The sequence below is a fragment of the Phyllostomus discolor genome, chromosome 10 (genome assembly GCF_004126475.2).
Source record: "Phyllostomus discolor isolate MPI-MPIP mPhyDis1 chromosome 10, mPhyDis1.pri.v3, whole genome shotgun sequence".
Lineage (NCBI taxonomy): Eukaryota > Metazoa > Chordata > Mammalia > Chiroptera > Phyllostomidae > Phyllostomus > Phyllostomus discolor.
In genome coordinates, this window is record NC_040912.2 from 41658770 (window position 1) to 41802948 (window position 144179).

Consider the following 144179-nt stretch of genomic DNA (forward strand, 5'->3'; position numbering starts at 1 on the left):
ACCCATTCATTGTTTAATAGCATGCTATTTAATCTCCATGATTTTGAGGGGTTTTTTCCCCTTGGGGTTGATTTCTAGTTTCAGTCCCTTGTGATCTGAGAAAATGCTTGGTATGATTTCAATTATCTTCAATTTGTTGAGGCTTGTTTTGTGTCCTATCATGTGGTCTATCTTTGAAAATATTCCATGTGCATTTGAAAAGAATGTGTATTTTGCTTCTTCGGGATGAAGGGCTATATATATATATCAGTTAAGTCCATTTCATCTAGGGCATTGTTCAATGCCACAATATCTTTGTTGATATTTTCTTTGTCAGATCTGTCCATTTTTGACAGTGGGGTATTAAAATCCCCCACTATAATTGTGTTGCTGTCAATATCTTTCTTGAAGTCCTCTAAGGTTTTCTTTATGTATTTGGGTGCTCCTATGTTGGGTGCATATATATTTACAATGTTTATGTCTTCTTGGTGGATTCTTTCCTTGAGTATTATGAAGTGACCTGGGTCTCTCTTTATGGCCTTTTTTTTTTTTTTGAAGTCTATTTTGTCTGATATGAGTATTGCTACCCCAGCTTTTTTTCCCTGTCCATTTGCTTGGAAAATTAGTTTCCAGCCCTTCACTTTCAGCCTGTGCAGGTCTTTTATCCTGAGGTGGGTCTCTTGTAGGCAGCATATGTGTGGGTCATGCTTTCCTATCCATTCAGCTATTCTATGTCTTTTGATTGGAGCATTTAATCCATTTACATTTAAGATTATTATTGATAGGTACTTATTCATTGCCATTTTTGTACCTGTGTTCCTGTCTCTCTCTCTCTCTTTTCCTTTTTTCCCTTAAAGAAGGCCCTTTAGTATCTCTTGCAGAGCTGGTTTGGTGGAGGTCTATTCTTTTAGACTTCTTTTGTCTGGGAAGCTCCTTATTTGGCCTTCTATCTTGATTGAGAGCCTTGCTGGGTAATGTAGCCTTGGTTGCAGACCTCTGGTTCTCATTACTTGGAATCTTTCTTGCCATTCTCTTCTGGCTTGGAGTGTTTCCATTGAGAAGTCAGCTGTTAGCCTTATTGGGGCTTCCTTGTATGTTACTTCCTGTTTTTCCCTTGCTGCCTTTAAGATTCTCTCTTTGTCTTGGAGTTTTGCCATTTTAATTATGATGTGTCTTTCAGTGGGCCTCTTTGGGTTCCTCTTGATTGGAACTCTCTTTGCTTCCTGTATTTGTGTGACTTTTTCTCTCATCAGATTAAGGGAATTTTCCATCATTGCTTTTTCAAATAGATTTTCTATCCCTTACTCTTCTTCTTCTCCTTCTGCTATCCCTATTATATGGATATTATTACATTTCATATCGTCTTGCATTTCTCTTAATCTCTCTTTATTCTTTCTGAGCCTCTTTTCCTTTTCTTGTTCTTTCTGGGTGTTTTTTTTTTTCTACTTTGTTCTCCATTTCACTGATCTTATCTTCAACTTCATCGATCCTGCTTTTGATTCCTTCTACTGTGTTCTTCATTCAGAAATTGTATTCTTCATTTCCTCTTGGCCCTTGTTGATAGTTCTATTTCCTTTTTCATGTTGATATAGTTTGTAGTGAGTTCATTATAGTTTCCCTGTAGTTTCTGGTAATTCATTGTGAGCTCGCTGAACTTCCTGATAACCATTGCTTTGAACTCAGTATCTGATAGTTGAGTTGCCTCTATTTCATTTAGCATTCTTTCTGAGGTTTCCTCCTTTCCTTTCATTTGGGGATTGTTTTTTGTCTTCCCATTGTTTGTGAGACTCTTCTTGTTAGCCTCAGCTTCTTAAATTGATCTGTTCTGACTCCCTGGGTTTCTGGTGTGAACTTCTGTGGTAGAATACCTATAAGATTCAGTGGTGCAGTCTTCTTGATCTCCCGAGCTCACTGGTCTTGGACTGTCATTTAAGTTGGTTCTGTGTTTGTCTTTGGGTTTTGATTGTTGTTGGGTCTTTCTTTGGTGGGTCCTTCCCACCTGCTGGTTAACTGAGGGTCACTCTGTCCACCACCTTTTGTATTTTGTTGTGCTGGTGAGGACAGGTTGTGTTGAAGCTGGTTCTTCCATGTGTACAAGGTTTGAGGATTCTCTCTTGCTCTTGTTTAATTGTTTGTACTGGGTAGTTTCTCCTCTATTTAGTTGTACTTCCAGATAGGTCCTGGATTGAGGTTTGTGTGGTTTCTACTCCCTCCTTCACCTTCTGCTGTTGTTATCTGTTGGTGGTTCCTTTGTTGTTGGGTTTCCTCTTCCAGTGGGCATCCTGGTGTTCACAGCTTCCACCTATTCTTTTTTGTGATCATTTGGAGAAAGAAGGCAAAATGTTTTAAGACAGCAGGAAAATATTCTATGATATTTACAGTAGCAGCCAGTAAAAAAAAAGATAGACGATCCTTTGGCTATGTATAGTGTTAACTGTGACCTTCCACCCAACTAGCTGATTTTTAGATAGGATGGAAAGAAGATAAGACTCTTGTTGGGGAGGGAAGGATTGTGAATTGGATCTAGAAAGCAGTGAGGTTGTGGGAGGTCAGATTCTGAGGAAAGGTGAAAGTAAAGGATAGTAAATAGGTGTAGTGTGTGAGAGAATAGAGTTAACCTCTACAGTAATATAGTTCAGGAAACCGTGTAGTGGGCTAAGATCTGGGAGGGGTGTTGTGAAGTATTTACAATTCTATGGAACAGCTATTATTTACAATGATAACGGAGCAACAATCATACGACAGAATCTATATGATCCGGATAACAAGAATAGGGAGTATAGGACCTTGAATAGTGTACTAATGGGACACAAGTGACATGAAGGACAGTAAATTAGCAATACGCTATTAAAGAGAGAACAGGGCAAACCAGTCAAATCATGCAATATAACCAGCCAAGCAAAGCAGACTACACAGAAAGAAGAGGAAGACAAAAATACTATTAAAATAAAAGATGTTAAGAATAATGAAAAAATAATAACGATAATACAAATATGCAATAACTTGCAGGTTCTCTGTAATAGCAAAGTGAAATTTGTCGTACTGTTGCAGCTGTTGGGATGCCTCCTCTTTGGGTCCATCTCTGGTCTTTTCACAGTTCTAGGTCTTTTTGTCTCACTTGTGGGTATATTTTTTTAAAAAGAAAAAAGCAGAAGGAAGGAAGAAGATATGAAATTGGGAAGCAAGGAAGAAGGAATAAAACAAGAAAGAAGGAAAGAGAGGAAAAAGGAATTGAAAGATAAAAAATAATAAAAAATTACTTAAAAAAAGCCTCTTGTTTGTTTCAAACTGGCCAAACTGGTTTTTCTGGTCTTGCTGGCTGCAGCAGGCTGAGGGGCGATTGGTAAGGCTTTTCTCTCTTCCAGATCTGCCCTCTGTCAGCCTCACACTCCCTCTCCCCAGAGCTAGCCTGGCGCCTCTGCCCAGTGCCTTGGGTGTGGGATCCAGGCCTTCCTCAGAGCACACTTTCTCTGGGGATTACCGCTGTGGGCTGGGGTGCCGGAGCTTGTGTGCACTCAGCCAAGTTGCCTTGGTCCCACGGGTTCAGGTGCACACCCTTCCCAGTGCTATGGGGGTGTGCAGGGCCTTCCACGCAACCTTTCACACAACCTGGGGATCACTGCCCAGTTGGGTGGTGAGGAGGACAGAGCAGCTGCTTCAGGAGAATTCCCCAAACAGTGACTCTTTTCTTTCTTTTCTTTTTTTTTTTTTTTTGAGAAATTCCTCCTACTCAAGCCTGCCACTCTGCAGAGCGACCTGGCCTCTCGCACAGCCCAATTCTCCAGCCAGACCAGGGGCTGTTGGGGCCAAGGCTTGTCACTGTGCAATTCTCAACTTTCCCCAGCGGGTGTCTACAGACTCTGTGTGTGCTCAAAGCCCCTGTGTGTTTGCTACTTAGTTCTTATTCCCTTCTCTGCAACTTCAAGCAACCAGGTCTCTCTCAGTGCTGCTTAAACCTTGTTTGGCCAGGGAGGGAGCAGTTGACCCACCTCTCTCCCAAGGATCCTGTGGCAGACCCAGTGGGCACTGGGCCTGGGGCTGCAGCCACCCTGGTCCCTGAGATGGTCCCTGAGACCTTATTGTCCTGTAGCACTCTCCTTACTGTCTGGTTTTTCAGTGTCTGCTACAATTTTTGGTCTCTTATTTTCATATATGCTGGGGTACTGTTGGCTGTTTGCTCTTTTCCTCCATAGATTGGCTAGGTTTTTCTCCCATGTGTAGAGGGAAGTGGAATCTGCTCCCTCTTACCTCGAAGCCACCTTCCTCCTCTCCCTATGATTTGTTTTATAGCTGGATATTGTACCTTTTGACTACATTTACCTACTTTGCCCATCCCCCAACCCCACCCCAGCAACCACCAATCTATTTTTCAGTAGGATATTGTTTTTTAGATTCCACATATAAGTAGGATCATACTGTACTTAGTTTTCTGTCTTATTTCACTTAGAAGAATGCCCTTAAGATTTCCTTCTTTCTAGGCTAAAATATACACGCGCACACACGAGTGGGAATGCATACACACAGACACACATATTCTGTCTGGAAAAAGACCAGCTATTGGTTTTTTTAAATTATTTTTATTGTTTTTTAAGTACAGTTGTCTCCAATTTCCCCCATCCTCTACCCCCCACCCCCACCTCCCACCCTCAATCCTACCTGTCTTTGGCTTTGTCCATGGGTCCTTTATACATGTTCCTTGATGACAAGAATGGTTTGCATGACGTAGATGTTACCTGGCACCCAAGGAGAGTGGACTGGAATGTGCATGTGTGAAAAATGATGACTTCACTATACTAGTCAGTCAGGGGTGGTACATGTCCTTGTGTGGCCCTTGCAGTCAAAATGACAGAGTAGAGCCCTGGCTGGTGTGGTTCAGTGTATTGAGCACCGGCCTGCAAACCAAAGAGTTGCCAGTTTGATTCCCAGTCAGGGCACATGCCTGGGTTGTGGGCCAGGTCCCTGGTTGGGGACTTGTGAGAGGCAACTGGTTGAGGTTTTTCTCACACATCAATGTTTTTCTCCCTTTCTTTCTCCTTCTCTTCTTCCCATCTCTCTAGAAATAAATAAATAAAATATTTTAAAAATGAGTAGAACAATGAACCTGCATCAAATTATGCATTCAACTTGAACATTCCCACATGGAAACTATTCCGATGATTCAGAAGGTTGCAGCCATGGGCAAATGGTGACTGGCAGCTTCATCACAACAATGTGCCTGCTCATGCATCACATCTTGTGCAGTTTTCTGATGAAACATCAAATCACCCAGGCAACTCAGCCCTTCTACATCCCAGATTTGGTGCCCTGAGACTTCTGGCTTTTCCCAAAACTAAAATCATCTTTGAAAGGGAAGAAATTTCAGACCATAAATGAGATTCAGGAAAAAATGAGGCAGCAGCTGATGATGACTGGAAGAACTGTGTGAGGTCCCAAGGTGCTCTTTGAAGGGGGCTGAAGCATCACTGTCCTATGTACAATGTTCCCTGTATCTTGTATCTTCTTCAATAAATGTCTCTATTTTTCATGTTACATGGCTGGACACCTTCTGGACAGACCTCGTATCACATGGTCTGTATCAATTCATCTGTTAATGGCACTTAGGTTGTTTACATATCTTGGCTATAAATACTGCTGCAATGAATGGGGATGCAGGTATTTCCTCTACATATAGTTTTTGTTTTCTTTGGATATATTACCAGAAATGGAATTACTGGATTATATGGCAGTTCAATTTAAAATTTTTTGAGGAGCCTCCATATTGTTTTCTGTAATCAATATGCCAATTTACATTCCCAACATACTTGCATTTGTTTTTTTATAGTAGCCATTGTAACAAGTATGAGGTGATAGTGCATTGTGGTTTTCATATACATTCTCCCAATGATTAGTGATGTTGAGCATCTCATGAACCTGTTGGACTTTTAAGTCTTTTTTGAAAAAAGATTTTATTTTTAGAGAGAGGGGAAGGGAGGAAGAAAAACATCAATGTGTGGTTGTTTCTTGTGTGCCCCCGCACTGGGGACCTGGCTCACAACCCAGGCATGTACCCTGACTGGGAATTGAACCGGTGACCCTTTGGTTTGCAGGTCAGCACTCAGTCCACTGAGCCACACCAGTCAGACCTGGACTTTTAAGTCTAAAAAATGTCTACTCAGATCCCCTGCCCATTTTAAAATCTTTGCTATGAGTTTTATGTTTTCATATTTTTGATATTAACCCCTTAGCAGATACATAGCTTGCAAATATTGTCTATTTTGTATTTTGCATTTACATTTTGCTGAAGATTTCCTTTACTGTGCAGAACTCTGTTAGTTTAATGTAGTCTTACTGTTTGTTTCTGCTTTTATTGCTTTTGCTTGAAGTGTCCTAAAACAAGCCATCACCAAGACTGTCAAGGTGTTTATCACCTATGGTTTCTTCTGAGTTTTATGGGTTCAGGTCCCTGTTCTAGTCTTTAATTCATTTGGATTTTTTAATCTTTTAATTTTTGTGTATAAGATAATGGCCCAGTTTTTCCAATAGCATTTATTGAAGGGGTATTACTTTCCCCATTTTATGTTGTTGACTCCATTGTCATCAACTAATTACCATATATGTGTAGGTTTATTTCTGGGTTCTCCATTCTGTCCCATTGATGTATATGTCTGAATTTATACCAATACTGTAGTTTTGATTACTATAGACTTGCAGTATAGTTTGAAATCAGGGAGCTTGATGCCTCCAGTTTTGTTCTATCATATTTTTATAGTTGACACTGAATAACGTAATGTGGGGCTTCCAGTTACTGGCCCCCACCACCCCCTGTGCAGTCAAATGTCCACATATAAATTTTGACTCCCCCAAAACTTAAGTACTAAATTCCTACTGTTGACCATAAGTCTTAATGGTCATATAAACAGGCAATTAACCCATATTTTGTATTTTATGTGTATTATACTATATTCTTACAAGAAAGTATGCTAAGGAAAATAGTAAGGAAGTCATAAGGAAAATACACTTAATAGTATTTATAGAAAAAAATCCATGTATGAGTAGACACCTGCAGTTCAAACCCACATTGTTCAAAGGTTAACTGTAATCTAAAGAAAGTATTATGGTTCAGATAAACCGAGAAGCTGGGAGCTGAGGTAGTTAAATGGCTATTTTAGACATTTTCTGGGATTAAGGTAACACTTTGGAGTTTTCCAACAGACACCAAGTCACAAGGCATAGGTTTGAAACCTTCATCTCATCTTGTTTCAGCAAATTATCCTCTCTGAATCTTTTTTGAACTATCTCACAGTTACTATTGGTTTTCAGTAAGAATATATGGATTTTAGCCAGGTCTTTTCAGTAAGAGATGGACCTCAACAACGACATCAAGAATAAAAGGAATTTTTTAAACCAGTACTAAAATTAAGGCAATTTTAGAAACCAGAATGGCTTCATGAACCTCAGGAATGGGAATGGGGACTATGATTGCTGCTGTTTGGGTCACTTGCCCAGTGACAAAAGTGCAGGAGTGGTTAGGACTGAGCCTGTGGACAGGAAGGTGAGAACTGATAGGCAACCAGAACTGTGCAGTTCCCAAAAGGGCAGACTAAAGGACAGATATCATTTGAATCTAAAAAAGATGTAAGAAACAAAAGTGCTAATATAAAAAATAATATAAACAAATGAACATTCCCCCATGTTCAGGGCATTGTTTAGCATATCAGGTAGTATATAGTATAATCCTTGGAAGAAAGCCCAGGCTATGTGTTGGGAAACATCCTGCCTGGTTTCAGGAGCTGTAACCTCACCAACAGGTAAAAAGACCCCACAGTTAGGGGACCTTGGGACCATAAGCCACTAAGGAGACAAAACTTATCCTCCCAGCAGGGGTACAGCCTTTGCCCCCTTTACTTCACCCTGCTTGGCCCCTGGAGGATGGCTGGATGGTCACTGATGGGTAAGATTCCTCAGGGAAGGAACAACCTAAGATAGGCACAGTCTCAACGGGGCCATCAGGGAAGGACTTATGGGATTGTGGAGGCGGGACAAAAGACCCTCACCCCTCGGCTTTAATGTAGCCTGAGTTCTCATTCTATGTGTAAAAAGTCTCCTAATTTCTTGGCTGCCTTGTTTCCCCTGCATGATTCAGGCCTGAAAAAATGCCAAAGGTGGGTGCAGCCCTCTGCTGGAACGGTGGTTCCCGGTGGGGGTGGGGTTTGGGGCAGGGGGGTGATCAGGCCTGAGAAAGAGTGCATAAAGCCCTGTAAAGCCTGCTTTGCTCAGAATGTCCTCAATTTAAATGTTAAGGGTCCCAGCACAAAATGTTTGTTTCCCAAGGGTTTACAGCTGATTGGCATCACCATCTACCAGACCCTGACTCAAAAGGATGCCATGACCCCAGAAATGTTATCTGTAAACCATACCTTTCTTTGATATGCATCCCTATGCAAGTTAAACTCAGTAAAAGCCTATTGAGAGAGAGAGGCTTGACACCTTTATCGAGAGACTGGTCAGCCTTTCCTCCCCAAGATTATGTCTTGGTAGACTTATTCTCATCCGTAGCAGCTGGGGGAGCTCTGTGGGCAGAGCTCCCCCACAGCCATGCTGTTTGGATATAGTATGGGAGAGGAGTGGATATTGTAGGCCCAGATGATGAAGGGCCTTAAATGGAAGACTAAGTTAGATTTGATTTTGACAAGTCAGAGCCTATGCAGGTTAATACACAGAAGATACACAGGCACAGTTTTGTATTAGAGTAACTAACCTGGATTAGAGAAGGGAGAAATGGGAGGTGGGGGATTTCCTTAAGAAGCCATTCAAGTCAAAGTTATGCAAGGACATGAACTCAGTAGGTGGTCATGGGGATAGGAAGAAAAAATAAACCAATCAACCGGTCAACCACATGTCAGGCAGTGGAAGAGTAGAACTGTGAGCAATGGTGGCTGCTCAGAAGTAGAGATGAGGGCTAAGAAGAGTTCCCAACAGCTAAAAAGCTCCACAGTGAGCAAATGAATGAATGACAGATGGTACAAGTCAGTAAAATGGCAAAGTCAGGAGGTTAGAAGGAGAATTCTGGCAGGCAATTCCAAATGTGACACCATGTCTCATCAGAAAACTTGGGGCAGCAAAAAATTAGTCTTCTAGAATAGATGAAATTGCAAAAAGCACCAATAAAAAATAAATGAACGTACTACAGACTGATACTTAAATCCTAATGCAAAAATGTGGGTTTAGCCAACAGGTTTATAAAATTTTAAAAATTTAAATTTATTAGGATTTATTAGTAACACAATTACACAGAATAAAGTTTAGGAATTCATCAATTATGATCACCAATATGTGCTTCTTTGTGGCTTTTTAAACTGTATTCCTCATGATTCAAATTTATTCAGTATAGTTGAATTTCATACATAGCTTCACAATATGGATATTACAGTTCTCCCACTGGTAAAATTAATAAAAACGTATCTTTCATGAAAGGCACATAAAGAATCTAAACTAACACACTTAAGGAACTTCGACAACTCTGAATTTCTTTACATTAGAGAGAAGAAAAACAAATCCCAAGATGAAACATATAAATGTACTTTGTGGTCACTCACCCACACACACATACACGTAGTTCAACAAATACACTTTGACAAAATGACAGCACATTAACTCAACTCAGAAACTCCTTATCCACAGAGCTCACTGAAAGGCTTTTTCAAGATGAGTGAAAAAAGGCAAGTAGGGTGGGGAATGATGTTCGTTTTCAGAAATGAGGTCACAGGACACCATGAATAATCAAAAGAAAAATGACTACTGAAGTTCAATAGCTAGCTGATGGTAACACTTATCTGAGCATACATACAATCACTGACTTTATTAAATACTGTTATTCATCTTCTAAGTGTAACTGCCCATTTCATTCTCAGAAATAACAGCAAAATTTAAAAAGAAATAATATCAACTCAAGCAAGGAGGAAATTTGAATAATTGAAGGGAAAAAGTAATTTTAATATAATGTGATGATTAAATTTGAAACTAGTTACATATGAATTAAAAGCTTGCATTATATCAGCAGCAGAACATTTAAAGATCTTTCTTATTATCTTCCAAACAAAGAGCTATCATATATGCTAGGTACAAGGGACTTCCCAAAGGAAATACACAAATGAATGTCTCAAAATTCATTATGCTGACATATTTTTTACCCAAAAATGCTCTCATCATCCACCAAAACTTAGTTATAAATAAAAAGGTAATTATTTAAAGTGTATAAAAATTAATCTGGCACCACCTTTAAGGCAATGCCTGAATACCATCCAAATATTAAAATTCAAAGTGAAAACAAACCAACTGAATAAAAATTAAGTATTTATAAGTCTAAGATAGTATATCCTCAAAATATAAAATTTTAGTTTTTCAAACCAAATCTAATGTAGAATTAGATTAGCATGCAATCTTAAAAGAAAAAATAAAATGCATACCATGTTTAAATAATCCAAAGGCAGATATATTCATCCTCTTTAAGAACATTTCAATAAAGCATTAAAGAACAAATCATGTTATTAAAATAGTCTGTGCAGTGTTTGTACAAATAACATTTTTTATGATTACAAGATTATCAAGATAAGGGTTTCAATGTTCCCTAATATTAATTACTGTATTTAAAAACTTATAGGGCATGAACATAAATAAAGCTGTTTAAAACTGGAAAACATGGTAATAGTCTCACTGACTACAAAGTACTTAATATTTCTGTTATTTCCAAAGCAATCATACTAGAATGGTAAGTTGCTGCTCTTAAAACCTAAAAGCAATGTGGAAACCCATAATGTGGAAAACCAAAGTTATAAATACATGTATACATACATTTGCATATTTACACTTACGCAGAAATCCTCAATATACTAGAGCCCAGCTTTAACACTGTCCTTAGTTTCACACTACAAGACCACCTTTCACGCTTAAGAAAGGTCTTTTTTTTTCTTAAACTTTCAGTTAAAAAAAACATAACAAATTTGATCAGGTCCAGATGTGTTTGCTGTATACTAACTACATTCTGTGTTGCTGCAAGACTCTAGTCTAAAGAGATCCACATGTAAGTACTCTTTTGGTTTGAAAATACATTTAACCATTCACTGCAAAACTTAGAAGAGACCACAATCTTTTAGATTATTTTTTATGATGACATCTGTTACAGCATCAAAAACAAACTGCACATTCTTAGTATCTGTGGCACATGTAAAGTGGGTGTATATTTCTTTTGTGTCCTTTCTTTTATTGAGGTCTTCAAACTGACATTGAATATATGCAGCTGCCTCTTCGTATGTGTTTGAGCCTAAGATGAGAAAAGGAAAAAAAACAAGTTAAAATTAGTATACCACTAAGAAAAATGGACCTTAAATATTGAATTCAGTTTCATACATTTAAAATATTTGGACTCTATAATTGCATTTTTCCTTGTAGAATAAGAGAAACTACTTCTTCTAAATTAAAAATACCCAATGTGAACTACCTTTAACTGACTATATATAAGTTATCCTTAAAAAAGCCTTATATCTTTGTTCCTGCTTCAATCTCCAAATGCCAGATCCCCTCCTTTTTCTTATTCCTTGTACTCTGCATCCCAACCACTGAGTTCTCTGATGGTGGCATGCTATTTCAGTTATAGTCTAGTGGCTGATCAAAAAATGCTGGCAGACTGCAGATCAGTATTTTTACTCCCTTTTCTATAGACACATTAATGAGCATTTCTCACTTATTTTTCCTTATTAAAAATTATACAAGAGCCCTGGCTGGTATAGCTCAGTGGATTGAGTATGGGCCTGTGAACCAAAGGGTCACCAGTTTGATACCCAGTCAGGGTACATGCCTGGGATGCAGGCCAGGTCCCCAATAGGGGGTGTGTGAGAGGCAACCACACATTGATGTTTCTCTCCCTCTTTCTCTTTCCCTTCCTCTGTCTCTAATAAATAAATACATAAAATATTTACAAAAATTGTACAAGACTCTACAGTGTAGTTTATGGCTATGAGGTTACAAAAAGTGAATGATAAGTTCCTGCTTTCAGGTAACTGAGTAAAGACTTCTGATTACAAACACTCTGGAGATTCTCTGGTAGTATCTAAAGGTAATCATGCTCTGTGACCCAGCAATTCAGTTTGTAGATGTGCCCTTGACATATAACATATAAAGACTTTTAATAGCAGAACTTCTAGTTTAGGCAACAATCCAGATAATAAATTCCAGTATATTCATAAAATGAGCTGCTGTACAGTAATGAGAAATAAGAACAAAAGCACTATTGCTACACACAACAACATGGATGCACTTCATTAACATACTGTTAATCAAGTAACGCCAGGTACAAAAAGACTATACACTGTATGACTCAAGTGATGATCAGAAAACAAAGAAGTCTGATAACCATCAAAATTAATCAATGAAGATAAGTCATAATAATGGTTACTGTATGTGGTGGGAGGGGCATGATGGGGCTTTTGGGAACCTCAAAATGACCTGAATGGTGAATATATCAGTATGTTTACTTCTAAAAATTCAATGAGCTTCACATTAGTATTGAATGTTTGTGTATCTATGTTTTTTTATGTACATATATATTACTTCATTTGAAAGAAAACTGTTGAATCTCTCCTTTGCAGTAATAACACAACATTACTTGTCTGGCTTTCAAGGTGTCTAATATCCAGCCTGCTCAGGGGATCTACACTCTGAGACCCTCTCTTCCACATCCCAGGCTCACCTCATGCCATGAGAACCCAATATTCAAACTGCCACTTGTGTTACTGCAGCCCTTTCCTCCAGTTAGTTCACCAGTTGTTTGCATATCTTAGCTACAGTAAATGTGCTGTAATAAACGCAGGCAAGCAGACAGCTTTTTGAATTGATGTTTTGTTTTCTTCAGATGAATACCCAAAGGTGGGCTTGGTGAATTATGTGGTACTTAATGTTTTTAATTTCTTAAGACATCTGTAATTTTTTCCATAGTGGAGGCACCAATTTACATTCCCACCAATATAACAGTGTACAAGGATTCCCTTTTCTCCACATCCCTGCTGACCCTTGTTATTTCTTGTCTTTTTGATAAGTGGCACAGGTGTGAATTGATAGTTCATTGTGGTTCTGATTTGCATTTCCCTGATGATTAATCATGTTTAGCACCTTTTCACGGACCTGTTAGCCAGATGTATGTCTTTTTTGGAAAATATCTATTCAGTTTCTCTGCCCACTTTTTAAATTGCTTTTTAAAATACATACATACATTTATTTGTTTGTTTCTTTGTTGATGCAATTTAGTTGTACTGGGTTCTTTATATATTTTGGATGTTAACCCCTTGGCAGATATATGCTTTGCAAATATTTTCTCATTCCATAGGCTTCTTTTTCATTTTGTTAATGGTTTCCTTTGCTGTGTGGAAGCCTTTTAGTTTGATGTAGTCCTACTTTTTCCTTTTGGTGTCAATCCAAAAAATCTTTACCAAGGTTGATGTCAAGGTGCTTACTACCTATTTTCTTCTAGGAGTTTTATAATTTCAGGTCTTATGTTCATGTCTTTCATCACTTTGATTTAATTTTTGTGAACAATATAAGATAGTGTTCCAGTTTCCTTTTGCATGTGGCTGTCCAGTTTTTCCAACACCATTTACTGAAGAAACTGTCTTTTCCCTAGTGCATATTCTTGCCTCCTTTGTCACAAATTAATTGACTATATATGTTCTGGTTTGTTTCTGGGCTCACTATTCTGCTCCACTGATTTATGTGTCTGGTTTTATGCCAATACCATACAGTTTTGATTACTATAGCTTTGTAATAGTCTGATATTAGGAAGCATTATGCCTTCAGCTGTGTTCTTTCTCAAGACTGCTTTAGCTATTCAGACTCTTGTGGTTCCATACATGTTTTAGGATTTTTTATCCTCTTTCTGTGAAAAATTCCATTGGAATTTTGATAGAATTACATTGAATCTGTAGATTGCTTTGGGTAGGATGAAATTTTTTTAACAATATTCTTCCAATCCATGAGCATGACATCTTTCCATTTATCTGTGTCTTCAATTTCTTTCACCATTATTTTACAGTTTTCAGTGTGTAACTCTTTCAGCAATTTGGTTAAATTTATTCCTAGGTATTTTGTTCTGTTTGATGCAATTATAAATGGAGCTTTCGATTTCTTTGACAATTCATTACTAGTACAGAAATGCAACAAATTTTTCTATCTTAATTTTGTATCCTGGAACTTTGCTGAGTTGTTTATTAGTTCTAGTAGTTTTGTAGTGGAGTCTTTAGGGTTTTCCGTATATATCATGTTATCTGCAAATAATGACAGTTTTTCTTCTTCCTTTCCAATTTGGATGCCTTTTACTTTTTTTCCTTGCCTAATTCCTCTTCCTAGGACTTCCATTACAGTATTGAATAAAAGTAGCAAGAATTGAACTCCTTGTCATGTTCCTAACCTTAGAGGAAGGGAAACCTTTTAGCTCTTCAGCACTGAATATAATGTTAGTTGTGGGCCTGTCATATGTGGCCTATATTATGTGGCAGTACTTTCCCCCTACACACATTTTGTTGAAAGTTTTTATCGTAAATTGATGGATTTTGTCAGACGTTTTTCTGCATCTAATTTTTATACTTCTTTTTGCTAAGGTGGTATATCACATTGACTGATTTGAAGATGTTGAACCATCTTTGCATCCCTGGAATAAATTCTACTTGATTACGGCCTATGGTCCTTTTAAAGTGCTGTTGAATTTGATTTGCTAATATTTTATTAAGAATTTCTAGCCCTGGCTGGCGTAGCTCAGTGGATTGAGCGCGGGCTGCGAACCAGGCGTCACAGGTTCGATTCCCAGTCAGGGCACATGCCTGGGTTGCAGGCCATGGCCTCCAGCAACCGCACATTGATTTCTCTCTCTCTCTTTCTCCCTCCCTTCCCTCTCTCTCTAAAAAAAATAATAAAATCTAAAAACCAAAGAATTTCTGCATTTGTGTTTATCAGGGATATTGACTTGTAATTTTTTTCTTGTGTTGTCCTGGTCTGATCTGGGTGTTAGGGTAATGGTGCTCTTGTAAAATGAGTTTGGAAATACTCCATCCTCTTCTACTTTGGAAAAGCTTAAGAAGAAATGGTATCAATTTTTCTTTAAATATTTGGTAGAGTTCACCAGTGAGGCCATCTGGTCATGGACTTTTATTTGTTGGAAAGTTTCTCACTACTGATTGACTCTTTTTACTGGTAATACATCTGTCTAGATTTTCTATTTCTTCATGATTCAGTCTTCAGAGACTGTACATTTTTAGGAATTCACCCATTTTTTCCTAGGTTGTCAAAATACATTTTAACTCTTTTAAAGCTGCTAGCAGATACCATATATTTTTACAAATAAAATTCTAGCTTATTTTATTAAATCATAATAGGGTTGGTATTCTGAAACTCAAAAGCACCAGTGGTTTGTTCAAATAGAAGGTAATGCAACCACCATACCAAAAATACAGGATGGGTAAAAGTAAGTTTATAGTTGTTCATATGGAAAATAATATAATAAATAATAATATAAGAATTATGTTCTGTGTAATCACAAATATAAATCTACTTTTGCCACCCCCTTATGTTTTTGGAAAACAGCTTTCATTATTCCATGCCTAGCTCAATTTCATGTACACGTATGAGGACTGTGCAGAAAGTACACAGCCATGTAATATTAAAAAAGAGACATTTATTGAAGATACAAGATACAAGAAAAATTCTACATAGGACAGTGACACCTCAGTCCCCTTCAAAGTAGGCATCACAGGACCTCACACAGTTCTTCCAGTGTCTCTTCCACTATTCAAAACATTGCAAAATCCTTTGTTGGAATTGCCATCAATTGCCCCATGGTCTTTTCCTGAATCTCACTGATGGTCTGAAATCTCTCCCGAAAGTTGATTTTAGTTTTGGGAAAAGCCAGAAGTCACAGGGCACCAAATCCAGGCTGTGGTGGGGGCTGAGTCACCTGGCTGATTTGATGTTCTGCTGAAAAACTCTGCACCAGACATGATGCATACGTGAGCATGTTGTCATGATGAAGCTGCCAATCACCAGTTGCCCATAGCTTGTTTTTGTCATATTGCATCTCTCAACTGATGAAGAACATTGAGGCAGTACCCCTTAATGTTTGGCCTAGGGGGGTGTATTCATGAGGAACAACACCTTCCCAAACAAAAAACACAGTTAACATGGTCTTGCTCTTGCTGTGACTCTGCCACATCTTCAGTGGTGAAGAACCAGGCAACTTCTGTTGGGATGACTGGGCCTTCATTTCTGGATCATAGCCATAGACCATACCTTATCTCTGCTTATGACCTTTTTGAGGAAATCTGGTTCACTGGTAGCAGTGTGAATCATCATTAGCAACTGCAGTACCATGTTCCTACTGCTCTGGTAGCAGAATTGGTGGAATGAATTTTTCTATGACATGTTTCATGCCAAGATCCTGCATCAAAATCTCAGACACAGTAGTTTTTGGAATCCCCAGATTAGCTTCTGGTTCTTGCACTGTCAGTCACTGATCTTTGTTGATTGCAGCCCATACATGTTCAACATTCTCAGGTGTTCTGCTTGTTGCAGGCCTTCCAGAACATGGATCACTTTCAACAAGATTCTCAACCGTCTTTGAAACATTTGTACCACACTTTTATTTGCACTGCACTTACTGCACAGTCTCTGAAAGCCTTCCGAATCATCCAAATAGTTCCTGTGCAGGAATGTTTAGCTTAACACAAAATTTGATGCAAATCTGTTGCTCTACTCATTCAGTCATTTTGAACACAATAGCCACACAATACACATGCTCACCCAATGGTGTCTACCACCTCCACTGACTAGTATGGTGAAGTGGTCATTGTTCAGGCATGTGCATTCCAGTCCACTCTCCTTGGCTGCCAGGTTATACTGATGTCGTGCAAACTCTTCTCATTATATTAACAATGAACTAGACTTTTTCTGGACAGGCCTCTGGGTTTGTCCCAAGAGCAACAAGACTTAAGAATGAACTTATAATAAGCACATTCCTCAGTCTGATTTTAAGTCTTAAGAATGGTAAAGATGAGGGTTGGGGGAGAACCTGACAGGTATTTTCTAACATGTGATAGAACTGTCCTAAATAAACCTAAGTATAGATGATAATATGGTTCAAGAATGGAGTATGGGAGGTTGATGATATAATTCAAAGGGAGATAGAGAATTAAGAAAAACAAAATACATTGAGTTTAGTTTGAGTTTCAGGTGCGAAAAAAACATGTACATGCTGAACAAAGTACCTGGAAATGTAAGCCTGATGCTCTGGAGAGAAACTGGAGTTGATAACAGAGTTTAACATAGTGAGAATGAATATGACCATGGAAGAATAGAGTGTAAAAGATTACAGATCTGCAGCTGGAATGTGGTGAACTGCCAATATACAGGTAAATAGAAGAGGAGAGAGATGCAGACAGGAAATAAGCTGAGTAGCGGAAGGCTACATTGGGTTCTTCTACAAAAAACAATAGTCATAGGAATTAAGAGTTGAGGCTGAAGCAAGAGGCAACTGAGTCAATAATTAGGGCATGCAGTGAAGATTACATTATTATACCAACACTGGGAATGTGAGAGAATTATGTGACATCTTTTTGTTCAAAGCTTCCGAGGTAAGTGATTACTATTAACTTGACAACATAAGGAAAATTCTCGCATATACCTGGTAAAGAAAGAGCTAACAAGTTTATTCCTTGTTGCTCTGAAATCCCTGTAGGCATGTGATATTTATGGATTCATTTGGGTACTCTGGTAATATTAGCACAAAATGGCTACTTCATAATAGGAAATGACAAAAATAAACTGAAAGATGAAAGTAAGGGCAAAAACTAAGCCACCTTGATTCTGGATAACTTCAATCTTGGAATTAATACTATAAATAATTTTATTCCTAATAAGCTCTAAAATGCTTCTGAACAAGGTGACTTAGAATACTATGACTTTCAAAAATAAAACAAAAGTTTTAAACTAAGAAACTATGAAAGTGTTTGAAGTATACCTTTGCAATATACAAAACAGGGCTGTAATAATTAATGTGCTTATATTTATTGAAGAACTACCTCCCACCCCCCAGTTCCAATGAGAATTTAATTAAAGTTAGACTGGTGGTTAATGATTTGATAGACTTAGGTCTTCTATTAGGTCACAGGGTTGTTTTAACATCACCTATGAAAAGGCAGTAAATACTTGTATAATTTACTCAATACAAGACAAAATTTTTGTTTATAATCAAATTCTTGAGACTTATTTTAAAACAGGAAGGATGGAGATAATTTATATAAATTAGCTGAATTAACTAAACTCTTCAAAATATTTATATTTAAAGATACTATAAACCAGTGGCAGTCAAACTTTTTTTAAGGCACAGTTCTCTTCATTAAAATCAAATCTTATGCAGATGGAAGCTAAGTTACTCTGTTTTAATCAGAGAGAAATTGTGTGAGTGTGTGTGTGTGGGGGGGGCAGACAAGTATCTTCATTCCTTGCACCCACTTTCAATAGCACTCCAGGAATGTCCAAAAACTAAACTAAACCATAATAACATTTTAGTCCTCTTCTGATTTTATAGATGGGGTACTGAGACCCAGGTAAATTAACTGCCTTGTTCAAGATCAAGGAGCTAATTATGGAAAAGCCAGGACTGTATCTCAGGTCTCTTTTTTTCACTGCAGACCACTTTCCATAGTAGTGAAATCAAAGTACCATTAATTAATAAAGTACCATGGATTTCCTGTGAAACATTCCCTGACTCCTCAGTTGTTAGCTAATTCACAAATTCTTTTCCATTCCCCCCTTATGTTTATTGTTCATGTTACTTTGTAGTAACATGCTGCACTGCTATTGTTTCTTTGTTTATGAGTACACCAACCTTTGAGATTGAACAGGGGGCAAGACATGTCTTATTTCTTGTGTATCACACAACACGACACAAGACCTGTTACTGTTAACTAGATGAAGGAATCAATATTGTAAGTTTATGAAGACATGAAGTCATCACAGAAAATTACTTAACAGCTTTTCCATAAAATGTTATTTTCAATAACCTAATCCATACCTCAAGTAATTACTTGTGCTTGAATGTAGTCTGATAAGCAATTTCTCTTAAAGGTAAGAATTATTAAGCTGGGGCATTCAAATCAACAACTCAAATCTTGCCATAGGGGAACTTTCACTTGGAAATTGTTGACTTGACGAGTTATTTACAGAAAGTAAAATACCTGCATATTCTGGATAGCATATAGTGAGAGGGCTCTTTTTGATTTTTTCTTCGAAGAGATCCTTCTTGTTTAGGAAAAGTATAATAGACGTTTCTGTGAACCACTTGTTGTTACATATGCTGTCGAACAACTTCATGCTTTCATGCATTCGATTCTATAGAAGAAAAGATGCAATCATCTTGTCATAATGGCAAGGGTTCTGAGAAATACTACTTTTAAAAAATAACAATATTGTAACAAAACAGAGCTTAACTAAAAAATAGATAACATACTAGAAAAATCCATTTCTGGCATTAAAGAACAAGCACACCGTGATTTCAGGGGAGATGGCATCTACATCACTCATTACTCTGGGCCTCCAGCCAGTGTTCGCCAAGTGCCCACTATGTGTCACTGTGCCTGGGCCTCTCCTGCTGCAGGACCTTGCAATCTAGGCATGCCAAGTATAAATATTTGAAAACATCTCATTATTACAGAATTTAATGAAGCTTCCACTAATTGCTAACTAGAGGTTTTTAAAGGTTACTAAGTATTAACCTTTAATAGTAATAATTTAATTAATAATTAAAATAACCTTTAATAACCTAATAATTTTTAAGGTTATTATACTGAATAAGCTGAGGCTCAATTAGCCCAACATCCTAAATATAAAAGTATGCTAAGGAAGGAAAGCTCCATCCCTGTTTCCTCCCTCTAGTATCTGTGGTTTCAAAAGGCACTGATGTATTTCACAGTGTCGAAATGAGAGCAGTAGATGTATGATGATGCACTGCACCTGCTACATTGTGACTACACAAAAAGGATTAAAAAAACCCAGAAAACTGACATTTCTATCATTTTTCCCAGTCTGTACTAAAGTTAAAAAAACAAAATTTTAAATTTGTAATTAAAAATATTTCCCCCAGATTAATGCTATACTGAAATACATCTGAAAACTACATGCTAGTGCCATGTATAAAGTGTATCAAAGATTACTGAGCTGGAGCTGGCAGAAGTAATAAGAAAAAACTTTATTTTTATTCAGTATGTAGATACTACAGGATATAGACAACGCATAGTTAAGCATAGAGGCTTGAGATAAGATCAACTCTTTTCTTTTTCTCAGGATCCACCTGTGCTTCTTTAGTATAATTCCCATTTAGTATGGAAACAGAAAAGTTAAAGAAAAGAGCCAAAACTTTCAAATAATTCAAACATTTAGTAAGAATTTCTCAAGAATTTTTTCTCAGAAAACCCCCTGGCAACATCTTCAGCTTTTCGTATTTCATGCTCAATCTTTAAAAGCGGTTGTACTTGCCATTTCTTCATCTTCAGCTAGAACCAGGTCGTAGTCACTCAGCGCCACACAGAAAATGATGGCGGTCACTCCTTCAAAGCAGTGAATCCACTTCTTCCGCTCAGACCGCTGTCCACCCACATCAAACATTCTGTACCAGGAAACATAATGAGTTGGACATCACATTAAATGTCTAAGAGCTCTGACTTCTACAATTTCAGCAAAAATTGCACAGAGAATGTGGAATGGGAAGAAAGGATAAACGGGCTTTATGGGAGGAAAACAATTTCAGAAACTGGCTTTCACAAATAGAAAGTCTGCTGATTTAAAAAAATTTTTTTATCAAGCAGAGGGTATCTAAAAACAAAACCAAAAAAACCTAAAATATCCTAAAAAACAACATATAACACATAAGAATACTTAGAATAGACAAATGCATATGAATGAACTACACTATATGTAAACACTAGAAGTCATACCAAGCAACTAGGAAATGCAGAGAGAATAAAATACTGATTTGCAAATGTCACAAAACAATAAAGGTAGAGGACACAGTCCCCTCTTCCCACTACAAAATGGTGCTTTCTCCCTGGGGCAATATGAAGGAGAAACCATTCCAGGTACGAAAAAGCTGAACAAGCAAGTCATATTTAGAGGGGGCGCCAAGAGGTTGCCTAGATTAAAAAGTAAAACCAGGGTATAAAAGAAAATGAGAAGAAATATGAGATAAATGGGTAGTCCTAATGAATAGTCTTAAGACTCAGAGTAAAAAAAATCAATTTTTACACACTATATAGTAGTAAACCATTGTTGGTTAGTGTACAGGGTAGCAACATAATTAAACAGTATAAAGACAATGATCATTTCCTCTTTTTCTGGTAAAAGTTTAAGTCAAGCAAAAGTTGAAAAGTACATAGGTTATGTTATGCAACCTAGCAATAACCACTTATGTAATGGAGACACTATGCACACTGGTACATTTTTTAAGGCTCCATTTATCTAGATGATGCACTAATTAAAATAGTCCCTATTTAAATCTCACGCAGCAAAAAGAATTTTCTCTGCAGAGCAGTACTGGCCTATAAACTAATATTGTGAATTTTATCATCACTTAAGTGGCCCTCATTCTAGTGATTTAGCTACTAAATTGTTTGTTAAGTTAGGTTTAAGAATGCTATATGAAAATGATTCTACCACATGATAAATAAAATGGATAAGATACAAAAAGGACAGCTGTTAATAAATATCAAACAAGAAATAAAACTAATTAAAATCATTATACATTTTTAAATTGTGAAGGAAGACAATCTGAAAGAACTTTACCAAAAAGATAATGTATTTTAGATAACTTCTCTGATCAGATGTCATGTATCTTCTAACCACTCAGTATAAAATAACAACCAAACAACACCACCCCACATTCCCACTCTGTGATGGTGAGTTTTATGTGTCCATTTGGCTAGGCTATTATACTAGTCATTCAATCAAACATGAATGTAGGTGCTGCTGTGAAGGTATTTTATAGTTGTAGTTAACATCTATAATCAGCTGACTTCACTCAAGTAAAGGAGATTATCCTTGACAATGTTGGCAGACCTCGCTCAATCTGCTGAAAGGCCTGAAGAGCAAAACCGAGGTTTTCCAGAAGGAAAAGGAGTCTGACTCAAGACTGCAGCATCTGTTTCCCTCAGAGCCTGCTGTCTTATCCTGCAAATTTTGGACTTGTCAGCCCCACAGTCTTGTGAGCAAAGTCCTTGAAATGAACACAATCTACTAGTTCTGTTTCTCTGGAGAACCTTGACTGATACAATTTTAATACCCCGAGTGGGGTGCTGTATACAAGGTCTGTACAGAAAAGTCCAGCCACTGTTAAATATAATGAGAACAGTTTGCACAACATTAATGTTACCTGACAGCTAAGGAGAATGGACTGGAATGTGCATGTGAGAACAGTGATGATTCACTGTACTAGTCAGTGTGGGTGGTAGACAGTGCTGAGTGGCCATGTGTACTGTGTGGCCATCACAACCAAAATGACTGAGTGAGTACAGCAATGAATCTGCATCAAATTTTGCATTAAGCTTGAACATTCCTCCACGGAAACTATTCAGATGATTCAGAAGGCCGCAGCTATGGGCAAATGGTGACTGGCAGCTTCATCATGATAATGCACCTGGTCATGCATCACATCTCAGGCAGAGTTTTTTGACAAAACATCAAAACATCTAGGTGACTCAGCTCCCCTACAACCCAAATTTGGCACCCTGTGACATCTGACTCTTCCCAAAACTAAAATTACCTTTGAAAGGGAAGAGATTTCAGACCATCAATGAGATTCAGGAAAATATGACAGACAGCTGATGGTGAATGGGAGAACTGTGAGAGGTCCCAAGGTGCCTACTTTGAAGGGGACTGAGTATCAATATTTCTTGCATCTTCTTAAAAAAAGTCTCTATTTTTCATATTACATAGCTGGATACTTCTGGGAAGACCTCTAAACAACATGAAAAAGTGGCTTTGGAATTTAATAATAGTTAGAGGCTGGAAGAATTTGAGTTACTTGACAGAAAAAGCCCAGATTGCCTTGAAAAGCTGATGGTTGGAAATACAGACATTAAATGAGATTTTGATGAGACTTAGATGGAAGTAAGAAGGGTGGTAGAAAAACTTCCATCTTAGGAGAATCTATATATCATCATGAACACAATGTTGGGGGAGAGATGAATGTTGGAGATATTTTTGAGGCTTCTCTGAAGGAAATGAGAAACATGTAATTAGACACTGGACAGGAGATAATTCCTTTATTTTTTAAAAGCAGTAAAAAAAAAAACCTTGCTTAATTTAACTGTTTTCTAGCTGTGGGAGTAAGGTAGAATTTGTAAGGGATGAACTTAGATATTTCACTAAGGAAATTTCCAAGCTAAGTGTTCAAGCTCCAGCCTTATTTCTCCTTGCTCCTACAGCAAAATGCAAAAAGAAAGAGAGAAACCAAAGAATAGACTATTAAGCAGAGAGGAACCAGACACACACAGAAGAGAAGGCAATGTGACAAAGGGCAAAAATTGGAGTAATGTGGCTGCAAGCCAAGGAACACCAAGGACTATCGACCACCACCAGAAGCTAGGAAGAGGCAAGGGAGGTTTCTTTCCTCCAGCCTCCAGAAGGAGCAGAGCCCTGCTGACACTGCCCACAAATGGCCAGCCCTCCACAACTGTGGAAGAATACACTCCTGCTGCTTTATGCTGCCGACTTGGTGGTATTTGTTACAGCAGCCCTAGGAAACCAATACATCCCCTCACCTTGCTTTCTTATTCACGATAGCAGCTATCATCTCCTGAATATTTATTTATCTCACCCTGCTTAACAGTATAAAGACAAAAAGTTGGTTTATTTCAGTCATTTTATATCACCTACACTGGGCATACACATGTACTTCATAAATATTTGTTGAGTAAATAAATGAACTGTGTTTACAGAATATTTTAAAAATTTCAAGTAATAATAGACTAGCATTACCATGTTAAAGATCCAGGTCTTCAAGTTATGCTACTGAAATAGTAAATATAAAAAAGCTTTAACTTGAAAATTAGGTCATCTGACAACAGAAGAAATCTCTTCAATTTATATAAATTAGAAATAAATGAGGATCGTTCATATACTGGTCATAAAGAAAGAACCTTTCATCCAGGCCGGTGCTTGTCCAACTTCAGAGCACAGCAGAATCAGCGCTGGATGGTGCCGACGCTGCCGCTCTGAGGACTGCACTTTGAAGTCACTGGTCTAGTTCTTCAGCAAGGAGCAAAAATGACTAAGAACTGATACTACAAATGATAGGGTTGTGCATACAGCATTATTCATTGTTTCACACATACATTACAATTACCTGCAAATTCCAAACTTCTATTTTTTTTAAAAAAATTAATCAAAACCAGAACAAAATGATAAAATGTTCTTCATATGAAAATATGAGACTTCTGACTAGCATCCGACAGGGATTGAATTTGAGTTTTCTTAGGTGTCTCTTTTTGGAGGAGTGGTGGAAGAGGGAAAGAAATACTGGAGATCTGAGATGTGCTTGCTGGCTGACCCTCATAGACCGTCATCTGATACCGCTCATTACGACCAGGACTGACTGATACAGAGCTGGTGGGCCATACAAGGAAATCAACCCTATAAATATGACACCGCACTCCAAAACCTACTACACATTTATATTACTATAGAAAATAAACATATATTTGCCTTATAATATAATCATTTTATAGTAGAAGGGATGCTTTAATTCTATATTTGGCAAAAATTTCATAGTAAAATAAAGCTGTTAATTCTTTAAAGCAAAACAATCCATGTATGCCTGCCTAGTCACCAAAGTGATAAGATAAATTCTTAAAGAATAATGTCTTATTGCTTCATTTTGAATTTAATTCCAATCATCCTACAAAAGAAGTGAAATTTAGATTTTACATGAGCAGTTAAAATTAGATAATGAATTACAACACAAAACACACACATGATAACCACATCCAAGAGATCCCAGTAGAACTATTCCGTTTCTGCCCTCATTCTTCTGAGGCTCATTTAACATATAAAAAGCAAATCTGGAACCATATGTTAGCAATGATAGTGATTTAAAAGAATTTTCAAATCCAAAATAAGACCAAGTTTATCTGAAGTTCTTGACAAACCTATGTTTAAGTCAGCAAGTGAAAACAATAACTAAATACACCCTATGCCATTCTACCTCACCTGAAGAGACAAAACAGAATGAGATAAATAGACTTCTGGAGGGATCATGGTGAGAAACAACTGATCCCAGTACTTGCCTGATACTGAAATGACAACTGAGAAACTCAGGCTAGCAGGGAAGAGTATGGTCTGAAGTGAACATTTAAGGTGAGTCTACCCAGATTAATAATGACTTTACAGTTAGATTGCCTCAAGTACCAAATGACTGACTTAGCATTTACCATTGCCATGTCTTACCATTTATAGAGCTCTCACTTTTACAACATCTCTTTCATAGGAAATAACTCATTTTATGTTTAAACTTCTGACAACAGGCACAATGGTAACACTCTCTGTTTTGAATCTTAACCAGCCCTGGCTGGTGTGGCTCAGTGGATTGAGTATCTGCCTGTGACCCAAATGGTCACTGGTTCAATTCCCAATCAGGGCACATGCCTGGGTAGTGGGCCAGGTCCCCAGTAGGGGACACAGGACAGGCAAACACACAATGATGTTTCTCTTCCTCTCTTTCTCCCTCCCATCTCTCCCTAAAATTAAATAAATCTTAAAAAAAAAAAAAAAAAAAGAATCTTAACCAAGCTTGTCTGCTTAGTAATAGGAGCCTGAGTATAAAATTCTTAACTTGCTAACTCAAAACCCATACATTTTTCTCTTTGAGCTACATGCTTAGATTAAAACCATTATCTGAAGATAATTTAAATTTGCTACAGAGCATCGTCTTTAAATTGATATAAATAAACAAAAAGCAAGAAGATCAAAATCTAAGATGCACTAGATTTTAAAGAAACAAACATTAAAGCCTCATTCTAACTGAACTTCCTTATAATTAACATGATTTCATAATTTTAAGATAAATGACAATAGATCTCAGATAAGGCATCTTAAATTATTTAAAATGATATTTTAATATTCCTGAGTTTGGTCACTTAATATTCTAGAAGTAGTAAGCTAACTAAAAGAAGGTAAATGATTTCAATAAAAGACAATGACAGACAACAAAAAATGTCCAGTAACAGCTTATAATACAGGAAAACAGAAAATAAAAGCATATACAAAACTGCACTATGTGTTACAGCACAAAGTTCACAAGGTCAGATACAGTAATTACAGTCTGTACCTCTGTTTAAGCAGGCAATGTTTGTTTTTTGAAGGAAAGCTGCCATGGAAAATTGAAATTAAATTTTCTGGAAAACTCAATTAATTATATGAACCACTGAATGTGGTATAAATTAATGACAAATGATAATAACAAATCTATTTGAAATATTAGAGCGAATCAAAAGAATAGTTGCATATATTTAACTATGCTTCCAACAACTTGTAACTGTCAGCTTCTTTAAGCCATGAGCTGATGATTCTTGTTTTATTTATCTTTGATTTGGAACCTTTTATAAGATGCTTTCAGAAATTCTGCTTTATCATCATTACTTTTCAGACCATTAGAATTAAATGAAGCAAAGTCCAGCAGTATTGGACATACTTTGAAAATTGTTATTGGAAAAAGGAAAACACAGCTCTGTAAATCTGAATGTAATGTTTACCTAAACTCCCTGGAGCCTGGTTCATTAAAACATGAGCAAACTAGACAAAATTAACTCCAGCATACCTCTACTTCTGAAGGCCAATACAATGCAGTGCCTCCCTGCTCAGACCTCAGTATGTTAATAATCAGTACACCCTAAATAAATAAGCATTTTTTCATCACATCAGTTTGCATGAATAAAAATTTTCAAGAAAAATCTTTAAAGGGTGCTCTTCATTTTTAGTATTTCCCTAAATAAACATATATTCCACCAGTAAAACCCCATCTTTCTACCTAAAAATTGATGGCAGAGATTTCCCAAAATATACAGTATCAGTATTTGCCATTTAGAAATAAAAGCCAACAACTACTTTTATTTAAATCACTGTGAAAAATATGGGCAAAAGGAACTGGCAAAGCTATTTGTTGTCAAACATAAATATTCCTAAGAATGTTTCTTGCCCTCTTTCATCCCAAAATCCTTTTGTGCAATCATCTGAGAAATTTTTTTTTATAATTTCCAACTCAAATTTGTTTCAACTTTTATAATTATACCCTTTTCCTAAATAATGTGTTTCACAACTTACTTATAAATCATATGCTTTGAAGTTACTCACTTAAAGTGAAGATCTTTGAAAGTAAAATGGGTTTCAACAATTCCTGTAGTTTTCACTCGAGTTCTGAGAACATCTTGTTGAGTTGGGATGTAATTTGGCTGAGCTATTCTGTCCAAGTCGTTCAAATAGCTAAAAACATAAACAATAAAACAACACACTAGTAATTAATATAGTCAATAAAGATCATCTAAATCAGAGTAAGATATTTTGATGCATGCAATATTCCAAGTTACTGGAAGTTTTTATATTCTATGTAATGATGTAATACAACCAATTTAAGTTTGTATCTTTCATGAGTCCCCACTGAATGAACATGTTTATACCTCTCCAGCCACAAAACTCTCAGAACATTTTTTAAATGTTATGGGCTTTGTTCCTGGAGGACAGTAATTAGTAATTCTCCTTGTTGGCAAAGAAAACAGACCAATAGTAACTTCTTTAAAAATATCTAAATAAACTACACACCATGTGTTTCTTTTTAAAAATTCTTTCTTTTTTTTTTTTTGATGCAGTGCTGTGTTTATGTTCCAGACATTACTCTTTTGTTGAGGATTTAGAAAGTTAGTTTTTGAGCAGATAGTGAAGAAACCTCTGGCCAAAAGCTAAATTCAATGTTGTTCCTTTTCAACCAGTCTTCAGTTACATATAGAAAAACATTACATGTAACCCTTTATTCTGAATTTTACTGGCTTTCTAAAGCAATATTCAAATTTTACTTCTAATTGATTTTAATCACTCATTCAATACTCTCTGCCAATAATGCCAAATATGTTGATATAAAAATATGGTGCTGAAATACCATGCAACTATTTTGTATAATTTGCATCAAATTATGTAGTACAATCCATGTTAGAGAAAGTCCACATATGCAGAGATTAATGTGAACCTGAGTAGTTAAAGAAGGATTTGTGGATAATGAGGGGTATAAACAGAAATCTGAATGATGGGACAGAAACAAAGGAACATCATTCACATCAGGACAAGCAGTAAACCGGTATGAGGGCAGGAGTAACCACATCTTGTTTCTCAGAAAATAAGGCCACTAACAGGCTATGTACAACCTAAAACAAGAAGTCTGGAATTAATCCTAAGGTCAGCTGAATGTGGAGAGTATCCCTGCAGTGCTCTGCAGTAACTGGGGCAGAATGTGAAAGACAATTTAGAAAATAAGTTTAGGTGCAGAGAGGCACCACCTACTGCAACTTTAACTAATGTTATCCTCTGGAACTGTTCCTTAGCCATCTAGAATGGGGTCTTTCAAACAAAAAGAGCTCAATAAATATTTGATTCATTGGGGATGGACCTGGAAAATTAGACAAACACTAAACTAGTAAAAATGTTTTAGACGGTTAAGTACATGTATCTGGTGTCGACATACAAGAATACACAGAGAGATAATAGCTTGAATTATCTGTATTGCACTTAATTTAAAAGAATCTTATTATTAATTAAGATTCTTTTAAGATTATTTTGTAGCCTTGGCTGGTGTGGTTCAGTGGATTGAGTGTGGGCTGTGAACCAAAGTGTCGCAGGTTTGATTCCCAGTCAGGGTACACGCCTGGGCTGCAGGCCATGACCCCAGCAACTGCACATTAATGTATCTCTCTCTATCTCCCTCCCTTCTCTCTCTAAAAATAAATAAATGAAATCTTAAAAAAAAGATTATTTTGTTAATTTAAAAGAATCTTATTGCATTGGTGATAATCCCTCAGTACTTTATCTGTGTTTTAAATTTAGTATTAGAGCCTTACTTGTAATCAGTAATGAATATTTCTTGATATTTAATGTGTAAGACATTTGTTTACATTCAAAAAACATTTTTCAAAAGGAAAAAATTTTTTAAAATTCCACATATATGTTATACCTTACTATAGAAAAATCTGACTTAATAAACAAACTAAACAGTTCATGACAAGATTTTGCTAACTGTCCGTATGAAATACAAAGCTATTTTACTTAAAATTTTCTGACTGTTCCTAAGTACATTTCTGTGCTTAAAATTGCTATAATTGTAATAGTTTAAACATAATGCTCATTTATATTTCAACAAGACAAAAATAGGCACTGTGAAAAATTCCAATTGTTTTAAATGTTCAGAAATTTAAAGTGTAAATTGGTGGTTAGTCTTAATGGGCAACTTTGTAGCATCCCCCTTCTCCAGTCAAAAACTGAAAAATACAAATGCCTTGTATTCACTACAAAGAAAAACATTTCTATGACTTTCTTCATTCTTGAAAAATGACTCCATTATCTAAGGTCAGAACCACCAGTAATGAAATACTGGGGAGCCAAAGCAATATATAGGGTCCGGCACAAAAAATGTTTCTTTTTTATTACAAAATCATAAGCATATAACTCTGTAGCATAACAGTATCACACTCAACACAGCATATGATATTTTAGGTAAAATGTTCAAATTAAAACTCTAAATTATTACACCATATTATTACTCTACCAAACACACTCACACTGGAGTTACTTCTGCCAGACTCTGTATTTTCTCTTTCATGTCTAAGCATTGTACACAAGAGACAGTCTTGGTGAATGGACTGAGGAATCCAGGAATACCACCCCAGATGGGGAAACATATTTCAATCTACTGTCCCCTAAGTTACTGAAATAACTCCTCTTGTTGGGCTCAGCTCAGAGCAATCTTCTCACCTTAACAGTGATTCTCATTTAGACTGTCCTGCAGGCACTTGTGGTACCAAAGCAATATTATGATGGTCTAAGACTTGTGTTCTTGCTCTAAGTAATTTTCCTCCAATTTCTCTTCTAGCCTCTGTAAAGTCTGGTTTATTAACACATTCATTACTAAGCAAGGGCATATTGAGTGATGGCTATGAGTCAGGCAATGGAGATAGAACACTAGACAAAAACAGACTTTAAAGAATTTACAGTATAGTGGAAAAAATAGAAAATAAGTAGTCTTAATATAAGTAAAAATTAGCTGAATTGAAAATAAATGTAAATCTGTGAGTGTTATGAAAGAAAATATATCATGTTAATGAGTACATAAAACAAGGAGGCAAAGAGCTACTCAATGAGTCAAGGACTATTTCTTAGTGGAAGTGACACCAGTTGGAGAGACGGGCTACATGTTCTGTAAGAAATATTATCATTCACGCTAAACCATTCATGTAACACACACCGGGTTCTCTGATGTGCAATAAATGACACACTACACAATAAGCATTGTCATGTTTTTCACTGTGGCAAAACATGTATACTTACACAGATCCTTTAGCACTTGTGACTGTCAATCTAATGCTCACCTGTGTTCCTAAGAGCCAATAGCTCTGTCAAGAAAATGGAACAAACTTGGAAAGTAAAGTGAAAGCACGGCGTATGTTTTAAGGCCAATTAGATGTGATCAGGCACGTTCGGGGTGGTATGGCCATAGATGTTTTAAGGCCAATTAATGCTACTCATATTATACTCGGCATTTTTTAGTATGTGTGCCAATTATGTAAACCAATGATTTTTTATTCTATGTAGATCACCAAACAGAATGCTTCCCAACTAGGTTCTACTGCAACTTGCTTTACAAACTTTCTGGGCCACCATCTGGAAAATCAGGGCAGACTTTTCTTCCAGAAAACTACTTAGGTATCTGTAAGCAATATCTAATGCAAAAGGGTACATACAATTCAGAATTTTCAAGTGTAGAGCTATTTTACTCAGTGAGAAAATGTCTTGGAATCACCATGTGTCCCCTTCAAAGGGGGTACATGTTATTCAAGGTGCCTGTCACTGGACAAGTAACTCTTCTCGGGCACCATTAGTATCATGAAAATAACCCAAATCAGTTGCCCTCCCATTTGGCTAGTCCCAGGCAGAGTAGAGATACACCCTCATTCAGACTGAACTAAGGGAAGTTCCCATTACTTTCTTGGAAGTATACTGGAAACAGTCCCATTCTACATGTTTCAGTTAGAGTTACATAAAGCATGAGTCTCTCGGGACACTTTTGAACCCCAAGGAAATAACAACACAAACATACATCTGCAAACATACAGAAAAGAAAGTTTTAAAACACTGTCATTCTGAATATCCTGAACTATGTAAGAATGTGTCAACCAATTCTGCAATAAAATTGACTTGGAGGTATATTTGACTTGCAAGTAATTATTCATGATAGTTTAGTTCTGAAGTTATGATTACTTACTATGCTGCAGAATCATTAAGCTGGTACTCCCGGGATCTGTTGAAACAGGCTTGTACACCACTGTCTTTCCACAATCTCTTTATAACCCCAGCAAGTTCTGCAGTCATAAAACCTTCTTCGGCAGCTCCAGCAAGCACAAAGAGTTGACGGGCATCATCCTGAGCATTCAAAGACCATTTAAAAAAAAGTGAAAAAGGATACTTTACAGATAAAAAGTACAAAGTGGGCATTATAGATAACAAAAAGTGAAAATAAAGTGAATTTCCTTTTCTTAACATTTTTATTTATTGATTTTAGAGAGAGAGAGGGAACGAGAGAGAAACATCAATTTGTTGTTCCACTTATGTATGTATTTATTGGTTGATTCTTGTATGTGTCCTGACTGGGGATGAACACGCAATTCTGGCATATCAGGATGATGCTCTCACCAACTGAATCACCTGACCAGGGCAAGAATAATTTTTTTTTCTCTAACACACCACTTTAAAAAGTTGACTCATTCGAAAGAGCGTAATCTTAAATCATGAGACTACATTCTGTGGTTTTGTGCTAGCTATCAAGGCACTAGGGAGCTGGAAGTATAGCCATCCTTACAGTTATTAACCACCCATCCATTGATAGTCTGTTATACACTAAAGATTATCACTTTTGAGAAAACAGAAGATGAATGTATGCTTTGCCACCCCTCCCAAAAATGTGTCTAAGAAATATAACCATACTGTTAGAGATTATTTTAAGATGGAATCTAATTAAATGTTAGCTTTCTGATATTCTTTACAGAAGCAAAATAATTCAGAAAAGGAGAAATTGGTATGGAATAAGCAAAACTAATTTCATGGAATGACCTGAGATTTTCAGAAGATATTAAAGTATGTATATAGTAATCTCCCTTATCTGCAGTTTCAGTTACCCATGATCAACTGTGGCCTGAAAATATAAAATTTTCCCAACCACTGACGTCGTCATGGCTCCATGATCCAGCACCATCTGAAGGAGTTGATCCTCTTGAATTATCATCAGAAAGTCAGCAGTAGCCTAATGCCACATCGCAGTGCCTGTTTCACTCACCTCACTTCATCTCATCACATAGGCATTTTATCCCTTCACATCATCACAAGGAGGGTAAATACAGTACAATAAGATTTTGAGAGGTAGAGAAAGAGACCACACTCACATAACTTTTAATGTATATAGTGTATTTTTATAATGTTCTATTTTGTTATTAATTATTGTTGTTAATCTCTTACTGCATCTAGTATATGTTAAACTTTATCTTAAGTATGTATACATTGGAAAAACATAGTATACACAGCGTATGATACTAACCATAATTTCAAGTATCCACTAGGGGTCCTGAAAAGTATCCCCTGTGGATAAAGGAGACTACCATCCGTTAAAATCAATGGGCCAGGAGGTTAGGGCAGGTGTTTGCTTATGCAGGTATAAGAAATAGGCACAGCTTTGGAATGCAAATAATCATGATGTATGTAGAAAAAGAATGCAAAAGAATTTAAATAAATACTATGTATACAGAGTTAATTAAATGTCCTTAAAATTTGAGATTACAAATATGTACAGTTATTCTTTGCCCACAGGTAATCAAGTACACTGGGCCAGTGCTGTCTGAAAGAAATATATCATAAGCTGCTGATGAAATTCTAAGTTTTCTAATAGTGACATTTAAGTGAAAAAAGTTAAATTATTTTGATAATATATTTTATTTAACCTATACATAAAATAGCATTTCAAGATGTTATCAGTATAAAATTATTGAGGCATTTCATATTCTTTTGATACATATCTAGTCAATTTAGACTAGACATTTTTCAAATACTCAGTAACCAGACATATGTGAGTAGCAGCTACAGTGTTGGGTAACACAACTCTAGTCTTTAGGAAATAACATGGTTAATCCAAAAATAGGGGGGGGTGTGAAGTTGCTACCTTCACAGAGATTCTCTTTAGCCTGAGACACGTAGCTCTATGTTAACTGGGTAGATGATCCCTAATTTTTCTCAAAGGACATTTTTTCAGAGTATTATAGTAAATGTTAATAAAGTGATAGTACACATGATGAGGTGTATAGAAGAGAATTTGGTGACAGTAGAGGGTAGAGACAGTAGAGTAGACTAGTAGAGGGTACTAGGTGACAATATAAATTCATTTTGCTGCCAATTTGTGAAATATTTTCCAATGGAACCATCATGAAAAATAATGAAGTCTCTCAGCATGGGAACATGTTAGTAGAGCATATGTTTCACTTTTTAGTAAATCACAAGAGAAAGGAATGTAAGCAACACATGTTATGTGATACACCCTAACATTAACATGGTTTCAAGTCATTCTTAGCATTATTTACTAATTCCAGTAAACAGTTATTCACTTTTCCTAATAATTACATATATATACGAGATATTTCTAAATTTGGTGATTTTTGTTAAACATCAAATTTTCCATTTTATTTTAGAAAATTACTTTTCACTTAGTGAATCTTTAAAGGAGCTTTCATTATGATATATTTTATTCAATTGCAAGACAATTTCTTGATAGAAAAGCCTAATATCCTTTGGCATGGGTTATAAAATCACATTGTCCTCACACTTTCTAGGAGGACACCTAAAGAAAAGACATGAGGAACTCAGTAAGATGTACTGATGAACCAGACTCTCTGTGACATTCAAAAATGTCTCTTCATAAAACGCAGTCTCTTTCCCTTGAAAAACTAATTAGAAATATTTATTTCCAAGTCATTAGCAGGACATTTAGATATTTGTAGGTGAGTGCTAAGGTAATAAATTTAAGCAGGAAAGTACTTTAGAAATACTTATAAACAAGAGTATACTCAACAAGAGTATACCAGAACAGTGTAACACAGGGTAGAAAAAGGACAGGAATTGTTAAAGAAAAGTACTAGAATTGAGTCAGAATGGCTACAGGTTAGTAAAGTTGTTTATAGGGACTTATCTGTGATGTTAAAAAGAAAGACATGTTACTTGCCAGGCAAGTGTGAGTGGCAAGAAAAATCCTTGGATGTAGCCAAGTAAATGTTTTCAAATTACTAAGAACTAAGTGAAAATCAGGTAGGTTAGAGAATTAAGTTCCTTTTTATATAATGGCATGCTTTGGTAATTCAGCAAAAGAAATGTAAAATGGTAGTATGTCAAGAAACATCATATGGCCTGTATTCCCACTGATGGTCAGGGAACACTTGACACACTGTATTTATTTAGTGACAGTACATTTTATCTGAAGCTATCACGCACTTTATAAGAATTCCAAAGAGTCTGCCCAGGATGGGGAAGAGAGACTGAAGGATCATGATAGCTGTCTTCTGACATATTAAATAAGGATCATTTAAAGTACGAAGAAAAAGATATCAGATTTCAATTCCATAAGAACACTTAACAAGGAAAGCCATCTAAAACAAAGGAGGGGGAGTGAGAGAGAGCAGTTTTTAAGCACAGGCTTAACGATTTTTTCTTGTAATATAGCAGATAGATTTATTAATGAGATTAAGAGTTTAAATAGAAAACACCAGAAAGCACTTCTGCAATAGAAATTGAAAAATATGATGATAGAGTCTTAAAAAATAGTGGTACCCCTGAATTTGTGGACACAAGGATAATACATTGATGTCATGATTGATATATGTAAGGGAATCTTTTGTTTTAATGGCTGAACTCAATTATTTCATTGATCCTGGACAGCACACAGGAAAACAGCTCTCTGCTTTCTTCTAAGTTAGTGCACTCTTAAGTAAATCCTGAGAACTTTAGAGGAGTCACCAATTCATGGTGGCAATCCCAGATATTAACGGATTGCTTTGCCTAAGACATACATTAGTGTAAAATGTTTTTTTCTAAAGACACAAATGTAATCAAAGTAAAAAGTGAGTGAAACAAGGAAATAGGCAGTCATTTTCCTTTTTTCCCATAGCACTGCTTAAAAGGGGTGAAAAGCCTGAAACTAAAATAATCTAATTTTAACTAAATTGCAGATGGCAAATATTCTAACTAAACTGCAGTATCAACTTCATTATGTAAGAAAGATAAATTACAATGTGTTACTCAAATACAACTTTTATGTATATATTTATGAATCTTGAAAATGTATATTTTTATTTTCAATTAATAAAATGAATAATGTTGAAGTGTTCTTTATATAGACAATTGAATCTGCTGTTAAAAGAAATACAGAAATATGATAATCAATATATGAACTGCAGGAAAGTGAAAACTACTGTGCTAGAGGCACATGTTACATTTCAAATGAAAGTTAGTATCACTTTGCCACATCAATCAATATTTCTCAGAATCAAAAACAATATAATCCTATGTCATTTCAGTTCTCAAATGTAAACCGGAACAGAAAATCAAACACTCACCTGGAAAAATAATTAGTAGAAATAACTAGAAACATTTTGAAAAAGCCTACCAGAGAAGGAGAGCTACATTTATCAATATTAAAAGCCCACAAATAGTCTGGTATTAATGCAGATTAACAGGTAAAAAATCCTAAATCTAAACTTACTATATGACAAAGGTGGCAAGGTAAATTTGTAAAGAAAATTACTATACAAGAACATTAATAAATAATTAGATGGCCATCTGAAGAAAAGAATAATGTAGAACAGGGGTGTCAAAGTCCTTTTCACCGGGGGCCACATCGGCCTCCTGGTTGCCCTCAAAGGGCCGAATGTAATTTCAACTACTTAGCACGGTTAAGGAATAGTTACATTTATACAGTCCTAAAATTATTCCAGCCCTTTGCAGGCAACCACAGGCTGATGTGGCCCTCGGTGAAAAGGACTTTGACACCCCTGATGTAGACCCTTAATCCATACATATAACTAAATACATTTCAGAAGGATAAAAGAAGAAATGCAAGAAATGTTAAAATTTACTCCCCTAAAATACTTTTAAAACAGCATGAATATCTTGTAAATCTCTGGTTTGGAGAGTTTCTAAATTTAAATGTAATTCTAGAAGTAATAGGAGAAGGTTTAAAAAAATTTTAAAGAGACAGATTAAAGGCAAGCAAAACACAAGAAAACATACAAATTAGTGGGGAAAAGGCTAATACACATGTACTTCCAAACAAGCAAATAGATAATAGAAGCACCAAGGCTCTAATAGGTAAATGAATAAGCAATAAAACAGAGCACTAACATAGAGGAACAAAATTATAGTCAATCAAGATATGAAAAATTAGACAACTGTACTAAAATTTGAAAGTATAAGTTAAATTGAAATAAAATTTACTAATACATTGGCCAGTATTTTTTAAATGTAACACTCCTAAAGTTTTGACTACTTAGAGTGCTAAGAAAAGTCCCTGACCTAAACTGCTGCTAGGAAGGAAAATTGCTACAACCTTTCTCCACAGCAATCTGGAAAACCTGCAGACAGACATAACTAAGTAAAGAATTAAATTCCAAAATCAGAGGACCAGAAAAGCAGCCATTATGCAGGAACATGATGAGGCACTGGTGAGAATCTGCTGTTGAGCTATGTCAACTCAAGGCAAGGTTTTTCTGCTCCTTGTAGCCTAAGTTATTCCAAGTAAGCACCTGTCAAACTACCTGTGATTAAGGACAGGTCTTGTGTTTTTATTTATTTTCTTTTGTTTCCAATCTATTTCAGAACTAATACTATTAGAATGATAAAATGGAAATAGAGTATAAACCCACTTTCTTAAACTATCAGAGTTAATGTATGAATTACTCTGTCAGTGCTACAAATCTGTCTAAAGGCTTACTTCTCTGTACTCACCTTGTGCTTAAGGACAGAAACTAGTCCATGGCCATTACTTTGAGCAACACTTTTAAGCAATGCAGTGCCTTGGACACGTTAATACACCCATACATAATTCTCCCCTAGTTTCACATCATCAGAAACAAAAATCTAATTTATCAATACATTATTACCCAGAGATTTAATACTCTAATTCTGAGAAAGTTTTGAAAGGATACTAAGCACAAAATTTGATTTCTGAGCCATTCTTAAAAACAATTGTTTTCTCTCATTTTAAATGATGAATGTATGTTTTGCAAATCTGGTAAGTGGCAAATATAAAGCAAACCACAGCAAATTAGTCAGCATCTATTAAAATTTCAATTCTTTTTAGTCAATTCTCAATTAACCTACATATTAAGATATAATTCCAATCAAGATACCAACTGGCTTTTTGTGTGTTTTGTCTCAACAGAGATGGGGGGAAGTTGATTCTCAACTTTATCCAGAATAGAAATGTATAGTAACCTTGATATTCTGATAAAAGAACAACAATGGGATACATGCTCTTATGCTACCAAAGACCAATCAACTCTAAGAAGCAACAGAAACTAAAATAGTGAGTGTGAGATTCAGACAAAAATGATAACAGTGGTATAGTTATTACAAATAACCACAATAGCAGCAACAAACATTTATTGAGCATCTATTATGACCAAAACATGTGGTAAAAATTGATATTCATTACGTCATTACTCTTCATAACCTTCCAAGTAAATGTTTTATTATTTCCATCTTATTATATGATAAAACAAACCTATAGAGGATAAATAATGAGTGATCTGGGAAAGAAAAGAATATATCAACGGAAAAAAACAATGGAGCCCAGAAATATACCCAATTTAATGATAATGGTCACAATTTCTTGTCACTAAGAAATGGAGTGTATATAGTATTTGTCTTTCACAATTAAAAAAAAAGAAATGGAGTATATAATAAATGGCTGTAAGGCAAGAGATGACCAGATGATCAAAATATACTTAGATCCCATGATCTCACCTAACAAGAGACACAAGTAACATTTCCAAGTGGGTGAAGATAATAAATCTAAAGAAATAAAATTAAACATTCTAGAAGTATAAGAGTAGTTTTAAAATCATTTTAAGTTGAAGAATATCTCTCTGAGAGACACAACATAAAAGTCAGAATCGACTGCAAAAAAGATTAAGAGTTCTATAACAAGAAAAATGCTATTTTAGAAAAGTAAAGTAAATATACTTAGAAATATTTGCAAAATATAAGAGAGCTTAGTATCTCTAATATCTATAAAGAAACAATGTGAACAGGACAAGTAATTTAACAGAATCAAGTGAAGAATATTAAGAAGAGTTCATAAAAGAAATACAAAAAGAAGAGATTCCCTACTTCACTAAAAATCAGGAAAATAAAAACTAAGAGGAATATTTTTCTCAAGAGGTATTAGAAATTAAAATTTTGATAATATCTAAGTTGGTGAGACTCAGTAGACAATGATGCACAATTTCTAGAGAAGACTATTAACATTGCTTTTCTTCTGAAAGCAAATCTGTGGTGCCTATCAAAATAAAATATCAGGTTACACTTCAACTCAAGGATAATACTCCAGGAATTAACACTTTATAAAAATGGAAACATATTCACCCTTTGAATATATTGTCTCTTATTTGTAGTATGCTTTTTCCCTGTTTTTGTCTAGAATATTCTCACATGTTTCATTACCAAGCTCCAATGTCCTTTCTTGATGCCCTAGACATGTTTTATTCCTCTCCATATTTCTTAGTGCAATTTCAACAGCCTCACAGTATTTGAAAGCTGTGCAGAGGCAAGTCAACAAAACAAAGAGTAGACTGTTCAAACCCAAAGTGGAAGCACAAGTACATTTGCATGAAGAAGTTAATAACAACGGCTGTAGTACACGGCATTGGCTGAAGGTAAACAGTTACAAGAGTACAGCTACAGCCCAGAAAGAGTTGTGTTTTTCCCCCTAGAAAGCAGAAAATGGCAAGTCTTTGAGAGAAAAATACAAAATAAGACTTCATAAAAAACTGCTTGCTTTGACCTTTCATTACCTCCTTGAGGCTACAAAACCTCTCTAATGGCATGTAAGATATGAAGCAGAATACTGTATATGTGAACTTGATAAAAGATTTAAACTATCATAATTGGAATTTGTGTGTATTACAATTTATACAAATTCTTTGACTTTTATCTAAGGGTAGTTGCATTCCATGTAAGACTAAGAGTGCAAAAAGCATTTGTTGAATGAATAAATGATGAAAGTTACATACTGAATGGATAGTAGATAAGGCAAAGTGTCTGGATATGATCAAATCTTGTTTCATAAATGAAAATTTAGAAGAAGGTTATGAATTAGTATTAATATTAAAATCTATTTGAAAATTTTACTTCATTATACTAAGCTTCTAAGCTTTGTTTAAAAAGAAAAGCTTAGAAAATTAACATGGCTCAGTAACCTATAAAGAAATACTACGTTAACTTATAAAAGCTAAACTATATTTATTTTATAGATCAATGTATATTTTCTAATGTTGCCTTCACTCATTCTTTTCCCTATTAAGAAGTAATTGAGCCTCTATGTAAAAAAAAAATATCAAGCAGTATCAAGCAGACATTAAGACAACAAAAAGGAAAAGTTACAGCCTTGGACAAAATATCTTCACAGTATTAGTAGGGAGGTGGCACACACACGTATTGAATACATAAAATTACAAAGGAACTATAAAAAAAGTAGTTGTCGCAATAATAATAATAATACATCTACTTCGTAGAAAAAAATTAAAAATTAAGCCAGAGATTCAGTTAAAGGTTTCTGGGAAGGTCAAGTTTTACATGAGTTATTAAGCAAAAAAAAATCAGTGAAGAAAAAACTACACTCAAAAAATAAAACTTGAAATAAGCAGAGTAAGCAAGCAAACAGGGTGGGTGGAAAGAAGAAAGGAGGCCAGGGCTGCTTCCAGTCAAACCGAACACAAGCTGCTGTGCCCAGTGAGGAGGCACAGGCCTAGGTCACCACCAACTTGCGGCACTCTATCACGTCATCTCCTGGGTTCCAGTGTCTTTACTGATAACTAGTGCGTCCCCTAAGGTTCTTGTCCTTAGCTTTGATGTTCTGATATGTATTTCCTAATAACCAATATTTTCTTATTCTAAAGACATGCCAACTTTTCTGTTTTCATTTGAGATTAGATGGCTTTCTAGTTTGGGCATGAATATAAGTAATTAGATCATTTCAGCATTACAAATTATAAAAAGCAAATTTCGAAGAAGAGTGCCAGTACAGGCCGTTTACTAAACTCAGTAATAATGACTAAAATTGTTATGGTAATATGAAGGAACCCATTATCACATGATATATAGAAAATAAGGCAATGGTTAGAGTTATCCAAATCATCTGATGGATGTGGAGAATATCCTACCTATAAAGGGATGATTATACAATCTGTGTATTCTTAGTTCACTCACTTCTAAAGCTTCTGATTTCACTCACTATCCTTCTGATTCCTTTTATAAAATGATACTGATATAGCTGATAAATCTGTTTTGTGGAATGGTATTATTATGCAAGTTATTTTTTTTACTCATCAGGCCTACTCCAAAGAATTTAATAACTTACCGCCCGAGCTGAGTCACCGAAGTCTATCTTCAACCTCCCCATGGCCCTAATGATAGCAATAATTGACTGAATGGTGTTACTGTAGACCACTGCTTTGTACTGCTTACATTCCTCTTCCGAATAACCAGCTTCGTGGATTATTCTAATGAGACAAAATGAAAAAGAAAATATTTCTTTTGATGGAAAGTAACATTTAAACATAAAAAAACAAATATAATGTTTTAAAATCTACTTACTTCATTTGCTTCACAATTGTACTTTTCCCAGATTCACCAGCACCTTAAAAAAAAGGGAAATAATATAGAATAAGGGAATTTTAACCTCATCACATGCATATCCAACTCCCAACAGACACATACACACATTTTTTCTTTTTCTGTCTCTTACAGTTCAATTTTGTTTTATATCAAAACTATTTTTGTTTTCCAAACACATAGACAAGTTCTCAAAAATAAGTCCCATTTGTTTATTACTTCATAATACTTAAATTCACTAAATAAAACTCAATTGAAAAAATGCTTTCATTGTTGTCTGTGTATATTCTCCAAATAATTAAACATTTCAATCTTCTATAACTTAAATTGAAGCACTATAAATTAGGTTTTTCAAGAATTTGAGCTCCCCATTGGAAGATATTTTAACTGTTTGGCCAATTAGCATACTTTAACCTTTGTATCTTGTGATGTAGATGGCAGTGATGCCAAGAAGCCACATAAAAATTTTAAAATATGATATGTTAAAATAGCCACATATCCTGCAATGCATGTTCAACCACCACTGTTAAACAAATGAAACACAGCCTACATGATCTGCTGTACCAGGGGCAATAGTATACGCAGGACAGAAATGTCCTCCTATGTTTTTCTACTTTTGTCACTAAAATGACAAGGGTTCCTTAAGCTCATTCTCAAACTTCTCCTCTACTTTCTATGTCTACAGGGTCTCTGCCCAATTTGAGTTCATACCAGTATGCCATCGTAACCTGGAAGTATTACTAATGAAATGTCCTTTATAAAGTAGAGCCGTCTCATCCCTCACACTTAACAGTTGCTGGTATCTTTATATGAATTAGATTATTTTTAGGCTTATCTTGATTGGCAGACATTGAGAATATCTGTATATAAGGCATAAAACAAGTAAGATTATGACAAGTCTACTGTTTAGCTCAGCAATTTTCAACCGGTGTACCACAGGAGTTTTTAAAATATGCAATACCTGACTATTTAATCAGGGGCACTGACCTCTTTCTCATTAGATTGTCAAATAAAAAAATGACAACACCCAAAACAACAACAGCCATCTAGTATAAATGAATAAAAATTACACCTATTCTTTGTCATATAGACAAAAAATGTAGTACATATTTTTGGTGTGCCCCCAAATTTTAGTAATTAGTTTATGTGTGCCATGAGATGAAGAAGATTGAAAACCACCTTTGGCTTAGTTTCACATTGTCTTTGGCCAGAGCTACATACATGGATACACTTATTACCATGTGGCAGACAGGGTTCAGGATTTTCTTTATCTGGGCCATATTCCCATTTTCCCAGCCATTCCTATGGTGCTTTATGCTCCCAACATTACTGAACACAACCTGGAGTTCCAAGAACACCTACCACTGATCACACCACAAATCTTCACAAAGTTTCCACTGTCAAAATCTAATTTGCTCTTCTTCCTCTTGCCACCCTTGTGATCATCCTCTATCAACCATCAAACTTATCTCCATCAGCCTCTCCTGACCCACTCCCCATGTGATCCCTGTTGCCTCTGCACATACTTCTATTTGAATTTTCAGCAGCTAACTTCTACTACACACACAATCAATCAAAAATGTATTTGAATTTATTAAAGCTATTTATGACTGATATAACTGGATGCCAAACTTCTGGGCTTTGATCTCTTTGCCTCCTTTCCCCTCCAGCTACACAAAGACATACACACACCCAAATCACCAGAGGAACTTCAGAACAGGTCATAGCTAAATGTCCTATTTGAAATTCTGGGTGAAAAATACTGCTTAAATTTTACTTTTGATTCAGTATCAAAATTTTTCCCAAGGTATCAGCACATTAAATAGAAAAGCAGGAACTGAGTAAGCAATGAGGGCATTCTTCACTCACAGAGAGCTTTGAATCTTTCAGGGCATCTGCCAATGAAAATAACTCCAAGATAAACAACTGTTGTTTATGAATCAACGCCAGTGTGCCGGCTCTGTGATAAGCACAACTGTAGGCATTACATCTCACACATTTCTCTCCTTCAAGAGGTCCACCCAAGTAACACACCTAGGAAACACCTAAGCAGTTCCCAGCAGGGCATCTTCAAGAATGTCCTGTGGGTTTCTAGAGCACTGTAAACTGAGTCAGCAGCAGCCATGCTGTGATAATGGGACACTCTAGATCCCAGTATCCATACACTATGATTCCACAGGCATAGTGAACATCAATGAACAGCCAACCACCCATGATCCATTCTGGCAATGAAATAATTCAAAGGCCTAGAGGCAGGCTTCCTACCTGAGATAAGCTAGTAAGGTTTGAGAATCATACAAGAGGAAAAGATCAGAAACAGTTAAGAACATAATTAGTACCAGTTAAACTATATATAATACAGATAAGACTTTTTAAATCTTAATGAGAAAAAAACAATTTTCTTAGTGTTAGACATTATCTTTAAATTCAAATTCACTTCATCTCTCTTAAAATAACTGGCAGCATGAGACATTTAGCTTACTTTGCAATGAGCATCTAGTTGAAGGCTTATGGTTCAAAAAATCCTGAGATCTGTTTAATGTTAAACGATGGGGATACCGTATTTTGCCATGTATGTGCACCATGTTCTTGTATGCATTATACGTGGGATTATTATACCCATGGTATGTAATCATCATACCCATGTATAATGCGCATCCTTATTTTTCCCTAAAAAATTTGGGCAAAAAGTGAGCACTGTACATGGCAAAATAATGGTAGCTTTCTTATTAATCATATATCTACCTAATTTCTTGCTAGTCATAAGGTCCTCTTTGTGGAATACATATCCTAGAGGCAGAAATGCTAAAAAAAGAACTTTCAAAGCTTAGTGATTTATGTAATTAGTTTTCAATTCTCACTTCTATGCCGAGTCCTGGCAGGAAAATTACAAATGCTGTAGAGTTACGGTCCCACCATTCTAAATACTGGTATTCTTTGCACATAATGTACAGGAAAGAATTGAAGGCTGTTCTCAAGTCAGCATACACTGATGTTTGAGAGATTGGCAGGAAGCAATATTCTAAAACAAAACAAAACATAACAAAAACCCTCATAGGTAGTGGAGAGGCAGGGAAGAGAGAAAGGACTGAAGTTTCCTAACAACAATCTGCTAGGTAGCTACTGCTTTTCACCTAAGTCCAGAGGTGGGTTTAAAATGGTGGGAGCAACCTTCTTTCAAGGAGAAATAAGAACTACATAACATATACTGGTCAGGAAGGATCAAAGTGTGTGACCACTGCAGTCACTAGGCCAGGCTGGTCAAGGTGACTATGGCCTATAAAGTAACTGTCAGCAACCAAACACTGTGAAATGAGTGAGACTTTAGAAGAGTAGGAAGGGAGAAAGTAACTCCCAAGGAGCCAAAAACGTGTGCAATGTCATGGTACGGCAGGAACTATAAGACAAAGGTGAAATCACCAAGGGTCCCTCAGGCCTCTATGGAAAAAAATGACTGCTCTAAAACTAAATACTGAGCACAGTAGGTGCAGAAAGTGGAGCTCTGCCTCTGCCGATAAGGCATCACAGAGAGGGTGGAAGGGCACAGGAGCATCCCACAGTAACACAGAAGGAAATCACCTGCAGTTAGGGGCCACTCAGACACAGAAGGGGAAATGTATGAAGTTTGGAAGCGGGGTGGTGGCTAAAAGCAAATCAAGATATAAGTAACCCTTGGCTAGATCCTAATTCTATAAACAGAATTATGCAATTTACCATTATAAAAATGATAATCAGATTGTACCTGCCCCTGATTTTGTTGAGGAACAATAAAGAAAATGGAAACTTTTAACTTTTGACCTCTGAAAACAAATACTATTTCTTCTCCCAAGAAGATTCTTTATCCAACCCTCTGCTTAGGGTTATATGTATCTCATTTCTTTCCTGGTGTCAGGGTTGCCTGATGTGAGCTGCCCCACATCATAGGCTGTCCAGGAGCTACTAAAACGCAGATTTAGTCACATTATGTTATGGTGAATTCCTAACATCAGTAACCTACTTTTAAGAAATCCTACTTTTTATGTAGAATTAACAGATTAAAATTTTGGCATTCAATAAAAATAAATTATCATTTAGTTTTAATTGGAGTAAAACCAAATTACAAATGCAATTAAAGTCACTTATATTTATCATAGTGCTACTATAAGATTAACAAGATCGATGTCCTTATATTTTAAGATAGAAGCAAATACAGTAAGAGTAATGGTAAGAATAAGAGTAAGGGCAAATATAAATTAAAAATAAGGGGCTTAAGTATCCCTGTTTAAAGACTCCTTTAGAGCATTTATTTTAGAAAAACTATAAGTAGTTACTCCTCTCTAAAATGTTTTTAGGTGTGAATACATACACACACACACATCCACACACGTATACTTCAGGATATAAAACAGACCTTATTCTGTCAGATTTATGACCCAAAATGTCTTTCTCTAGGACCTGGGAGCTATTTCTTTGAAATGAAAGCATCAAGAGAGGAGACAGAGCCCCCACCTCCCAGTTTCTGTGGTAGAGCAGATTACTAACTTCGGTGAGCACCTGCTCTAAGCTGCAAAACTACCTCCTTTCATACAGATATGAGAAGTTCATTGTCTCCTCTGGATCAGGCCAATTAGCTAACACAGGTGGGTCTCCCTCTTAACAGGTAAAGTCAGGATGAGCAATAGGTGTGATATACTGTGTTGTGAAGCCTCTTTAGGATTAGTTATTGTGTATCTAGAAAACATGTATGTAATAGGTTCTATCACCTTGGCTATAGAAGGGGATGTGGTTCCTTCCTGTAGCTGAAACCCTTAGTGAACTGTCTGAGATGTGCACCATACTCTGGTTCAATGCTTATTCAATAATAAAAGTGTTTTCTTTTTCCCATTACCTTTGTGAAGAGAATTTTTGGGTTTGGAGAAGATTTTGTCTCTAATTATAATTCCCAACAGGGGTAAGAATCTAAAAATCTTTTTTATTTAACTACAAGAAGCTCTAAACTTATAGTTAAATGAATATTCAGGATGGGGCAAAAGTAGGTGTACAGCTGTTAACATGAAAAATGAAATCATAAATAATAATACAAGAATAAACTCTGTGTTTCGTGTATTCACAACTATGAACCTACTTTTGCCCCACCCTGAATGTATAATTATATCTGACATTCTGGGATATAAGAATAATGTGATGACTACAAACACCAGAATCCAAATCCTCCAAATGACCTGCTTTCTCTAATCTTAACTCCCCATTAAAAAATGACCACCTGAGCCCTAACTGGTGTAGCTCAGCGGATTGAGCATGGGCCTGTGAAGCAAAGGGTTACTGGTTCAATTCCCAGCTAGGGCACATGCCTGGGTTGCAGGCCAGGTCCCCAGTAGGGGGCACATGAGAGGCAACCAAACACTGATGTTTCTCTCCCTCTCTTTCTCCTTCCCCTCCCCTCTCTCTAAAAACAAATAAAATCTTAAAAAAAAGAAACACCTAAGCCATTTATGCCCAAGAAAGGTATCATACTATTAGACTGGGCAAAAATGGATGCACACACGGGCGACTCTAGAAAAGTCGGTTGGACAAAACAAAGGAGACTTGTGGGCTCTTTTCTGGAAGCCCAAAGAAACCACATACCATCTGCTACCAAACAGGGAAATCAATGTTTCTACAAGTCAAGTCTACAGATTCAAAAGGTGATGGTGAGGAGGGATGGAGGACTGAAGGCCACAAGCATATTCTTGGGGGTCCAAAGGTTCTCTGTAAGAGTTATTAATTCATTGGGGTTTTTTTTGTATAATGACAAATAATTTAAGAAACTCTGAATCACTTAAATGAATCCATATAGCTGACCAGAGCCTTTCACAGTCTATACTTGAATTTGTGCTTATAGGTGCCTAAGACACTTAAGTACTAAATATTGTGCCTTGTTTGGGGACCCATCCATCCACCACTGTATCTGGTTTGGGTGTCCATCACTAGACTCTTCACCCCCAAAGAAAGGGTCCTGCGTTTCCAGCTGGCCAATCAGAGTGTGTCAGAGGGAATAAAATTCTTTATGCTTATAGATCTTTTTTTTTTAAAGATTTTATTTATTTATTTTTAGGGAGGGAAGGAAGAGGGGAGGGGGGGGGGAGAGAGAGAGAAACATCAATGTGCGGTTGCTGGGGGTTATGGCCTGCAACCCAGGAATGTACCCTGGCTGGGAATCGAACCTGGGACACTTTGGTTCCCAGCCCGCGCTCAATCCACTGAGCTACGCCAGCCAGGGCTGCTTATAGATCTTATATAGGCCATCAAACAAAACATTTTACATATTTACATATAATATATATAAAACTTACAAAATAATCACTTTGGATATAGTGATTCCCACCGCACTCCAAAAGGGGAATGAGATCTAGGCACCAAATACCTTCCCTGGCCTTTTGTGTGAAAGAAAAATCACAGCATTAAAAGGATGATGTGAAATCTGCCCCACAGAAACCCTTTTCCACAACCACGACATGAAAGACCCCGGTTACAGAAGGAGCTGGAACAGAGGGACCCAGCACTGGGAGACTGACAGAAAGCAGGGTGAGAGGAGCCTGATGGCACTACTTGAACGTTCAGATGAAGTCATACTCAGAGAAAACACTGCAGTTTGCCATCCAAATTGGAACACTTTTTGAGAGTTAGAGGAGGCATGAGCAAAAACCAGGCCTGACCTGGGCAAAGCAAGAAATACATCTCTCTCCATAACTGAAAACAATTACACCTTGATTTCCAAGTGATGAGAGCCAGTTATAAGTTTGCTTTCTGTGACACGGATCCAAAAAGTGTTTGCACTAACCCTGTGCCCAGCAGTATTACTTTAATTATCTTGAGTTAATGAGGGAAAAACAAAGGAGGTTAATGATGCATTTGGGCCAAGTGATGGTCAAATGATAATCACTGTATTCTTCACAAAAGTTACAGAAAGAGAAAAAATGTAGAAAACTTAGTCACACACAGCCCAGTGTGAAAGAGATATACTAAATCCAAAACAATCATATTGCAAGAGCAATTTATTGTAGCGAATGTCATCATGTATCATGTTAAATTAATATTAATTTTACTTCTAAAGTGATATATTTATATATACATGGTGTGGCAAAAGTATGTTTACAGTTGTTCATATGGAAAATAATACAATAATTAATAAATAGTAATAGAAAAATAAACTTTTTCACATACAACTATAAATTACTTCACCCCTCCCTATAAATTTATAAAATTGTCTTATTTTATAGTTTACATAAACCCTATAAACATGAAGAATTTTGCCCCCAGTGATAGCTACATGCACTTATGAAAATAATTTAGAGTCATACAATGTCCTCCTTCATTAGGGAACCAGATGCTGCTTTGTCTAAAACTCAAGTCCATTTATTCTCATGTTTTCTGCCCACCTATTTATGGTCTATCACTAGTAAATAATTAATATATACAAACTTTTCAGCTTTTCCTGTGCTGATCTGCAATTTTCCATGGGTCTCTCACATTTCTGAACACATGTGAGCGGAGGCACTGACTGACTGCCTTTGTTCTCAATCTTCTTTTCAAAGACGTTTCAACAGAGAACAGTCTTGGAAGACAGAAACAATGTCTCCCTCTGGAGCAGAGGGCAGGTCTGTTTACTGTCCAGTGTAATAAAGATAATGTATCCTCTGGGACAAGGGTCAGGCGGGCTTACTGAACATTATGAAAAAATTGGGGATCTCCGAATTCAGGGATCTATTGCAACATTAGCCACTGCGTGCATAGCTATCCCCTCACTTTCTCTATATTGCCATCAGGGAATTGAGGCTTGGTATATCACCATGATAGATGCTAATTCTCTAGAAACTGCAATTGTAATAAAGTCCTTTGTGTCTTTGAACCAGAAATCTCATGTTCTCAGGACAGCAAACAATTGTGTAGGCTAATTTGTTAGCGTGTAAGTAGGGTAAAGCCTCAGACATAGAATAGTTCTTAACATGCTGTTCTGCTCCATTTATAATTAACTCCCAAATTTCTGGTGACTAGGGACACTTCCAGCCACTGTCTCTATACCTGTACCCAAACTTTTAATTTCTTCCCCCAAATGGCAGCTCAAATAGGTTTGTTCTGTAAATCCAAAGACACAGAACAGTGGTTCTCAAAGTATGATCTAAGGACCAACAGTATCAGCAACACTTAAAAATGGACATCCCTAAGCCCCACTCAGAACTTACAAAGTAAGAAACACTTGGGAGTGGAATCCAGCAATCTGTGCTTGAACAATCCCTCCAGGTGATTCTGATGCAAGCCTGAGTTTGAGAACCACTGAGGCAGAAGAAAACTCTTTTTTCTGGATTAGTGATCAGAATAATTATCACTTTGTTGTCAATTAGCTATAAAAAAACAATATATTACTTTCATGAAAAAAGTACACTTCCTTCCTTTCCCCCCAAAAGTGAGACAGGTAACACTGTTTTCCATTTCTGCAAACTGGTTATTAAAAGCCAGCTGGACTCTCATATCTACTCTGCATTTAATATGGTGCAATGCACTACTTAGGTTAAAGTATATGAAGAAAATCCATTTTCACATAATCATGTAGTTAGGATAAGGGAGATCGTTTCAATAGCACTTACAGATAATTGTGAACAACAATTTTGTCTACAACAAAATTTGAAAAGAGTACCATAAAGTTTGGTTGTAATGCATTTCTATAAACTTTTCATACATTGACACTTTAATATCCATTGGTCTATCTTTATTTGGAATGAATCTTTGACCCACATCTGATATGGAAACTAGTTTACTTAGTTATGCAGAATTGAATGTTGATATGATTTCAATATATAAAAAATTGCCTTTTAACTTTTAATATTATCTATAATTTCATCAGAAGAGGTTTTTGGTCTTGGGAGGATGTAAAGCTCCCAGTAGTAGAGACAAGTTCTTAAAACCTCTATTTATTTATTCATTTTTTGGTGCAAAAGCTCACATTTTATTATTGGCAACAAATATAGTTAGCTGTTTTCCTTTGAAGCAACAGACTCTCTGCCAAATTCTCAAGTTCAACAAACTATAATTTATCTACCAGTCATTCTTTCAAGTAAATATGGTATTCCAGAAAAAGATCAACCAGTTCAATTCACAACTCAATAACATAACTTCTTTTCCTCAAGATAACCAGCATGCTTTCACTGGCTGGATAACAAGAAGGGAGAGTGAGGACCATGAAGAATGGTTAAGAAAAATGTGTGTGAAAATTTGTATGAACTGTGGAAGAAGGAGAACTCTGTTAGAAGACCATGAAAAATAAAGAAGTGCAGTGAAAGCTTGTGATTGCCCACAAAATAGGCTCTCTCCTTCACCTGTAAGAGTAGTGGCTGGGAACATGGCACCTAGAGATGATATTTCGCACCCTCCCTTGCTGCTGGGTGTAAGTCACGTCACCTCATTTCTCATCATTGCCATGTATGTGTAAAAAGAAAATGCAGCCTTGGATTCTCTCTCTCCTGATGCTTCGTATGAACTGCAAAAGAGGAGTGCCTATGGTTTTGTTCCAGTGATGCCTGGGGCACAGTGGGACAATAAGGAAAGAACTCAGGTCCCTGAATGCCCATGTGAGGCAGAGCAGCTCAGCACTATTTAATCTTAGATTTGTTACACAGGAGAAATAAAGTTATCTTTGTTAGGCCACAGTCAGGTTAGGTTTCTTTAACACAGAGCTTGGCATTTACTCTGACAGTTTTAAAATATTGTGTAGATAAACAAAACAAACTAAAGAGTGCCTCAACCTACAATTTCTTTTTTTGCTCTTTATTCAATCGTTTTGTTAGTTTATTATAGTTGTCCCAATTTTTCCCGCTTTGTGCTTCTCTGCCTATCCCCCATCCTCCCCCACTCCCACAGTCAACCCCCACACCACTGTTCATGTCCCTGGGTCATTCATACATGTTCTTTGTCTACTCTCTTCCCCTTCTTTCCACCATTATCACAAACGTTTTTGAAAGTCACCATAAATAAAGTGGAAAGGCAAACTACAGAAGAGTGAAAAATATTAGTTATTAATAAGTATCAAAGTGTAGATTTGTTTAATTCATAAAGAACTAACACTAATTGACAATAAAAATACCAATATTCTAAATGGCAAAAGGCACAAACACAATTTATAAAGAAAAACAAACATATATAGTATTTTAAACTATACACACACACACACACACACACTTGTTGCTCAGTATCTACAGATGATTAGTTCCAGGGTCCCCCTTGGATGCCCAAATCTGAGGGTGCTCAAGTCCCCTATATAAAATGGCACAGTGTTTCCACAGGATCCGCATCTGCATACAGGCTACTGCAGGTGCGCTTCCACAGCACTCCATTCACATGGATTCAGCATAGTGCTCAGTGCACGGCAAATTCAAGTCCTGTTCTCTGGAACTTTCAGGATTTTTTTTTATTTTTCAAATATTTGATCCCCTGTAGTTGACTTCATAAATCTGAAACCTGCAGATATAAACGGCTGACTGTATACATATATTCATGCAAAAAGCTAAATATGAACTATACTGAAAATAAAGTGTTTACATCTGAGTAATATAATTGTATTCCTCAAGCATATCTGTAATTTCCAATTTTTTTCATCCTACATAAGTTTTATGTAAAATTGTACAATTTATTTAGAAAACTTTGGTCTTATCTCCTCCATGACTAAAGTTAAATGAAATCATCTTTAACCTCATTTGCTTCAACCCATGCTCCCATCTCATTACTCATTATAGTCACATGCTAATCACAGCAAATTACTTTTACTCCCAGAAGTTTCAAGATCATTCCTGCCTCATTCCTCCCCCTTTACTTTCTCCAGAGTGAAGCCCCTTATCAACATGGGCACTGAAAGAAAAAAAAAAAAAGGACCATGCCACATTTAGGCAGGAGAACTCCTGGGGTTCAACTTTTTCAACCAAGGCCATCCCAATTTTCAGGGAACGTGGAAACTGATTTGACAAGCACTGGGCCTGCTACTTGGCTCAATACAGCAGGTGGCACAACCACCTAGCCTATTACCCTACAGACACTTAGGTAGTAAGAGATTCCGAGATCTGCACTTAGACGCAGCTCGAGCAGGTTGGCTCTAAGTAAGCCATGAGATAAAACACCACAGACGTCAACTGTAATGGTAGCAGCACCCAGGTGAGAGCCATCACCTCCAAGAACACAGGGGGCAGAGCACATCACATCTAGGGGGCTGGAGTCTGTCACTGCTACAAGGATTTCAAGTATTAAGTCATTCTTCCCTCTATTCCACCCTCCCACGGTCCCCTGCACCAATTAGGGAGAACAGCAGTAGGAAAGAATGGCAAATGATGAAACATTTTTATTGGAACACTACATAAAAGGACTGTTTAAATGATCAGATTGGACTAAGACTTTAGCAATGTTTCATTATTTAGAACATTTTGTAATTTTCCCTACTAAACAGCAAGTAGAGGCCCAGCAGGAGGTAGGTTAATTTCAGGCTACATTAAAATAAAAAGAGTGGGAATTAACTCTTGTAACCCTATTGTAACTGTTAATACATAAGCAATGGTTTCTAAGCATATTTAGAAAGAGACATGAATATTATACTTTCCCTAGCAAGCACCCCCAATTTTACATACTATCTCCTTCTCCTATTCTGAGGAATTATCAAACCAGACTTGGATGGCCCTGTGTTTCCGAACTGATGTGAGCTGATGCTATTCTCTTACTACTTTAAACATTTCCGTTCAGGAAATCACACATTCATTGACTCATTCTGCTGTACTCCATAAGGCTATTCATTTCTTTCCCTTGCTGTCTATTCTAGCTTTAAGTTAAAAACCTTAAAAAATGAAATATTATGCCAATCAACATATACAAAATAAAAGAGTTGGGTTTGTGTTTTGTTTTGTTATTTGTCTTCCTCCCCAAAACAAAGTTAGATGCCTTGAAAAGACTCAAAAAGCAAGCTGCTAAAAAGACTATTCAAGTGTGAGACATTGTTAAACAGAGAGGAGAAAATGTTTTAAAATATGTAAAATTCTTCATTCATAATCCTCTACAGACCATAATCCTTTTAAATTCTTACATGAAAGAAAAACTGGAAATTAGGGGTCCATTATGAATATGCAAAAAAGACAACTCTGAACTACTAAATCATACTAAAAAAAAAAAAAGCCATGATCCTACATCAAAAAATTGCTAAATGAAAGTATACTTATATATGTTTAACTAAAAGAAAATATTCAAGGTATGTTTGCAATATTTCTTTTAGGATTTCTCCATTAAAGCAGAGAGTTTTTGATAGATGAATTCTGATCCATCGGTACAGAGGAAACTCACCCATGCATGTCAGCATACTCAAAACATTCAACCTCCCAACTTTTATACCCCTCCCAAAACTATTTTTCCAAAATGTTTAAACGGGTATCAACTCTTTATTGCAAAGTTTTTAGCACGGCATCCCAAAGGTTCTAGGATGTGGATCGAAATGCTGTTCATCTCACCTCTTTTATATACCTGCAGCCATTTTCTATCTAGATAAGTCTACAAATTGTCTACCTAATCCAGCGATTTTCAACCTTTTTCATCTCTTGCACACATAAGCTAATTTCTAAAATTCTGCAGCATACCAAAAAGTGTATTTTCTCTGATCTGAAAAAAAATATGTATAATTTTGACTCATTCACAATTGCCAGCAATTGTTGTTATTGGCTGTTGTCTTTTTTTCTTTTTTAAAAAATTTGACATTCAAATTTTTGAAAAGAGGTCAGTGCCCGTGAATAAATAGTCAGGTATTGCATGTTTTAAAAATTCTTGCCGCACACCAGTTGAAAATCACTGATCTAATCCATACAGCCAGAATTCTAGCTTTTTTGTATCAACAACTATGTTAGGCAATCAAGTCAAAGTTAAGTAAGACATGGGTCCTGACTCTACAAAGCAGTACCCAAAATATAAAGAGACAGTCAAGGAAATAAACAATTACATTTTTTTTCTTTCATTCAAAAAATATTTATGAAGTAGCCACTGTATGGCAAGCACAACACTACACACTGAGGGCAGAGCAAGTGGGAGTAAGAGTTATTGCCCCTGGTGTAAAGAGGGGGAGGAACAGGTGGCAGGAAACACTTCTGATCGGGTGGTGAGGAAGTAAAACATGCAGACAGTTTAAAGTATCAACACCTGTTTGCTACTAATGTATTTTTAAAAAGTAATGTACCTAATGAAAAGGAGAAAGTGACAGTAAATCATTACAGAAAAGTTAATACGATCACAAAAGCTGTACAAGTAACATATAACTCCAGTGTTCAAGAACTACAGAACTCATATTTTCAATTGGTCCACTAACCCTGAAATACCCTCTTCACTCTTCTAGGAAGGACACTAAGAAGTGGGATTACGTCTAGAAAGGTGGCATAGAGGACTATCAACTACCCTACTTCATTTGAAGAAAGGCTAAGTGAGGGAGGAATGTTAATGAAAGAAAAAGACGAGGAGAAGAAAAGAATTCCTAAAAAATACTTGAAGTGTCCTCACATGGGAAGAGAAGTTATACCATGTGACACTCAAGGTTGAATTAAGACCAATAACAATGCCCTGGCTGGTATAGCTCAGTGGATTGAGCGCGGGCTGTGAACGAAAGTGTCGCAGTTTCTATTCCTAGTCAGGGTACATGCCTGGGTTGCAGGTCATGACCCCCAGCAACTGCACATTAATGTTTCTCTCTCTCTCCCCCTCTCTTCCCTCTCTAAATAAATAAATAAATAAATGAAATCTTTAAAAAAATGTGTTTAAAAGAAAAAGCACTAACAAATTACAAAGAAGCAAATTTGGCTCACCAAAAGGAAAAATCTACTAATAGTCTGATGCCAGAATCTATAAAACATCATCATCTGTCAACAGGATTATTATTTCCCCAGTCCTGTACTGTAACAGGCATAAATACAGACATAGATATAGACATAGACATATAGATATACAGTTTCAATAAATGTCATTTTACATCAAGAAGTTAAAAACCAATGGAGCAACTCTCCATTTCCAACAGTTAACAATATGTCACCATACAACTGACATTTTGTTAAGGGACGATCTGATATTAGGTGCTCTTACCATAATAAAAGGGAGGGGTGAGGGAGGGAAGGGGAAAGGGGAGGTGAGGAGAGGAAGGAGGAGGGAGGAAACGAGGCAAATACAGAACTCTGGATTATGCTACTAAAAATCATTAGACTTATCTGTACTATCCTGATTCATGCAATTGTGTGAAAAGTAGATTTCCTATAAACAATAATAAAAAACCAAAATGAATTTATACATTCTGGCAACAGGTAGTTTCCGTAGAAGATCAAAGTCCCATGAAGATCAATACAAGACAGGCCTTCACTGTTTTTATCTTCAGCTCTCCTCACCAAACAAGAGTGAGCCCAAAAATAATAAATAATGGGGCAGCTTTAATTAAACCCCTGCACTGTTCATGCAAACTTCACACAGAGACCTGAAGTTCATAAATAAGAAAATAGGAAAAAAATACTGAGCAAATATCAAGTAAATAAATTTTTCACAATAGGGAATTATTTACTAAAAATGGGGATCAAATAATGCATCAAATCCCACATGACTGGCTAGGATGTGATAAAATAGGTTGGCAAGTAACAGGCACACTAATCAGAAAAAAAATTATGTTAAGCAAAGAGTCTTCATATCATCAGTCATTTAAAAAGAAGAGGAATTATTTGGTCCTAATTTGAGAAAACCTTAGTTTCTAGTAAAACTAGCTGCTCTACGACTATGGAACAAGAAATGGTAAACTTAAATGCCACTTGGATTTTCTTTTCTCAAACTGTCTTCATTAAAGTCCTATTATACTTACTATAAGATGTGCCAATTTCAGTGATGTTAAATGTTAAGTATATTTATCTTAGAATTTATTGAAATATGTGTCCCCTTGATTCATCCTCACTAATAGATCTATAAGTGCCAGGGCAGGACCTCCACTAGGGATTTAATATCATATACTTAAGAAGACTTTTGGGTTTCTTTACATATATTCCTAGAAGGGGAATCCCTGGGTCGTATGGCAGTTCCAGTTTTTATTTTCTGAGGTAATTACAGTGCTTCCCACAGTGGCTACGTCAATCTGCATTCCTACCAACAGCACCCGAGGGCTCCCCTTTCTCCACATCCTGGCCAGTACTTGTCGTTTGTTGATTTTTTTTTTTTTGATGATAGCCATTCTGACACATGTGAGTGAGGTGGTATTTCACTGTGGTTTTAATTTGCATTTCTACCCAAGAATCTAATCAAAGGAATACATGCACCCTTATGTTCACTGCAGCACTATTTACAACAGCCAAGATCTGGAAGCAGCCCAAGTGTCCATCAGTAGATGAGTGGATAAAAAGATGTGGTATTTACCTGGCTGGCGTAGCTCAGTGGATTGAGCGCGGGCTGTGAACCAAAGTGTCGCAGGTTTGATTCCCAGTCAGGACACATGCCTGGGTTGCAGGCCACGGCCCCCAGCAACCGCACATTGATTTCTCTCTCTCTCTCTTTCCCCCCCTTCCCTCTCTAAAAATAAACAAACAAAATCTTAAAAAAAAAAAGATGTGGTATTTACACAATGGAATACTACTTGGTTGTAAAAAAGATATCCTTTGCAACAGCATAGATCGTTCTGGAGAGTATTATGCTAAGTGAAATAAGCTGGTTGGAAAAAGAAAAATACCATATGATCTCACTCATATGTGGATTCTAATGAATAAAATAAACTAACAAACAAAATAGAAATAGACTCATAGGTACAGAGAACAGACAGCTGTCAGAGGGGAGTGGGGTTGGGGAACTGGGTTAAAAAGGTGAAGGGAGTCTTCTATCCAGTACCCCAACCAAAAGATGAAACAAAGAAAAAAACCTTATACACATAGACAACAGAATGGTGATTGCCAGAGGGAAAGGGGGGTGGGAGGAGGTAGAAAAAGATAAAGGGGGGATGGATAAATGGTAATGGAAGAAAACTTGACTTGGGGTGATGAACACACAATATAATATAAAGATAATGCATTATAGAATTATACCCCTAAAACCTATATAATTTTATCAACCAATGTTACCACAACAAATTCAATAAAAAAAGGAAGGAAGGGAAGGAGAGAGGGAGGGGAGAGGAGGAGAGAGGGAGGGGAGAGGAGGGGAGAGGGAAAGAAAGAGTTAAGAAGACTTAATATGCATGAAAAGCAACTCAGCATCTACAGCCATTGGGAAATGCAAATCAAAACAACAAGATGCTATACTTCACACGTACTAGGCGGGCTAGAATCAGAATCCCAGATATTGGGGGATGAAGGGTTTTGTGTGTGGGGGGGGGGTAATTAAAATATTCTAAAACTGATTACTGGTAATGGCTGCACTACAATGAGAATATACTAAAAAAACACGGAAATGTACATTTTAAATGGGCATATTGTATGGCTGGTGAATTATATCTCAATAAAAAATATCTTAAAAAGTAAATTAAAACTTGGTAGTCAATAATTATAATTTAAAAAGTAATTTAACTATGAGATTTGAAAAACCTGATTAGACTCTTCATTTACCTCCTTCCCATGAAATCATCCTGAAACTCTAACACTTGGTTCCCTGCTCAGACAAGACCAAACCATTCTAAAGGAACTTGCATTCCACCTCCCCATCCATTGTGTAGAACTTCTGATTGCACAGTTTGCTGAAAACTAGTGATTTTTATCTAAAAGAGAAGTCCAAAAAGTTTATATCTAGCTGACAGATGATGCTATGAGACAATAATATATTTCTACTACTTTAGTGGTATTCTATACCCTCAAAGTATTCTCTCAGGAGGAAATTCTAGCCTGTATGGGGCTTCAGTTGCAAAAGTTAGATGCTTCTCAGCCGTTCACACAGTGATTTTAGGCTTCATCACAGAGAGCCAAGAGGGTTACTGTTTTGGCAAGAGGATGGAAAAAGCCAACCCAAGGGACAGGTACAGGACACGGGATCTTCCTCACGTTGTTGTCTCTCAAGTCATGATTCTTGCTCCCTATTTTAAATCCAGGAATGTTTTTAAAGAGAAAAAGTATTTTAAATTCTGACAAATAGTGAAAATAAGATGAAAAAAGAGGTAAAGAACTATGAAAAGAGGATAATGAGAAAACTATTATTTAAAATATTTAAAATAGATAAGCTGAAACCAATAAACTGATACAGAATAAGGACAGAAAAAACAATAAACAGAAATACAGCACAAGAACTGCAATGAAGGCAATACACAAGTCTATAAACATAAAAAAAGACAGTCAATCTCACTAATCACCCAATAAAAAGGTAATAAAATATTTTTAGCCAAATCAGCACGGCGAACTGTGAGAATGGTGTGGGAGTGAGTGTGAGTACACTGACGTGCCTGTTACCAAGGGTAGAACTGTTACAACCTTTCAGAGGGCAACAGACAATATATTTCAAAAGCTTTGAACAATACCCTAAATCCAAAAACTATGATTTTTTTAGAGGTTTATCCTATACCATTTGTGCATTTTAACAGTACAAAAACAAACTATGATATAGCCATATAAATATACTTTATATAAGCATTAAAACTGTAATGGCACTGCATGATTCAACACAAAAAGATACAGGATACATTATGTGAAAAAGCAGTCTGTATGGATAAATGTATGTAACAGAGTACAGCCAGGGCACCCTCAAATGAAGGATCTGAAACAGAGTCCAGAACTTGGGGTGTCCAGTAAATATAAAAATATAGGATACCCCCCAAGGCATTGTTTATTTGTTTAATAATTTTAAACAAAAAATAAAATGTGCACACATTTAAGAATAAAAATGACTGTAAACACAAGCTAGAACATAAGTATAGTGCTTTAAAAAGTTAAATATCTATTATATTAGATATCCACATGTAAAAGAAGCAAGATGGATGCTTACCTTACACCACATACAAAAATTAACTTGGAATGCATCGATAGCCTAAACACAGGGATGAAAGTATGAAACCCTTCAAGGAAAACACAGGAGAAAAGCTTCATGGCATTGAATTCGGCAATAATTTCTTGGATATGACACCAAAAACACAAGCAACAACTACAACAAAAAACTTAACTGGACTTCATCAAAATTTAAAACCTGTGTATCAAAAGACACAAAAAAAGGAAATGAAAGGCAATCCAAAGAATGGAAAATACTTTCAAATTATATATCTGATAGAAATTAATATCCAAAATATATACAGAACTCTAAGTCAACAACAAAAAATATCCCAATTAAAAACTGAACAAAGAACTTGAATAGACATGTCTCAAAAGATATACAAATAATCAATAAGTACACAAAGACATGTTCAACATTAATATCATTAGGAAAATGCAAATAAAAACTACCCTGAGTTACCGCTTTTCACCCATTAAGATGGCTACTATGAAAAAAAAAAAAAAACCATAAATAACCAATGCTGGAAAGCATGTGGAGAAATTGAAACCCATGTACACTGTTGATGGGAATGTGAAATGGTGCAGCCACTGTGGAAAACAGAACAGCAGTTTAAAATAAAAAAATAGAATTTTTAATTCTAAAAATTAAAAATAGAATTGCCATTATGATCCAATAATTCCACTTCTGGGCATATACCCAAAAAGTCTGAAAGCAAAGTCTCTGAGATATTTATACATCCATGTTCATAGCAGCATTAGTAACAGTAAACAAAAGATGAAAACAACTGAAAACTGTATCAGTGGATGAATGGATAAATAAACTGTGGTATATATACATGTAATGGAATATTATTCAGCCTTAAAAAGGAAGGAAAGTCTGATACAAGCAACAATATGAATGAACCTTGAAGACAGTAGGCTAAGCAAAATAAGCCAGGTATAACAGACAAATATTGTATGAGGTATACAAAGTAGACAAATTTATAGAGAAAATAGAATGGTGGTTGCCAGGCAATGGAGAGTTACTGATTATTGCACAGAGTTTCAGTTTGAAAGGATGTGAAAGTTCCAATGATAGATAGTGTTGATGGTTGAACAACAATGTAAATGTACTTAATGCCATTGAACTGTAGACTTTAAATGGTTAACATGGTAAATTCTTTATTATGTATGTTTTACCACAAAAAAAGAAATAAAGTGTATCTGGTGTTTGTATGCATGGCTGCTTGTTTCAAATGAATACTGTGGTAATCTTAAAATAAAATTTAGTCAATTAGTGAAAAGGGATTAAATACATGTCTAGGGCACTTTTCACATGCACAGGTTCACAGAAGTTTTTTTGACCTAGGCTAGTTCCTAGTGCTTTGAGTTGCTGGTGAAGTCCCACTGGAGTTGGCACAAGGACGATGACTCTCAAAAAGGACGATACCAAAAATTGATGAAAACACATTTGGTTGTTGGAGAGGCTAGGTGTACTGCTGCAACACACAAAACAATCCTATCAATGAAACATTGTCCTTTGTTTTGCACAATTTTCTAAAGACCCTCTGGACATCCCTGTTGTTCACAGTCTTGAGTCTAGAATCTCAAATACAAAAACCTTTTCCCATGGCTTCAATGTGTACTGATTTTTTTCCAGGAATGTATCTACCGTATGTATGGAGAGAAGAATGTATCTTGATGGTTTAGAAATTTCAGAGATGAGTCCATTTCTGATGATCACATTCTCAGTAGCACTAGTTGCCCGCACAGCAAACTACAAATTGTTCTACATATTGAAACAAGTATATGATTTTCATGACTTGTTGTAGCTGAGCTTTTACACACTAAAAAGATTATAACTACTTTCTTGTATTTTTTAATACATTACAGTTAGGTGTTGTACTGGTTGTTTTTTATTTTAATCAAAGTTCTATATATTTTTACATTGAGTATTATTTTATATTTGTTTTGAGTGTGCAGGATTGTTTTTACTAAGTACACAAAGATAGGTAGGTTATTATTCACAAATTTTGTGTCAGGATATTATGGGGCACACTAAAATTATTTGCTACAAAAGGGGTACTGGGTCTGATAAGGATGGAAAGCTTTGCTCTAGAGCTTGTAAAATATGGACCTCTTCTCCTTTGCCAGACACCTAACTCCACCTTCAATTCGGAAACCCAGACCTCCATATCTCAAGTACAGAAAAAGAGAAGCTAATTCCACATGCTTCTTGCTGTACCTTACAGACATTTCCCACAGAATGCCAAACACTGCAAAAAACTTGCTTCTCTTCCTTCCTTCCATCCATGTGCAATGCTCAGAGGCTGGATGCCTACCAGTCACAGATATGGAATGACAAAGGTCACCCTTCCAATAGCTGTAAGGCTTGACAAGGCTCAACGCCAAGTTTCTTTCCAACTCCAGAAAGTCTGTGAAACTACCAATGGTTCTCACGTGATTTTAGATTATGGAACACCCCAGTAAACCTCAATCCATTAACCCACTCACTCTCACCGGCTGTTTATAACGATGCCACCACCTCATCAGCTCTCACAGGCAACAAGATGCCCCAGGTGATGACAAAACCTGTCATGTCACGCTTTACAGACCTCATCAACTTATAAATCTGAAGAGTAAAAAGGAAAAGGCTCCACAACCTGCTTGGGAAACTACAGCATATCACTTTTAAGAACCACAAATACTTTTCAGAACCACGTGTGTGTGTATATACTTATTTATTTATAGAGCATTATCTGTAGAAAACATCCATCTTCATCCACAACTATTGACATTAGGAATAGTGAGGGGTGGGGAATGAAACTGAAAACAACTTCATAAACTTTTACATATATTTATATACACCTATAAATATATATCAAACTCCATAGTTTAAAAGTACTAAAATTAAATTATAATATGCAGAGTTATAGAAACAAAATTAGAATAAGAACTCAATATGAATAATCATGAAGACAACCTAGAATACTAAATTAATATCAGTATGCAAATATTCACAATGGGACTATATGCGAGACACTTCACTTCCTCCAACAGTGCTCTACACATAATCTTTATAGTCAAGCAAGTGCAAAATGTATTTTTATTACTAGCACTATGATTATAAGGATGTATCAATTTCATTTAGGAAAAATTATCTAAATATCACCCACCCTTAAATAATTTGGAAGTTGTGCTTTTCCCAATGAGCAAGTTATTATCCAACTCAACTTACTGAAACACTCATTTCTATGATCTCAAGTACTTGCTTCTACCTAATGTTTCCTCTCAGGTGTGCATGAGGGTTCCCTCCGGAGCAAGAGGTGAATATTGCCATTCTTGGCTGCTCAGTGCCCAGTGTAACACCTAGTGAACAGTAGTAAGCACTGTATCTGTTTTTGCTAATGAATAAAATAGTTACTTTTAATAGACTTTATTATGTGACAAGCACTATGCTAAGCATTTCTCATTCATTTCTTCAACAATCTTAAAAATCATTATGCCATTACTATGTTATATAATAAATGGTAAAACTGGGCTTGCCAAAGATTAAACAAATTGCCCAAGGCCACTCCATTTGTAATCAGGGGTACAAAAGTCAGAGGTTTTACATTAATTTACATCCTATCTTTAATTCTCAGTAAATTATAAAAGATAAAGGTCAAAGGGGATGACACTGTTCAAATGGTGCAGTAATTGTTATAGCGATATTTAACATATTTACTTTAATATTTTAATTATATCAATGATTTATTTTCAAATTAGGAAAAAATTGGGTTTCCCTAATGGCATTTTTTCTTTGGGATAGATTATAAATATGATCAGCTTAATTATATTCCAGTTTTTAAAAAGTACTATAGTGGAAACTACCTGCAGTTATAGAATAATTTAGCTAAAAGAACCATGAGTAATGAAATATTTGAAAGAGAAAGTCAATGCATAGCATATTCAATTTCACAACAGACATGGGGAGAAAAAAAAAAACAACTGCCTAAACTACTAAACTAGAAAATGATTGGCTTTAAAAATTACTTTTCAAGTTATCTCCTACCATTAAAATTACTGAAATATTATATAAAGAATGTTTTATATAAACATATAGTTTTATTTTTATACAGAATAGCATACTAAACTGCACAGTCACTTTTCCATTAGCAGATTCGTGATGGAATGTTAACAGCATTTTAAATGACAGAAAGAATAAGAGTGACTCTAACACAACAGATCTGTAGATGTGAGGTGAGGTTTGCAAAAAGACAGAATTACTCAGCCAGAAAGGACTTCTAAAGGTCATCTAGTAGCTCTGTTAGCCTTTGGGAGCACTGTAAGACCATGTAAGCCATTGTTGAGATGAAAACCTGTTATTTTTAGATTTTAGGGGGGGAGGAAAAAAATCCAACTTCCTCTACAAAGTCATTCCAGAGATAAACAATATTTAGAATCATAATATTCCTATTTATACTATACACAAATCCTCAAATAGTCCACTTTAAATCCATTTCGTCTTGCTTGGTCTTTGTGAAATATGCGAACAGTTGACCATTACAATACATCCTCACATACTTTATAAAGTCTTTAGCTTTCTTCTTTTGGGGAATAAATGCATCTTTGGCTTTTCTCATAAGCTTTATTTTCTAACCTGTTATAAATCCTTTTCTCTGATGCCTCTCCATTATTCTTGTAAGTCCAAGTGAAGAAGTAGGCGGTACTCTAATGCTTTGAAATGTCAACCAGCTATTATTAAGTCTTCATTTTTGCTTTTCCAATTGCTAGTATCTTTGTAAAGTCACCCAATGAAAGCTGAGAGATCATGGAGAATGTTAAAGGAGAGATGAGCTAGGAAGAGTAGAAAAATTAGGTAAGCAAAAAATCTATTTACGTCAATTTTGAAGACAATTCATTAAAAGGTAAATCATGAGCACTCAGAAAAGAAATCACTGGCATGGGGAAGTAGCACAGGTTCACTAAAAAAGGTCAGTTGGGTTTTCATAAGATTATTAGAGGAAAAGGTGTGACTATCCCCGAGACCTAAGGTAGCTTAATTTCAGCAAGGCTTTAACAATATATTTCATAACATTCTTGTGCTCAATACAAGAATGTAATGCTAGACTCCAGTTCATTTAGGTGGATTTATATCTGGCATCTACTAATGAATTACTATCAGTGTGTGAATAATGTGCTACAAAATGCATACTTTAATCAGGAAGTAGGCAAAACAACAGAAGAAAAAAACACTGTCTCTAAATATATCAAAATTTAGTAATAATGGACTAGAACAAACTATCTTCATTTGTTAAAATAGATGTTAAGATACATAACTTAGGCTTGAAATGTCCAATTTCTCAACTATGTGTTACTGGTCTGCACTAAGTAGTTTCATAATGAATTTCAGTGGAATAGAATTAAAAAACTCAAAACAGGGATGCAGAATCTACCCTAAACAGACCCTAATACTGAGGACACATAGAGGTCAAACCACTGGGTACTGTGCAAATATATCGGGGTTTTACAAATAGGTATTGACCCACCCATAAAAGGGTTTCTAGATGCTAAGGTATCTGGGGATTACTTAAAAGGTAACCCCCAGATACCCTACTAAGGTAAAAGGGGGATTACAGAACTCACATTATTTAGCTTAAAAGAGGGAAGAATTCTAGGGTAAGGACCATTCTGAACTTCAAATACCTAAAACCCTTTCAGATGCCCTACAGAAGAGACCTGACACATATACAGCCAGAGGGAAATGAATACAGGGACCACAGAGACAAGTGCAACCAAGTTGTATCAGCCTCCTGTGGGTAGCCTCAGCAAGTCAGCTCTGAGTCTCCCTTGAAGCTGTAGTCAGTACTTGGCCACAATCCTTAAACCCAGCTTCACAAATTATTTAAGTTTAATAAAGATTTTGTGGGAAGACACAGAATAAGTCTTATGTCACACCATGCAGACAGAAACCAACAATATTAGCCCCACACATCCATTCTTCCTTCCCCAAATGTCACCCAACTCTCTTCCACTCACCCCCCACATGGAGTCTCAAAAACGATCAACCATGCTCAGCCACACTAAATCCTAGGGTGTAGTTGAATAAGGACCATTTATTATTTCTACCAGGTATCCTAAACATTTCTCCCCCAAGCTCTAGGAACTATTCAAAGTATCCCTTCAACCCAAGAAGAATTTCTTTCTAGACAGAGAGACTTTCCCACTGCTACTAAGATGGTACCTCCAAGAGGAAACCCTCTTTGAAAACTTGAAACTGAACAGAAGAGAATTCTACTGGTTCTGCTTGTGCCTCACCAACTCTGGAAGATGTCGGTCTTTTTCTGTCTAATGTACTAACCTTAGCATACAGGTGTATACCCTTGGTTTGAATCTCATAGGAAGAGTATCTGTTTCCTGGTGTACAAAAATGAGTATAATAATACAGAAACTTCCTCAGTGAGTTGCTGTAGATGTTAATAAAATACTTCAAAGAGCCAAGCAAACTACGTGGCATGTAGCAGACACTCGGCAACTATTAATAAAAGAAGATACTTAAAGATCCCTTAGGACAGTGCCTGGCAAATGGTAAGCACTGAGTAAGTATCTGCTAATAAATAAAACAATTAAGTTCCTTTCCACAGGCTTTCAACTATGGTAAACAATTCCGTGATACAGTAGGAATGTTGCAGGGATCATTTCAGCTTTCTGAAAATGAAATGGACTAAGGGACATCAAAAATCTCTTTAGACTCAACTTCCTTCAGTCTATGATTCAGAGTATTTTGGATTGCTGAGTTCACATTTTAGAAACAAACATACCTGCCTTAACAAAGAGTAACATTATAAATTAACTTATATATTTTAATTTAATTTAATAAGAACCAGAGAGTTTATACTGCATAGTGATAATGCACCCCTAAAAATATGACATTTAAACAAATTCTTTCTTGTTGACACAAACATAATTAAGGAGTGTAAAATTTCACTAGCATGGTGAGGAGTAAATAGTTGACATTCTTAAACTTTCATTCTCTAAATCAATGTCTTCTAACAGATTTCTCTTTTATCATCAAAGCTGTACTCAATTAACTTCTCAAATACTTCTTAAAACATACTGTTGCTGATTTAAGATCTAATTTCCTGGAGGTTAGGGGGTGGAAGGCTTGAGCAAAAAGGAGAAAGGGCTCGTGGACATGGACAACAGTGTGGTGACTGCTGGGGAAAAAGGGTGTAAGGGGACTAAAAAGTAATGCAAAAAATATGATAAAGATTAAATTTAAAAAAAAAAACATGAAATGGCAGGCTTAAGTCATAATGTATCAATAATTACATTAAATCCAAATAGCCCAAGTCCATCAATTAGTAGACAGAGACTGGCAGAGTGGATTATAAAGCATGGAAAAAAAAAGATCTAATTTTCTTCTCAACATGAACTAATCAAACTAGGTAGATATGTGCCTTCATAATGCAGACACAGTGTCTGGGGAGAATGTTTCTCCCCAACATTCATGTACCTGACCAGTAAAACAGTGCTAACAAGGCTGTAAGAATCAAATGAAGTACTAATGCAACAATGTTTTATAAACTGATATGCCAATGAGGTTCTTGCAAACTGTATCCTTGGAACACTAAGAAGTGTTCCATATTACGAAGAATGCCAACAGGCGTAATTTGAATACCAGACTACATAAGAGAACAAGGCATGTATTATACTTTTTTTTTGAGGTTACACAATATACATTAGCATACTTAAGTTTCAGAAGTGCCCTACATTAAAAAAAAATCTGTTAACTTTTAATTCAGCACTTCCTCATTGTAATTAACTGGGGAAATATTTTACTTGATTTATAGAAATTCAGTTTTCTGGAGAAAAATGTTCACATGATATACTATACAATACCAACTATTATCTTAACTATCAAGATATTTTTCTGAATAGTATTAATAAATGGAAAGAATATAAAAATATACATCCTGCATTCCTTAGGAAATAGTCAAATTGTTTTACCAAGATATCATCTTTACCAGATTTTTTACATTGCTCTCAAAAATATAATGTGCTACAACAAGTCAAGGTAACATTATTCTTCTTAAAAGTATTAACTGGTAAAATCACTCCAGATAATACATTGATAAATAACTAGAAGCCTTGATTTACAAATGCATACCACAAGTATTTATTTTTAAACTGTCATGAAAATCTTTGAGGCTCACAACCAAAGGGGCTGGAAGCTGTCTGATCCATTTTCGAACTCTAACTGTACTGAGTTTCTCCTGGACATTTACTTATTCCATGATAGAGATGGCAGAATAAATCCAACTTATATGCAAACCACATGTCTAAAATACAAAGTTGAGCACAGATCTTGTCGTATAGAATAAATAAGACTTTTTTAAGCTAAAAATTCTTAGAACATTACCTAGTTCATTCCTCTCATTTTTCTTAATAATCAAACTGAGGTCAGGAGAACCACAGAGAGGTTGGGCTCTGTGCACAGCTGTGTTTTTAATTTATGCCCTGCTGACTGTCACATGCTCACATCATGAGCAAACAGTTCTAATGCTCCCCCCAACATTTAAAAAAATTGTCTGCAGTAAATTAATCTAAAAGAGAGCTACCTATAATCTGTGAAAGTCACTTGTGAGGTGTTGGTGGGATCATTTAAAAGAGAAGCAATCATCTTCCAGGAAGGCTGCAAGAAAATGATCTGCAACAGAGCGGCCTCTAAGCACAGATCTGTGAAGTAAAGCAATAGAAGGGATTCATTTACTTACTCATGGTTAATGAGTGATCCAGCCAACCCAGGGAGGTCAACATTAGCTATCATGTAATGAGCATCTAGTATGTGCCCAGCACTTGACACCTATCTAATCGTCACAACAGTCCCTATGAGACACACGTTTTCTGCCAATTTCACAGGTAAGAAGAATCAGTTCCCCAGAAATTTAGAAATGGCCTTCCATTTCTAAATGGTCTTCACATCAGTTAAAGTGTTGAAGTGAAATTCAAACTAAATTCTGCCTGCTGAAGACCAAAATCCTTTAGCATAGAAAAGTGAAACAGAAAATCTACCCAGAGATAACTACAACTAAAGACTCTTGGCTATCCAAATAGGAAACAAAACATTTTCAAAGTGTTAACAGCTGAAAAAGAAGACAGTAAACAGAAATGACTCAAGTGTCTGCTATGACCACCTACCGAGTGGTGAACCTGAGCTGTGATCATCTGGAAGTTAGGCTTTTCTAGACATTAGAAGACAACATTTCGAAAGACACAGGAGGGTGAGGAGTAGTTAATCCACACAGTCTGGCTCAAAAACAACGGGCCAGCCTCAGAGCTATGGTTCTTACTTAGCATGGTGTCAGTCAGCCAAACCTATCTGGACTTGTGCCAAAATAAGGCACGAGGGCACTGCAATAAACAGTCAAATAAAACTTAAAAAGAACTGTTTCACAAAAGTCTCTGTGGGAATGTGAGACACAAGGCACAGGAGACTTGGTTATGCCACGAGACAGACATGGCAAACTCAAGTGTTCGCACCAGCAATCCCAACATATCTGGGGTGGGCAGTGAATAGTGACAGAAGTTCAGCCACTTCTGCCCTCAACAGCTTTGGAAGACATCACTGCCGTAACCACAGCAAGAGTGGAGGGAGGGAATGATGGACTCCATGTGGAAGCCACGAGCAAAGACAGCTGAGAGATTCTCCCTGACAAATCCCAGGATGGACTGGGAGGAATTTGAAAGAGATGGATTTCCTGCGGCTGGCAAGAGTAGCTTCATGCATACTGAGAAAATGGTGTTTCGCCATTTGCACTGTGACTTCATTTAAAGGTCACATTCTTTGGTAAAGAAAAATATAATTAAAAATCTAGAAACATTTTCAAATATTAGCATACTGATTAAGTATGCAAATACCTCACTAAGAGTTTTAGAAAGAGAAAAAAAACATGATTTAATTTCAGCACTCAAAAACCCTCCTTTAGAATAAGTGTACTTTTTTATATACTTGGGCGTTTGTTTCCCCTTACAGAAGGACACCTTAAATCTGTCACTCACCACTGTATCTGGGGTACATCTCCTAACAGGATGCATAGTACATGATAAGCACATAAGTACTTATTGAATACAATAAGTATTCAATATTTAGTTAATAAGACTAGGGTAAAGTGTTTGGTGGAACCATGCAGATGGACACGGCATCCTCCACAACAAAAGCCTGCTCCAACAGCTCTTTCTTTTTAATGTCACCAGGAAGACAGGCAGACCTGACTGCTCATGTGTACATTAGCTTTCTAATAGTCTGTTCAGTGACACACTGAATTTTTTTCTTAAACATCTACCTGAATAGCTCTGTTATAATTCTTTCCAGAATGCTAGTGCTACTTAAAATTTCAAAACCTCAACTATATCACTGATCTTTAATAATAAAGACATCAGCCTACTCACTGACTTTGACACCTTAATGACTAAGAGAGCAAAGTCTTGAAAACCAGACTACATAAAATATATTTAAAGAACGTAAGCACATAGGAGGTTTTGCTTAGGCATGATGAAATCATCTGATTTCAGAATAAAAATAACACCCTAAAACCAAGTCTGAAATCAGTAAAGCCCTAGAGACCTGGCACACACCAAAAAAACAATAATAATTTTTATGTTTTATACATGTATTGTCTGAAATACAGAATTAGAAATTATCTGGAATTGATAATACTATCAAAGAAAAGTTTGCTCCTTTAAAAACATTCAATTATAATTAAAATATTCAAAACACAAAAGAATTCATTTGTTTGCTTAATATCAACTCTAAATGGCCTGTCCTTATTCATGTAAGGAAACTCTATTAAAAGCATTAAACTTTTCCTTTTACCAAGAAAAGCTCAGTAATTCAAAAGTTGCATCATCCCACTTAGAGAGTCAATAATTTTGAAAATTCTCCACACTTTAGTTAGAAATATAACATTTATAGTCAATCCACTTTAAAAAATGAATTTAAGGCAAAAATTAAGTAAAGTATAACTAACCTATTATTTTATTGTTTCCATAACATGTAAAAGAAATTTTTGCTACAGTAGTATTTTTCATTAAAGATAAAACTGTATTTTATTTAAAAATAACCTATTTAAAAATGAACCTAGCAAACTGTAAACCCAAGTCTGTCATAATCAGACCCCCACACACGATTACGTAGCACAGAACAGAAAGCTATTTCTGAGGCCAAAAACTCTAGTTACAATCATCACAATCTAGTCCTTGCAACTTGGAACAAATACCATTTTCAAGAGATATTTATAGTTTTATCTTAAATGTAAATGTAGCCATCATTTGCTTTACCTATAAACAAAGAAAGCAAACCTAAAAGTGATTTAATAATTAAGCTGTGTTATTTGCCAACCATGAACCTAAATAAAGTCACTCCAGTAAAGAATATAAATTATGGCAGAAACTTGTCTTCTACCATAATTTATAATCCAAATAAAAAACAAAAGACCAAAATAACTCCAGTGTGGAATTAATGCATACACAAGAGTTCCCAGAACCAGGTTCTATCACCTTATCCCTGTCATTCTTTCCAGGGCAAACTCTCAAGGTTTGGGGACGATTAGGGCTTTATTTCAAAGTCCCTGTGCACCAAGTTCAATGCCAGCTTACTGTATCAAATACAAAATTCACCATAATTGCACAAAGACTTAAAAATACACCTTAATAAAACATTCACAGTCCAGAACTCAAACACAAGACATTATAGCTATAAAAATAACAATTAAAATAAAGGTGTGCCCCTTTACTTCTTTCCTAAAAATATCAGTCTAGTAAGTATATAAACCTGATTTCCATAGAGACTTATATAAATTGACTACCTGAAATATTTCTACAAATTATACTAAAGGAAACAAAATAGAAGTCACAGAAGATTAAGGAAGTTAGGCAATCTTCTAAATGAAATGCAAGAAAGAAATGTATTACTTTCAGCTCACTAAAATTCTTTTCCTCTCCTTCTGGCCATGGCAAAAAGGATGTATCTCCTTTTGATAGTTTCTGGAGTGACGTATCTATGGCCCTATTTCAGAATATTAAGAACATTAACTAATATGATCCCTCAAAATAAACTGGCCAGAAACACTTCCTTGTATGTTCACCATATTTTAGCATTTTAAGTGGAACAAGCATCCTATCCCAGGCACTTCTGACTTGGTTTGTAATCATCTCACTGTTTTTCTTGAACAGTATTGAAGCAAATAATCACCAACATATTCTTAATTAGCCTGGAGAAATGGAAAGGGTATCAATTCCAATTCAATAATTAAGACATCAGTGTTCAATATATTTATAAAGCTATTAGAAAAATACAAGCATAAACTATAACTTACCAATTTTCAAGATATGCATTTTATACCCGAAATTTTAAACCATGGGTGTAAACAGTGCCTTATGCCCATATCAAAGAAAAATTTAAAGTCAAAGTTAAAATGAATACTTTTACTCTTCTTGAAGATTACATTTGACGTGACCAGACTGATTAATCTGCCCTCTTTATCATGTACAGCCAGCTGGTCATCATCATGCAGGGGCAGCCAGCTTACCAGTCACAAGGATATTTTTACATTGTGGTACATTATTGAAAAGTTATTATTTTAATTACCTTTGCTAATGAGAAACTAACTGATGTAGAAAAATGTCTTTCCAAAATATAACAGTCTACATTTTTTCTTTGGTAAACATGGCTTAGTAAGTATAATAAACTTTCTTCAAAGATTCAGGGTATTTAATTACATCAAGATTTTTTAATAATAAATATTTTTTCATTTGAAAAACTTCAGCCCTATATATAGAAGATATGAGATGAGAATGAATCTATGCTAACCCCAGATTATCTATCCTGAAGTTGGTTTCTCTTACTCATTTAAAAAAAAAATACTGACACTATTTTGATGTATATGTATAATTTTTGTGTCCGCTTAAAAAGTCCAGTTAAAATACCTGATTATGTATATCAGTTAAGACTGGTGTTTTAAGTTATAGTTATTAATATTTTCAATATAAGATATAATTCTTAATTAATTTATTAAACCAACATTTACTGAATGTCTACTGTTTACCAGAGGCTTTCAATTTTAGAGGTGAAGTGGGTGACGTGTAGTCAAGTATACACGGCAAGTTTGTTAAGCAACCTCAATAACATTAGGACATGGTGGGTAAACTAAGGGGATCAACATACTCTTAATGTCTACAGCTAAGGTAATTCTATTGATTTTCTCTTCCTAAACCAAATTTTTCCAACCATATCTCTTAAAAAGAAATGGGAAACAATCATAGGTTATCTCTCAGTTTTAGTTTCTTTGCAACCAGCTTAAAAACAACATGCCAAATGCAAAACTTTGGTCTTCTTCATGCCTACTTCTGACATTTTAAATAAAAGTTTTACATCCACAGACTAAATTAGTAAATTGTTCCATATTTCATCATTCCATATTTCATTGTCAGAATCACAGGTGTTTTTTTTAAAGATTCTGTTTATTTATTTTTAGAGAGAGGGAAAGGGAGGGAGAAAGAGAGGGAGAGAAACATCAATCAGTTGCCTCTCATATGCACCCCAACCAGGGATCCAACTTGCAAGCTAGGCATGTGCCCTGACTAGGAATCGAACTGTTGACCCTTTGCTTTGTGGGAAGATGCTTAACCAAATGAGCCCAGGGCTCAGGGAATAATCATTCAGTTTTGAGAATAAGTTAGCTAAGTTAAATTGTTAAGTCTTATTTCAGGAACTGGTAATATATATGTTCTCCCAACAGAGAAAAATACCCTTTAATTTCACAAGTACAAAAGCCACATGAAATAACATAAGGATAGATGCTTACTTTAGAGCCAAGCTAAGTACTGACAGGCAATATACCAAGAGAGTTAAGAACCTGGAATTAGATGAGGAGATATAAAAGATACAGCCTGGCCACTTACTAGTTGTATATTCTATCCTTGGGCAAATTATGTAGTATTTCCTGCTTTGTAACACAAGACTGACATTGCCTACCTTAGTTCTAGAAAATGTAAGGAAATAGAACCCACAAAAAAGAAATGGGAGAAGTAATGAACGGAGAAAGAAGAACATAAATATAAAAGAGAAATCAACTCAAATTAAACAGACTGACCTAATATTCTTGCTTCTGTTCATGAGTAGCCAAAGGGCCGAATAGTTAACAGCTCTAAACTTGAAACTGCCTCCCTATGTAAGTTTAAATTTCACCCCGAGCATTTATCCTTCCCATAAATGATGATTCCTTTTGCTTTATTTTGCCACTAAACTTCTGGAAGGCAGGATGCATGTTTGATGCATACTGGATCCATACACTTGACACAGCCCATAGAATACAGTAGCTAATTTAATAATGCACTGAATCATATCTCAGATCCAGGGATGTTATTTCCACATATAAAATCAGGCTACTTGGTGGGAACATTACTGAGCCTTATAATTGATCATATCACCAATGATGACACATTTATTCCAATGAAGGTGGAAACCACAGGAATGAAGGTTTTGCAATAATTCAATTAGAGCAAAGGGAGGAGGCACTTGAGACATCTATGGCATTTGGCAGTGTAGCCATGACAAATATAGAAGCTGTCTATACCTGATTCATGTTACAATCACCACAGGATAAGCAATGCTAGTGAGAACTGTATAGTTTGTAACTTTTGGCTTTCTGGTTGTCTGGGAGTAAGAAATATGATTTTTTACACCTAATTATGTGTTTGCATAATTGTATATATTTAGTATATATGTAAGTGATACTGCAATATATTTATTTAAATCAATACTGGGAATCCATAAAAAAAACTGTTTCCTCTTTATTAAGGATCCATGTATTATTCAATTATGATAGAAATTGTTGAAACTCTGCTCATGAACTTACATGGGCAGGACTGAAAACAGATGAAAATGGAAGTGTGTTCCTGGAAAGAGAAAGGACATGAGCAAGGATATCATGGGAACTATGGTAAGGCAGGGTGAAAGCCAAACCACAGAGGCTCTTGAATATTATACTGACAAACAGGGCAATGCTCTGTAAATAATGGGAACTACTGAAGATTTCCAAGCAGTGACTGATAAGCTCAGAGCTGTGATTCAGACGATTAATTTAGAATGAGGAGCAGAAAGTGTGTAGGTAGGAAGAGCAGGTAGGAGGGCACTGCAATCGACTGACTATGTGAAAACTGAGGAAAGGGAAAAGGGGACAACAGACAAGGCAAGGGAAATGGGAGTAACAAGGCTTGGGAAATAACCAGATGTGAAAGCACAGCAAAAGATCCCAAATTGACATGAATTAGCCTATATTAACAAAATTTCTGTTTATCTATGAAATATTTTAGTCATACAAAAATATCTAGAAAGAAATATTTTAACAATATATTTAAAAATATCTAGAAAGATATTAATAAACATCTGTGTGTCCAGCACCCTGGTTAAAAACTAAAACATTAAGCATCCTGATATCTCCCTTCCTCATCAACTTCTGTCTCCCTTCTCAGAAATAACCAGCACGTTCAATTTGATGTTTACCCTACCCACACATTTCTTTCTACTCTTGCTATGTATGTTTGTACCTATAAATATCTGGTATAGTTTTGAAGATTTTTGTAATTTTATTTGCATGTGTCATAGAGCATATCATTCTGCAAACTGCATATTTAATTCAACACTTTCACTGAGATTTAGCAGGTGTTCACCTTCTCTTTTTTTTCTTTTGCATGTATTTCTTTTGCATAGTTGTATAAAGTATTGCACTTTTAATATATATCCCCATTTATTTATTCATTTTTGCTCATTTATTAACTCCTGATGATTAATGATTTAGGTATTTCCAAATTTTGCTATTACTTGCAATATTGCAGGAAACATTTTTCTAGGTATAAGTGCATCACTTTCTCTAGAGCTGGCACCTCTGAGTGGGATTACGGGGTCCAAGGGATGTATGTATCTTTATTAAATATGAACAAAATATTATCCAAAATAGTTCTACTAACTGATGCTCCCACCAATATTGTACTAAAATTGTCCAAGTCAAAATTCAGATTAATTCCAATAAGTGTGAAATGATACCCCATTTTAATGTGGACTTGCATGATAATAGGTAGTACATGGTATGCTTTTTGCCCCACTAGTTATGGTGTATATGTCATCAATGTTAACATGGAAAACTTAATCAAGCTTTTCTATTATAGTTTGCATTTGTTTTTCTGGTTTAAGAAAGTCTTTTGTATTTGTGATGAAAAAAATTCTTAGGTTGTATATCCTGAAGGCATATACAATTAAGTGAATATAAAAGTATCATTTGTTGGCCCTGGCTGGCGTAGCTCAGTGGATTGAGCGTGGGCTGTGAACCAAAGTGTCGCAGGTTTGATTCCCAATCAGGGTACATGCCTGGGTTGCAGGCCATGACCCCCAGCAACCGCACATTGATGTCTCTCCCTCTCTCTCCCTCTCTCCCTCCCTCCCTTCCCTCTCTAGAAATAAATAAAATCTCCAAAAAAAAAGTATCATTTGTTAACATCACCAAAGGCACAGTTATAGGGGTCAACAATTTAAACAATTGTATATATTCTTATTTAACTTGAAGTGAAACACATGAAATATGCCAAAAAGTAACAAGATCAAAAATCACAAGTAGGCAAAGTATTTTAAGACAGGTTCTGATGAATCTCAAAATGGACCAGACAAACTTTGTTAGAAGAGAAAGTCTTTATATTACCCCTTAGCAAATCCAAGGTCTAGAGTAGAACAACAATATGAGGCCCTGGCTGGTAGGGGTCAGTGGCTTGAGCACTGGCCTGGGAACCACAGGGTTGCTGGTTCCATTCCCAGTCTACAGCACATGCATGGTTGCAGACCAGGTGCCCAGTAGGGGGCGTGCAAAAGGCAACTACACACTGATATTTCTCTGCCTCTCTTCCTCTCTCTAAATTCAATAAAATCTTTAAAAAAATAACAATGGGAAGTCATTTTCACCCATAAAGTTAGTACAGATAACTGAATTATAAGAACACTCAATGTTAATGAGAATGAGGTAAAACAGTAGACTCACATACCACCTGACCAGGTAGAAAATGAACATTTGGGAAAAGCAATCTACCTGTGCACGTCCTGAACCTTAAAACATTTCAAACCTTTTAACCCAGTAATTTAAGGAAACAATGGAATACAGGCAGTCATATATACATACCATATAATCATCAGAGCATTACATCAGACTATAAAACTGGAAAAATCTCAGTTTTCAACGTCAGTGTGATTAAATTACGGCAAATCTATAAAAACATTATATAGCCACTAAATTTGAAAATTACAGAAAATTTTTAATTATAGGTAAACATTTAAGCCAAAAAAGTACAGTCACATACATAGACAATATCATGTCAACTATTCAAAACACATAGGGAAAAAATTACTCAGATTTATTTTCCCAAATGTCCAAACACCACATATAATTTATAACTAGAGAATCGATATTTGAAAAATAATTAAATACTAGAGCAAAAGGGAGTAAATTCTATATTTTATTCCTATAATAAAATAATGTTGTATATAATTAAAGATATTCAAAAGTCACATTGAGATATTAGTAACATCCTGTCTCAAGACCGAACAACCCAAATATAAGACAATGAACATAATATGTCATCATTGATGGAATAGTTAAATTAACAAAGCTATTTCTTTGTTGTTTAAAAGGCAACAAACTATTTTCTGAAACCAGATATATAAAAGCTATGGATGCAGCAAAGAAAATACATATCGTTTGTTTGTTTCTTTGGTTTGGCTTGTTTTAACAGTCTCACGGTCCTTTCCCTGTTTTTTTTTTTAGGGAGCCAGCACAGTTACCCTGCACTGCTCTCCAATCACAGCTGCTTAAACCAGACAGGAAGGAGTACTTGATCAAAAGGTAGCAAAAGGTAGTCCAATCTTCACCTGCTGAAGGCCTAGGACTCCAGAGCCTGGGGCAAAAACTGAGATGGGCAGATCAAATTTGTCTGATTTTGGAAAACTAATTAATAAGCATTTGGCGCAGTGAGCAATGTGAACTGAGCTTCAATCTCATGAAGTGAGAAAACCACAAGGCTGGAAGTAATCACTGCAGCCATACCGTTGCAGCTCCAAGTCTGGGTTCCCAACCCACCAACTTCAGAGTGTCTGCCTCAGGTTTCCTCTGAGCCTTCTCTGTACTAATGTTCCCTTGGCTAGACCTAGCTTGGGGAGTACCACTTCCTAGCAAAGAAAGAGCTCTCCCTGAAAACACAAGTGTTCTTCACACACATAGCATTATTTACTGTATCTATCAGCAGAGACCCCAATTTATTTTATAAGAGAATAATATATTAAAAGTAAATAAAAATTAGAGAAACCGAGATAGATAACTGGAAGAAAAACAGTGTGTGAATATTTTATGCCCAAGAAAGCTGCAAAATATGTCATTTATAAAGTTTCTATTCTTAAGTTGTAACAGTAGAGCAGGTTGCATTAAAGTATGAAACCAATCTTGGATCTATGTTACATAATGACTGTTAGTAAAAGAAATGTATTCAGATTACTAAAACAACAAATGCTCTGGACTGAATGCTTCAATTTAGGATGCAAACATGTCAAGTTTTTTATAAGTATAGTAAACTAAATCTTGAAAATGCAACAAATGTAAATGATATATACATTATTTAAAACCAACCTTTCCTCAATCTCAGACTACATATATGGGGAAAAAAATGACAAGTCACATGTTTCATTTTACTCAAAATGTTCTCTCAAGCTGGCAATCTTGGTTGCAAATTTATACACATATTATTTATGGATTAAAACTATCAAATCTAAATACCTAATCTTAACTTCCAGAAATCCATACCATTACAACAAATAAATTCTATACTACGACATGATTCTAAAAACATTAAAGTCCAACTCTCAACCCGCCATGTATATGGATCCATCGTAAAAATTCCTCATGGCATTTTCTACCTTTATTCAGAAAAAAACAACTTGCTCATCTGACAGACTCATTCTAATGCCTGAATTTTCTAATGTTATATTTTTTGGTTTTTTAAAATAACATTGACTCACTGATGAACAAAAACATACACACACACGTATATATAAATATATAATATAAAATATAATATAAATATAAATATATAATCTAAAATCTACACCGTCTATGAATTATAAAGCATAAGTCTTACTGATTAATTCTACAAAGTAGCTACTACTAAGAGTCCGTTAGAGTTCCATATTTTTCAGAATCACTATTTTTATACTAGCTATTCCTATATCAGAGCTTAAGTTATTTCAGATGTGACTGCTAAAACTACAATGGACCACATTTCTTGGTTGGTAAGTTTTCAGGATATTAGTTCTGAAATACTAAGCATCACCATGTGCACAGTATAAATTACTGCGCAGCTCATTACTTTTTCTTTGCTCTGGAAGGTTTTAAATAGCTTTTGGCGAAAAGCAATAAAATCCAACCTGACATATAAAATGAAATCATTCAAAACAAATTTAAAATGATCTACTACAAAGGCATTCTAAAACAAATGGGAGAGAGAAGAAACCCAGAACCCATTTTTTATACTTAAACTTATAACTAAATAAGCCAAAATAACCATATCATTTTTATCAAATGGTTATATACTTAAACATTTTTTTCTACTTTAATTAATATCAGCTTCCCAAAGATTGTTCCATTCATTCCCAGATATTTAGATAATGCAAACCATAGGACTGGCATTCTACAAATACTTGTTGAATGAATTTACACAAGTTTCATAAAAACCAGATGTCGTAACTAACGTTAAGCCCAAGCAGCAAAAGATACTATGATGGAAGCAGAGGTTGTAGAACATTTATGCTATATATAATCACAAAATAAGGCACTTGTCAGTAAAAATTAATGTGAAGAACAGTTTTCTAAGATCAGAAATTTCTTTAAAGGCAATGGAAATTCTGTTGTATGTGTATATAGATTAGAAATGAGATTCTATAAAAACAGCATAATCAATTATTTTAAGTCCAGTGACTACAAACTTTCTCAGAGTTCCCAATCACTTTTAGTTACTTGGAACAAAGGAATTTCATCATGAACATTACCAGATGAAATGTTCATAAAAACATTATTATAAGGTCATATTCAACATAACCTGAATAATCATGTCATCAAAAGAAAGAAATTCACTTTAAAAATTCTTGCTAAATAGAAGATTCATTATTACTAATTACAGTTTTTGATCACTCTCCAGGAAGCACATGTTTCCATGCAAGATAATATCAAATAGCTTTTCTCAAAATGCACTGTAGAACAAGGCTCCAGATTAACACAGAAGTTTAACTATTTAATAATAAATGTGATGGGTATTATATTTGTGTGTACATAAATTTGAATGTATAAAACATAATGAGTGCTTACTTTGTGCAAGACACTGTTTCAAATATGTTATTGATAAGGTTATAGGAGCTCCACGAATGTAACAAAGACAGATAAGTCTTGAAAAATGTTCATGAAATGGATAAATGAGAAAGATCCAGGAAGATCTTTAGGAGTCCAGGACTTGGTTTCTCAAAGTACGGACTGGCTGTGGATCATCGACAAAGATATCCCCTGAGAGCTGTGAAACATGCAGAACCTCAGCCCCGACCCCAGACCTACTGAATTAGGTCTACTGAATGAGAATCTGCATTTGCAAAGATTCCAATTATTTCTATGCATGCTAAAGTTTAGGAAGAGCTGTTTAAGGGAAGTAAGATGAGCACACATGGAACATCAAGAAGATAATTGTAAGAAAAAAAACAAAACCTAATTTCAGAGCAGGAATGTAAAGACAACAGAGAATGTAATGCAAGGAATAGTTTGAAAATTACTGTTTTTATCTATTAACATGAATAACAGGAGAAGGGGCAGACAGAGTGCATTAGTGCCACCAAGACAGAAATGGATGAGGTACAACAAGTGGCTTGCTTTCCAGGTATCCCACAGTAGAGATCAACAACCACAGGATAATCACTCACCTACTAGAAACTGCAGAAGGCACATAAGGGTAAGGGAGGCAGGGATTCACCACTCTCCTCTCCTCTTTGTGCCAGTGTTTCAGAGGTGAATGGCATGTCAGATAGGATGAAGAGATTGCTAAAGGCAGAGAGGTCTATTTGGGATCCTGGGAGACGAAAGTTAGCACGGCAGCAACACACCTAAGCAGCCTGGTGGAAAAGTGTGAAGAGGAAACACTGAGCCCATCTCTCCCCAGCACCTTGGCACCACTGCAGTAAATATGCAACATTTAATTTTCCACATGCTTGAGGTGAACGGAAAAGGCAGAGAACTCAAGATAACTAAGAGCTTGGCTACATGTACTGGCTCTGTAGTAAAGGGCTGCCTGAGAAAAAGAGAGATCGGGAGGTAAACAGCATCCACGATAGATGAAGGAGGGTCAAGCAGTACAAGAGATGGTTCTGACTACAGCCAAAATGAGACACAATGGACCAAGAAGGATATTTACACTTAAGCAGTAGATGTCAGCAGACAAGAAACAAGCAGGCCACAGGGACAAGGGCACGATGGAAGTCAACGAGAGTGCACAGAACAGTGCTGAGGGACCATCCCCACCACCCACCCACACCTCTCACTTACCTCTCACCCTAAGCACAGACCTTACTTAAGGAGGGTATAAACAGTTTTACTTGGATTTTATTTTTAATGCTGGGCATGATGTGAGAATGTTTATGAACCAAGACACAGGAGTCTCTTCATAACTTCATAAAAAGTTACGAAAAGAAGTGTCAAGACAGCAGAGAAAATGAGGGTGGATGGAAAGGTCCTAGAGGCCAGAGAGGATGAACCAGTGGACCAAGTGCAGAATGTTGAACTTGAATGAGGGCAACACCATCTTATCCACCCTGTCAACTTTTCTGATCAGCATTAAGGCTTTTTACAATCCCAACACATCTCTTGCACACATTTCCTAATCTGGCTGCTGATGACATTGAAGTACTCAGTTTGTAAAAACTCAATGGATCAATTTTAAGTTGGATATAAATAAAGTAATTCTTGAAATTAGATCACTTTAGAACTACCGATTAGAAGGCAGTTTTCTTCTAACTCCTGTTATATTATGTTGATCTTAAGTGTGGTTTACTTACAGATTCCATGCCTCTTAAATACTGTGAAAGATTGTCAAAAGACATGTGTCCAACCAAGAAAAAAGAAATACTTAGATTAGATAAGTAAATTACTGAAAAAAATCTGAATTGTTCTTTAGAAAAGCAAGATAAACAAAAGGAAGTCTAGACAATTCAAGGCTAAGTCTTCAGGGACTCCTTTAAAAAGTTATGAAAAGTCATACTTTCACAAATTCAGTCCTTTGTTGTTTGTAAAGGTAGTACCACTTTTCAAGAGATGTTGCTTCTCTCTTAAAAGTACATTCATGGTAGTTTTGGAGTTTCATTAGGAATGTCTTTGTGTCATCAGTACAAGGAATTTCAAAAAAGTTTTAAAATTTGAAAAAAAGTAATCATAAATTCCCCTAAGAAATGGCTTATTTATTTGAATTAACTCAAATAATGTTTCATAGTTTGCACTAAAAGCTTTGTTTTATTTTCAAGAAAGAAAAAATGAGAATTTGCATAAAATCATTGCGTATGTTTAAAATAGGTAATAAAATGCAGAGAGAATCACTTTTACATCATCTGTAAAGCTCTGCAGTTACTTAAAATTCACTCTCAATTGAATTGGTAACACAACACAGGTATTTACCTGGTCTGATCCCAGTGAGGACACTGCTAACAGAGATCCAAGTCCCACAAGGAATTTATGGTAGGATCAGAAACTAGTAAGAAGAGTCTCTAAAGTATTTGTAACAGCTCATATGTAGTAAGAACTTATGTGCCATGTCCTGTTTCTCAGGACATTGGATGGACTAGCTTACTTTGTTCCCAGCCCTATGACGTAGGCACATTCATTAGCTGACAGTTATGGAAAAGATAACTGAAGCTTAAAGAACTGGGATAACTTGTCTAAAGTCTCAAGGAAAACATTTTGCCATCAGGGTTCTGGGTCAACTGCGTTTTTCTAACTGGAGGGTCTCCTTACAGAGCTAAACAAATCTTGGAGGAATAAAATTCCTTACACGTAGAGAATGTAAGAAAGTGCAATGCAGAGCTTATGGCCAATCGGGATCAAAAAGTAAGCTCAGAAATATATGAAAGAAATGACAGATTTAGAATCACAATAATTTCTGAGGCCTATAACCTCCACCTTCATTCCACAAGATCAACAATTAAGACCTCAATCTTAAAGTTCACCTCCCTAGTATCTATTGTAATAACATTTCTTTTCTATTTGCCATTATGAGTAATTATTTTCATATATATATTTTATTTCCCTAAGTAGAATGTAAATTCTCTAATGATCTGGTAAACTAAGGCATAACCTGACACCAAGGATACAAAACACCCTTTACAAATGCCAGCAATGGTAATTCTTACAACACACAGACAAGCAAGACATAAAGAACAGACTGTGGTAAGTCAGCTTCAGAGCACCCTGCTAGCTCCCAAAAGCCAAAGTCACATCATCCCATGTGACTCACAGATATGACTGTGAGAATATATTTAATGCCTCATTGTATGCATTTAAGAAAGCAGTCAAATAACATATGAAGTAGCAATGCAACAATCCTGTTGAAAGCAAAGTGTCCAGAATATTCAAATATAAAAATCACATTTTTCACTCTACTATTTAATTAACCAAAAGTCACAATATTTTTCTGATCATGCAATAAGAATTTGGTCCCCCAAATTAATTTCTTTTATTAGAACTGCATTAGGAATAATGTTGTAGGCTTTAATTACTCTAACCAGTGAGATATAAAAGAACTAAATGGGGATATATTGGACCAAAACCCACTAAAATTACCCAAAGCACAAGGGCTTTCCCTTTAGAGAACTACCAGTCAAAATTAATATCTAATCATTTATGAAAGGACTACTATGTACCATTCCATTAGGTGATAAACAAGTTGGACAGATACATGCTGTTAAGGAGCCAACACCATAGATGCTGGAGACAATAAAAATGTAAATGCACAAGATGACTTCAAAATGGTGTAACTGCGAAGGGAGAGTAAGGGAAGATTAACTTAGACTGGATGGTCAGTCAGGAAAAACTTCATCTAAGAAGAACCAAAGAAGGAAAAGTCTCATTCTTTCCATTATGTCTCAAGCGAAATATCATGGCTTTAATACAAAGCATCAGAAACTGGTAATTTGCTCTTACTATGACAGTCACGCAAATTACAGAGATTGAAGAATATGAAATCAGTTGTTACCCATTCTCTGAAGCTATACATGAGAATCAATAAAGATATCTGGCCCTGGCTGGTATAGCTCAGAGGATTGATCTCGGGCTGTGAACCAAATGGTCACAGGTTCGATTCCCAGTTAGGACCCAGTTAGGTCACAGTTTCGATTCCCAGGTTGCGGGCCGGGTTCCCAGTGGGGGCCACATGAGATGCAACCACACACTGATGTTTCTCTCTCTCTCTTTCTCCCTCCCTTCCCCTCTCTAAAAATAAATAAAAAATAAAATCTTAAAAAAAAAAAGACAAACTGTTTACTAAAAAAAAAAACATCTCATTAGAAAAAAAAAGATAGCTGGAAGTACAGTACTGCTGCAGCAAACATAAAAAATGTGAAAATGGCTTTGGAGTTAGGCAATGGGCAGAGGCTGAAAGAATGCTGAGGAGCATGACAGAAAAAGCCTAGAGAGAGTGCCCTGACATACTCTTAGAGATACAGATGTTAACATCTGTCCTGGTGAGAGCTCAGAAGGAAGTGAGGAACATGTTAGAGAAAACATATTTGATCTTAGAAAACAACTGAGTTGTCATGAACAGATTGTGGATAGGTATATGAAGCTGAAATGTGCTACTGGTGAGGATTTAGATGGAAAAGAGGAACATGGAATTAGAAACTAGAGGAAAGATGACAATTATATACAGTGGAAGCAATCTTAGGTGAATTTCGTCCTGCAGTTATGTGGAGCAGAACTTCTAAGCCATGAACTTGAATATTTAAATGAGGAGATTTCCAGGCGAATTGTAGAAAGTGCAACATATTTTTTTCTTGCAAGTTACAGTAAAATGAAACATTTTACTATACTCACCTGCTGGTGATTTTCTTGCTGGTGAGTTTACTATACTCACCTGCCGGTGAGTTTCTTGCTAACCATAATCCTACAGGCAAGAAACAGGCTATGAAATGACTCAGCTGCAAACAAGTACTACCTTTCATTGAAGAGAAAGAATGACTACCAGGGCGGAGTCCAGTGCCCAGAAAGTGAAGCAGAGAGTCACTGAGGATTATCCTAGGCCTTGAAACCTAACATAGTTAGGAAAGTGCATGGGACTGATGACTCCTTTTCTCTACTTTCTCCTTTTGAACAAGAATGTCTGCCTTTTGAACAAGAATGTCTATACTGATGTCCTCTACCTGTCACACCATTATATACTGGAAGCAGATAACATGCTTTCTAGTTTCACAGGGTCACAGAAAAAAGGAAATTTGTCCCAGCATGGATTTTACCCAGAATCTCACCCGCACCTGAGCTGGAACATGAATTTGGATGAGATTTTGGACATTAACATCATGCTGTAATGGGTTGAGACTTACGGCAATGTTGAGACAGAGTAAATGCATTTCACATGCAGGACAGCCATGAATCTTTGGGAGCCAGGAGGGCAGACTGTGGTAGGCAGAATAACAGCCCCCAAAAATGCCAGGTATCAATTTCTGAAACCTGTTGCCTGACACAACAAAAAGGACTTTGCAGATGTGATTAGCGATAAGGATCTTCAGATGAGACTGTTATCCTGGATTATCTGGGTGGGCCCAATGTAAGCATAGGTTCCTTATAAGTGAATGACGAAAGAAGAGTGATGCTACATAAGAAAGACTTCATCAGCCATTGTTGGCTTTGAAGATGGAGACAGGTCCCATGAGCCAAGGAAAGCTGGTAGCTTTTAGTTAAGAGGTTGAAAAAGGCAAAGGGATGGATTCTCCTCTAGGACCTCCGGAAGAAAATAAACCCTGCTGGCATCCTGATTTTAACCCTGTGAAATCCATTTTGAACTTCTGGCCTCCAGAAATACAAAATTAATAAATTTGACATTGTTTTAAGCCACTAAGTTTATGGTAATGAATATTTACTTTTTAAAAATTATTTTTGCCCTATTTTTATTAAGGTTTTTAATTAGTATTTAACACATTATGACAGAAAGCAGCCTAAGCACTATAAGACTAGGTACAATTCACCTTACTTCATATGGCTCAAATGCCATCTAGGATCTGAGCTTCACCAATGTCACATTCCAGGAAGTGACACATTGGGTAACTGCATCCTAGAACATGCGATCAGGAAATATGTGACCTAGAAATGTGACAAATACATTCAGATCCTCCTATGTGAATTTGTGGTCTCTTGAATTTTCCAAAGCAGAAAGATGTATGACAAAATAAAAATTAAAATTGTGATTGGATATTCAATTTTTCTTTAAAAAATTACAGCAATCTTTTGCAGGTTTAAATAAAATCTCCCACTAAATGCTATAAAATAAGCATCATATTTCCTAATATCTTTCACTAAAATCTATGACATAGGCATTATATTTCCTATTGCTAATAAATTCAACAAGACTCATGGCTCTTTATGTTTAAAAGAAGCCAAAAAATAAAAACTAAAAAGTAAGATTTACCATAATAAAAAAATGTTTTTAAGGAATAACACTCCAGCTGCAACAAAGTAAACCCTCCTCCAAAAAAACTATTGTCATTTTATCTAATTTATTAAATAATGTAATTACTATTAAAGATCTTATAAATATGGATAAAAATTCTTAAACCAAACAATTTGCTTTTAGAAACCATATGCTTATTTTGTTCATCACAAACCATTACTGCTCCTTTTTTGTTTACATTGTTTGTCTGGGTAGTTTTTTATTCCCATGGCCACTGAAAATGGAAAACTATAAAGTTTATACTCTAGGTAAATCCTAACCCCACATAAGATATGAACTTACAACAATTAAGAAGTAATTATGCATATGACAAAGTAAATGGGTTGTGAGGAACACAGGATGACTCATTACTAAGATTCTGTCCCTAAAGTGCTCACATTAGCGGGGGAAACAGGCGGGGCATAAGGCTAACCAACACTAGAAACCAGAGTGAAAATATGCTTTATCACAGGCCAATCATTCCTGTTTGGAAGGGGAGAGTGCACTGAGGAAAAAAGTACAAGGACAGAGGGAAGACAGATACAGAAGAATTTTTATTCTACAAAAGTCAACAAAGATTTCTGAGAAAAGAATTCACACAGCACCTATGGTAGGAAGAAGAGCTATAAGACAAGACCAGAAGCAGGGAAGCTTACAGAATAATCAATCCTTTTAAAATACTTTAAAACCACCTGTAGCTTCTGTTAAAGTAATTGCTATTTGCTAACATAAAGCAGTTATGTGAGCAAGAAGCCCATAACCCATGTTGAAATACCAGGTCCATTTATTCAAGGAAACAAGCTTTCTAACATCTAAGCTCTGAGCCAATTCTAAAGAAATAGCTAAAGTAATGCAAAATCCAAAAGTTCTGCAATACCAGAATTTCTCAACTAAGGAAGTCATAGGGCAAGTTTAAAGGGAGCAAAAAGGATTAATGATGTAGCTTCCCAAACAGCTGGTTGATGGTAGCAATGGAAAATTATTCACCAAGCAGAACAAATCTAATCCCTCATGTTTTCACTCCACCTATAACACTTAAACCAAGCTAACAAAGGAGATATGGGTATGCATTTTCATTTGGGATGTTTTTGTTTGTTTTGGGGGGGTGGTGTTTGTGTGAGTGGTACAGTGAAACAGAACAAAACCTCAAAGCTTTAGAGTGAAATGACTTATGAAAAATTAGCGCATGAAAATTTTACTCATATAATCTAATCCCTTATAGCTTTAAAAATTATTTAGTAAGTATCCATATGTACAATATTGCCTCACAGAAATAAGTCTAGGCCTAATGATACTGCCCTCAGAAGCATGATAAATGGTTAACATCCTCAAAGGTATTTAAAAAGTTTTCCCTGAGAAAATTAGCCAAGTACAATGGAAATAAAACTGTCCTTATTAAACTAAGTTTATCTATTTAGGAGTGTTATTCTAATACTAAAGTCAGAAAACTAAACCTGAAGATTTGAAAGAGCCAAACCCTCACCTAATTTCTTTAGGTCAATGATTAGACCAGGTCTTCTCTTTTTTTTTTAAGGCCTAACTCATTGCTCCTAATAAGAATAGTGAAATACCTCTGATTTTTTAAAATTATAATAAACTGTACCAAAATTTTACTAATATTGTGCACCTCATGCCTGAATCTCTCAACCCAAATATCTAGAAACACAATACATGTCTTAAGAAAATATTCAGTATAACTATTTAATAGTTTTAAATGTACTTTTGAGGCTTTCTCCCTTAAATTTTTAAAAAAATCATTTGATGAGAAAAACAAAATAACTGAAAAGAAATAAGACCTAACGTAAATGGAATTGACATTGGTTACAGGTTACCTAGAAACCATTTTATATTTCCAGTTGATTCCGTTGCTGTCTGTGCTTTATAGGGAATGATTTCACTGAGCTGCTTATACACTTTAAACATCCATAAAAGAACCAAAGGTCAACACTTCACTGCTAAAGTCAAATTAGGGGGAAACAACGTTTTCAAACATTCCAAGAATTAAGATTTATAAAATAAGTAAGCCATCATTCTGTTTAGAGGAATCAGGGTGCTGGAATCTGGGCAAAAAATGTAGAGTAGAGTGGGAGTAAGATAAGGAAGGAAGGAAGCAAAGGAGGGAGGGAGAAAAAGGGAGTGCTGGGCCAACAAGAAGATTTCTAGAGAGAGAGGAGATGTAGCAAAACCTTAAAGTTAGAAAAGCCAGCTGATGGAATTCAGTTACTAAAGATTTTTAAAAATCATTTATCTTTCTAACATTACTGATATGAAGAAAAGAAAATCCCATAATTTCTTTTAAAACTCATGACTCTGCCACACCTTTCTCATAATTCTCACTATAGATGGCTGTAGAGATGCAACTTTTTGTTTTACATTTATACTTTCTACTATATTTTAATTGTTAATCTAGAACACTGGTTCTCTGCCAACAGTTATTTCTTGCCCACAGGGTATATTTTGGGGATAGCTGGAGACACTATTGAGGGTCACAGGCTGAGTAGGCTGATGTTGGGATCTAATGGGGTGGAGGCCAAAGATGCTGCTAAACAAACTACAATGCACAAGAGAGCCTGCAAAACAAAGAATTATCCTGCACAAAAATGCCCGTAGTGCTAAGGTTAAGAAACACTGATCGCTTCTGAATACAAGCAAAAACTAACTCCTTGGACCTTTATCCTAGTCATCTGTCTCTAACAGACATCTAATTAAAGTATAAAACCACACCAGAGAACTCATTTTCAACTGCTTTAAACATGGTGGATGGCAGGCTCAACTAGGAGTCACACTACAATACACTAAAACATTTCCACCAAAGCAGGAGTGCAGAAATGCAGGGAATAGAACTTTTTAAATTCTTTTGTTTCATTTTTGACTCAGGCACATTGAATTCATAAAAGGAGCACCTAAATGGTTCCATATCAAGGTGTTTCTTTTCTATGCCCAATCCACACTAAAAATACACTGACCTTGGCAAAATAAAATATTTCTCATTAATGTAAAAACTTTAGCAAACAGTATCAACTGAGAAGGATTTATGTTGGGGGCAAGGGTAAAGACAGACACCCAGGTCTTTAAAATGCAAAGTTATTTCACAGCTTGCATGCTAAATGACTCAGATCATTATTACTTTTAGTCATGCCAAGTTTGCAGCTTCCAAGACTACAAGTAATGGAGAAAAAAAACACCATTTTTCCTGCAGTCATCAAACCAATGAAATAAAGCTTTCTGAAAACAGGTTTGTGCACTATTTCTTTTTTATTATAACTTGTAAAAACAAAAGCAATCTCTGGGAGTGCAAATGATTCTGGGAAATCTTTCATCCTCCTAAATACCTACTGGGTGTGGGGGGGGGGGGGGGGCGAACAGGCAAACAAAAGAAAACCCTAACTCAGAAAATATCTACAAATCTTATGCTGTGCATATTTTCCTAACGTATCCCTCAGGCAAAACCCTAGCTTAATCTTTTTATTCTCCCTTCAAACAACCGGAAAAGACCTCCACACAACGTTTCAGCAGGAGAACAATACTAAGAACGAATAAGAGCCTTCAGCGTGGTACCTGGCAATTCTCATTCATCAGAAACCCTGGCAAAGGAGAGAATCCAGTTCCCCAGCGAGATCCTTTCATACCTTCACATTGGGTTTTCACCAGTCAAGTATCTTACTAGAGCAAGTGTTACACCCAACTTTGGAGGTGTCCATGTCCCCACAGTAATAAAAATCAAGCACCTAGCGTAGGCTGCTTCCTTACGAAAATATAATCAGGTGAATATAATCAGTGCTCCTTTAAAACTTTTACTGAGTCGCCAAAGGAAGTTTCCAGGAAAGACACATTTCAATCCGACAGAGGCCCCCAAAATGGTGCACAAATTTAACAAAACGTGACACTTTTAGAACGGGAAAACCACAAACACCTTGGAGGAAGGGTTTCGAGGTGGGGGCGGGGCTTTTATTTGCATGTCGTGAATTCCCTTTCATCTTTATAAAGCTGAGCTAACTTCAAAGAAAAGGGGCTACTCGTGATCCGCTCCTCGGCTCCCCGCGGGGTCCACACTTAGGCACGCGAGTGAAGCTCCCGCCCCATCGCCCTCGAGTTCTCACCTCCCAGGAGGACCAGGGAGAGGGGCACCCGCCTCGTCTCTGCAACGCAAAAGACAAGCTCTCGCTTTGAAACCCTCCGGGGCGATACCAGGCGCGCCCTCAGACGCTTTGCAAGTCCCCTTCGGGTTTCCAACGCCGAGGGGCCCCACGCGACCACTGCGCCCAGCAGAGCGGCCGACCCCGGGCTCCCGGGGCGCCCCCGCTCGCCCCAGCGTCCAGCCGGGCTCCTCACCGAGCAGCAGCAGCTTGACCTCCCGCGCTGCTTTCTCGCCATCCTCGCGGAGGTTCCGGTCTATCATCTTACTCCGCTCCACCGCCGCCTTGTCCTCGGCGCTCAGCGTACAGCCCATTGTGCCAGGAGCGAGAGCCTGCCACCGCTCCCTCCAAGTCCGAGGCGCTGTCTCGAAACAGGTGAATTTTCTCCCCGGACGCGGGCGTTGGAATACCTCGAGACGCCGGCCACACCGCCGCCACCCACTTCCTAAACTGAGCAAGGAAAGCGAATGAGCAAGCAGCACCGCGCGTTTCTCCCCCAAGGCCCGGCTCCGCTCCTGGGGTTCCTCAGCTCCCAGAAGTCCTAGGTTTTGAGGCTCTGCGTACCGCGGCTACCGCCCTCCCACCCGTGGCCGCACGGCAGCCTAAAGAATTCCGGCGGAGCTCCGCGTCCGCGCGCGCCTCCGCGGCCCCGCCTCCGCCTGCCCCTCCCTCCGCCGTGGGACCACTCCCAGAGCGCGCTCCCGCGCTCGTGCTCTCGGACATCTCCCCCTCAGCCGGGCGCGCGCGCCCGCGCGGCCGCGGACCCAGGAACGGCGCAGCCCGCAGGGACCTGACACTCCCTAGAGGGCTCGCCACCCCTTTGTGCCCCTTGGCGGCGCGCCCCTTAAGCACTGAACTGGTCGGAGAGCTCCCTTTCCTGGCTTCCTCCGCGAGAGTAGGAAAATTTCCTTCCTGGTACTCACACCCAAAAGATCTGTGTGGACCTGTCTGCCCCTTCAGGGTGCGGGTGGGAGAGTTGCCAAAGTTGGGAGCCGAAAAGAGCCAGTCCTGGGCGTTCGAGCACGCCCGCCTGCTGCAGCCACACAAAGGTTTTCCCAACGTGGAAGCCCCGTCCACTGCCCTTTAGGACTGTGGGATACAGAGGGAGCTGTGAAGGGAATGGAGCCGTGCGGAAAGCGAAGATAGCGGTAGTGGTGAACCAGAAAAGTCTGGAGAGGGAGTAAGAGGTCAAATACCTACCTTCCTTCCTTCTTTGCTTCCTTCCGTTTTTCTTTCCTTCCGTTTTTCTCTCCTTCCTTGTACCCTACCCTCTTTCCATCCTCACATTTCTTTTCATAATTAGATAATTTTTGAGGGATTTTCTCATAACCTAAGAAAATATGAGACAAAGAATCAAAGAGTGTATTTTAAAATAACGCGAGGAATAAAACACCCACCAAAAAAATGTACTGCACACCATAACCGTCGTCCTCTGGGGCAGCATGCAAGCTTCCAAACCAAGTTTTGATACAATATTTATGACCATGTTAGTAAATCATAAGCCACTGAGCATGTCATTCTTTTTTGCTAGACTTAGCTTCTGTGCCCATAAAATGAACTGGAGTTTACCACACTGTCCTCCATCCTTCTAGCCCTAACTGATCTGGGGAAGGTAAGCTCAGGGGCTGCAGAGGCATTTCACCCAACAGCAAATGAATAAGCCTGAGTGTAAGGTCTGATTTTTGCCTGTCTTTTGCACTACCTCTTTGCCTTACAGTCATCTCAGGAATGACTGCAAAAGGTGGAGCTGTTAGTAAAGAAAAACATTTTATTTGATGTATTAAAAATTAGAAAATTGCTCTTTGGCTTACATCTGGACGTCCTATTTCTAAAAACTATAAGAGCCGGGTCTGAGGTTTTTCCGTGAAGATTGAGTTGTTGCTACAGGCAGTGAGTCACTTAAACCATACCTGTGCTATTTTATATTATAACAGAAAGAAACAAGTTTTAAATAGCATGCAATCACCTTCTACTCTTTTTGTATTTCTTGGGATTCTAAATGTTGTTGCTCATCAGAAGCTCTGAATTAAAATTGATAGAATGAACTTTCAACATAGTGTTTGTGTATTAACCATTTTGAATTATCTGGCTTTTTGTGGGTTTTTCCTATGAGCTTCAGACTTACAGAGTGTGGGACCAACAATTGCAGGAAACGAGGAAGCAAGCCATTGTAACTGAGTACTGGTGGAAATGTCTACAATACATGAGTTTTGGAGGGAAGGAGGTATAACACACTATCCTTCTTTCATTTGAAAAGTGTGTTGAGTAGGTGAGGAATGAAAGTATAATGCATGGATCAATAAGAAATAAAAATTAGCTATAAAGCTAAACTTAGCTATATGAAGCTAAACTTCTGAGAGGATGCATAGTAATGGAGTGATCAGTATGGTGGGAAATTCCAACAGAAGAAAGTTTCAAAAATACTTTTCAAGAAAGTCATGACTAGGATTTGGTGGGGAGTTTCAAGGGGTATGTATTGGTCAGCTCTCACTGACATAACAAAAATACCATAGATTGGCTGGCTTAAACCACAGGAATTTATTTCTCACAGTTCTAGAGGCTGGGAAGTCTTAGGTCAAAGTACTAGCCCATTCAGTTCCCAGGTGAGGACTCTCCACCCGGCTTACAGATGGTCATCTTCTTGCTGTGCCTTCACACATGGAGAGAAAGAGCTCTGTCTAGTCTCTCATCCTTTTAATATAAGGACACTAATCCCATGATGGAGGACCGACCTTCATGACTTCATCTGAACCTAATTACCTCCCAAAGTCACTACCTCCAAATACTGTCATATTAGGGTTAGGGCGTTGACATATGAATTTGGTAGGGGACACAAACATTCAGTCCATACCAGGGTATGTTTTGTCTGAGGGAAAAAAAAAACAGCTACAGGGCTTAGTATATAAAGTACATGTTGGAGAAAGCAATTGTTTGGTAATTGAAATGTAGTTTGTGAAGAATGGTAGAAACTGTAGGACGAAGTTGGGACTTTATACAATGGGTACTAAATGATGGGTACTTACCTTCTCTTGAGTAGAGTAACAGGTATTTAAAAAAAAATCTTACCCAACAAAACAAATGAGGTACCAGTAAGTGGATTGTGTTAGCAACTCAGATATGAGGTGGTTAAGAGTCACTCAAATTAATAATTTACATAATTATGATGTCATAAAATGTGATTCAATAACCCTATCAAGAAGGCGGAGCACTCATCCAATTTACAGATAGTGAAATTGAAATCCAGAGGTTAAAACAATCTACTTCAGATTATTGTTTACCGATAATTCACTTCTGGACATCGTATTTTTTTAAACAACTATATTGAGATATAATTCACATACTATATAATTTATTCATTTAAAGTGTACAATTCAATGACTTTTAGTATATTTCCAGAGTTGTGCAACCATCATGACAATCAATTCTAGAACATTTTCATCACCCCAAAAGAAACCCATACCTGACAGCCATTATTCCCCAATCTTTGTACCTCCTCACCCCTGAGTCCTAGGCAACCACTAATCTACTTTGTGTCTGTGTAGATTTGCCCATTCTAGACATTTAATATGAAAGGAAATATACAGAATGTGGTATTTTGTGACTGACTTCTTTCACTTAGCATAATGTTTTCAAGGTTCATCCATGTTGTAGCATATATTAATACTTCATATTTTTATTGCCAAGTAATACTGAGAATCATGTGTTAGAGAGTTAGGGACATGTGGTAAAAGACAAATCGGGATACATTCAGCTGAGAGCACCCATGCTGTAAAGCAACTCCAAACTGCATCATAAGGAGTATCAACAACCTGGGGACATATAATGTAGGAATAAGAAGATAGAAAGTGACATGATAGCTATTTCCAAATGACTGAAGAGATATCACAAATCAGAGGGAATAGAAATTTTCTGTCTGGATTCAAGGTGGCAGATTTTAGTATTGGAAGAAATCTATAGCAAACAAATTTTACCTTGCTGTGAGGAAAAATGGTGTACAAATCCTCCCAAAGGAAATAAGAAATCTCAAAAATGCATTTATTCTTGGCTGAGATATAAAAATATGGACTAGATGACTGCATAGTGGGAAAAAAATCTAGAGATAGATGAACTTTTAGAATTCCTCCTAACCTTGAGATTCTATATTATTCAGAAGTCAATGGGATAGTGTCAGAATTGAAATTCAGAAATTCCTTCTGGCTTTCAAATGTATCCCTACTCATCCCTCCATCAGACAAATACACACAGGTGGGAAAGGAGAGTGTATCTGAGACGTGTTAGCTTAGTGTGTGGATGGTTAGTGTGGTGATAAGGAGGAACTATAGAAGAAGATAGAATCAGAACAACCTGTCGTGTACACACACAGACAGAGACTGATACCTTAAGGGTAGTGTTTATTTTTGGCTGGCTCAGTTTGGAGCATATGGACAACTCTCCATTGTCTACATTGAGGTTTTTGCTTTCTAAAGAAGGAGAAAGTTTGGTTTGGGGAGAGGCTAGGAATAGGAGAATATAAGGCTTAGCATGGCATCTGTACCATTCTGTAGTTATAGATCTAAGGGCCCCAACCAAAACCATTGTGTGAGATTCTAGGCAAAGTTTGAAAAACAAAAATCCATTTAATTATTACTAAGAGACTTTATAAGACAAGCAACACTCTCGGAGTGGGACAGAGATAATGTAGAGGCCATCATCTCTGCATGAAACATACCACCACTCGGGCACCAGAGCACTGATGGACCGAAAGCATCGAGAGACAGAACTTTGGATGTGGACACTTGCATCTTCCTGATGGGCATCAAATTCTTGACAATATTCAGTGCCCCTCAAGTAGCTTCACAGACAGTGACCATGACTAAAAGGCAACTGGAAAAGAAGAAAAACATGAAGGATATTAGGTAGTGACTTCAACAAACAGACCAGTTTGTGAGCACATGTGAATTTGATGCCGCATTGATGGATGCTCAGAAAGATTGGAGAACATTTTTAAGAGGCTTAATTTCCTGCTGAAGCAGGTAATCCTTATAGTTATTGTTGATGAGACTGGAGGACAATGAAGAATATAATAACATGTGAGTAAAGGAGAGAGAGGTATAAGAAAAAAAGGGTAATACATGATTGAAAGTGCATCAGAAAATATCGTCTGGTCCAAATACAATAAAAAAGAATTGGCAATAATGTGTGAGGGAGACAAGAAACAAAACAAAACAAAACAAAACAAAACAAAACAGAATTATCTTCTCAAAGGCAGGCCCCTTGTAGTACACACTTCCCCCACTAGGTGAGTGTTCTAGGAACCCATCTGTATCAGTGTACCAACTGGCATTGTTGTGAGAGGCTGTGTTCCGTTTCAGTGATTTTTTTGGAAGGCTCTTTTAACGTATTTGCCCATTTCATGGGTGACTTGAAAGTGCACTTGCCCACAATATGCTGAGTGTTCAGCAGTTTTTCACCAAAAACAGCATGACCCCCATGCCTCACCCCCCATTCACTCAATCTCACCCAAAGCAATTCTTTTTTGTTTCTGTGGGTGAAAAAAGTCCTTAAAGGGAAAGTTTTTGCCAAGGTGAAAGAGATGAAACAAAAAAATGGCAGAAGCACTAGAAGGCATCAAAATCAACAAGTTCAAAAATGGTTTTGATCAGTGGAAAAAATGTCTCTATAAGTGTATTGGATCAAACGGAGAGTACTTTGAAGGTGACTGAAGTTTAAACATGTAAGAATAAATACACAATTTTTTATAAGTAAATTCTGGTGATCAGATAACCTTAGAGCAATTCAAAACTCTGTTTTCATCTGCATATTTGTCACTGAAAGTCCCTTATTGTCTCTATATTGCAATATCTATATCTCTAAAAGTGAGTGTGTTACAGTACATCACCTGCAGCATACCAATAATTCTGAATTCCTGTGAGCCTATCATTTCAATGAGAAATGGTTGGCAAATACACCAAAGCACTTTGATGTACTGCTGTGAGTGGAAATCATGCCACATAAATGCTCAGAATGCAGAGCTTAATGAGGAAACTTTCAAGAATTATGACCATGAAGAATGGTAGCTGTATGAGCTGGTGGATGGAGAGATGAGTTTGGGACTGTCTTATGGTTTCATTTTCTCTGTGGCTCTTCTTCTCAAGCATTAAACACAGGTAGAAAAGGAAATCATCATGAGACAAAGGAAAGAGAAGGGCTGCCCCACTTTCTGACCCCTATTCTGATTTTCCCATCTTCTGCCTTCTGATACCTCATCAGCATTGATTCTTCAATCCCACAGAGGCCTTCTGTCCACTGACCGTATGTCTTTTCCCTATCATTTGCTAATTTCTCATCTTCTGCAACTACTGTTCTGTCTTCCACCAAGATAATCATTCCTTTGCTTATACCCTCAAAACACTCCCATGATTGTATTTGACAGGGGAAAAAAATCTCAAATTTGGTTAAATCAGCTCTTGACCTATCTGTGTCTGAACGTGTACAAGGAACTTGACTGGAAGGAAACGTAGTCACTAGCAACTCTATCCTTCCATTTGCTCAAGCCAAAAACCTAGAGTCATCTTTGATTCCACCCTTCCCTCAAACCCTACATATCCAATTTGTCAAGAAATCTTGTTGCCCTGGCTGGCGTAGCTCAGTGGATTGAGCGTGGGCTGCGAACCAGGCATCGTAGGTTCGATTCCCAGTCAGGGCACATGCCTAGGTTGCAGGCCATGACCCCCAACAACCCCACATTGATGTCTCTCTCTCTCTCTCCCTCTCTCTCTCTCTCTCTCCCCCCTCCCTCCCTTCCCTCTCTAAAAATAAATAAATAAAATCTTAAAAAAAAAATCTTGTTAACACTGCCTTCAAATATATCCGGAATTTGGACAAATATCACATCCACTGTTATGCCCTAGATTACAATAGCTTGCTTTCTAGGCCCTCTGCTTCTATCATTAATCCCTTGTATTTTCTACCTAGCCACCAGAGTCATCATTTTAAAATGTGAATCAAATATTGGCTCTCCTCTACTCAGAACTGTCCGTTCGTTTTCTGTTTTACCCAGATAAAATTTCCATCTACAGTTCTTATGATTACATACAAGGACTTAACTGAATTATCAAGTCCACATCTTTCATCTTTTTTATTATTTCCTACTGCACTCTCTCTCTATTGTTCAGCCTCACTGACCTGCCAAACTCACTCCATCGTGGGCCTTTGCACTTATGGTCTTCCCACCTGGGACACCCCTCCACCAGATATCTGCTTGTTTCACTCACTTATTTCATTCAAATCTCCATTTAAATACCACCTTATAAGGGAGATATTATTCCCTACACCCCTGCCTGTCACTGTCCATTCCCTTACTGTGCACTACCATTTCTTTATAACTCTTGATACATACTACGTATTTTTGTGGTTATTTATTACCTGTCTTCCCTCACTTGAATATGAATTCAAAGCAGCAGAGGCTCTGTCTCTTTTATTTACTGCTTTATCTCCAATCACTACAACAGTAAATACCCATAATCAATGAACTAAGGGGAGGAGCTGGATTTAGAGTAAAAATCTAGTTTTCTATAACTGAAAGCCTGTCATAAGTCAACCGGGAATAAGATCTATTGCTGGTTAGGGATGTGAGCAGTGGCAGGAGAGAGATGTTAAATAAACAGGTAAGGGGATAAATTAAATAGGATACATTTAAAAATAGTTGTAAGTGTCACAAAGATAATGGAACACTATTCCAAGAGAGTGCACTAGGTCAGGACTTCTGAAAAGCCGATAGGTACTAAGACAGAATTAGACAGGCAAGAGACTTGGGGAAGTACTTGTGAATGATAAAGGAGAGATGGGAACAGGAGATGGGGAAAACCTTCAAATTGGATGCAGCTCTGACACCTGGGGGAGGAGAGAAAGAAAGAGAAAAGATTGGGTTTGAGATCCTCAGACTATGATGCAACTCTAAGAAAATCTTGGCCAGGCAGATAGGGACCTGCCCGTTAGAAATTTGCCCACTAGAGGACTTCTGCCTTGGGCAGAAATGGCTTGGGTCTAAAGTCCCTGCCCCTCCACCCCCACCTCTTGCTCAGCCATGGACTGAGCAGCCTTGGAAGAGTAAAGCCTCAGGACCATGTGTGAACACTCAGTGGATCTAAAGTTGGGACAGTTGGAGGCAATTAGCCAACTATTCTTCATAGCCCCAATCTGGCTGTTATACTTTGCCACAACAGTGAGTTTCTCTGAGGGAAGAATTAGGGACTTTCAACTGAGTGTTCAAGGAGATCATTCTGTAGAGGAGAAGCTTTTGAGCTACTGGAAGAGAAGAAGAAGCCAGATTTGGGGGAAGAGGATTCCTATCTCTCTCAATGGCAAAGTGCAAGAGCAAAGTCCCTAGGACAGAACTGAGGTTGGCCTAATCAGTGAACCCAAAGTTCATTTTGACTGAAGCCTAAGAGTGAAGGTGAGAGAGGTAATACATAAGAGAGCTGAGGGCTTCGAGACTGGCAGGAGCCACCTCCCATAGAGCTGTGCACACTGTGCCATGGTGGTCAGAACTGGAATTTGTAAGCCTCCATTGCTCCTTGAAAACTGGATCAATCAGCAGAAGTGCTGTAACAATTAAATAACATTATGCATAAAACAGTTCCTGGCATATTATGTGCTCATAATACACTTTTGTGACTTCTATCTGCCTTGTCTTTTTATAATTCTCAAGCTTCCTATTTTTCATTTTGAGAATAGGTTGAAGAATGCTGTTCTAATAAAGGATCAAGCAAGCCTTGGTCCAAGCCTGAAGCGTAGGCTAGCTTCTCAAGGAAAGAGCTACGTGGCTTTATGAAAGTCTGTGTGTTCTTTTAGTACATTGGATTAAAAGATAGCTGTGTTGACACCTCCCCCCTCAGTTTGTGCTTCCTGCTGGCTCAGCTGTTTGTCTCTCACTATAGCTCTCTGTTTAAACTGAGAAACTGACATTTGTGTCACTTGCTCAGCTCAGCAGGAACTGCAACAGCAGAATTGATTGATCTAGAACTGGGGGGAGGAGCCAGGCCAAAGGGATTCAGGAGAGCACTAAGTGCTTCCCTATGTTAATTGCAGTTATTGACAATATGATTCTAAATAACAGTAGTAATGAGTTTAGCAAGTATTTGACTATCAAGACTTTATTAAGCTATATGGATTAAGGGCTAAAAGGCGCAACATGTGTTTTATATTAAGTTCTTAAGAACCCTCTGTAAAAGTTCAACATCCTCAAATGGGGGAAAAATAACATATGAGAAGCTTTAAGATATGAAATTATTTGGATTTTCAATATACCTACCATAGCAACATGCAGTATGGAGAGTCAATTAAATGCTGAAGATCAGATCCTAAATCTCCTGTGAGAAAAGTGACTGGGGTAAAATATATGCATGGCAGAAAATCTCTGGTTACCTTTCTTTGTGCCTGGCTTATTGTTGCCCCTTATTCCAAGCTTATTGGTTCTCTCCCCATACTAATTCAGTAGTCTAGAGATGTGAACAGGCATGAGTTCCAGTACATTGATTTCCTCTTTAAGACAGGCTCCTGGAGTCCCTGTTCTCCTCGCATACCCTGCTTCTAATCTTCATAGGGTAGGCAAATGCTGGCAGGACCTCTGCGGAGTTTCTCTCTACCATTTGATGCACCAAGTTGGGTAAATGCAAATCCCACCTACGACACACTGTTTTTACCAGTAAGCTTGAGCACGTTGGCCCACAAATTTTTAATATGTGTTCACTGACAGGTGCTGCTTAACCCTGATGCTTCAACCACAAATTCATCCTCCACCCTTTATAAAGCTCTACTTCGGATGTCAGGATGCACAGCTACTGACAGAGTGGTGTCTCGATTCACAAGGTGCTCCTGTCCCTTAAAGCCAAACAGGTCTTTGGGAACTCCTGAATGGAGGAGTGCTTTGACTGGCAGGACACTTTCTTTTCTTTCTTTCTTTTTAGGGAGTGAAGGGAGGGAGAGAGAGAGAGAGAGAGAGAGAGAGAGAGAAACATCAATGTGCGGTTGCTGGGGGTTATGGCCTGCAACCCAGGAATGTACCCTGGCTGGGAATCGAACCTGGGACACTTTGGTTCCCAGCCCGCGCTCAATCCACTGAGCTACGCCAGCCAGGGCTACAGGAGGACACTTTCCAAGCATTTCTTGGTCCTATAAAGTAAAATGTAAAATAATTACCAAAGCTTTACCCTTCTCCTCTAACATTTCTCAAAGCAGAGATGGCCAATTGATCTATACTAAGTTGAACCACTAGCAATTGCTTCCAACAACTTTATTCTACGAACAGTAGCTGAACAGCCAGCTTCCATAAGATTATTGGGGCTCCTAAAAAACTAGATTCTTGAGACTCTTTTGTAACTCAACGTGGATAACTGAAGGACATTTTGGATAGCACAGAAAAATGCTGAAAAGGAAAATGTAGCAATGGAAGTACCATGATTGCGATATGGTTAATGTTCATTTTGATAGTGATTTTATTGTCCTGAATTTATACACAAGTATAAATGTAATGTGGTTATGTTTTTATAAATTGGGATATAATTCATGTTTAAAATTTATTAAAGTTTATAATTCAATGGTTTTTAATATATTTGCAAGATTGTATACCCATTACCACTAATTCCAAGCATTTTTTCACTCCAAAAAAAGAAATCCCATTCACTTCAGCAGCCATTCCAAATTCTCCACTCATGACAGCCTTTGGCAACTACTAGTCTACTTTCTGTCTGTATGGACTTGCCCATTCTAGACATTTCATATAAATGGAATAATCCCATATATGGCCTTTGTGTCTGGTTTCTTTAATTTAGCATTATGTTTTCACATTTCATCCATGTTGTAGCCTGTATCAGTGCTTTTTAATTGCTAAATAATATTATTTCATTCTATGGGTATGCCAAGTTTTATCTTTCCATTCATTAGCTGGTGGACATCTGTGTTGTTTCCACTTTGGGGCTATTGTGACTAGTGCTGATATGAACATTCACATGCAAGTATTTGTCTGAATACCTGTTTTCATTTATCTTGGGTGGGCATATACCTGGGAGTGGAATTGCTGAGTCATATGGTAAATCTACATGTAACTTTTTTTAGGTGCTGCTAAGCTGTTTTCAAAAGGGGCTGTACCATTACCTTCCCACCAGTGTATGAGGGTGGATGTGGTTAGTTCTAGATTCTTAACTATTCAGTCTTACAGCTGAAACCAGATCAGACTTTATGTGACACTGCGATTTCAAAGAGTACCAAAAAAAATCAAGAGCACTGTGAACTGCACAGTCCTCATTACAATTTAGTCTTTTTCTCTCACAATTTTAAGATTTACTTTGATCACACTATTCTTACTCATAAACAAAGTGCTACTGATTTTCATACTGTTGGTGACAGAGTAGGAATTCAACAAATACGGGTGTGGACAAAAGTAAGTATACATTTGCAAGTATGCAAAACACAGAGTTTATTCTTGTATTATTATTTATTTATTATTTTTCATATGAACTACTTTAAACCTACTTTTGCCCATGTTAAATGAATGGATAAATGAATAAAAGATAATCTTAGTGGTTTTATTAAATGCATTTCATTAAAAGAAACATCTCAATTCTTGCCACAAGGTATGCTACCTCTGTTCTATTATTATCATAACAGTTGAAGAAAATAAATTCAATGCAGTAACCTGAACCCAGGAGTGAGGAGACATATAGGCTTTAGTTCCATTCTGAAACTAATTTTCTGTAAGACCTTGGGTAAGTGATTGTCTTCACTTTCTTCACCTGCCAAAGGGTAATGACACCTGTTTTGATTACATGACATGTTGTGGGTGGATCATAGGCAATAATGAGTTTATAACTGGGTTAGCTGCTGCCCCCCGCCCTTGAGACCCTGGGGAGTGGATCTCTGCTCTGTCTTTACTGCTGCTTTCATACAGTTTTCCTTTGTTCTGTACTGAATCAGTTCAGACATACTCCATTCTCTCTCTTTCTCTCTGTTGAATCTCATTCACATAATGTCCACAGAGTGGATATATGACCCAAATTACTAAGAAACAACTGAAAATCACACATCAGTTATTTTCTTCTTAAAGTATTTTTTTCTTTTTGTAGTAGGGGGTAAAGAGGGCCCCCTTTTTACAAGTTCTTTACTCCATGAAGCTTTGATGGCCAGCATTTCTTGGGCTCTGCTTCCCAGTCTCCTTGATTTTTTTCCCCATCCAATCCTCTTAGGAGAAAAAATGAAATGCCTTTCATTTTCTGAAGCAGAGAACCCTTAAGCACTCTTTTGTCTGTGGCACCCACATTCTCAAGATCTCACTTCTCTTTTTAAAAGCTTCCTGGCTGGTGTGGTTCAGTGGGTTGAGCACTGGCCTGTGAAACAAAGGGTCACTGGTTTGATTCCCAGTCAGGATACATGCCTGGGTTACTGGTCAGGTCCCCAGTAGGGAGCACATGAGAGGCAACCACACATTATGTTTCTCTCCCTTTCTTTCTCTTTCCCTCCCCCTCTCTCTAAAAATAAATAAATAAAATCTTTTAAAAAAAGAGCTTTGTCAAGATATTTTCCCCTCAATTACAATAGTTCCATCATTCAGAGAAATCCTTTGTATCTGTTAATACTTTATTTTTTTTTAATTATTCACATGTGAAAGTGCTTTGTAAATTCAAGAGAGTAGTGGATACTTAAGGAATTTTATACTCAACAATCCCTTATCTAGGGAGAAAAACAATGGTCTCTTTTTCCAATCTACTGAGAATAGGAGTGTTCACCAGAAAGCCTCTTTGTTTATCTTGCCCCTGATCATTCGTCACAACACAGGACAATGGGTAGGCACATAATTCAAGCATAACCAGATTCCCTGTGAATTGGCAGTTGGAAAGGAAAGAGATATCAATCACTTTATGTGGCTGGATCTGCAAAATATATGCTCTGGATTCATGGGGTAGCCACATTTTCATTCTAGGAGAAGCAGAAGAAATTGACTTTCAGATATATATTTTTAAATGCTTTAGACAAAGAACAAGAAGAAGAGAAAGGAAAGGGAGAGTCACTGGTTCTAGCCTTTCCTGAGACTTTTGATGTGCTCCTGGTACCAGGAGATAGTTTTATATTCTTATAATGCAATTCTTTCTCACATTTTGCCCCCCTTAAGCTACTTTAAGCTAATCTCTATTTTTTGCAATCATAGGATTCCTAATAAAAGAAATATTTACAGAATGAGGGCTTGTTATTGTTATTACTATTAAAAGTTTTCTAAACTTTTTAGAAATATCATTTTTGTTTTCAAAATGTACTTAGGGTTTAGCTAATTTGATTCTCATGATAACCCTGCGACATAGGTATTATAAAATTTATCATCCCTATATTATATGTGAGAAAGTTGACTTTCAGCGAGATTAACTGACATAGCCTTGGTAAATATTTAATAACTGGAAGAGCCAGAAAGAGAGGACAGAGCTTCTAAGTGCTGCGTCTATGACGCTACAGAAACGATGTAGAGAGGAGTGAATTTCCAAAGTATTTATATAAATAATGTAACTGTTAGAAATTTAATAATGCTTAGATCCACTTACTATCCATTTAAATTGTTTGAAATTGTAAAATTTTAATGTGGAACATAGAAGGCAAAACTTTTGATGAGGAAATGAACAAAGGAAAAAGACCCAACTGTACTGTGCTTAACTAAGAAAGTTGTATGATTTTACTTGGGAAGTAGCACAACTGGTTTAAATTTTCAAAGGCTTTTTCTCCCCCAGAAATCCTAATGGTATTTATCTTTTTGTCCATATAATACCATAAAATATTCCCTCTTCTGTATTTGTAATTTTCTCTATATTAAACTTGAAGTTTTTGCTGTCTAGGAACCTACAGTGGCCCGAGAACACGGGAATATGTAAGTCACACAATGCTGAAGCACTGAGCATATAGTGTACTCAAAATACTTGAAAAAGCAAGAGTCCTGCTCTGTTCATTCACCCTAATCTGGAGGATTATAAATTCTCTGGAGACAACATTATTATAGGTTCTGAACACCTGGAGTGTCTCTAACAGGGTTCGGCACAGAGGATAAAGACCTCCGTGAACTGTTCTAAGAATAATTTCATTTCACATTCCTTTGTAAACCCCTGTAGCTGGCCTAGATGGGTGGACATCAGAATAGAGATAACACATACTTTCTCAGGAGGGCTTGTCCTGGCTACCTGTCCGCATTGGCTCTTCGTCTTTGGAGGTTGTAGTCAGGGCATCTTCTCAGAGACAGGCAGGATGACAGACATGGTGGGCCTGAGCTTTCAGCCCTTGTACCCACAACCTTGTATTCTATGTTGTTGAAGAGAAGTGTTTCTTTTTTAAATTATAAACTACTCTCAGAAAGGTAAAATCATCATATAACATATTTTTCTTTTTTCTTTTTTTTAAAGATTTTATTTATTTATTTTTTTGAGAGGGAAGGGAGGGAGAAAGAGAGAGAGAAACATCAATGTGCGGTTGCTGGGGGTCATGGCCTGCAACCCAGGCATGTACCCTGACTGGGAATCAAACCTGCGACACTTTGGTTTGCAGCCCACGCTCAATCCACTGAGCTACGCCAGCCAGGGCTATCTAACATATTTTTCCAGAAAATTAGAACTAACTTAAATATAATTTTTAAAAAATTTAGTTGTTGATAGAAATCTTTATATATTCTTTCTTTTCTTAATAAACAGAGGGTATAAAATATATTAGATATCTTGTGTATTATCCTAGAAACATCCTTCTTTTACAACAATATGTGTAGGAGGTATGTCAGATCATTTGGACCAAATGTCTTTAGACAGCTCTGACATCCCTGGTTTGAGCCATTCTGTCTTCAGATCGTCACCAAAAACTCTCCTTCCCCGGCTGTGCTCCTCTTAGAACCCTGCTGTGACTGATTCTCCATCCAGTTCTGCTACCTCTACAGTGTGGGATTGTTTTGCTTTTTGTTATTCATATTACTTTCATGACTTTATAAAAATTTTCTCAAGCCTTCTCTAATTTTAAAATTTAGCTTACAATTGGCCTTTATAACCATCCCTTACAAATAAACATATACCTTAATGTGTTTCCCCAGCATTGCATACAAAAGTGAAAATCTAGAAACCATCTAAATGTTCAGTAATAAAGAATACAGTATATCGAATATTCCTCACAGTGAAATACTGAACAATCATTCAAAAATGCTGACTATACCAAAATGGGTATCATTAACAAATCAACAAACAACCAGTGCTGGTGAGGATTAGGAGAAAAGGTAACCCCAGTGCACTATAGGTAGGAATGCAGATTGGTGCAGCCACTGTGGACAACAGTATGGAATTTCTTCAGAAAAGTTAAAATGTTACTACCTTTTGACCCAGACATTCCAAGTCTCAGAATATACCCTAAGAATCCTGAAACGCATATTCAAAAGTACTTATGCACCCCAATGTTCATAACAGCACTATTTATATTAGCCAAGTGTTGGAAACAGCCCAAGTGCCCATCAGTAACTGAGTGGATTAAAAAACTGTGGTACATTTACACAATAGAATGCTATGCTACAGGAAGAAATCTTACCTTTTGCAACAGCAAGGCTAGAACTGGAAACTATTATGCTAAGTGAAATAAGCCAGTTGGTGAAAGACAAATACCATATGATCCCATTTATAAGAGGAAGCTATGAACCAAAATACACTAATGATAAAATAGAACCAGAAGCATAGATTCATGGAATAGTCTCACAACTGTAAGAGGGGAGGAGGGAGACGGGGATTGTTTAGAAGAGGGTGAAAAGATTAGTCAGAAAACATGGATGAAGGACCCAGAGACATGGACAATGGGGTGGGGACTGACTATGGAAGTGAGGGGCATGCTGGGCCGAGGGAGGTGAAGGGGGAGAAATTGGGACAATTATAATGGCATAAACAATAAAAAATGCTAAATATAGATCTGTAATTACTAAATTCAAAGGATGTTTGTATCATATCACTAATTTAGGAGGTAGTTTATAAAAGATTATGATTTATAAGAAACCTATGTATGTGTATGTACAATATATATGTGTGTATGTATAAGTATAGAAATAGAAATATTAGAAATATTTCTATTATATTTCTAATATAGAAATTTTCAGCAGAAATAGAAATATAAGCCACTTATGTAATTTAAATTTTCTGATAGCCAACTTAGAAATTTTAAAAATAAATAGATTAAATTTTAAATATCTCTTATTTAATCCATTACACCCAAAATATTATCATTTCAACATGTCATGCATAAAAAAGTTATTACTGACCTTTCAGATTTTTTATACTCTGTCTTTAAAATCTAGTGTATATTTTACATTTTCAGCACATCTCAATTCAGACATTATATTTTCAGTAAAGCAAAATATTGTCATACCAAACAATAAAGTAGTGTTTGAAAAAATGGTGTTTTCTTTTTTTAAGATTTTATTTAATTATTTTTTGGAGTGAGGGAAAGGGAGAGAGAAAGAGAGGGAAAGAAATGTCAATGTGTAGTTGTCTCTTGCGTGATCCCTACTGGGGACCTGGCCCACAGCCCAGGCATGTGCCCTGACTGGGAAACGAACTAGCGACCCTTTGGTTCATAGGCCTGTGCTCAATCCACTGAGCTACACCAGCCAGGACTGAAAAAAAAATGTTTTATACTGCTTTAGTTTTAACTTTATTAAAAATAGATAAGTAAATAAGTAACTAAAAATTCAATTCCTCATTTGCACTACTCAAAAGCTCAATAACCGTATGTAGATCTCATTGGAAAAAAATTTTGGAAATTGTGTAATAAAATATTAATTGAGGTTTTATTCAGTTGATTGGATAGCAGGTAATCTAAGATTATTTTTATATATATTTGCTAAGGTTTCTGCAATTATACAAAGTTTTGTTGTAACTTTTTTAAAAAGGAAAAAGTGTCCCTGTAAACGTATTTGTTTTGTTATTATTCTGTCAGCTGTGTTGCTTCTCCACGTCTTATTGGGTTGTTTACATGGTTGACGTTGAACAACATGGGTGTGTATTGCATGGGTCCACTAATAAGCAGATTTTGTTTTCAACAAATACTGTAAATGTATTTTCTTCTCCTTATGCTTTTCCTAACACTTTGTTTTCATTATCTTACTTTGTTATAAGAATACAGTATATAATACATAAAACATACAAAATATGTATTGATCAGCTGTTATCAGTGAGGCTTCTGGTCAATAGCAGGTTATTAATGTTGGGAGAGTCAAAAGTTATATGTGAATTTTCAACTGAGTGGGACGTCAGCACTCCCAACCCCCATATTGTTCAAAGGTCAGCTGTATTTTCTGAGTTTTTTAAACAGTTGAGGGTACTGGATCACTCAGCTGGGTTAGATTGCAATGCTATCCAATTCCATAACCTTTGACCTCTTTCATATAAAAGTATATTTTATAAATATTATATTCATTTAGTCATACATTTATTCAACAATTACCTATTATTAAGTGCTATACAGAGCACATACAAGCCTAGACCTAGGAAAAATCAAAATTGATTTGCAGAGACAATGTCCATGTCCTCCAGGATCTTCATTTAAATGGACATTCAAATGGACATTCAAATGAATAGGTCAAGAACAAGAAACCGAATAGGATCATTCAGATGGAAACAGCGTAGGGTAAAATAAACAGAGCGACATGATAAAGAGTAGTAGGCAGAGAACTTTAAATGATATGATGGAGGGGAGATTTCTTCAAAAAGGAGAACTTTGAGCAGAACTATAAATGATGAGCATGTGCCAGGCGAAGGGTAGGAATGGAAGGAAGATAGTTTCAAGCAAAGAAAGGTAACAGATATTGGAAGAACAGGATGAAGATCAGGTAGCTGCTGCATGGAGTGTAAGCAAGAGGTAATATGGAGGACCTGTGTTTGCCAGGGTAAATAGGAGTTTGATCATGGAAAGACACAAAGAGGGAAAAATTAGACGAGAATAAACAGAAAAGTTATGTGATGTTTTAAAAGATACCTTGCCACACAATTTGCTGGTTGGGAGAACTGTTCATGAGAGCAGGGATTATAATTAAGAAGTTCTTGCAACATTTTAGAAAACACAGGAATATAATTTAGAACAGAGCAGATACAGTTCAAAATTAGAGTTGACATCTTTTAGATAAATTCAAGAAATATTTTTAAATTAGACCAACAAGACTTAATAATCAATCAGATGTGAGGGATGATGGTGTGGAACACAGAGGAATCAAGTGTGGTTTTTAGTCTTTTTTTTTTTTCCTTGAGAAACAGGTAGAGTCATTGCATAAGACAGGAAAAAAGAAAGAGAATTAGGTTAGTGGAAAGAATAATCAGCTACCTTTTGAACATTTCTGCTCAGGTGAATATAAGAGTTAGAATTCATGAGTTAAAATTCAGGCCTAGGAAATAAGTCTAACATAGAGAAACAGATTTTGGGTGTAAGAGCAGAGGAATGCCACCTAAAGCTACCAGAAAGAAAAGATAACCTAGGAAGATGTGGATAATGAAGAAGAGGAGGCAAACAAACCTTGGGGCAGAAGTAGCAAGAGGAACTAAATTGAAGATAAGTTAGAGGAGATAGTGAGGCAGGATCAAAAGTTCAAAACTATTAAGTCAAAGAGTCTAGGAGGGAAGGTTTTCAGATCAGCATTGTCAATGTGTTGAATACTGTCAAGAAGCCAAGCAGTTTAAACAGAAAAAGTCCTATCGGAATTGGCAACTCTGAAGTCGTTGATGATCTTAAAAAGGACAGAGTTAGTGGAAAGGGAGATAAAATCAAATAGGTGTAGTCTGATGGATGAATTGGAGAAAGGAAGTTGGAGAGAGTAAGTAAAGCAAATAAACACAGAATGTTTGTGCCCTGCCAGATGCTCAGTTGGTTAGAGTGTGTCTGCATATACCAAGGTTGCAGGTTTGATCGGTAGTCAGGGCACAAAGAAGAATCAACGAATGAATGAATGCGTGAGTGAGTGGAACAACAAATTGATTTCTGTCTGGCTGTCTGTCTCAAAAATCAATAAATAAAAATTAAAAATGAACATTTGCTAGAAAGTGGAGCAGAAAAATAGGGCAGTAGCCATAGCTAGAGGAGATGACAGGTTAGGGGAGGTATTTAAAAATGGAAGTACTCTAATATAGAATATCTGTATGTTGATGGAATTATTCCAGCAGAAGGGAAGAGGCTGATAATGAAGAGATGAGGACATTGAGGAGGTAGGAGAGAGGAGGCAGGACCGAGGAAGTGAAGTCCTTGAAAAAGCAAGAGGGGATGCAATACAGTGCATATTAAAATAGATTTGATAGGACAGGTAGTTCCTTTGTATAAGTAGGAGTGCAGAGAAAATGAATAAATCTGCTTCTGGGAATGTGAAGGAATTCCCCTAATGTAGTCGCTTTTTAAAGGTTCAGGAAAATAAAGTCCCATGTAAATTTTAGAATTAACTTTTGAATAATGGTTCAACTTTAACTGATTTTGTTTCCATTTAGTTCATTTTTGGTGATCTGGGAAACACTTGATTATTTATAGTTACTGACACCTATCCAGACTAAATATCTATCTTCAATAAATAATAATGTTTAAATACAGTCCCTCACATATGTTGAAGGGTATTAGAATTACCATGTACTCTCCTATAAATTCACACATTACATTGTTGAAAAATTCTACATCATATTTTCTACAGGATTTTCTAAAATATACACAGGCACACATGTACAAATTTCTTTACAAATATTCAAATGCATGAAATAAATTAAGCTATAGAATAATTTGAGGTCTTAAAGGATAGAAATCACAAAAAGATAGATTTTAAGAACCATAATAAGATTACATAAAGAACCTAGTATGTACTAAAGCAGTATCTAGTATCTTACTAAATATATGCAATGAATAAAATTAACCAGGTTAAAATTTAAGTCTTTTTTAACACTTTAAAATGTCAAATTGCCCTTGCTTTATATGTTGTTTTTGTACATTTCCTTTTTTTAATTAAAAAAGATATTTATTTCTTTTTTGAGAAGGGAAGGGAGGGAAACATCAATGTGTGGTTGCCTCTCAAGTGCCCCCTACTGGGGAACCTGGCCTGCAAACCAGGCATGTGCCCTGACTGGGAATCAAACTGGCAACCCTGTGGTTTGCAGGCTGGTGCTCAGTCCACTAAGCCACACCATCCAGGGCTGTATTTGTACATTTTCAACTGGGATATTACATGGGCTATGATTTCATTATATGTATGTGTATGTGTTTGTACACAACAGAACAGTTATTTTTTCATGAGTATGTAATAAATCAATAGAATGAAAATATATTAATTTTTAATTTTCTTAGTACACCAAATTTCAATGGGTTTATTATTTAGTTGAATTATGCATTATGTTTACTGGGTAAATAAAATTGTAGAATTACTTATATATTGTTTCACTGGAATGTTAATTGATTTGCCTAGGTCTCAAATAAAATTAATATGTAATGATAGTATTTTTATTTCTTGCTTGTTAACTTGTTGCTACTTTACAACCATTTTTCTGATAGATAATGACAGAAGCTGGAAATATAAAGAGCAGATCTTACAAATGCATCCCTGATTATTTTAATTGAAATATTAATACTTCAGTAAAAATGAAAAAAAGTAGGCAAATGCTAAGTAGGGATAAATGAGACCTTTTCCAACCAAACTGGGATGGACACACACACACACACACACACACACACACAAACACACATATTTTGGAGCTATTGGCTCCTAATTGAACTGACCCTCCTTCCACCTACTCTTCCTTTCATTCCAAGCATTTCTCCAAAAGAAAGAAGAAAAGAAAGAATCAGAAAGGCAAATAGAAATAAAATGTCTCTTATACTGATCAGATAAAAATTTTCTCTGAACCCAGAAAATCACATGTCTATTCTGTGGGTTTACTATATTCTTATGGTAAAGAGCTATGTATTAGTTTTTCATGCTTGATAGCAGCAGCCATTATAATCATCCATCTAATGTCTGTAGCTCACAATAACTTTCTGATTATAATATTGCTTCCCACACATATTTGCCCCAGGAAGAAAATATGCTGATCAGCAATCATGAGAATCCTTTCTTTTTGATAACGTAATTCTTATTTTGAAATAACTAATTGCCTTTCTGGTTCTATGAGCTGTCAAATGAAAACATTTTGAATATATCTTCCTTTTGGATATTTCTCTATAGATTTTTGTTATAATCTGTTCTAGGAAGAATAAATAGTCTTTGTCTCTAATTTAGCACCGATTCACTCATTCAATAAATCTTTGTCAAGGACTCGTTACAAGAAGGGAGGAAACTTAGTAATACAGTTAGTCATATTGAAATAGAACCAAGTCCTGTGTACTTTTCACTCTATTATAGGTTCTTAGATTTTGAAATCTTTTTGAGTCATGCAATGAAAATGAATAGCCTGCTCAATCACTTGAATACTTAAAGATTTTTACATTTGGTTCAGTGACATATGGAAATCATTGAAATTATGATTTTAAAATGATAATGAAATTAACCAGAAAAAATATATCACTAATAATCACTTGATATATTTTCTATTTTACTTTTCCAAGCTAGGGTATTATTCAAATACAATCTCTTATTTCCACCCGATTCTGGACTATGCCTAAACTGACTCATTCCATTGTCATTTGTAATATATTGATTCTAAAAGAAAACCCAAGATATGAAAAGGTAAGTTGAGTGTAATTGATCTATAGTTCTTTCCACACCATCTAGGACTTTTAAAGCTTCCTGTATACTAGGTTTTTAATCCCTGAGTATTTCAGCTCAAATTCTAATGTGCATGCAAATTACCTGAGGATCTTGTTAAATGAAATTATGATTTTGCAAGTCTGGGGTGGAGGCTGAGATTCTCCACTTCTGACATGCTTCCTGAAGACACGAATACTACTGATCCAGGGACCACATTTGAGTAATAAGACTCTAGAAGACAAATCAAGATACTAATAACCTGTGATGTTTTATGATGAGAATTCTTACAAATAAAAGCGTATACAAATTGTGATAAATAATCTTTGTAATATATATTGATGTGTCCTTAGGGTTTAAGCATTGGGTCAAACATTGCCCAGGAGGCAGACCACAGAAATATTTTTTTTTTGTTTTGAAAACTGAGAGATTACCTAAATTACTGCAAACTGGTGAGTTAATCATGCTATGTATTATCAGAAATTAGGTATTTACAACTGTGTTAATCAGTGTAAATGATAAATTTATAGCTTATCTAGGTTTCTTAGCTGCAAACACGAAACTCAGTTTGCCTACCATGCTTGTGAAAATTTTCTTAAACATGGAAAATAGTCAAAATTCTAGAACAATAGCAGTATTAATCTCTTTTGTGTGTGCTCTTGTTCTATTACAGATGACTTGACACATTACTATTAATACTTGTTACTTTTCCCCTTGGTTTAACTAATATATATATTTAAAAGAACATTTCTATTGTTCAACATAAGTGTTTAAAAATGTTTCCTCTTTTTAATGAAAAATAAAGCTAATAGAGTACAAAATATAAAATATAGCCTTGGCTGGCGTAGCTCAGTGGATTGAGCGCGGGCTGGGAACCAAAGTGTCCCAGGTTCGATTCCCAGCCAGGGTACATTCCTGGGTTGCAGGCCATAACCCCCAGCAACCGCACATTGATGTTTCTCTCTCTCCCTCCCTCTCTCTCTCTCTCTCTCTCTCTCTCCCTCTCTCCCTCCCTTCCCTCCCTAAAAATAAATAAATAAAATCTAAAATATATATATATATATAATATCATGAATATAGTGTTTTATTATCAACTAATTATGTTGAGTGAAGTATATAAGGTCTCTCATACCACATACTGCTTTTTCTAACTCTCAATAAATTGAAATGCCTTGTTATTGCCAAGTTGTATTAAGAAAACGGGCATTTAAGAAAAACAGTTATTCTATTTCTATGGTAATCAGAAACCTCAATTTCTATCTGAGCTTTGAATTACAGAAATCTCATTTACATGAACACAATAAATAATTTTAAGTATGGTTAGAATCATTTCCACAATTCTATATTTTTTATCTTCTTTAGTCTTCTTGAACCTGATGTCATGCTATAATTTGCAAAATTAAAATTCATTCAAAAACGAAAATCCTTGGTAGAAAATGTAAAAGCCAAAAAGATAGGCACCACATTTAATGCTGCTTGCTCTTTCATCATTAACTCAATGGGCAGGAAGAAAAGCCTTACAAAGTAGTTCACCATAAGGGCAGGATTGATTAATTTGCTAGAAATAGACATCATTTGCATCCACATTTAGATTGGCTCATACTGAGTACTGTGTGATTTCACTGGAAGTGGATCTGGCTACAGTATCTATGAACCTGAGCTGACTATGGAAACTGTACCTGTGCCATCACTCTCCCTGGGTGACTAGAATACTCCTTTAAACATAATGATAAAAGCAAAGAGAAATGTTGCAAATATTAACAATACTAACATACTTTTAAAATTTTCCCTCGAATTTGTGTGCTTCACAATACCTCTCTGTTATTTTTTTTCAAACAAAAGTTTATTCTGTGTCTCTTAGCATTCTAGTAAACATTTGTGTTGTGTTCAATTATGAATATGTCCATTTAATTGAGAGGATTGAACAAATTATATGTTTGGCTGAGGAAAGCACTTTCTTTTCCACATAAGCTGATTGACATAAAATGCTTCATTAAGTTACTTATCTATATTTTACTGATTTTACAAGTTGTGTCAGAAACTTTCAGTGTATGTACACTGGCTACAGACTTATATTTACCAGGGGTTTTTCCTCCCTAAAATAAGACAGTGTTACCAGATGAAATCAAATACAATTTCCATGCAGCTTTTTCTTACACCATGAAAAACAAGCACTTAGGCAAGTAAACTAAAAGTGTGCCTCACAAAGCCACATCCTCAGTGGATGTCTTTTAGAGGAAGCACTTTTTATGTTTTAAATCGAAACAGGATACTTAGAGCCTTCAGAGATAAAATAGCAGAACTTACCAGTCTCAGCATCTGAAACCACAGTCTGTACCTGTCGTTTATTGTTTTGTAACGAACTAAAAATAAAAGATTGATGGGCTGTGTGAAGTCCACAATTTCTGTTAATGGCCCACTAAGAAGCCCCTGTTTTGGACACTTGACATTATTCAATGATTATCTCTCCATGTTGTGTTAGAGCACTTGTGTATTTAGTTTTCTTTCCCCTTATTTTGACTTTGAAGCAAAATAATTTTAGCGCATTACATTTAGTTTATTTCTATAAGTACACTCAGCACATGATTTTGCTTTGTAACTTCACAGGAAATCAAGAGTTCTCAATTTCTTGTCCCTTTCCACCTAACTCCTGAAAACAAAGCTGCATCCATGTCATTTTGTTTTTTTGTTTTTTTTTGTCTCAGGGGCAGTGTTTACCTCCATAGCTACTGCTAATTTATATTGTTTTCTGGATATTAATGCTCCCTCCTGCTCAAGAAAATATCTTCATTAGTTATTCTTTCTTTCTTTCTTTCTTTCTTTCTTTCTTTCTTTCTTTCTTTCTTTCTTTCTTTCTTTCATCTATCTATCTATCATCTATCATCATCTAATCTATCCTCTAGGTATCACCTATCTACCTGTCTATCTCTCTCCTTTTCTTTAACTGTCCCTATCTGTGTCTTATCTCTGTCTTTCCCCCTCTTTCCTTTCAGACTCTCCTTTTTGAATCAAACACTCCTAGTCTCTTGTTCTAAAAATAACATCTGATAACTGCCCCCTCTCCTTCATTTCAAAACCAAACTTGGTAGAGCAGAGTACTCTCTCTGCTCTAGAGAGAGTACTCTGCTTTATTTCCTCACCTCTCATTCAGTCATGAGCCTACCACAGTTTGGTTTCTGTTCAAAGAACTTATTGAGGCACCAAAGATCAAGAACTCCCCCCACACGAAACAGTTCCCAGCCAGTATTTCACTTGGAGTCTGTCATATTTGACAGAGTTGACTCTTCTTTTGTTGAACACCTTCCTTCCTTGACTTATCTTTTTTGTTTCGATGTTTCCTTTTATTTCTTCCCTAGTCTTGACCCCAAAATATTTAAATAAAATTATATGCAGAGCTGAAGAAATTATTAGTTATAAGAGAAAAATGAATGCCAATCTGATTGTATAGAAAAAGGCATCAAATTGTCCAGACCCTGAAATTATATCTGAAAAGGAGGTATCCTTTACAGCTTTAATTAGCTAAATGTGTAAAACTATGACTATAATTCACTTACCAGCATATTTTGTTCTCTGCACATATCACTGGGACCATGAGGAGGGACGGACAACACTATCTTCTCTAGTAGTGCGTGATTTTACGGAGTAGGTGTTAGATTCTGCACTGTATGGGGTTTCTGTTTCTCTAAGAGGAAGGTTTAAATGATACTAATCTGAAGTCTTTAAAATAGGACTTCAACTTTCTTCTTCTGCTAAATTCTCATTCATTTTAGCGGGGAAAGATGTATTGATTTCCTAGGGCTGCTTGCTGTAACAAAGTACCAAAAACTCTGGAGAGTTATAAGAATACATTTAAACTTTCACAGTTCTGGAGGCTAGAAGTTTAAATCAAGTGGTCAGCAAGGTCATGCTCCCCCTGAAGGCTATAGGGAAGAATCCTGCCCCACCTCTTACATAGCCGCTTACATGGCCACTGGCCATCCTTGGTTGTGCATGCAATGCTCCAGTTTTTTCTTCTGTCTTTACATCCCTTCTTTCTGTGTGTTTGTCTCTGAAAGAAAATTTCCCTCTTCTCATATGGACACCAGCCATATTGGATTTAGGGCCCACCCTAATGTAATAATGACCTCATCTTAAATTGATCACATCATAAAGACCCTGTTTCCAAATAAGGCCGCATTCACAGATTCTAAAAGGACATGATATGACTGTAAATTTTGTGTGTGTATGTGTTTTCAGGAATAGCCCTTGTTATTGCTAGGTGTGATTGTTTTTAAACAATTTGAAAAAATAACGATATTAGGTTCTTCTGTGGCTTCTTATTTTTTTTCAAAGTTGATGTTTTTTGTTTACCAATACATTTTTGATTTATTGAGGTGGTATTGGTTAATAAAATTGTATAGATGTCAGGTATACAGTTCTATGATACATCGTCTGTAGATTGTATTGTGTGTTCACCACCCCAAGTTAAGTCTCCTTCTATAACAGGGTGCAGCCAGGAAGGGGGTGCTGAATAGGGATTTGGAATGGGGTCCAGGACTCTAGGTGTCCAGGAAATATTAAGATGTCCTCACTGCCCCCCTCCCCAAGGTGTGGGTTGGGGGAAGGGACAAATGGAGCAGGGTCATTGAGAGCTGTATTGCATAGCAACAGCTTTGCAGCTAACCTCTGGTGGGGTCATTTACCACATCTATAACCTTTAACAGGTTGCATAGATATGTTAAATAGCTGTGGCCATGCTCTGAGCCAGGGGGATGCAAGTAACTTCCCCCCAATATGTAACTGGGAGGCAGGTCCCCGAGTTACAGCGCCTGCATGGGAGCTTGGAGAAAACTGGCTCCATGACATGGGGCCACGCCTGCCCAGGCCCAGGATGGCAGCCCAGTAAAGCTGGAAGGCTTGGAGAGTACTGGCAGGTGTAACTGATTGTAGGAGGAGTCAGAAATGGGGCTGCAGAGGAAGATTGGTGTGGGGATTTAAACCCAGACGTGCAACCATTGAGGGGAGAACCAGCGGCTTTGGCAGAGTGGAGACTCCCACAGCCATTGTGCAGAGAGGACCACAGCCAGTGGAGAGAGAACCTTGAGGCTTTGCCAGAGTGGGGACCCCCGCAGCTTTAGAAGGGGGAAACCACCACCCGGCTTTAGCAGAGATCCCAGCGACACAACTGATGGTGCTGGGAACCGAGGGAGGCCTACCAGCCGAGATGGATTGCTGAGAAGAACTAGGGGCTGCCTGAGCCATGGACTTTTATTTCTTTTCCTGAGATATGGTACCCCACACTGGGCAAAGGGGGAAGGAAGGTCTGTGTGTGTTTGTGGATGTTTTAAAGGACTTTGGGATTTTGATGAAGACATTAGGTCACTACTTTAAGTTTGTATAGCATTAAATAAACATTTCCTTTCCTTTTTATGAATCTCTGGCATTGAGAGACAGACGTCTTTCCTCTGGCAGCGGACATAAAGAACCTGGGGGGTTCCTTTCGGGTAATAGTATATTGCCCTTGATCCCCTTGGCCCCTTGTTGTTCTGTAATACTTCCATCATCTTTTATCACCATCTTCACCCTCTTCTACCTCCTCCTACCCACCTTCCCCCTGGCAATCACCACACTGTTGTCTGTGTCCATTAGTCTTTCTTTTTTCCTTGCTTAATCCCTTCACCCTTCTCACCAAGCCCCCAACCCCTTCCACTCTGACAGCTATCAGTCTGTTCTCTAAAATCCTCCATGTTCATTCTGTTTGGCGGAGGAAAACCTGGGATAACCAGGTACTTATCGTAAGACACAGTCTAAAACTAGCAATTATCAAACAAATAAAAGTCATAGAAGAGGCTGTTTTTAAAAGAATGCTAAAGTTCCTTTAAAAGAAGGGGAAGCAAGGGTATGTTTGCATGGTCCAATCAGTGCTCGGGTTTGCAGGGTTAGTTATTCCACAGAGTTATTATGTATCTATTCTATGACAAAGTCATAATTGTATCAGGTTACTCAGAGATTATTAGGATCTTGGGAAATTATTTCATATGAATCACCAGAGATAAATAAAATAAAATGTAAATGTTTTCATTTTTCCTTTCTGAAGATATCATCTCCTTCAACCCAGGCCATAGCTTGGGGAGTTAAGTAACCCCCAAAGGGTGAAAAACAAGCCAATCAGTGGAATTAATTGTGGGACAAGAGATAACAAAGCCAGATCTCCCTCACATTTTAGATTATTAAGAAATAAAGCTGTTTAACAATCATTTTAAGTGGACTCATTAGGAATTTTCATGTTATTCATAAAAATAGACAAATATTTAGACAGCATTGCAATAGGCCATCACTCTGCCAATATTATATTGCTTGTATGTATATAATATATAGAGTATGGTGAAGTGTTCAGTGATTTCAGGAAATAATGTCATCAAACTATTATATCCTAATTAGTTATTTACTTCTGTTAGTTAAGGAAACTGTATAGGTGGTATGAAGATACAGTGACAGAATAAACTCACTCTTTCTCTTTTATAGACTCCATGAAATTAGTATCTTTGTGCTATAACAATATTACTTTGAATATATAAAACATTAAATTAGTTATGAGAGCTTAGTAGTTAATAGCAGTTTGTCACTTTAAAAGATACTTGATAGGTATCTTAGATGTGGGTGTTAGTTGATGTGGTAGGCAGCTGGCAAGGTTACAGTCTCTAACTCCTGATATTTGTGCCATTGCGCAACTGCCTCCCCTGGATCATGGGTTGGACTTAATGACACACATTTAATGATGAATATATGAAAGAAATAATGGTATGCCACTTCTGGGACTTGGTTATAAATAGACTGTGGCTTCCTTCTTCGGTGCCAAATCTCTTTCCTATTACTCATTCTCAGGGAAGCAAGCTACAATATTATGAGCAATACTCAGGAGAGGCTGGAGAAAGTGAGATTTTCTAGTGAGAAACTGGAGTCTGCCCAATAGGCTGAGAAAAACTGGGGCTTGCAAACAACATGTAAATGAACCTGGAATGGGACCCTCCATCCCCAGTTGAGTCCTGCTTGACCATAGCCCTGGCTGACAGATGAACTCTAACCCCTCTGAGAGAACCTGTGCCAGAACCACCAAGCTCAACTACTCCTGGACTCTTCAGAAACTGAGATCACAATAAATGTTTGTTATTTTTAATATGCTAACTTTGCGGTAATAGGTCATTAACAATAGATAACTTAAAAAGTGCATTGACAGTATTATCTTGAATATTTAAACATTAAATAGATGACAGCTTATTAGGCAGCTAATAAGGTTATATCTTATTCATAACATTAATGGCCATAATTACCTTGTTAGGTAGGAAACACCCTTAGTCTATTTAAAGGAATACTTTAAAAATATCTTGGACTTCAGGGTTATTTGGAAAATTTAAAAAATCATCTATTTACAACTTTCCACCAAATTTTCATAAGTATTAAAATACCATGTTATAAACCTTAGGAGCAAATAGCCCTTAAAACTCAGCATATAAATAAGAAAAGAGTCTACTGTGTTTGGATATCAATGGGCTGGTTGGTTACTTCTGAAGATAATCTTACCCTCCTTAGTTTTGGTGCTGGTCCATTTATATCCAATTTTGGGTCAATGCCAATTGATAGATTAAAGATAGTTGCTTTAAAGAAATTTCTATCTGGGGGCAGGTGGGCTGGGATGGGAGTAAAAGACAGAAAACTATACTTGAACAACAATTAAAATACAATGCAATAAAATAAAAGATTTTCTTACATTAACTTATATGTGATTTCATTTCTAACTTTCTCTAAGCAATTATGGAGGAAAAGAAAGTATTTTGGAACCAAGCGATTTACCACAGTATAAAGATGCTTATGCAGCCAACTTATTACGTACATTGCAGTCACTTACGTTTTCACTTCACAGATCCCTAGATTATTGCTCAATGATGGTTTATCTCTAATAGCCAAAGATTTGTAATGATAATAATATTTTTTGTTTTATTACTTCTTTCAAATATTAAATTGCTTTTATTTTGTTGAGGGTTTGACTAACCACAGGCAAAGAAATATGCTCATTGTAGAACCACAATATTCCAATATTGTATCCCAATTCAATATATCACTTTTATTTAAGGAAAAGAAAGAAATATACAGATCACTTATACATTTAATGAACTTTTTCACAAAACAGTGGCACCTAGTGGTCTCTGCTAATTCTCCTCTTAGCTATTTCTAACCTGTCTGCTATTGGTTTGAATCTGGAATTAGTTGCCTACAGCTGGTTCAATTCTTAGTTTGGTTTACTAGGTCTGCTGCTATACAGATTCAAACTTTTGCAGTGTTACATTGATCTTGCATTTAGCAGTTGTGTACTCAGCATGATATGCACGGTGCTAGTCTTCTCGCTAAAGAAGTTATTCTCACATAGATCTTCATATGTAGATGATGCTAATAAGTTAGTGCTATTAAAATAGATAAATTACTTTTGAAGAATTAAACAAAAGACTACCTTAGAACAAAGGGCTATACAAAGAAATACACCTTTGGAAGTAATAATTTTTTTATCTCTCAAGCAGAAAAGTATAATGAAAGGTATTTTATTACTAATTTGCATTTAATAGTATATGAATTTTTTATCTGTTGCCTAATAGTGTGTAAATCTGACCACATCAACATATCCATGTGTTGAACTTTCTAAAATACTGCCCATTAGAAGAAAGAAGCTGACAGTATCTTCTATTTATGATAACCAAGTATGCTGTTCACCAACTTAATTTAGGAAAGGCAAATAAAATACTTTTTTTATATGTAAATAAATTAATTGTAACAATTAAATGTTTTTCTATCAAAGTGATACTTTTTATACATGCGTATTTATCTGCATGATACAGCCAACAAAATATAACGTGAAACTGCTTTTAAATACAAGAATTTCATTTTTGTTGAGAACATGTTGTTTACTCATATGAAACTATCACATAGCTTATCTAGCTTATCACATAGATAATTTCACTATCACTGGGCTCTAACTCTAAAAGTAATTTTAGATAATTTTGACTGGAAATAAAGTCAAAGGCATGTTGATAGCAATTACTTAGACAAATTTATATTCACATCTAGATCCACACTTACTGTATAAAATAAGGAGGTACTCACTAATATGCTCTTTCTTGATCTGAAGGCAAGTTATACTTGGTATAAGTTGAGACCTATACTTATGATTTGTATATGCCTATTATACATAACATTCATATTATATATAGATGAGATTTATATTAAAAAACTAGGGGAGGCAAACATAATTAGAATTTTTAAAATTTTATTTATATATTTGTCATTAAAGCAAAGTATAGTTGTCATAAAACATTATACTAGTTTCAGGTGTGTAACACAATGATTCCATATTTATACACTTTATGAAGTGATCACCATAATAAGTCTAGTAATTGTCACTGTACAAAGCTATTATGATATTATTGAGACTATAATCCCCATGCTGTACATTATAGCCTGTGACTTAGTTATCTTAACATTATAAGCATTATTTGAAACTTGCAAGCCTAATAAAATATTTTTTAATTAAAAGAATTATTGCAATCTCATTGAAAAATTAATATCAAATTTTCTCTATCAGTATAATTTAAACACACTTATTATTTATTTCCATACCTTCCATAGGTAATAACTCAATTATTTATATGGAAAATAATTTGTAGGCCATTTAACATTAATCTATCCCTAGAATTTAAAATTACAGTACTCATTTAGTTAACACCAGATTGGAACCAAAATTTGAGGTTTTGAATTAGTTAGGTAAGTGTGTTTACTTTTGAAGTAACTTTAATGTAAGTAACATTACCATTCAGTAGTAGCTACAATAAAATTAAGTGCCAAAATAAGATTTTTGCTGATTTTTTCTTTTTTATAGTTTATATTGTATTGTATTTTTCCCATCACCGTTTATCTCTCTTATTCCCTCTTTTACCTCCACTCATCCCCTTCTCCTTCCTACCCCCACAATCACCACACTGTTGTCTGTGTCCATAAGTTCTTTTTTTAAAATATATTTTATCAATTATGCTATTAGAGTTGTCCCAACTTTTCCCCCTTTGCCATCCTCCATCCAGTACCCCTTATTCCCTCTGGCAATCCCTCCCCTTTAGTTCATGTCCATGGGTCATGCATAGAAGTTCTTTGGCTACTCCATTTCCTATACTGTCCTTAATATCACTGTGTTTATTCTATACCTACCAATTTGTACTTCTTAATTCCTGAAACTTTTTCCCCATTCCCCCCTTTTCTTCTCCTAACTGATAACCCTCCTGAAGATCTCCATATCTATGATTCTGTTTCTGTTCTGCTTGTTTGCTTAGTTTGTTTTTTAGATTCAACTGTTGATAGCTGTGAATTTATTGTCATTTTATGTTCATAGTTTTTATCTTCTTTTCATTAAATAAGTCCCTTTAACATTTCCTATAATAATTACTTAGTGATGATGAACTTTAGCTTTACATTGTGTGGGAAGTACTTGATCTGTTCTTCAATGCTAAATGATAGCTTTGCTGGATAAAGTAATCCAGGTTGTAGGTCCTTGCTTTTTATCAGTTGAATACTTCTTTTTAGCCCCTTCTTGCCTGCAAAGTTTCTTTTGAGAAATCAGCTGACAGTCTTATGGGAACACCTTTGTAGGTAACTGCTTTTCTCTTGCTACTTTTAAGATTTTCTCTTTATCTTTAAACTTTGGAATTTCAATTATAATGTGTCTTGGTGTATTCCTCTTTGTGTCCATCTTGTGGGACTCTCTGTACTTCTTGGACTTGTATATCTATTTCTTTCACCAAAATAGGGAAGTTTTCTTTCATTATTTTTTTCAAATCAGTTTTTAATTTCTTGCTCTTTCTCTTCTCCTCCTGACACTCCTATGAGTCAGATGTTGGTATGTTTGAAGTTGTCCCAGAGGTTCCTTAGCCTAGCCTTATTTTTTTTAATTCTTTTTTCTTCTTGCTCTTCTGATTGAATGTGTTTTTTCTTCCTTATGTTTCAAATCATTGATTTGATTCTTGGCTTCATTCATTCCACTGTTGATTCTGTATAAATTCTTCTTTATTTTGCTTACTGTAACCTTCATTTCTGCCTGGGTCTGTTTTGTGCTGTTGAAATATCCAATGAGTTCCTTGAGCATTCTAATAACCAGTGTTTTGAATTATGCATCTGACAGATTGCTTATCTTCATTTTGGTTAGTTCTTTTTCTGGAGTTTTGTTCTATTCTTTTATTTGGGCTATATTTCTTTGTCTCCTCATTTTGGCAGCTTCCCTGTGTTTTTTTCTATGTATTAGGTATAGCTGTCTTAACTCCCTGCCTTAGTGGCATGGCCTATTGCAGAAAAGCACACCAGTAAGCTGGATGGAATGGAGCCTTAAGTAATCATCAGGGTGGGACAACCCATGTGAACCAGATTGATGGAGTCTCTGATATGATGTAGCTGCTCTGTGACAGTGTGGGGGAGGGTTTAGAATGGGGACAATGCCACAGCTTGGCCTCTGAAATTTTGACTGGGAGGACGCTGTCATCCTGATGCCAGATACTTCAGTTTCTCCCATATGTCATTAGTGGCCTTCTGGCTGCTACCCTGGTGCTAGAGCCCAGAGGGAGTGAGTCTGCATAAATCCTAAGTCTGTTGCAGGCCCTTTAAGAGGACACTCATGAGAATCCCACAGTTTCTTCCACCCACCCAACCCCCAGTGGTTTTCACCGCCAGAAGTGAAAACCATAGGGACTTATCTTCCTGGCACTGGAACTCTAGGCTGGGTGGTTTGGTGTGGGGCTGGGATCCCTCACTCTCTACGTATCCCTCCCAATTTTTATCCACCACATGTGGGTGTGGAACTTCCTGTTTTACATCTCTGCCTCTCCTACACATCTGGATGGATGTGATTTCTTTAATTCCTTGGTTGTCAGACTTCCATACAGCTCAATTTTCTGATGATTCTGGGTGATAGTTGTTTTATAGTTCAACTGTAATTTTTGCTGAGGTTGTGCAAAGAGGCAAGCCATGTTTACCTATATATCCACCTTCCATAAGTTTTTTTTCTTTTTTGCTTGATCCCTCCACTGGCCAACCATGCCTCAGAGCTGTCATTCAGCTATCTATGAGTCTGTCTCTATTTTGCTCGTTAGTTTAGTTTCTTCATTAGATTCCACATATGAATGAAATCTTATGGTACTTGTTTTTCTCTGACTGGCTTATTTCAATCAGCATAATGTTCTCTAGGCTCATCCATGCTGTCACAAAGGGTAAAATTTTCTTTCTTTCTTTTTATTTTTGTACAGCTGAGTAGTGTTCCATTGTGTAAATGTACCATAGCTATTTTACCCACTCATCTACTGATGGACACTTGGGCTACTTCCAAACTTTGGCTATTGTAAATAATGCTGCAATGAACATAAGGGTGTATATATTTCGCTTTTGGAAATGTATCCCAAGGAGCCCAATACTAATTTGAAAGAATATATGCAACCTAATATGTTTCTAACAGTGATATTTTATTTGTAAATCTGTGTAGGTGTTAAAACATACATAAAACTATTCTTCTGTTCAATTAGTACCAAAAATAGTAGAAACCAAAATGAAAAGAATCCGTGCTGCAGGAATTCAAAATGAAAACTATGAGAAAAAATGTTACCTTATGATTACATATTAAAAAGTCATATAAAAAGATGCTCAACATTGCTAATCATCAAAGAAATGCAAATCAAAACAACAATAAGATATCACCTCATACCTGTCAGAATGGCTACTATCAAAAAGTCAACAAATAACAAGTGTTGGTGAGGATATGGAGAAAAGGGAACCCTTTTACACTATTGGTAGGAAAGGGTTCCCTTAAATTGGTGCAGCCACTGTGGAAAACAGTGTTTCCTCAAAAAATTAAAAAATAGAACTGCCGTATGTCCCAGGAATTAAAAGGCCAGGGAAATGAAAGGACCATTTATATGGATATTGCAGCCAACAAAAAATTTGACAGGAGTGATGATGGAGAGCCTGGCAGTGATCAAAAGAGTGAACAGTCCTCATCTAATTGGATAAGAGGGGATGAGCTGACGTTGGGGGTTACAGATGACTGCACCAAAGACATGAAGTGCAGTCTCAGGTTGGAAAGCAGAGTGCTTTCAGAGAAAAAGACAATGGCTGAAAGTGACAAAGAGGAGCAAGGAGCAGATCTACCTCTTCTCTGGGCCCATTTTAGGAAGAGAGTGTAAAAGAAATTAGCCATTGTTTGAGAAGGCTATATATAAATAAGGAAGTCTTCAGGGAAAAAAACATGTTTTCATGAAAGCATTAAGGTGAAGTGAGAGTTCACAAGAGTTATTGAGGTTATAGAAAATATTGTTAATAACCTACCATGCATTTCAATGGGCATGATGAGGAGAGATGGGAAGAGTGGGATATGGACTCAGAAAAGGCACTAGGCCTTTATACAGTTTATAACCCAGATAATCTAGGGATCTGGGGTTTCTGCAGATGGTTGAAATCAACAGATATAAGAGGATTAATGAGTTTAGTCTTAATATTTCCAAGGCTGTGAGTAGAAGGAATGGATAGGAGGGAGATCTGATGAGTAATATGACCAGTTCTGGGCTCCCACTTTTCCTCTGCCATGGCAGCATGGATTTCTGAAGATTAGAGTCTTACTCCAAGCACAACATATCCCTTCTGACTTGTATGGAAGAAGGCCTCCAGTTTGGCATTGAAGCAGTCCTGCCTTGGGCACAGGGCATCCACCATCCTTTGACCACTGTCAATTGGAAACTACAGAGGAGAGGTCTTCCTTCAAGCACACAGGCTCATTCTTGATTTGTCCTTTGCACATGCCCATGCAAAGAATGCAACCCTCACAGAAGAACCAGGAACTTGTTTGTTTTATGAATTAATAACCTTTCTCTTTTCTCTGTTTCATGCAGTTACTGTTTTCATATGCAAAAGTCTGGAAAGTTGGGCAGCAGCTTTCTTTTGTTCACATTCCTTGGAGATCTTCATTATAGCTATAGGACAGTATACTACAATGAAACTATGATGGAATGAAAATTTGGAGTATCTTATAGAATCTATTACAACAGGATTTTTTACAATGTCAATGAGTTTTGAATGAACCTTTAATAAATATGAATTCAATTTTCACTTTTGAAATTGGTATTAGTACCCATCATATACTAGTCACCGGACCACAAGCTGGGATATACTCAAAGAACTCTCAGTCTAATTAGAGAGATTTTACTTTAAAAGACAATATAATTTCCCCTATGACACAATGGAGAAATGTACAAGAGTCTATGAGGGCAGAGAAATAAGAGAGGTAACTCAGTATGAGATGCTTTAGGTAAATCTATAACAATGGTTATCACACTATTTTCTGCTCCAACTCATTTGAAGGATGCATCATGTTCTCTTCCTATTGCAGTAGCTTTCTATTACAATGGTTCTCAGGAAAATGTGTGTAGAATGGTTGTGTCATCCTATAGGCAATGATTCAGGATATCCAAATGGAGAGGGGCACAGATAGTTAGAAAAGCTTCTATCTCTCAGATGATTAGTCTCTTCTGGAGACAGTTTTGTCTCACCCTGTTAGAATACTTCATTGTAGGATAAGTAGTTTTAGTTAGAATTGGAGAATTGCATTTGGGGGTATGGTCTGGGGAAAAATAGGAAAAGCTGAGGGGGGTACATGGATTAGGGGGGAGCTATGGCAAGAGGTAAAAGGAAAGAAATAGAGGCTAAACATAATGACTTAAATTGTATTAGTAAGAAGGTTTTGATTTGTTTTTCTGAAGGTACAGAAACTATTGATAATTTTAAAGCAATGGCATGATATAGTCAGGTGTAAGTTTTCAAAAGCACATTCTAGTCATAAAAAATGAATTGGAGAATGACTGGTGATTGGAAGGCTAGTTGAAGAAATTGCCAGTTCAAGCAAGCAGTAATGAAGGAGGACTGATCCAAGGCAGTAGTAACAGAGATGAAAAGGAAGGAATGGATTTGAAAGCATATAGGAAGGAGGTTAGGGTCTTGGTGAATTGGATGTGTGGTCAATGAAGAGAGACAGGGCAAATTAGTATGTTTTGAAAGTCTACTGTATATTTCATAGTAGGTACTTTTATATACATTAAGATTTACTTTCACAAATCTGAGAACTTAGTGCTACCCCATTTTGACAGAAGAGAGACTTGGAGGTCAAAAAATACTTTTTTATATGCCTAAAATAACCAATTAAATAGTAGAAGAGCTAGAGTTAATGCTTGGTTGGTTTGGATTCAAAACACATGCTTTTCCCATACCATAATTTCTCCAATATTACAAGAGTAACAGCAGGACTATAAGATTTCTGGTTTGACCAGTGAGATAAATGATAAGACCATTAATTAAAGTATGCAATACTGGGTGGAGGTAAGAGATGATGTATGCAGTTTTGCATACAACAATTTTGAGGTATCTGTGACTTATCTCATTAGATATATACAAAAGGCATTGGTATGTGCCACTCCAAGTATCAAAAGATACATACTCTAGATATAGATCTATAGTAAGAATCATTCATTTTAGGTTTCATTAGGGAGTGAAATGATAAGAGAAAAAGATCTAGACAGAAATTTGGAGAATAACAATTGCTGACAGAGGCAAAATAACCCATAAAGGAGACCAAGACTAATTAAAGAGGCAGAAGGACAAAATAAATGATTTTCACAATTAGTAATAGATCATAGAGTTTCTGGAGGATTTAGTAGTTGACAGGGGAAAAAGGAAGCAGTATGTTCAAAAACTGTTAGAATTGATACACTTTCCTTGGCACTGGAAATTAGGTCATAGAGACCCTGGTAAGAAGCAGCTCATTGGAATGGTGGAGGCAAAAAAGAGTATTGGAATTTAGTAGTACTACTCTTTCAAAAAGAATAAGCACAGCTCAAAGAACAATTGGATGATATATACCACATTTTTGGACCAGAAGACGCACCTGGGTTTCAGAGGAGGAAAATAGGGAAAAAATTTTGAAGCAAAAAATGGTAAAATATTTAATAACATAAACAACACAATATTTCACCAATGTAAATGTGAACAGAACTCAGTGGCAGCATTAACAACCATGATTCCTCCCAAATTTGATATGTGGGAGGAAAGTGTGTCTTATAGTCTGAAAAATACAGTAGGTATGTGGTGTCTTTGTATGTCATAGTGGGACCACACATCAGAGATGACATTTCCATAATATTTAACTAAATATGTTCCAAAAAACAGGAAAAAAAGAGATACCCAACAGAAAAATGGTAAAAGAGCAGGAGACAATTCATAAAAGAAGAAATACAAATTGAAATGTAAGGAAACCATGCTTAATCTTATTAGTAAGAAAAATATTGCAAGTAGTCTGTAAATTTCTCATTGTTGGTGAAAAAAATAACACAACATTGGCATGCAAGTTTGTATAACTTTCCTGAAGGGAAGTTGGGCAATATGTATGGTAACATAAATTTCCAAATGTAAATTTACATTGATCCAGATATTTAATTTTTATGGATTAAAAAATATATAAACACATACACATAATTGTTAACAAATATCTAGCTATGAAATTTTAGCTATTGTATGCTATTTATATTAGCAAAACTATTATAACTAGAATATGACTTTTACATGCTAAGAATGTTATTATTAATGCTGATAAATCAATGCTGATTTTATAGTGCTAATACATTAATGGATCTAGACATTGATCATCGATGGCTGCTAACATCAGAAAAAACAGACAATCCTGATTTTATGTTGTATTACCTGAGGGCAGCACAACCATACCACCTATGAAATATTATTGCCAAAACATGAAACCTGAATCTGAGCAAAATTCTAGCTCCAGAAACCTATTTCTAGGAAATACAGTTGATAGAAGAACATGTTAAATGGCACCCCTGATAATGCAATCAGCAAAATGCAGAGCATGAGAAATTCTAAAGATTCATTGACTTATTTATTCATTTTATTTTTCCTGCAAATAAACTGCAAGGATATAAAAAACAGATGAAGAAGAATCTGTTGATGGAAGACTTTTTGACCATTTGCTGTGTATGGATCTTATATGGATATTAAGTTGAACAATTCGGAGGAAAAGAGAGGGAAAAAGGGAAAGAAAGAGAAAAAGGGAAAGAGAGGGAGAAAATATAAGACTTTTAAGTGCTGATTAGATATTTGACATTTGATGATCAGAAATAATTATTTTAAATTTTTTGAGGTGTGATAATGGTATTGTGGTTATGTTAAAAAGATGCCTATACTTTAAAGGTTGACTGAGGAATGGGTGAGTGTACAGATGAAGTAAGACTGACGATGAGTTGATAATTGTTAAAATTTGAGTCACAGGTGATTCATTATACCAACTTTAACAACAACAACAACCATTAACGTTTAACAATTTGATTAAATAATTTATGGTGCATCCATGAGATGAAACAATATGCAGCCATTAAAGTGTTCTTTATATTATATATTATGTAGAGTGTTCAAAAATATTTAGGCATTCAAATGTTCATAAAATATTAACAAATGTAAAAAGGTTACAAAGCAGCATGTAGAGACTTATCCCATTTAAATGCATAGAAAGAAAATGAAGACTCCCAAATTATCAGTAATTATCTCTGGGGGAAAAAAAGCTTGATTATAAGGGGAAAGTCATATGGAGGTAAATATAGAAACATGGGACATTTCATACATTAATATTTGGATAGGGAACTTAAATATTACTTACAGTTAACTTTTATCAAGGACTTACTACTAATCAGACAATGTGCTAGCACTTTGAACTAGCACACAAACTTATGAAGCATCTAGGAGATGAATATTCTTATTTTTATCTTTTCCTTGACTGGTACATTTATTTAAAATATAGACTAATGGTTCCTGTGCTTAAATGTTGTTGCACTTGTGTGCTGGTTTCCATAAAACATAACTAATCATCATGAGCTCTTCAACGAATACATTCCAGACAGAAGGAAAAAAGGCCAACAGAAATGACTGACAAGACAGGGCTACTGCAGACGTAATTCTCTTATATAATACTTGCTAGAAAATAGAATTTGACATTATTTACAATTACAGCCACATTCATGGAGGCTGAATATCACAAGCATAAGAAATGTTTTTTCATACTTCCCAAATAGTTTTCTATTTTGGCTATGAAGGTCCGTTACCACAACCAAACTTGTTCTTAACAGGCAGAAGTTTTATGTCCATTCAATGAAAGGGTTTCTTACATCTTTCTGGGCCTATTCATTTGCAGATTCTTTTGCAGAGTAGAAACTGTAACCAGGTTGTTCGTGTCATGCATTCACATGTGATGTCCAATCTTTATATGCTGTCCAATTTCTTTAAGATAAAAGGAGTGACTCACAGCAGGGCCACATAGATGAGGAAGTTCCGTATGGAGGAAATCACATCCTCGCGCATCTTTCCTTTCTCCTCCTCGGGGTCCAGCTTCCGCACGAGGCCCTTCATAGGAAGAAACATCGCAGTGCTGCCTCACCAGCTTCCAGCTGCCGCACTCTTCTTATTTCTAAGAGAAGCTAAGGAAAGTACAGAAAGTTTAAGACACTTGCCTAAATTAACTAGCTAGAAAGCAAGCCAGGATTCAAACCTTCATGCCTACTTAACAACTTCCTCTTGAGAAAAAGTCAGAAAAGTCCTAGAGGGAAGAATAAAAATAGATGGAGCGAAACCTCTCAGTGTGTGGAAAGAGGGTCACTTCTGCAGTTGAGGGAAGGGCCCTCTTTCAGTGGCTGACAGTTGTCAGATTGGGGTTCCTATCTAACTAGAAAAAAAGTTATTTTGCACATAAAAGGGTTTAATGCAAATATACAATTTTTTCAATTTTTTTTCAATTTTAATAATACATCTATTTAATAATACATCTCTTTCCTTTTGTATAAACTCTATTTCTATATACTAAATACTGACAAATCTTACAGAGATTCTGCATTTTCTATTCTGGAAACAGAAATCATTTCATTGATCTATAATGTGTCTTTTCATGTACAATATCACACTCTACTCATTACTGTGGTTTGTTTTATTCTGCGTGCCCATATTTATCTATAAACCAAATATTAAGCATTTACTATGTGCTTGATCTATTGTTTAAATATTCATGGTGGATGAGATGTATAAGCAGAGCATCCCCAGCCCCCGTGAAGCTCATGAAGTAAAGGGATCAGCAAAATTTTTCCATGATAGTTAGACAGTAAATATTTTACAATATGCAAGCCACTCTGTGTCTGTTGCAAGTACTCAACTTTGTTATTGTAGCTGAAATCAGCCAAACAGTATATAAATGAAGAACTTGGCTGTGTTCTGATACAAATTTATTTACAGGATCAGGCAGTGGGCTGGATTTCACCTGATAATTGTAGTTGTTGACTTCAGTTCTAGACTGGCAATGCCATTCCCTGGATGATAAATTGTTAATGAATAGTGAAAAAATATTTTGGAAGTGACAATGGAAATTTAAGAGCTACAATTTGTTCTTATAGAGCTCTAGTCCCATGTTATTTGAGGTCAAAGTAGAGTGGCATACATTCTTTATTGCCTAGACAGTTAAAATTTATGTCCATTATGCTGGTGTAATAAACAAAGCCCCAACCCTCCCCCCTCCACTTTTTTCCCCTTCTTTCTGAAGTGTTCTAGTTAGGACAGTAAACTGTAGAGCTATCCTAAATTTAGTAGCTAAAACAGTGACCTCCCTCAACAGAAAAAAAGAATCGAATCTCAGGGTAATACTATGGCAGAACGATACAAAGAAGTTTCTTTTTTGGAGGAGGTTCTCTGGAGGGCATATTAGGAAGTGTTGGGAAGGAAGAGAAGGGGAATTCTTACTTAAAGATGTCTTAGTCAGTTTGGGCTGCTATAACAAGTACCGCAGAGTAAGTGGCTTATAAACAGCAGAAATTGATTTCTCACAGTTCTAGAGGCTGGAAGTCCAAGATTAGCATGCCAGTATAGTCAGGTTCTGGTGAGAGACCTCTTTTTGGTTGCAAACTGCTGACTTCTCACTGTGACTTCACATGGTGAAAAGTTCCGGAGCTACTTCTGGGGCCTCTTCTTGCAAGGACACTAATTCCATTCCTGAGGGTGCCACTGTTGTGACCTAATTATCTCCCAAGGCCCCACCTCTAAGCACAGTCACGCTGGGGATACAATTTTCACATTTGTATGAATTTTGGGGAGGACACAAGCATCCAGTCCATTAACAAATGGAATATTGAAAAGGAAGGAAATAGATGGAGGATAGGAAGTAAAGTCACAAGAATAGTAAGGCATTGAGTCTGGGTAGGAAGTTAAAGATACACTAATTTCTTTGATCTATATTATAAATGACATTGATAACTTGTATCTTCCTTTAAAAACTCTAGCCTAAATACTTAGGCTCATCCTTACTATAAAAGAAGACAAGTATTCTTCAGGCAAATTTCACAGAGGCAGTAATAATCTAACAAAAGTGTCTATTCTCAGAATATTTACAATCATACTTGCTAAGTGTAGTTTTTTGTGGGGTTTTTTTTTTTTCAGAAAACAGCTAAAGTTGAGATAAACATTCAAATTCAGAATATAGGGTATAGCATAAATAATGCCCCTTTTTACTACAAAATCTTTTATTACAAAATCATGAGCATGTAATTCTGTAACATAACAATATCACACTGAATCACACCATATGACATTTTAGGTGAAATGTTCAAATTAAAAACTCTAAATATTACACCCATATTATTACTCTACAAACCACATTCAAGCAGCTGTTACTTCTCCTGGACTCTGTATTTAAAGCTATTAAATCTACTCATTATAAGTGTTTCTTGTTGCTTTTTAGGACCAATGTTTTCTCTCTACCTGCTGCCTCTTTTTTTGCCTGCAAGATCAAATATCTCCTTGGTAAAGTTTTTCTCTTGTTCCTTCAGGCAGGATGAATCACTCTACCTTCTGTGCTCCCTTATGACACTACATTTGTACGTATACTTAACAAACAGATTGACACATGCCTGGGTTGTGGGCCAGGTCCCCAGTAGGGGGTACGTGAGAGGCAACCATACATTGATGTTTCTTTCTCCCTCTCTTCCCCTCTCTCTAAAAATAAATAAATAAAATTGCTAAAAAAAAAACCCAACCTTTAAAAAAAAGAGAGAGAAAAAAAGATTGACTGTGAAGAGTATGATGCTCAAGTCTCAAGATGAGCCCTTTCCAAGCCATAGGGAGGACCCTCTCATACATTCATGTGCTTATATATTTTTCTGATATTGGCAAATATAAGATTTTTGGAAAACTGCAACTGGATAAATCACAACTCTTTTCACTCAATTTCTGGGATCTGGCTAAGGAGATATGTTAAGTCTGGAATTAGTAAACTATATTTATGTGCTTCACAGTCCTTTCCAAATAGTTCCGTGTAGAACGAGCTTCCAGCTCCTTCTGTGTAGGCTCACCCCACCATGTGAAATACCCTGGAAGTGCAGGTCAGAAGATACACATGGTTATGCCAGTGCCTTTTGGCCAAGTCTTTGTGTGTGGAAGAGGAAGAAGGATCCATGCAGGGTCTGCCCCAGTGGCAGAGAGCCCCTCACCGGACACCTTCCTCAGTATAGCCTGCATCCAGTGATTGGGGCAGGTGGAGGTCAGTGGCCAGTGCAGGATTCTTTAAAGGGTTAAACAACACGTTGACAGAAGCAAAATGGTAAAATCATGACTGATAGATATGAAAGTGAACATATGTTAAAGAACGTATTTTAGTCATGGTGAGGCAGGGGCTACAATGGATTCAAAGTAAAAGTCAAAACAGCACAAATTAATATGGAATAAAGACTTGTCAATATGACCTGCAAATGGAGACAAAACTAGCTTTTCCACAGGGTGGAGGAAATCAATTAAATCACCTCTGAAGGGGACAGAATGTACAATTTACAAAAATTGCAACACAGCTCGAAGGCAGTGAACAGGATTGGAGTCTGAGAACCTGGAAGAGTATGTACCACAGGTTTTGCACAGCTTTCCCTCTGAACAGACACTCTTTTTGGACATCTCTTATTTGTAAAAGTCAGTTCCATCCTACCTCCTTTATACTTTCCAAAGAATAACAAGTGAAGTTCAGTCAGTGAATTCTATTGGGCTTTCAGCACACACATAGATAGATAAAAATGCTTTTTTAAAATAAACTTTTGAACAGTTACAAATAAAATAATAAGAAAAATTCAACAACCTTGAATAGTTATAAATGACTCCCTATGATTAAAAATCAAACACAATCATTATTCAGTCTAGTATTTGCTGTATAATTCAAACATAAGCTTTCTACTAACACAAATAAAACCTAGGAAGGCTCATTGAACAGTTAAATAGAAAAAAATATTGTGCTCTTATTTGGTGTCTTATAAATATAAATACTGTATTACATATTGACAGAAACAGAAGATATGGAATATAAATATATAATGTATAATAATCTCATCAATATGTTGTTGACCTAGGAAGGAAGATTAGAAATGTATAAAATTATGTCTGACTAAACATCTCTTTAAGGCTCAATTCGTTTGTTTCTTGGAAGAGCATTACAAGTTAACAAATGAGATCAGGTTCTGTTGAATCTTCCATTTCCAAGTTTAATTTTAAAAGAATAAATTTGCCCATAATGAAAGCTTTTAGAAAAATGTAAAGTTTTCTGGAAATATGTGGACTTCAAAATTAAATTTTATAAGGTGGGAAGTTATTTATACTGGATATTTTATTAATATTTTATAATGTTAATGCTTAAATTTTTCAATTCAAATTTTTGAAGGGTGACAATAGATTTTAAATGATTGATGTAATTTTAAAAGATGTGTTTGATATTTTATGGGTGCTATTTACTCTTCACAATCTAGTGGTGTGGTTATTTGTACCATTCTTTCACATTGAATGGAAAAATAGAGTTCTTTGTGTTCAAGCAGATATTTGCAAGTCTCTTCTGAAGGTACAAAATTGCTTTTGGAAAACACTGAGAGAAGACAGGCTGTATTGTTCTTTCTCAGAGGACAAAAGGTAACCAAACAAGTGAACTAGAATATGGTAATTATTGAGAATGTCAATGGTACACTTAAGAAAATTAAGCCACAGAAAAGAAATGCTTTTCTGGGGATGAATTTTCCGGAAAGAAAAATCTATTGAGGGTGGGGCAGCAAATGTTTACTTCTATCTCTTATAAAACAATGCATTAATATAATCTACCAAAGTCTATTTCTTGATTCAGCTTATACAGCATGGACAGCTTTATCAATTACTGGGGAGGTAACGAATAGACACAAAGAAAAGAAACAAAATAAAAGACAGGTAAAATGAAGATAATAAAGGTGTTATTTCCAGAAAAGCTCCACATGCCAGAATTTGATGAAGCAGGAACCTATGCATTTTGTTTAGTTTACAAGGCAGCCTCCAGCGATGAAAAGGAATTAGACTCAGGAAACAAATGTCTTTGGTATTAATTCGTTTATAGTTATCTTTCCCTCAGAAATTCCTTGGAGATAGGATGGATAAGACCTAATCTTTATATTCATGTTTTTATAACTCTAAAATGAGTTTCTCTGCTGCTTTTTGTACACTGACAACTAAAGCCGTAATGATAATACTCAGAATAGTAGATTCTGAAAGAAATACAGTAACAAAGCAAAAACCTTCACCTTAGATTAATATATATATTTTAGTCAGTAATTCTAATGGCTAAGCAATCACATTAGAATTTATAATTGTAGTTTTAGAGTCCGGAACAACTTGCTGGCATATGAAGTACCCTTGCATTTGGCCTCAAATGATACGTTTTTCTTAACGAAGTCTGGCTCCTCACTGGGTTGTAAATATTGTGACGATTTTAAATTGCCCTGATTCATTTTACTTTTCCAATCCTCTTCCTTTTTTCTTTTCTTTTTTTTTTTTTTGGACAACACCAAGTGCTATGTAGGGGCATAGGTTGGCACCCCTAACCTGAGTTGTTCAATAATTAGCTGTATTCTCTTAAGTCACCTAGTTCATGCTATTAATTGTAATTATTAACATGACCCATGATTTAAAAATAAGTATAAAATATGAGGACTAAAATGTATTTTTAGCCTCGAATATGTGTGTATTTAACACAAACACAGTGAATTATCCCTATTCCCTTCAATGTAATCACAAAGCAACTTTGTTATTTGGACTCTCACCACCCCTTTAAATTTATCCAGTAGCACCATGTCCCCCCTTGCACACAGATGGAAAGTTGTGTGGAACTATGATGTGACTTGTGTTTGTTTTTGTAATTAAAATTCCTGTTGTCAGTTTCTCATTTTAATTCCAAAATTAAGCAAACTTGATTTTAAGTAGAAATTTCTTTTTCTCTAGCTGATTTTCTGTCATCCTCCTGTAGACTCTTCTGTACATAACACTGCTTCACTCACTCAAGGAATTGTGGGGGGCATCTCCCTGTGCTGATAACTATGCTAGGCAAAACAGACTCAAATGATCCCTCCTTTCAAGGAGCTTACAGTCTTATAGTCTGGTCAGGAGAAGGAGACAATAAAGAATTAAACACACAAATATAAAGTAATAAATAATTGTCATTAAATACACAAATGAAAGAAACATGAAAAATACACTAATTGATATCTCTGTAGGGACAGCTAAAATTTGATGGAGATCTCTGCAGGTATTCCTGAAGTGGTGATGCTGCTTATTCACCATAGTACAACTTAAACTGGACTCTGAAATGTCACTTTTTTACAGTAGGCTTAGGAATAGCCTGAGTACATCATCTGGAATGAACAGCCTGCTGCAGTAAGTGGTGTTTCTTAGAATCCATGGGACAAAAGCTATGCAGAGTCCTTACCTGCAAAGTGAGGGTCAGTGTCTACCAGTGTGAAGCAGAGACAGTCCACGCTTTACAGCCTGGTCCCAATTGCCCTGTCTGAGGTGACAAACAGTAGGTCTATCCTCTTCCTTCTGGATAATGTATTCTCACCATTGTGAATTGACCAAGACACACACAATGACTGAACTATTGTTAGGACAAAACCCCCTCACTCCAGCTAGCTCTTCTCTAAATCTGGTCCAATTCCTTGTTGCAATATTTACTCTGTTATTAAATAGAAAAGATCTCTCCTGTGCATCTATCCTGTTATAGTTTTAGACCAGTCTATCCTTCCTTGTCTAAAGACAGCATCAAATGTCATTTTAAAGAAACTACTAAGGAATTTTCCTAAAGATATTTCAATATCTATTGTAAAGGGCAAAAACTGCTTATAATTCTACAAATCACAATTTTCCAGCCCAGATCTATTAAATAACTGATTAATCATGTTTGACTCTACACAAAAGTGAGCCATGTAAAGTCTGAATTTTTATATTATTATATTTATGTTCTAGCATCTAGTCAGTACCAAGCTAAAATATTTTATGAAAGCCTGAGCAAAGAAATGAATGAGTTATTCATTAGTTGAAATCCAACCACTTAATAGCTTCATGACAAGGGCTAGTTATTTAACTAGGCAAAGACTTATTTTTGTTATCTATACATTTTCAATACAATACCACCTGCTTGATAAGTTATTATATGAGACATTGTTATTACTCTCATTGTTTTAAGTAAATGTTATGAATCTGATTAGAGGTATATTTGTAAGTAGTGGGTTCTAGTCAGGCAACAAATAATCAGGCTGGGAAAAGCATCAAGGAAATCTACAAAACGATTTACTCACATTGAAGAAATATAGGCAGGATACCCTACAGACATAACAGCAGGTTCTCAATGGGACTCCACTGAAGTTCGTTGGAAACATCATTGTGCCCAATAATATTTAAATACTTGCTCTTTGTTATGTAGTTTTAGCTATTTTTTATTATTTTATAACAACAGGTTCACCTTTGTATATTAGTAGACAAAAACATGTTGGGGAATCTTTTAAAAGTGAACTTATAGAAAAAATTTTACTTGCAAATAAGCCTCCAATCCCAGGTTGTCATAATTTTTCAGCTTCTAGACTAATTTTTTTCTGGCCAATTTTAGTGGACATATGGAATTTCATTGATGGTAATATATTTGTGATAGATGCTTTTAAAAACACATGTTGACAAGGAGATTTCCTTATGTCAAGTATAACTTCCTTTTTCTACCTCATTCCAGTTTCCTCCTAGAAATGTACCATCAACATTGTCGATGTAAGATATATTCAAACCTGTAGAGAATTTTTATGAGTTTATTTGAGCCAAACTGACAACAGTTGCCAGGAAGCAAAATTTCAACTGAGAAAATGCTCCAGAAAATAGCACTTTTACCACTTATTTTATACATCAGAATTAAATGGGAAGACATAAGGGGGTTACATAAAATCCACTGGTGATAGGTTAGGGAGGCAGGACAAAGCAAAGTGGGATTAGATAAAAAGTAAAATGGAATAGACACATACTTTTTTCACATTGGTGGTTACAGGCTAGTTAACAATTAACATTTATAGCGCATGGAGATGGTATGTGGGAGAACAAGATAACAATGAGGGTTTTGTGGTCTCGTGCTCTAGTGGGAGATTGTGCCCTGAAGGGTATGGCAAAAGGGGGTTACTATGACATTCTGAACATATATTATTGTAAAACAAAAAGAACAAGCTCAGTTAAAGATTGGCCTTTGGCAAGGAAGATATGGGCCTAGGACATGACTACCTGTTGTGACTTACTTTTTGTTAGGAAGTTTTAATTTCAGACCATCCTGTGGGGTTACTTTGGTGTCTGAGTTTCAAAGCCACTATGCAGGCCTTCCCTGAACTTGTGAGGAGTACATGTGGTCCTTCTTTCGCCTGCAACATCCAGGATAAAATGGATGGCTGGGTGGTGGTTGCAGACTGTTACTGAGTTTAATGCTACTGAATTGTATTCTCAAAAAAGGTTGGGTTGGAAAGTTTTATTTTATGCATATTACCATAGCTTAAAAAATGGATTACTAGGTGTAGAAGTAATAGATTCTTATATAAATATGATTGTGCTAAATAATGGAGCCTATATGTATTTTAAATACCGGATTGGTTCACAGGGAGTAGAGAAATGAGAGAAAACATGAACGTCTTTCTTCTCTCATTTTCTCTTGACCAGCTCTAATCAACTACCCTTGCTTTCTCCTCTGAGTCCAGCCTCACTAGATTATGTATTTGGGCTTTATTATGATTTTTTTAAGACTTAATCTGGGTCCTTCAATTGCTGCTTGCCTCCAGCCAAGATGCAGGGGTAAGACCTTGGATGAGGGGTTCCCTTGTAGTGCTATGAGATTTTTGGTTGGAATGTGCTAATATAACCCAAGCACATTTAAATGCCAATATTGGTGTTCATCATGAGCTGTAGGAACCAGGCTAAATTTACATTTTTCTATGTAAATAAAAATGTATGTTTTAGTGGAAAACTTGATGTGCTGCAAGAATTTTTAAAACATGCAATACTTGACTATTTAGTCAGAGGCAACTGACCTCTTTTCCCTTAGATTGTCAAATTAAAAAAACAATGACAACAGTCAACACAGTGATAACCATCCAATGTGAATAAATTAAAATTGTATCTATTTTTTGTTATATCAGCAAAAATATAATATGTTTGTTGGTGTGCCACAGCTTTTAGTAATTAGTTTGTATGTACCATGAAATGAAAAAGGTTGAAAATAGCTGGTCTAGATCCTAGAAAATACCTCTTTGGTTTATTTCATTCTGATTCCATAGAAGCTATTTTGCAACTGTGTAAATTATACAGAACTGATAACAATGCAAAATAATTCTTTCAGTCCGCAGGCTGGTGCTCAATCCACTGAGCCACACCAGTCAGGGCTTGCAAAATAATTGTTGTCTGTAGACATACACATTTTTTCTGTCTGGGTAGAAGTTCAATTGACTGCACTCTCTTTTCCTCTCCTTGTTGAAAACCAGTTTTGCATCCACCTGCATATCTATTTCAATATTTCTGATCTATAAATGTGTCTAAGCTTTGAATTCTCATTTGAATGAGTTATAACATCTGCTTGGTTCTTTCACTGATTACAAGTTAAATAATATCCTTAACATCTGTTCATTTTTATATCTGTATGAGTCATGATTTTATCTTTTTTGAAAATTATCTATTAATAAGGACAAGTGAATAAATATGTTTCCCTTTAGACATAAGAGAGAGAAAAAAGAGTTAGATTTTAACTGTTATTTATAGAGAACCCTGTTTACTAGTTAGGGTAAAGATTATTCTGTACTAAGGATTATGTTGTTGACTGAAGCTTATATATAAAATGACTAGTTTTCTCAAATTTATGTTGCTTCTGAAATCCTTCTTTAGTAAAAATTTTACACTGTGGCTCATATGTTACTAGAATTCTAAAGACTGTGCAAATGAACCATGGGTAACATCCCATTTTTTTTTCTACAGAAAAAAATTTCCACAGTAAATAGGCTGCTTGAAAAGAAATGTGAGGTGCATATTTTGACAGTAGTTGGTTGATTAAAATTCAAACTATTTTCCATAAAATATAATTAATACATTTTAGTTCTAAATAAAATGTGATACTCTTTTTTTCACATAAAAATTTATGGATGGCACCAGTGTTTATGTGCCATGCATGCAGAGAATAAGACACATGAAGAGACATTTCTTAAACAACTAAATTTCAAAAAGCTTGCATTAACTTCTACCATGTCTTTAATAAATATTTTCAGGATGGATTGATCTTTTTCTTATCAATGTTAAAAAATCAAGTTACTACTGAATATGTCAAGGAGAAATAAACTGCAATATATACAGGGTCCAGCAGAAGTAACTAGTGCAGGGTAATAATATGGGTATAATAATTTATAGTTTTAATTTGAACATTTCACCTAAAATGTCATATGGTGAGCTTGAGTATGATATTGCTATATTACAGAATTACATGCTTATGATTTTATAATATAGATTTTGTAATAAAAAGGAACATTATTTGTGCCAGACCCTGTGCTTCTGCAGAAACAACTCAAAAATGTGTTTACCTGACTATCTTAGAACAAAGCCTGGCTAAGGCTTCTAAATATTTCTGGTAATTGTGTGCCTATATCATGCTATATCAATCAAGACAGGTGAAGACATTGATTGAGATACTAAATATTGAAGATAATCTACAGTGAGTTCCATCATTAGCTGCTCTAAAGAGAGGACCCTTACCAGGGTGTTTCATTCTCCTGATTTCTCCAAGATAGATGCATCAGTCAGGCTTCTCCAGAGAAACAGAACAAATAGAGATATACATATAATATACATATAATGTTAGCTCAGTTTCTATCAATCTATTTATTTATCTATGTATGTATCTATTATTGATCTATCAATCTATCTAGAAATTTATTCTAAAGAATTGGCTTATGCCATAATAGAGGCTGATAAGTCACAAGATTTTCAGTTGGCAGGCTGGATATCCAAGGAGAGAAGGTATTTCAGTTTGAGACTGAAGGCAAGAAAGAACTGATACTCCAGTGTAAGGCAATCAGGCAAGAGAAGTTCCCTCTAACTCAAGGTAAGGTTAGGTTTTTGTTCTGACTAGGGGAGGCCCACCCACAGTAAGGAGGGAAATCTCCTTTACTCAGTTTACCAATTCAAATGTTGATGTCACCCACCCAGAGGCACTCAAGATAAAGTCCAATCAATTTTCTGGACAACCGGTGACCCATGAAATCAACCAGATAGGAGCCAGAGAGACTTTGTGTTAACACGTCCTTTACAACAACATGCTTGCAAAATCTGCCTCTCCAGATACAAAGGAAAAAAAAAAGGCTTAGAACCTTTACTTGCACACAGAGTTTTCCCAGCCAAAGTTAACTTCTGGATATTCTCACATGTACTAATAATCTGGGCTTGAAAGGCAGGTAGGATCACTTGGTTGTATATTTATTTACACTTGATTTTGAATGTAGAAGGTAATGTTTGCTGTCCCATTATACCAGTCTCTGGAATTTGCTACTTCACAAATTCCAAAAGATGTTGCTAGAAAAAATGGTACTTCAGCTAGAAAATAATATGAAGAAAATAAGAAATAAACATTTGTTGACATAAATGGAGACTTGAGACAAAGGACAAATATGAATATAAAACAAGAGCATAAGGATAAGAATATTTATATTACATCTCATATAATATTATAGAAAGCATTAGAGGAACTTTATATAAATTGCCTCATTTAATTCTCATAATAACTCTATTTGGTAGGCTTTGCTATTCCTTGCTCATAGATAAAGAAGCTAGTAAGAAGAGAGGAGGAATTTGTATCCTGGTCTGTTTTTATTTCAAAGTGCTATGGTTTTTCCTTCTCCTCATGCAGCCTCACTGAATCTATAGATTCTGTTTTCTCTCTCACTTCTTATCCTTTGTCAAAACATCAAATATTAACATAATATAAAAGCTGGATATTATTAATAAAAATATATTGATATTTTTCTGTTTCATAATTATGCAAACTATTCTTTACTTGAAATATTTAACACATAAACACGTATCATCTTTAGAGTATGTATGTGTATTTATATGTATCTTTTTGGTAAACTGGTTGCTGTGAATAGAACTTGGCTACCACTAGATTAACTGGTGAAATTAAGATTCTTGACTTGAAAATTGAGGAACAGAACTTGTATCCATGGTGACTCCATGAATGTGCCAACACCTGGCAAAGCTCACGAAGAAACATCTTGTCTGCCTCTTTCAGAAATGCACATATAAAGAGAAACAGGATAATGAGAAATTGATTGAAAAGCAACTCATGAGTAATAGAAAATTAAGTAAATATAACTGAACACATATTTGTTTCCCATGTGCTAGTCTTTGTGACAACAAAGATGAACAAAATACAATCCTCACCCTCAGAGAGCTAGTACTTTTATAGGGAGAGAAGTATAAAAATCACATTATTCATTAAAAGTATTAGGTGATATAAATAAAAACACAAAAATGCAAAGGTTTATTATTGAGGGGAAGAATTAGGACTAGGGCTTGAATGAGGGGAAATTGACAGGGGAAGGCAATGAGAAACAATGTGATTAAGTGCGCCGAGGTGGGAATGAGTCAGGAATATCACATAACAGGGTTGCATCAGGGCCACCACCACACCAATCTACTGGCTTTAAAACTTTGAAGTTATTTATTCTATAGGCATCAATGACCTTTTTAAGGTTAATTCTGATAAGTGTAGGTCAGTTATTTTGTCTGATGTGTCAGCAGAAATCGGAGCTATTAATCACTTCCTGCATCTACATCTTTCTTCCTTTAGCTTCTTTGACTCCTTAGTGTCTGAAAATTCTTATCTCTATAGCTGCCATCACGAGTCTCCTCTGAACTCCAAATATCACCAATAAGGGATTCTACAGGCAAATAAAAACCATTATACCTGAAATTAAAATACAGTTATGTTTCTTTCCCCTCTTCCCCTATTTTGAGGCTGGGATCACTCTGATGTTCTTTTTCAAAGCAAATAGCATGCTCGGCTAACTAGTTGCTAAAATCAGAAATTCAAGTGTCATCCTTGATATCTCTTCCCCCAAAGAGGTAGTGCATCCAAACTGTTGTCGATATGCCCTCCAAATATCTCTCAGATCCACACCTTCTCTCCCTCTCCTTCACTATTCTTTAGCCATGCTGGCTTGTATTGGTGTCCACAACGAAACTGCTTCTTCCTGCTGTGTGGATTTTGTACATGGTCTGTGTAGTATTTGTCATTTTCTACCCCACCCATCTCACAATTAAAAACCACTCTTGTTTTCTGGACTTCTGGCCAAGATGGAGACATAGGTGGACGTACCATACCTCCACGCACAACCAAGATTAGAACAACAACAATTTAGAGGCAGAATAACACCCAGGACTGACAAAGAATTTATCTGAATGGAAGTTGGACAGCCAAGAAATTGAAGTAGACCCGTTCATCCAGACTGGTAGGAGGGGTGGAGATGAGCAGCTGGGCACGGGTCCAGGTGTGCAGAGAACAGGGAGAACTGGGCACATAAGGCAACCAGGAGCACGTAAGGCCTCTGGGGTGTGCAAGATCGCAGCAGGTAGACCCTGAGTATGCAAGCGGCAGCTGGCAGACCCAGTGAGACGGCGACTGTGGACCAGGGCAGAGCGTGCAACCCAGGATCCCAGAGAAGGGGCTGTGGTCCCAGGAGAATGGAGCTACTGCCATTGTTCCCTCCACCCTTGCCCCCACCTCCACCCCTACCCACACCTACGACATCACAATCTAGAGACTGGGGTGCCCAGCCCTGGTGAACACCTAAGCCTCCACCCCTCACCATAACAGGAGAGACCAGACCAAAAAAAAAAAAAAAGAGAGAGAGAGAGAGAGAGAGA

The 144179-nt window shown here is 36.3% G+C and overlaps 1 protein-coding gene and 1 pseudogene across 1 annotated transcript; both read right to left on the minus strand.

Annotated features, from left to right (window-relative positions):
* Positions 1-9198: 9198 nt before the first annotated feature.
* Positions 9199-90722, minus strand: GNAI1 (G protein subunit alpha i1). The gene is made up of 8 exons (XM_028525433.2): positions 90267-90722; positions 41200-41242; positions 40964-41105; positions 31559-31716; positions 27391-27519; positions 20527-20656; positions 19230-19383; positions 9199-11278 (listed from the first exon to the last, which is right to left on the minus strand). Exons 1-8 carry the CDS (start codon positions 90382-90384, stop codon positions 11088-11090), a joined length of 1065 nt encoding a protein of 354 aa, XP_028381234.1. The 5' UTR covers positions 90385-90722; the 3' UTR covers positions 9199-11087.
* A 39344-nt stretch (positions 90723-130066) lies between these two features.
* Positions 130067-130342, minus strand: LOC114508015 (annotated as a pseudogene).
* Between the last annotated feature and the right edge of the window lie 13837 nt (positions 130343-144179).

Excerpts from the sequence above, each read along its gene's own strand:
- GNAI1 (XM_028525433.2), bottom strand. The coding sequence starts at position 90,384 with ATGGGCTGTACGCTGAGCGCCGAGGACAAGGCGGCGGTGGAGCGGAGT. Across the intron at positions 41,106-41,199 it reads ACAATTGTGAAGCAAATGAA|AATAATCCACGAAGCTGGTT; the intron begins GTAAGTAGATTT and ends TTGTCTCATTAG. Across the intron at positions 11,279-19,229 it reads ATGCTATCCAGAATATGCAG|GCTCAAACACATACGAAGAG; the intron begins GTATTTTACTTT and ends TTCTCATCTTAG.